General features: G+C 42.6%; 2 long non-coding RNA genes across 4 annotated transcripts; both read left to right on the top strand.

The window, feature by feature from the left end:
* Positions 1-10,246: 10,246 nt before the first annotated feature.
* LOC133270724 (uncharacterized) lies at positions 10,247-65,859 on the top strand. 3 transcript variants are annotated; one of them, XR_009743885.1, is made up of 4 exons: positions 10,247-10,393; positions 45,711-45,798; positions 47,715-47,897; positions 49,158-49,755. It is a non-coding gene; the product is annotated as an uncharacterized LOC133270724 (long non-coding RNA). The 3 variants fall into 3 exon arrangements; XR_009743886.1 differs by lacking the exon at positions 10,247-10,393 and adding an exon at positions 16,051-16,253; XR_009743887.1 differs by lacking the exons at positions 10,247-10,393; positions 45,711-45,798; positions 47,715-47,897; positions 49,158-49,755 and adding exons at positions 16,051-16,253; positions 53,987-54,125; positions 65,767-65,859.
* Positions 65,860-78,588: 12,729 nt separating this feature from the next.
* On the top strand, positions 78,589-81,552 carry LOC133270725 (uncharacterized). The gene is made up of 3 exons (XR_009743888.1): positions 78,589-80,955; positions 81,046-81,122; positions 81,324-81,552. It is a non-coding gene; the product is annotated as an uncharacterized LOC133270725 (long non-coding RNA).
* The last annotated feature ends 62,627 nt before the right edge of the window (positions 81,553-144,179 follow it).

A 144,179-nucleotide genomic window follows, 5' to 3' on the forward strand; every position in this document is an offset into this window, starting at 1 on the left:
TGCCACAGAATTGCCAGCATCCTTCCCCTCATTTCCTATGTGTTACTCACTGGGCTCCTGGGCACATACTGAAAGAGGCCAGTCCTTTTTAGGCTGTGAAAAATGATGGGATCTCAGGGCAAGGTGCAGAGGAAAAACCACTAATTCTCGCTGACCAGAGCTTCCTGTTTGAACATGATGCAAAGGGCTCTGTACTAGAGAGGGAAATGAAGGGCTCCTAGGTGCGTGACTCCATCCAGAGCCATCAAACCAGGGCAGCTGCTGCTCTATAGTGTAAGCTGCTGAAATAGCAGCGTGGTTTCACAATCTAAATTTGGTCATCGGTACTTTAAGCCAGAAATGGGCCATTTCCTGACCAAGTTTATGCAAGTTAGACTGAATATCTAAATACTTTTTAATTTGGATTAGAAATTCCACATTTCAGTGGAAGCAATAAGCCAAGGTCAGCGTCTCCAACATCCTGGCTCACAGTGAAGAGCAGCATCACAGCACAGAAAAAAGACTTAAACCTCATCTGTGTGATGTCTGTTAGGAGCTCTCCTGAACTGTTTTGAGTTTCGGAGAGTTCCTTGACCTCCAGAGCCCAGCTCCCTTCAGGCCCTCTTCTGTTTCTCAGTTGTACACACAGTCCTGCCCGTTGTTTAATAATTTCACCTGATAAATAACCAGAGCCTTTTATCTTGGAGCATTTACACCCCAGCAGAATCAGAGAGAAAAACCTCATATGCCAGAAGCTGGTTTTTGAAGGAAAGAGGACAAAGGGAAAGCAGAGAAGCAAAGCCTGGTCCAGGTAGGGGTGCATGGAGTGAGCATCACATCCCAGGACTGCCCCTGCTTTCCCTCTTGCTGCAGGCAAACAAGCATCATTGACTCTGCAGGAGAGGAGGAGAGGCAATATTTGTTCATATATATGTATATTTTTTAACTCCAACAAAAATACTGGTTGTGAAACTTCGGGAGCAGCATTTTTTAACTTGGCACAAAAGCTCAAGTGTACGTGGAAAGCTCTCAGCTGATCTGTGAGGTACAAAAGTCAGTGTTCAACACTTCTATTTCTGGGCATTTAACTGATTAAATTAGAAGTCAATAAGCCCTGCCTCTTTCTCCCTAGAGATCCAGGTATTAGGTGTGCTCAGTGCTGGAAACATTACCTGTCTTATATCCCCTCCATTTACTGTTCAGAGTGTTTAGGTCTTATCTAAATGTCTGTAGTTAGATACCTGTAGCTATCATTATTCTCTCAAGGCTGTTGAGACAGACAAGGAAGCATCACAGAAAATGCATGATAGAATCTGGTTGCCCACTCACAGATGCTGGGGGAAAGGTTAGCAATTACTAGTGAAACCCCAATAAATAATGCTTCAGTCTTGTAACTGCAAATCTTTCTAATAGAACCTGCCTGTTTCATGCCCTGCATCATAAATCAGTGCCCCTGACGAGTAGGCTTTGAATGGCTGGACAAAAATAATTAATCAAGATTAAATCAAAAGCAGCATGCTGCATGTGAAGGCAGTGTTCGTCAGGATGCATTCCTAGGAATGAAATCACTTCGAAGTGGCTTATAAATCTGGGATGTGGCTGAGGTTGACGGGAGGAAATGTGACTGGTATGGATTTTCAGGTTTTATTGTGCATAGATACTGCATACGGTTAAGTCTTCCTGCTCCTGCAGACAGCATCAAATTTCAGACCACATGTATCTTGCATCTTAATCTACCAAACATGATAGGTGACAATGCTGGGCTGACGGAGTGCTCTCACACCCTTCCTGCAATGGCATTCAGGAGATTTATGCCAGGAGAAAGGCAGAGAGAATCCCAGACAACAGGAAGAAACCTGGGGAACTCAGACACCATTTGTGATTTTACTGAGTACATGAAGGACATGCAAAATCTGGAAAAAGAAACATTGCTGGGGTAGAGTTTTACTCTGTTTTAGCTGGTATTCTCCCTTGTGTTGCCTGAACTGAACACTGTATGTATTTTCAAGCAGATTGGAAGTGGCAGTGTCCTGATAGCTACTGTACCAAGCATTGGCCCAGTCATTGAGAGTTTATCCAGTTTTTCTCTTGTGTTTATTTATTGACCATTCATGAATCAGGACTTACTCTTCACAGACACTGAGCTAAAGCTGCATCTGTGATACAACCAGGAGCAATGCTCAGGAATGCAAGACTATACACTTGCCAGCACGAACAGGTAAATTAAATAATCATCAGATATGGTCTATTTACCTAATGCAAAATAATGCTCTATTTCAAATTCATCCTTAATATATTCTCTTAAACTAGTCCAATATATCTTTTCCATGTAACATTCCTGCCTGGAATATTTTTCAGCTTTTTTTCTCTAAATCCTCTCCAGGGGAGAAAGATTTGCATATCATTAGGTCAGAAGCCCATTGAGGATACACTACCTGGAAATTTTGTAAAACAGATTCATCCTCTGTCTGTGAAGGGGAGCTGGGCGCAGAGCTAGCTTTACAAAGGCACCAAAAGCCAGACAATACCCAGAGGTTCTGCTTGCTACCGACAGTGCCCAGCAGAAAATGGGAAGGTACTGAATAGTTAACAGATCCATCTCTATAGTACCTGAAGTACACATTGCCAGAGAAATATAAAATCTCCCCAGAAGAATGAGAAGGTGGTAGCTGAAAAGTGATTATGATTCATAAGCTCATAGAAGGAGCAGAGCTGGTGCTGTGTCTCAGCATGACAGATTCACCTTTAATATAGTGGTTGTACACCTATTATTCACTAATGGAGCACGCCTTGCTATCCTCAGTTCCCACCTCTCAGCACTGGTGAAGATTTCTGTTTGGGATAAATTTTATCTTTCAAATAGTGAATAATATCAATTTTCTTGGAATTCTGCCTTTCAGCAAAAGAACAATAACCTCAAATTTTAATACCTTCATCATTCAGCAGTAATGCTGAGAGGATTAATAGTAATAGCTATATTTTATTATTTTTATAGCTGGTTGTAAGGGAAATGAATGTTGTGTGTGAAATGAAGGTCACTCTGACCACCACTTGTTCTAGTGAAACTTTGGTACAACTGGTGTTCTGGTTAGGTAATGTCATGAATAAGGAAGGGGGAAAAGCATCCTTAAAAATTCAGTGTGCAAAAAACCCTGCAGTGCCCAAGCAAAAGCAATAACACAGTATGAAAAATGGCATAAGAAGCAAAATAGTTGCTCTCCTGGCTCATTTAGAAATACTTCATGCTGACCTGATATTTCAACTAAGGGAAATCCAAGTTTTTCACCTAAACTTGTGTTCATTTTTTTGATGAACTCCAACCTGACTGAAAAGAACTCAAGTCACCCAGTTCTGTGTTTCTTCTCTCTCCTCCCTGATGGGTTTTGTTCATGCTACTCTGGAAGACAAGCACTGAGGTGAGACTTGTGGTGCTGGGTCATCAGTGGGCTTGGTGGGACAGTGGAAAGTGCCACAGGCCACAACACAACACAGGGAACCTGATTGTATGGAATTCTGCTGGATTTTGTGTCTTAATACTTTTCTTTTTTCAGGACTTGATGTCTGCCCAGTCTAGGGCTCAGGATAGACGTGTTCCCAGAGATGCAGCTGAAGAAGGAAAGGGGAAGCATCCCAGGGAAAACCATGAACCAGAGGAGATCCCAGGTATTTCTGCTGTGGAGTTAGGGGTCTCTCACCCTGCCATATCAACTCACTGTGCCTCAGAAAACATTTTGCTGCTATAAACATGGCTCCAGGTCCTTCTAAACACAGCTCCATTGTGGATGGTCACACCAACATCTGTGAGAGCTAAATACCAGCTTGACTTCTGGGACAGTTTTCCTTCCCCCTGGGTAAGTAACCTTATAGACAAACTCCTGTGTTTCCTGTCTTTGTTCTAAAATTGTGTGTATCTGCAGTTCACGTCAACTGGGTTCCTCAGCTGAAGCCAAGCTACTTGAGTTGATTCCTCTTCCAAACCCATCAGGTGCTGATAGAAAAAGGGGCCACAGGAGGTTCTTATGAGTGCCTAATGACCACATGTGTTCTACAGACTGATGAGTAGTTTTTAAATGGAAGAAGAAAGAAAGGGTTTGTATGTATTTCTCCCAGTCTGAGGAAGATGACATGTGGAGGAGGGGGACAGGACATATTCAGCACTGCCAGCATCATTTTCTCTGCAGGACAGTGAGTGAAGCCTTCTGGCTTTACAGCTCTTACTTTGTATCCCATTGCTGAACTAGTCTGAATTGTGTGAAACCCAGTTTGGGATTAAATCAGGTCAGTTTGTGGCTGCCAGCTTTGGATTGTGTTCCAACAACTATGCCTTCTTTTGTTTTACTGAGTATGATTTTGCCTGTCCTGCTGCTAACTAGTGGTTTTATTATAGACTGTGTTGAATCATAGCCAGTGGGGCAGGGGAGGGAAGCGGAACAATGTAGTGGGTGTGCAAGAATAGAAATGATCCTTAAAATATGTTGGGGGTGGAACAGCAAGGATTAGAAGAGGATAGCAGTTGTCTTTATCTGCAAGAGTTTTTCCCCCACCCAGACTCAAGTCTTGAGAATCTTCCTGCTTTTTCCAAAAATAAGGGCCTTCTTATATATCCAGAACACTTCACAGCAATTTCATGTCCTGTTTAACTCCTGGCTAATAATTTCATCTTTCATTTCCTCCTATTGTTCACCCTGGCATGCATCCCATCTATTATAAGCCCCAGATATCATAAAGTAGTGGGGTTTTTTTTTAGATTTAGGGAGAGGGATATAAAGAGTCAGCTGGTTTGCAGGAAGGTTTTTATAGAAGCACAAGTTCTGGAAGCATTGCTCTGAGACTAGTATTAAAGAAATAGCTCTGTGGAAGGAACCTAGAGTGAGGAGACAAAACAGCCCTGGCTTTTTGTAAGAGCTGTGTTACTGCCATAGAGAAGGTAATTGGTCCTGTAGGGGACTCTCTTGCAAAATGGTGCTTTGTGGGCACAAAGGAGAAACATGAAGTTTTCACAGGCACAAATTAGCTGCTAGATAAGTACTTGTGGGAGCTGGGCTTTTCTGAAAATCTCTATTGAAAACGTTGGCTACAAAACGGCATATTTGCAAAATTAAAATGTCTGCAAATGTGGCTTTTGCCTCTGTGTCTGCATGCACAAAGACATGCTTTTACAGAATCCCTCAGCTGGACTAGAGTATGTTTCCCAGTTGGATTGCGCTCTGCTGTGTCACATCTCAAGGTCTTGTACTACTTCCATGCCTGCCTTTTTCCTACTAAGAGAAACGGCTCTTGGACTTTATCTTCCTTTTGTCTTGTGAAGGCAGATCTGGATCACCAAAGTAGCAGCAACACCAGGGCTAGGAGGCTTCTGAGAATGCTAAACGTACTGTTGCAGCTCTGCTAATGAACCCCTTGGACCTGTTTCTTTTCCCTTCTATACCTGTACCATAACATTTTGCTTTCTAGGCTGCAGAAAGTTCCCTGAGTGTTCTTTGGCCATTAGACAGGACAGGATGATGAGGGTTTCTGGAGGGCATATAAAACTGGTCCTATTGGCAAAGCTATAGAGGAAGTGGGTGGAGGAACAGGAGGTGTGGATACTAGGATTTTATTTGCACTGGTGCTCCTCATTCATATCAGTGATAAAAAATTATAGCATGTGAGAGATGAGATACTGCATCACAAAAGTTCTCCAGGAATCCAAAAGCATAAAGAAACCTCTACAGATCAGATTTAATGGTGGAGCAGAAAATCTGGGTGCTACCCTGGATCGGCACACCCGCCTCAGTCACTGTGGGTTTTATCTCCTTGCTCTGAGCTGTAATAGATACCTTGCAGCCTGTAATGCAAAGAGCTGGCTATGCTTTGATGTGTAGAAATCAAGGTTAATTAGAGAATATTCTTTAAAATCGCAGCTTTTCACCACTTTTCATCTCCCCTATGCCAGGGCCCTGAGCTAGAAGAAGGGCTGATGCTTTGCAGTCGTCTCCTGCTGTTGTCAGTTTGAACATTGTAAGAGCAACTCTACCAGTCTCAGGGAGCCTAAAGTTGTTCTTGAGGACATGTTTCACAGGTCACCTCACCTCCTGCACAAACTGCAGTTTGCCTTCTCTGAAGAATTTTTCATAGACTGTAGGAGGGCTGCTGGAAAGGAAAGCTTAGGTTTAGAAAGGGAATAAGGACAATGAGGATACAGCAGTAGCTCTCCCAGGTCAGTCAAAGGTTGAGCATCATTTGAATGTGGGATACCAATACTAGAGGAAATGATGAAGGCATCAGAAAAAAATGGAAGATGCATCAAGAGAGTTATGAAATAAACAGCCCATGTTGTCAGTTTTCCATTAGCTAGTCCATGACATGCACCTTTTTCTTCTCTCTGTCCAAAATACCGTCAATGAATTCAAGTCTATTGTAACTTGGTCTAAATGTGTGTTTTCATACTACCGAAGAGATAAACACTCAATTCTCCCTGAAGAATTCTTAGGGCTAATAATGAGGGTGGTGTGATAGCTCTGTTTTGCAGCAGCTGTGTGAAGCTCTTTGAGGGATACAGGGATAAGGTTTCTTGTGGTGTATGCTGTGATGACTCACAGAGTGGTAGTTCACCAAACCAATGTGGTGTGTGTTGTCAGTGACCTGTGTATTTCCAGCATGTCCCTAGGACTTGCACTTGCTGTGCTGTCCAGGTGTAATCTTGGGTCTCGCAGCACTTCTGCACACACACTGGTGTGTTTAAGATTAGTGTGCAAGGACCTAGGCCTGACCCTGTAAATGCTAGACTTTTAAAGCCTTACTGTTCTGGATTGTTTTCCACCTGTAACTGTGTTTTGGATTTGATGAGCAGTTATGATGATAACCAGGTTCTCATTCCTTATGTAAAGGCAGCACTTCATAAATACTGAAATCTGCTCTTTCTACATCTGTGCTGGTTTCCTACAAACCTGGAAATGAGATTATGTGGCTGCTGTCTTAAGCCTGTAGCTATTGAATAGCTATTGCTAACAGATTCATCTGAAATACATAAATAAGGAGAGGAATTCCATATGGTCTGGGAAAACAAACAAATACCACACAAACGTGGCACGGTGTTTCTGAAGAGGAGGAAGGTGTGTGTTTGCTCTTTTCTTCTTGCAGCATGAAGATACTGCAGTGTTACAGCTAAAGCCCTACTTGTCTTCAGCTTCATGTCTGCTCCTTGGCTTCCCTGGCTTTGCACCACCAGCACCTCTACCTGTTGTGTGCTTGTGGCTGAGGTTCCCCTAGTACCCCCAATGCGATACATACAGTGGTTTATTGTGAATGACACCTAGCGAGGAGAAAATGGACACAATCTCTGTTTTGGGGCTGCAAGAGTTCAGCTTTCAAACAGGGCCACTGTCTTAGTACTGTGTAATACCTCTAATGGTCCTGGAATTTCTGAACTCTGGCACAACACTTGTGAAGGCAGCTGGGTTTTTTGGCTTGTGTGAGGTTTTTTCCCCTTGATCTCCTGAAGGATGCTAGATAACAAATAGGAAGTTGGAATAGGTGGAATCTAAGAATCTAAGAAGAAAGAAATTGTGGACATTCAAGTGCAACAGTTTCTTAGAGGATGATGTGGGACATGGAGAAAATAACTGCAGGAATTTAAGGGACATCTTCTAGGTATTAGTTGACTGTAAGTGAGATTAAGTCTTATGTAAACACTAAAGTAAGCTAATATAGCTCATGAATACAAAATAGATATTTTGGACCAATTCTTTTCATGCAGCTACTGATATAACCTAGTAACAATAATGTCATTCTGAATTTTGCAGCAGGATTCCCATCAACTTTAGATGATGAGTCTGATTAAATAGTGAAAACTCTAGCAATGGCAAGAGCACAGGGTTTTCTGAAAGCATCACAGTGCCACCACCCACCAAGATATGCAGGAAGACAAGAAGGGACCAGGAGAAAGGAAGGCTTTTGGGAGAAGAAGGTAGTAAAGGATGTTTTGGGAGGGTAAGTTAAAATGGAGCAAAAGGAAGGGGAGAACAAGATCTGCAGTGAGTGTGTTCTGCATGGGAAGGTTCAATGAAAAGGAGTTTTATTGTTCTGTTGTTTTTTTTAAGTATGAGTGGAAGGTCCTTAGGAGAGCTGTAAAAAACTATCTAAATCCTTTATAAAAGAAAATTAGTTGTCTCATGGCATAACCTGAGGAAAGGAAGTCTGCCAATGAGAAATTTTTGGAAATATGACAAGCCAAAAGAAAAAGCCTTATGATGAAAGAAGCAAGAGCTGGGTTGTCCCCAGCTGGGGCTCCCTGAGGATCCCTGGGGGTTGGAGAAGATGTGCTGGTTTGAAACATTACTGCAGCATTTTGTGGCTCTAAGTCATCACGGGAACAAGTCAGTGCTGAGCATGGGGAGATACCAGATGACCAGAAGTCCCCATTCTCTTCCCCTCCACCTCTTCTGTTAGTAGTCTGTTATAAAGAAGCAGCTAGCCTGAGACAGCAGAGTTAAAACCAGCAAGAACTCCAGGCAGTTTAAACATTAAATTATTCTTACATTCATTATATTCAAGAGTCAAATATTTACTAATGGCACCAGAGAGAGTACATGAATTCTCCAGATCAGAACAAATGCAGTGATGCAGTCTAGGCTATTTTTAATAGTAAAGCTTTGGACACAGTGTGCTGAATCCAGTGTGTCTCATCACTATGTGCATCATTCAAAGCTCTTACAAACAGCCATGCTTCTTCAGGAGTCAGACATTACGCAAGCACTTGGGCAGCACCATGGAGGAGTGACGTAGCAGCATGATAAACATTCACAGAGATTCAAGCAGGGCCTTGAGATGGCTAAATATTTGGCAAAACAGATTATGTTGGAAGGAGGGGTTGTTGCAAGACTTGGAAAGCTGTATCAGCTGTGCCAGTAATGTGCAAGAAGCAAATTCCCTTGAGATTCCAAATTCGCAGAGTCTTCGTGAGGTCTGTGCTACTTAAAATAGGAGCAGGTTGCTGAAGAACTCCTTCAACAAAGGATATGTATTTCTTCTGCTACTTACAACAATAGTAGAAGAAACTCCTGCAGCTGTCAGGAGGCAGCTGTACAAGGCAGGATGCCACCTCTTCCCCCTGCCCATGTTGGCTGCATGGAGGTGAGTTAAACTTGTTTTCCTGTCTCCTGCAAGGCTGATGCATTCAGATTGTGCGTGTGGGAATGACTGCATGAAAGCCTTGCCAGAGCTATAGAGGGAGCCATTTTAATTGACAGTGTGTTCTAGTATAAGCTGCCCTGGGTTTTTAGTACCTGTACTTCTTGTGTAACAGAAGTACAGCTCAGAACCTGCTTCCTTGGAGACATTGCATTACAGCTCCTTGTAGCATTGCTGGTGCAGGAGGGGGAGTGGGTATTTGAGGGCGTGTGGTCATGGTTTAGGTTCCCTATTTCTCAGATGTGAGTTCTAGAGCTGACCTGCAATGCAACACAAAGAACTGTAAGGAACTGATGCAGCTGATGTGGGACTCCATAATATATATATATGTATATATATACACACACGTATATGGTGACCTGCTTTTTGGGAAGCTACCTGTTGTGGATCCTTGGGGGAGAGGAGCTGGCAGGTCGTGTAGAAAGGCAGTACATCAAAGGAGGGAAGAGTATTTTGTATGTGGATGGGACATAAGCACTTTGTGTTCCCCATGTTAACTCTGTGCAGGCTGCAAAGCCTTCACAGCTGGGATAAACTTTCTGCTGGTTCGAATAGAACCATCAGTTTAGTGGGCTCCTGCCCCCAGCTGAAGTGGAGAGGCAAACTGATATATGAGCAATGTCAGAAAACAGGCTGTCTAGCTGACGTTCAAAGTAGTGGTATTTAACAGCAGCAACAAATGCACTGGGAAACCACTGGAGAAATCACACAGAACATGGATCAGTAACCGTATGATCTAAAGCCAAAAGGGCACCACAGAACTGATGTTCAGAGTCTTTACATAGTGCTTTTGTCATCATCAGTTATAAGAGCTGTATTCCCACCCAACTGATGTAATTCCCATGGTTGTCTTGGCAGTACTTGAGTTACATCCCACCCCAAGGGAGATGACCCTCGCTTCGCTGAGAGCCGGAATAAAGTCCCTCTCAGGATTCAACAGCCCTGTTCCAGTTTGACCATGTACTTTGTGGTAGCTTGCTGAGGTCACGTATGTTGACTTACCCTACTCCTGCGTAATAAAAATTGGCAAAAGTCCTTGGAGAGAGACCATGACTCTGCACTTACTGAGCAGCATCAGAGTGCTGAGTTGTGCTCACATGACGCTGTGACTTGTTTCCACAAGCTGGAGCAAAGACACATGCAAGGCAAAGAGGTCAAAATGGAACAGGGAAAAGGTGCCACCTCCTGCCATGAAAAGCCATCCTAAATAATTCATCTGGGATCAGAAAGGCCACATTTTAGAGTAAATAAATGGGCCAGCATTGACAGCAGTTTCCTACCAGCACAAAGAAGGGAAGAGACCATGTGTTCTTGAAGTGTGTCAACATCAGTAAGGGATTGGTTGGTGAAAGTAGAATTTATAACTGTTGGCTTACAAAATGTAAAGATCAAAACCGCAGAGAGAATAAATCAAATCACAAAAATACAGAAACGAGAAATAACGGGAAATCAGGTTTTCAGAAAGGACGAAGGAAATACTGCTCAGGAAAGAAGACAAAAGAGAATAGTGAAGAACATGATCAAAAAAGAAATTAAAAACAGAAATTCAAGATGCTCCTTTTCCCATTACATGCTCAGATCAAAATTAAAAGCAAGGTGTTTGAGAACAAAGGTAATGAATGAAGTGGGGAGCTGGGATGCTGTCATCAAAAGAATAAAGGCTTTCAAAGAACTCTAGGACTCAGAGATGGGAAAACTTCTTGCTTATACTGTCGTTAGCCTCTCCATCTCATTCCTGCAGCACTGTCACTCAATCTGTCTGGAGCACTGATGGTAACGGAGTAAGGAGGAGGGGAAAAAAAAGGAAGAGCTGAACTTTGGCTCTGCGTATTAGCACAAAAAATAAGCACTTCTGAAATTCTCTTCATATTTTTTTTCCCCAGCAGAAAGTTATAGACAACTTTAAATGGAAACAATTGAAATATGTTGTAGCTAAAACTTCTTTCACGCACTGGTCCCCAAATAGAGCACTACACAATGTCACAGTATCATGCTTCAATCTTTTTCTTTCAAATGACTTTTTTTGAGCATACATAGTGTGGAGAATCTCTGCAAAAGTCAAAATGGGAATGCTGTGCACCCTGTTGTGGCTTTGTTTTGATACAGGGAAATAAGAGCTTGCACAAAGAGAAGTCTGCTTTTGCAGCTACTGCCCTTAGTCCTCAAAGCAGTTTCTTTTAAGGGAGAGCTGCTGCTGCTCTTCTAAGAATCACACAAGCTCTGTTGGCACAGAAGCCATCACAAAAATACTTTAAATATTGAGAGTATAATGGCCACTGTTGTAGGCTCAGAGCACCTGAAGATGTTGGCTACATCTCATCCAGCAGCCTGATTTAGTTTTGGGAGCCATCCAAATACTCGCATCCCTTAAGGCTTAGAAAAAATACAAGCTTTTGCCATGGTGCTATGGAGAATGTGACAGTGTTTCAAAGGGATTTGGCTGAATAAGCAATCCTTGGAACTGACATCACCTGAGAGTATGGCAGCAGGGCCTGGCTGTGCTGATATGAGCAGAGAAAGAAAAACAGAGAAGGCTCCCAGGAAAATAAGTAAGGTATTTTCTGTCTGGATTGACATTGTGGCAGTTGGCTACAGCCCATTTGAGAATGAATAAATCCAAATACTGACTGTGATAGAGGTTTTGAGATACCTTTTCCTTTAAGTAAAACTCTTTGGTTTGGTTTTTAATGAAATCTATTATAAAATCAAACATTTTTGTTTGCCTCTGGAATAACTACTGATGTACTGCAAAGGGGTCACAGCAAAGGACTTACATTTGGGAAAAATGTGCTGCACGCGACATGAACTTCAACAGGATCTAGGTCAGCTCAAAACCCAGAGCACTCAAAAATTCAGCTTGTCCTCTGTTCTGTCACTCATCCACCATATGTTCTCTGGTGTTTTCATTTTGCCAAGTACAAAAGCTTTGGTGTGGGAAAACTACCTGTGACGCACTAGGACTCTTCAAAGTGGATGGTTGTTTTTTTGGATGCTCTGAAAAGGCCATAAACTAAACTTGACTCTTTCTCCATATATTAAGCTCAGCTGCTGCTTCCCTTTCCGATCTAATCCGCAATAGGGGCTGTCATATCCTGAATACTTCTCCACGTGGATCAATCTGTGGTTTCCATAAAAAGTCAGGCATTCTTACTGGAGAAATACAATACACACATAAATCTGGCAAGCTGTTCATTACAGAAGGCTAAATCCTCTGTCCTCCATCCCATGATAAGGCCTGTGAGGTTACAGCAATGCCCCAGCACAGATTGCATCTCCAGAATATAAGCATCACAAACTTTGCACTTTCTTGGATAAACACTACAGCTGAAATGTGAAAACATTTCTGCAGATGTTGCAGTGTCACTGCAGTGAAAGAACAGCACCAGGTTACTGATTCAGCTGAAATGCTTCTTGCAGAGCCCGCATCAAAGCAAGGCTGTTTTATCAGTTTACATACTTTAAGCTGAGTTTATTCCTTGTGTAATCCTCCTCAAGGCACTCTGGTGACTGAGCAGAACCATTGCCAGAAAGTGTCTGCTTCCTGCTCTGCAAATGTAATTTCTGCTCCCTTCCCTCTGTTTCTGAGCTGGCTTCTGTGAGTTTTTGTTTATGTGCTGTTGCTGAGCCTGAGAGAGGGCTTTTTTTTTTTATGATGGAAACATGGATTTTGATTTTTAAGGGGTTCCTGAGTTTAGGCAGAAATGGCTGGTTTGTTCCTTGGAAATCAGTGTCATCTCACTATGAAAGCGCACTGGAACAAGGGATGTTTTTCTCCATCTGCAGAAGATCACACTGGAGCTGGAAAGCTCCAATGTTTTGCTTCACTGCAGGTCAGCTGTGCTGCAATTCAGCCATCTGCTCATCTGTCCCTCCAGCTGCAGAATAGCCTCAGTAAAAGTGATTAGTTGAGAGCATTTTGAGACCAGTTCATCTCTACAAGCCATGTCTGGCTTTAGATAATGTGCTTTAATGCAGGACTCCTGCAGCATGATACCCTTCAAGATCTCTCTTCTGTTTCTGTGCTCTCCTTCTGATATTAAGAGGGACACCTTATAAAGGCAACTTAACAGCTGGAACCAATAGTGAGGACTGTAAAAAGAAGCTTATTAACTGTGCACTTGCATTGATTACAGCTGAGGGAATCCTTCTTTTGTGAACTTCATGGGAGATGTATACCAAGATGAGAATGAAGCTGGTTTAGGATGTAGGTGAGGTAGGCTCATTGCTTTCAAGGCTGTGAAATACCTGCCTCCGGTAGGAAGTCTGCTGAAGTTCCTAGCATAGCAGGCATTTTGTGTATGAAGGCTTCTCTCCTGTGTAATATTCACAGGTCTGAAGAGCTGGGTATTTCTGTTGTCTTGCTTACAGTAAAACTTGAGCAGGGTAGACTGAGTCATTCTTAGAGATGTGCTTGAGCGCTAAGCAGTATCTCCTGTGGTTTCCTACTCCTATGCCCTGTTCCCATGACCAGGTTGACATTCCACGTGGATATTTTGGTTTACACAGGGTTAATGTAGTGGATGCCAGGAAATAATGCTGCCTATGAGAAATAGTGTGAACATCTGCTGTTACCTTTATTTCCCACTGGTGTTGAAGCCCTCAGGGTTCGGTTGCTGTAGGACTGGCACGTCAGGCACCTCTGGCTCTGCTGAGAGTGCATTCAGAAGGTGAGAAGGGAGCTCCCTTCCCCTTTCTTGGACTGGGGGCTGTCTTCACCTCTGCTGTTGTTCTTCTCACCCCTACTGCCACCTGAACTGTTTCTGTCCAAAATAAAGCTGCTAACATCTCTTTTTACTGTGCTGGACAAGCCTGTGTGGCACTTTTGACAAGAGAGAACAAGCACAGCAGTTCTTTTTTGGGACACCTTGTTCCTGAGCACAGAAAGTTGTAAAAATGCTGATAACGAGCTAGTTCATTCATAGCTGATGCCAGAAATGATTGCCTTCTGTCACGGCACCTCTTAGTGAAAAAGAGCTGATGATTGAGAAAAGCAGAGTTGTCAATTCTGACTCTTTCAGTTACTTTTTTGCCTTGAAGTCTGTTATCTTCAACTGTTCCCCTTGGAGCAGAGTAGGTAGTCTTGGCCAGGGCTAGGCTCTAATTGCTGTTTAGTAATTAATAATGCTTATCAAGTGCCTTTTCTGTGTTGTGGTTTCTACGGATCAAATGCCAAAGGTTTTGGGTTTTTTTTCTGAGCTGTTGTAAATAGTTGACATTTCAGCTCCTATATTATTAGTAAGGCATTCTGAGAAATATTTTCTAGATGTATTTCCCAACATCGCAATAATTTTATACTTACTTCTCAAGATGCAGAAATGTGTGTTAGTCCATGGAAGAAAACATCCCAAAACAAAAACATGATTCTTAGAGTTAAACCACCATCCTACTTTAATGAGTATAATTTAAATCAAACCAAGTTATGGGCAAGCGATGGTACGTCTCCCAGCAAAAACTTGTATTGTGTTTTGGCCCTCAGCATAAGGAGACAAGGATTCATTTTCTTGAAGAGCTTCCTTTTTTATGTTCTTCACATACTTGTGGAAAAACAAATTATTTAGGGAGGTGGATTTTGGTATTAATTTTATTTTGCCATCTTTGGTCTCGCCCACCAATAAATCCGGAGCATCAAGAGGTTTGTCATGACTTCAGGGAGGATGGTTCATGGCTGTTTCTGGTTACAGTCACATCTGGGAATCTAAACAATATTACAGGGCACGGTGGAGCATGGGTTACTTGCAACAAGGGCACATTGACCCCAGCTTGTTTCTTTTATTGCTACTTCTTTTATTTTTGTGGGGGTTTTTTTTGGAGTGGCCTTGACTGTAAAATTGCTGTCAGTTCATTCCCCCTATGTTTGGTTTGTCTCTTCCCTCCTGAGAATTGCAGTGAGGGTCATAACTAAGTTGGCTGGAAGTCTTACAAAGGGTAGATGAAGTAAGGAAGTAGCCCCCTAAGCCAGACTCCTTTCCAAGATCCTGGGTCCTATCTCCTTGAGTTACCAGCTAAAGTTGCATGAAAGCAGGAAGTAAACTGTACAATGTATAACCCTGACTCTAAACGCTACTGCTTTCTTATTCACCTATATATAGTGGGGGAGAAAGCTTGGTGGACTTCAGGGCAAAATAATTCAGGACACTTATTCTGGTAGTCTCTTTACCTTCTTAGAAGGGCCCTGGCTGAGCTGTGAGGCAAATGCATCTCATTGTGACTTTCCCATAGCACACTTTCCTCTATCTTTCTAACATTGGTTTTAGATGAATGCTCTTCAGTGTAGGGCAGATATCTCAAATAATGCTTTTTCAGTCAGAGCAAAAAGATGATAGTCTTCCTAACCAGGCTGGGGTTCTTCCTGACTCAAATCTGATAATACAACAGTTAAATCTACTCCACTACGTTAAGATTGACAAATGGCAGTGAAATTGTACTGGCTCATTTGACTTGTGTCATGTTAATTTGATAAATACAATTTATGTAACTCTATCCAGGATTGTACTTAACAGCATATGATCTAGGTACTAAATGTTTACATACCATAATGTGTTGATATTTGTTCTGATCCTTTTGTACTTAAGCATGAGATTTAGAATACCTCACTTCTTACAAACTATCTGTGCTTCTTTGTATTATTGAGACGAATTAGAGGAGTTCTTCAGTGTAAAATAAGTTGTAGAATTCATCTTGGCTGCACTGAGGGATCTGGAACTGGGGTCTGGTCCAGTCCTCTTCTTTCCAGTGTTTTGCTGTAGAAGTAGATGCAGAATAGCCAGCCACTGGGGAACAGCAAGCATCTGCTGTCACTCTAGCAAGCTCTGAGAGACTCTGGGTCCTCCTACAAGCTCTTACTGGGTCCCTGAAGTTGGTTTACACTTCTATATCCAGCTATGTTGCAAGAAGCAAAGGGCTTTTTATCCTTGACAGTCCACACCGATAAGGACTGCCTGCTGCTAGCAAACCTGTTTTTCCGAGTAATGAAGTAAAGCCAACAGAACTGGTGACAAGGGCTTGCTTTTCCTAGGCAGGATTCATCCCAGGAGAGCTTGGTGCACAGTAGTCAAGAGTTCTAATGTTGCCACAGCAGAATAACCAAAGGTACTTCCTGGCTTGTGAGTACTATGGAGATTTTTTTGTAGCCTCTAACAATGGCTTTTAGGTGGAGTCATTAGATGCGGTACAAGTAGTTTAATGGTAAAATCTTAGTAGCCTGTGTGCATGCTATACTGCGGTTGACAAAGTGGTGTGATCCTTAATGCACAGGGAGTTGAAGTGCTCCTAAATGTGCCTTGCATATGTTTTTAAAATATGTCTCTGCTCAGAAAACAAATTGGGATGTAATGTTACATACACTGTAGATCTTGCATGTGTTGTTTTTGTGCCTCTGGTGATAAGCCTGTTTAGTTATGTGTAGCTTTATGTATAAATCTCTGTACATATGCCAGAAGAGACATATACTTCTGTTGGTGCAGTTGCTGGGTTGTGCTGATACAAATTTAAGCAAGACTTGTCCATGTAAAAAGGAAATGTGTGTGTATCTAATCAAATTCTGTCCTATTTTATACTCCGGTTCAGCTCCAGTGAGAGATACGACTGATGTCAGGCTTTGGCTTTGCTGCGTGGGTTTGCAGGAGCTTTCAGCAGAGAAAGGCTTGCCACTGCTCACTGCAGAATTTCTGTTATTCACACAGTGAAATACATTCAGTAAGAAGTTGGTTTTTTTCCTTTGCATCATGTTTCAAGGCAGTGCAGTTGACAGAATTGACTGTCCCCCATTAATGGAATGCGAAGCTGCTGAAAGCAGCTGGAGAACCATGAGAGCGGGGAAATCTGCAGCCCATTGGCTGCACTAACTACACTGAGAAACATCTGCAATGCCAGTCTCCCAATTCTGCTGGATACGCTTAATTATTTAGAGCGGAGCAAACATTTGAGCCTGTTTTCCTTTCTTCCTCAGAGAGTAGATGCATTAACATTTTCCTGGTGATTTGTACAGATAAAGTAGCTGTTCCAAGTGCATTTCATGATGCAAGATGTGCTTTTAGAGGCTTTCAGATACTTCAGTGAAGAACACAAAATGATCTCGCTATTTCATCAATCAGTGTGAAATGCTGCCTGTGATTAACATCTCCATTAAAAGTAATCTCTTGAACTGCTTGAAAAAAAAAGTGCTTCAAGAGCATCATATGGGTGCATAAAAAATAAAGTACTGATCAGTGCAGTGTAGTGCCAGGGTCTGACGGTTACACTGGAGATCAGGCTGGGGATAGTGTTGAACATAGGGTCTATTCCTTTAAAGAAGGAACCAACCATGTCTTTTCCTGGTTATAACAACTTACATGTTTACAGGTTTTGTGCAGTGGAAACTAAAACTATTTGTCATAAACTGAAAAGCACATGATTATAACATCTCAAAGTAACAAGGTGTTCTATAATATTTTATGAAATGTTTCCAATAAATCATATACATATGCATATCACCCATGAGAGAGCAGTATCCTCTGGAGTTTTAATCCCATCTTGGATGTTTATTTTCTTTTGGCTTAGAACAAATACTTTGACTTTTCTGTGAAGTTATTGTCTCTGAGTCACTTTCTTCCCTGACACTAGGGTTGTAAAGACATGTGGTTTTAAAGAATATCATGTTGATATTCTGTAATGTTAATTAAGGAACAAAGGGTCTACAAAAGACCCTTGTACCTTGTCAGATACAGCTATTTATATGTTGTATAGTTGAAGCACATGCTCCAGATAGGTCTCTTCAGACAATAAACTGTACTGAAGTATCATCAATCACACAACTTTGCATATCCCCCCAGAATGGGGCTTGAGGTCAGTCTGCATTGCTCCACAAAAGCACTGACCTGACCAGGTTACAAATGCAATTTGCTTAAAGTAAAACATATGACAAGAAATATGGTCATAGTTAGAAATGACCGAATAAAAATGTAAACTATGTTCTAAATTGCTCTGATTTACATTTGAGAAGAATCCACTGTGGATTCTCTGGTGTGCTCTCCTGCTCATCTTCAAAGCAGCAGCCCTATGTTGAAGTGTTCAGCTAGAGGGCACAGTAGTTTTTGCCTGGAGTTTGAGGTGAAGAAACCCTTAGGGCAGATGCACCTCCCCATTAAACATAAAGTACCCATACTCCTAATCTACTCCTCTGAAATCACCCATGTCCTAAAATGGTTCTCCAACAGCTGAACAAGCTCTTCATGCAGTGGTTGCTTATGTTCAATGTTTTTAATAAGCAAAATGCTGATATTTTGGAAAAGTTAGCACTGGATGACAATGAAATGGAGGATCTAGTTGTTTTGAGCATCATGACAGCAGTTTGTCTCATTTGAAGGCTTGGTCCAGAGCTTAGTCCAGAGCCTTCTACACTGTTGGTGATGACACCAGCAGTGTAATGACATGAACATATCTCCAATTTCACTTACTGGTTTATAACCAGTATTGGTTCTGAACCTTAGATGAATGAGGAGCTGCAGCATCCCTTGGATTTGTTGACTTAATCAAGCATATGATTTTTCTTACAAAGAAAACCCAGGTGAGGCTTTGTGTAAATGACTTTGATAATTGAATGTTGGAGGGAACATTGCTGGCTGGAGTGTCCACCTGAGGTGTCAATGAGAGAAAGCACAAGATATTTCATACAGAAACTGTGGTGAGAAATAACCATGGAAACATTATCATTTGAGCCTGCCAGATGGTGAAAACAGGCTTCCCACACACATACCTTATTTTTCATTATCACAGGTCCAATGTGAAAGTAGGGGACCAGCCGGCAGGACAACTCTGAGGTGTGAAGGAGCTCAGCTCTGTGAAGCAAGAAAGCGTTCTGTGACATTGCTGTTTCTTCTGCATCCAGGCTGTGGTCTGGGCCATGCACAGAGAATCATGGTCATTCTTCCAGCAGCAGAGAGGATGTTTGATTGCACAGCTCAGGGATGCTCAGTACTATCCAACCTTGCAAGGATGGCTTATCCAAAACCTATGGGGGCAATTGCTACAGGGGTAAAGAAACTGATTTCAATGTCCTGGGCAATGTTAGATGAGCAAGAAGGACTCCATTCTTCCTTTACAGAATCCTGCTAATAAAGTGAGGAAACCTGAGGATCACCTAGCCCATCTGCTGGTTAAAGAATTCTTGCCTCTCTCATTAGAGCAATGGAGTGAAAGCTGCAATCATTATAGAAGTGCAACAGTGATGAAAATGAGTTTCATTGGGGATTTGCCTTCATTTTTATTTTCCTGCCAATGGGGGAGGAGGAGAATGGATTGGAGAAGAATAAGGTACTAATTTTATAGGAAAGAAACAACTAAAAATGAAATAATGAAAGCACAGCTCTTCTCAGACATAAGGGGAGTGATTAATTCAATGGGAGATGGGAAGAACATATATAGGACTGAAGAGGTGCCAGTGATGAAGCCAGGCGAGTGAAGAATAGGAGGGATACTTAGGAGAGCGGACACTAGAGGTGCATGGAAAAGTCTTCAGGAAGGCATATAATTCAGGAGAAGAAAGCCTCAATTAGATTAATTAGAGAACCACTCAAGTCTGAGTCAAGACACCAAGAGAAGGCACTGTGAGCTGGCTCAAGGTGCCACCACCACAGTATGAAACATTTAACCAAGAGGAAGAGCTCTGCTGCTCACCCAAGCTCTTTTCTAAGCACTGCATGTAGTGAAACTTAGTTCTAGTTGTTTTGCAGGTTACAGTGTTCAAGTATGGGTAAAGGAAAGCTAAAAGCTCTGTTTTCTCCCCTGCCAATCTTCCATTCACACGTAATCTCTCCTGTATTCAGAGAGTGAGGGCTTTGGAAGGCTTTCTCCTAGTGTTCATAGTCCTTGGGTCTTTCTGTATAATTTGAAGAGGCTGTCTTGAGTAAGGCAGATTGGTATATGCAGCATTAAACCAGTGACTCTAGGTCAAATAGAAGTGTTCTACTGTATTTGTTCCAAGTATCTCTAAGATGCTAACTTCAAAATGCTTAACAAGGGCAAGTTTTAAATAGTGGAACATGGAAAAGGTCTATCGGGACAAAAGGGGAAAAGGCACTTAATAAGAGAGAAGACCTGTTAAAGGAAGATCTCCATTTCTTTGTTTAAAAGCCAAAATTTCAAGAGGGGATTGATCTTGAGTTGTTTTGGATTAGATTTGGTTTCTGATTAATCTGTTCCTTTCTTTGTGCGACAAAACACCAATTCTGTTTAAGTCTTCTGAGTGATGTTACAAAATAAACATTTCAATTTGGTTCAAAGGAATTAAACAATGTAGTCACACTCGAAGACACCATATTAAAGTGATGAGAGATGTCCAGGTCCACTTTCCTCCATAATTAAAGCCCTACTTGACTAAAACCTGAAAGGTCGTTGTCAGATCTCTTCTTTCAACCTTCTTTCATTACATTTGAGGTTCAGGTTTTGTATAAACCTTGGCAGAAACTTGAGAACCGTAGTTAATTCCAGACTATATTTGACAAATAAAAACGAGCATGGCTGGGCACTTCTGGCCAAGCGCATGCTGGGGTTTTATGACTTTGCAATGGACACTTCAGTCATCAGTTGTGGTGTCCTTTGGAAATTAGCTTCTCTCTCCCTTTTGTCCCCAGAATTTTGGATGTTTGCAATATAAAATCTAAATATTTTTATTTCTGTTGCAATATTGTACCCAAAGCTTTCAACACAAATATTTTATTCCTTGTTCATCTGGTTCTCACTCAAATGTGTGAACTTTTTTGCTATATTTGCTTCAAAGGAGCAGTTTTGAAGTAAAACCTCAATTATTTTGTAGTGAATGCTCAATCTAACAACTTGGCCAAGCTGATATGCTTTGTTCATGACCACATTTCACAAGATCTCACAGAAATAAATCTATCTCCTCTACTGTGATTAGAATCTATTCCATTTTTTCTGCTGTATGACCTTGTGGCAAGGTGTTATCAGGCAAAGCTATGTTGTTTTATGCCTATTATCTTGTATGAAGTCCCTGACTGAGGTTTATTGAACCTTGCCTCCTGTTCCAGCTCTGCGAGGAAGAGGACTTCCATTTATTTGGAGAGCTCCTAGCAGTGGAAAAGACTGGGCTGGGGATTTGTTTCTAAGCAGTTACTATGCTAGGTATTAAGTTAGCTGCTACATACTGAATTTTTGCAGTGAGTAAAAGGTATTTTCAATGCTGCTTTCTGCAAGTGTGGATTATTCCCTCTGTTCACTGGGGAATGCAGATGACGTGACATCTCTGGAAGGCAAGGTAGTAATCTTTGAAGTCACATAGAAAACTTGGTTTATCTGCTGAACAGAAGGGTATCTGAATGGTTTGTTAGTGCTAAATACACTGAAGGCATGAAACACAGGCAGATTACAGTGGTAGGGTAGGAAAATCAGCTAAGAACAGTCTTTTCCACTGATCTTAAAAGAAACCCAGATAGTTCAGGACAGGTGTTTGTGAACCATCTGAGTGCGTGCAACTCTAAATCTTCACAGGTGGGATGGACTGGGGGTCGTTGCCATAAGTCACTGTAGGCTATCTGCAGTACATGATTATCTCTGTGTAACTTGTTATGAAGACTGCAGAGACTCTGCTTTTCTCAGCTGAAGTTTTCCTTTGTCTCAAAAGGCTGAAGCACAATGCAGGGCTGGGTTGAATACTCTATCCTGAGGTGAACTGTGCTCTTGGGAAACTCCTTGTAATTGTACCCAACCACTGCTGGTTATTGTTCTGTAGTGGCCATGTGTGCTTATGTTTCAGTTTAACTGGGTGGGTGCTGTAAGATCTATAGAAGTTGGTAATCATACAGTTATGGGGGCAAAAAGCACAGTCATTTAGCAGTTTTGAGAATATGATTTGCTTGCTGTCAGGTATGTCTGCTACCTTTACAAGAGAGCTATTGCTGCTAGAAGTTGTTGTGTTATGTAGTTATTTTTAATGCTTTAATATTCTTAGTGCCTCTAAGAAGAATGGACATAGTCTCCTTCTTTTTCTTTCATTAAAACCTTACCACTAATTGTGAAAGGGTGGTTAGATCATGAGCAGGCTGGGACTATTCCGGTGTAATATAACCCTACCAGCCAAGTATCTACAAGAGTACATATTTACTGCAAACTCATCCGCAGGCTGTATCTAAAAACTGATTCCTGACTATAAAGGGAACAAAACCAACTGTGAATCAATAGAAATGTTCACTTGCACATAGAATTAAGCAGAAGCAAATGCCCAGATTTGTCCTCTGGAGCAGGGTGGATGCCCACTTGAGGAAAGGGGGTTTCCAGCCTGGTGGAGCTGATGGTATGTGGTGGGAAAAGAAGCAGTGCTGACACTGGGAGTCCACAAATGCGATCCAAACTGGGGGAAGAACTGAGTCTAAGTTTTAATACCTTAATATTCGAGGTTACGGACTAGTGTTGGTAGGGAGTGCCTGCAAACAGCTCTGCAAGAAGCTGCTGTGTTGAGCAATTAAGCAAAAGCTTAGTGTTTATTACTAATATTTTTCAGTTAGACTTTATCTCATATTGTTATTTTGGAAATGTTTTAATGCTAATCCATGGTTGATGTTGTTTTAAACCTAAAACCCAAACCCCCAAAGCACTTGATGGCAGTGCATAAGCTAAACTCACCCATGTACTAGGCATTTTAAATTTGTTTCACTGCAGTTTTATTTTTAGTTAGTTACCAGTGAAAGTGAATAAACAGAAGGCCATACCCAAGCTTTCTACTTAGGTCACCTTAGGCACATCTCTTTTTCTCTGCTACTTGTAATAACTGCTAAGTAATGCTGGAGGAACCGCAGAAAGTAAATAGTGCATGTTTAATTTTAGACTTAAGTATGACAATATAAATAGAAAGCAGTGGAAAAAAAGGTTGCTGATTCAGATGCTGAAGGCAGTGTTGTTGAGACAGTCCAGAGTTAAGCAGGGAGGCAAAGGCCAGTCGCTTACCTAGAACAGGGTTTGTATGGCCCAAGGTAACGCCTTTTCTTTGGACCTGGGTTGGCCTAGCCTGAGCCTAACTCACTGCTCCTGATGAATGCCTTAAGCGCTGTAGGGACACACCACAGACTGTTCTAGTAATCCTGTGGTCTTTGAGAAGCAAACAGTTTGGAGACATGCCAGATTTCCGCTATGTGACTCTTCTCTTAGGAACATGCACAGTAACCATGTATTTGAATTCCCAATCTGAAACCTTTGATATTACACGAATTTTTATTTATTTATTAAGCTCATTTGAACTTAAGCAGTCACTGTGCTGCTAATGGAAGCTATTAAATCTTTGAACAACTGGAGCATCGAAGACTGAAGTTTCCTCCCTTTCTGCTGCAGCAGCAGACAGAAAGCTAACTTAATAGAATGGTATTTTCTTGGTTCCTGTGTGTGAATGAAATAATGCAAAGTGTTGAGTAACCCCATCTATGGGGTTGCTAGAGGAAGTATTGGAAAACTGCAGTGCTTTACTTTCTTTCAAGTGTTCATCTTTTTCTGTACAGACCTCCTAACATGCATGGAGTAGTCTCAGCTTGAAATGTAGTATCAGGGTTCTCCAGGCTTTCTCTTTGTGTCACTTAGTTTTGTGTCACTTGTCTATCATATTTTTGCTTGTGACCATATGGTTTATATACTGCCACTAATGCTTTGTGGATGCCTGTTCTCAGTGCTTCTATTGATGAATTCTTTTGTTTTATTAACTTGCATCTACAAGGCAAAATTTGATTTTTGAGGTCAGGCTGATTCCACTGGTCGCCTTATGGGAGTTCATGAAAGAATCTGGTTTGTAAGTCAAAGAAGTTTGTTCCCTGATGCTGTAATTATGTTCTCCTTATTCAAAAGCTTTTGCAACTTTTTTGATGACACTGGTCTGAATTTGTTTCACAGATGAATCAGGGCTTTGCTGTAGAACTCGTGACTTGTCTAATTAGATTTGTACAAACTGTTCTTCTGGAATAAAATGGAGTCACTTGGCCTTTGGGGGGTTGTGCTGATGAAGTGATTTACATCTTTGTTTTTTAGGACTTGGATTAACAAAGCAACTGAGTAAATGCTAAATTTTAGTAGGCGTATAAATATTTTGGGGGTTATTTTAATTACGTGTTACAGTACTGCAATGATAAACTCCCTGCATCTTCTGTAAGCAATGGCAGGAAAGAGGTGTTTCCATAGTGGGATTAATTGTCTTTTAAAAGCCATGGATGCAAGATTTCTTTCTGCAGTGCCTGACTAAAGCAGGAGCGCAGATTGCTATTTTACACTAAATGCCTTGTATTTAAGTGGCTGAAAGTAGGGGGATTCATCTCTGGCTCTGCTGCTCCTGTGTGGAAGAAGGATTTCAATTGCAAAGGAAGAATGTGGCTAAACAGGATTAAGAAGGGTAGCATTAGGGCCTAAAGTGTCTTCTGGACTGATTATTGAAAGCCACAGGGATAAACTTCTGGTGATTTTAATAAGGTAATGTTCTCTTTTTAAGACCAGCTAACTCCAGCTGAGCCTACTGAGGTCACCTTCCAGCTAGGAGGATGTCTGTCTGTGGGGGAGGAATGGTGCCCTGAAGTGGAGAGAAAAGATTGTTAACTTGAATAAATGTGCAATAAGTAGGACTGTGAGTACCCTGTTACTGACTCCAAACTTCTGTGTGTGCAGCTGGCACCACAAGTCGAGAAAAGCTCTGCTTCGGGTACGCATGCATTTGAGACTTAAACTAGTATTTAACGATGATGAAGATTGACCACCAATGTCCCTCACTTTCTCCTGCCGCAGCATGATGTAGTCTACATGTAGTCTGCTGTTTCTGTGATTTAAAGTCAGCTTCCTCCACCTCCCCTCACTCCCCTCTTGCTGTCAGCGGTGGCATTTTCCAGATCCCTTCCCAGGACTTAACTCACATTCTGAGCCTGAGCAGTCCTGCCTCTCAGGCTTGCGTTAAAGCGTCTGCCTTGGGTGGGAGATGATATACAGTAGTCTGCTTTATTTACAGGAATGTCTTTTTAATGAGAAATGTCCCCTAGAATTTCCCCCAAAGAATAGTCTGGCTGCTGTACTCACACATCCCGTTCCCCAGGACACCCATGGAAAGGGCATATGGATTTCTCATTGCCCAAAGTGAAAAATGTTCCTGGTGAATGTAAATTTTCTGCTGCAGTTCACAGGTATATTTGGATCTATGGTCTTTTTGTATGGTTTGGAGTGCTGCTCTGCTCTCTACCTCTGAAAGAGGGGGTTGATTTATTGCAGTCCTCTGTGAAAAATGGTAATACATGATTTATAAGGGTACTCAGACAACAACGATTTCCCAAGCACTCATTTAAGGGGGAAAAAAACGTGGAAGGGGAGCTCAAGCTGCCTGATAGATTCAAGACCATCTCTACCATGGCCAAAATCTTAAGTTGTGGGTACTTGTGGGAAGATCTGAGAAAGAGATGGGTTTGTTCTGCAAAACTTGACAGAGGCACCCCACAAACACTACAAAACCCTTGGGAAAAGCTGTGACCCTCCTGAAGGGGCTGAGCAGACTGTGCTCCCCTCCTCAACAGGTACATGTGAAATTCAGACCTGGATCATGGCATTTGTGCTCTGGGGATAGCTTTGCTTCTGACTCCCAGAGCAAATGGTTTGGGATTTCAGTCCTTGAGGGTGGGAAGAGCTGTTGCACATTGATAAGTGGTGGTGGCCAGTAATTTCCTTCAACTTGTTTTTCTGATATGATCTTCCTTTCTCTTTCTTCTTAATTCCATTCCCTTGGCGTGCGAGTTGGTGTCAGGATGAATATGTATATATGTCCTTCACTCTGTCTCCCTCCTGCCCGCTCAGTTGATGCTAAGTCCTTGTCTGAGAGAAACAGACTCCTTGGGGTGAGTAAATACCTCCCTAATAAACGGGGAAATATTCTTTTATTTTCCCTGATGCCAAGGGATGCGCTTGCAACTGCAGCAGGAAGTCGCTGCCTGATCCTCTTCCCGTGCCTCCTTAGCCCAAGTGTTTCCTAAGGGGGCGCTTTTGGCTTCAGTGATGTATTACTTGTAAAACGGCATTGTGGCCTTTTCTGTACTGACTAGGCATAGCAAGTTTCTCTTAAGAATATTTCGTTAAAACTTTAGCCGCATGTGCTGCAAACGGCTCCTGTCATAACTATGTCCAGATGTGTCTTTAAAATTGTCTTTATCCATTGGTTTTGATAACCTTATTTGGCAACTTACCTTCTGTGCTGAACACTGCATTCATTATCTTGAGGAGTTTTGCTCAAGTGCCTCGGTCCCTCCTGGTGTTTTAATTTTCTTTAGTGAGAAGCACAATAAACTTGGAAACACCAACTTATTTCATGTTGGCTAGGGATTTAGATTTATAGTTCTCTGGTTAGAGACCAAATAAGTTAAAATAAAGCCCAGTCATTTTGCCTTATCTCACTGGTGAAACGCTGTCTGCAGAAGCTGAAGTCATCCTTTTGTTTATGCTGGTTTAGTTGTTATTCCCCAGCCTTTTCTATTCAGTACATCCCAGCCTCTTGCACAGTGAAGCTTTTTCCCATGCTTTGATTGAAACTTTCAGCTGTGCTTTACCAAGAAGACTTTGTCCTGAGTAGTAAAGATGCAGCTCCTCGATGCTGGTTTGCAAAGCCCATGCTGAGAATTCTTGTTCTCATTCAATAACAGCCTTCTGAAGGAAGGCGGTTGGAATGGCACACACACATCATCAGCGCTGTGTAAGGCGACGGCATCGCTTGGGCTGGTGTGATGTCCTTTGTTAGTGCACCCGCTGGACTTACTTGCATTCATATGTACAGTGGGAAATTGTGAGGACTTCATGATAGCTATGACCAACAAAGCTTCCCAGGAGGGGATTCCCGGGGGCCTATGATATTTCCAGTTAGGGAGTTTTGCATCTTGGGTGTGGGGTTTGATTTTGTTCTGTTTTTCTTGGCAAATACTGTTTGCAAATACTTCTGTAACAGGCTTGCATTTTTATTTTTTATTCTATTTAAAAGGCATATTTTGAATACTCATCAGTATTTTTCTTTAGTGTCACAGCCACAGATAAAGCAAACTTATAATCTTCAGCTTTTAAATTATCAGCAAACTTTGGTATTCTGTTCTTCTTTTCTCCTAATGATGTACAAATACCTATAAAAAAGGGGAGCTTTTCCTCATTTTTCTCTTACCAGAATCTTTTACCTGTGGTTGCCACTGCTTCTGACTACTTGTTGCACCCTGGAGATGAAACTGTTTTGTATCAATGTATTGGGTTGGGTGACCTGGATGTGGCATCTCTTTGGTACTCAGAGCTTGGACTTGTAACCGTAATCTGTCTCGGTAATGACACATTAGTTCCAGGGCAGTCCTTAAGCTGTATAAGGGCAACTTCAGCATCTTCCTGCCACCTCACATCTGTGGCTTGCAGCAGTACTTAAGGGAGCTGGGTTCAGCAAGCCACATGCCTACTTCATCATTGTGAAATGTGGTTTCTGTATGTTTATTGTATCCTATTCTGTTTCTCTGATTAAACCTTTTTGTAACGAATCTATTTCTGATGCAAGTGCTACCCTCCTGCATATGTTTTTGAATATTTTTTCATTGTTAATTTTTAGTTTTGTCCAATACCGGGCCTATTGCTGAAAATTCAATGCCTAGCGATAGATGTAAAATGAGTCAACATGGGTGTTTCAATAGTGACTTTAGGCATAAATCCCTGAATTCATATCTGTTACATCTTCCCTGACAAGAAAATAAGACATTAAGGAAAAGAGTAGGTAGGAGTAGAATTTAGATGTAGCAGTTCTTGATTGCATGGAAGGTAAGAATTTCAGAACTTATATTATTCTCCAGTCCCTCCTTTGCCATTTCAAATGAATCAGCATCCTGTCGATGATGCAGTTCTACTCTGTTATTGCAAGAATCATATCTCAGTCAATCAGAGTTGAAGTATAGTAACATGTAGATAGCAGAGAAGGATGGGAAGTGCTGCCTGTGTCAGGCCAAGGCTTGGCTGAAAACCTGTTCTGTGCTGCCTGTCTCTGCCTTTTGCTGTTCTGAGACTGAACCTTTGTGAGTCCTTTAAGCACTGTTAATGCTAGTCTTGTTCTGAAATGCAGAAAAGTGCTCACTGCAGACAGCACTATTACACAAGCCATGCTTCTGGTTGAAGCTTTGCCCATGGCACTGCTGTCCTCCTGCTTGTCACTGTGGCCTGTAGTGCAGTACTGAGGCGAGAGGATGCAGGCAGATGCAGAGCAGGTAGCCTGAACTGCCACTGCCCTCAAGCAAGGACTGCACTGACTGGTGTTATAGGCGAACAGTATGTACGCTTGTAGGCTTTTAGAAAGACATTTATTTGATACATCCGATCCTCAAAAAACATGTATCTAAAAGTAGCTTAAAAATGGCAGAAGTACAGATTTCTTTTCCGTCGAGTTATTGCTGCCACCAGAAGAGAACCATTTTGTTACCTATTATTAAGACCGCAAGTTTGCAAATGGACTAACCTAAATTGTGGTATTGCTTTTGTTATGCAAGATAATTTTCCTGTTTGTTGCAGTTTTATTTTAATTCCAGCTGTGGCCTGTGGGTAAAAAACCCCAAACCAGTAGGTTTGTTTTCTGATGACTACAGTAAAACCATGGCATAAAACTTGTAATATTTATTTAGTAAATATTAAGTAAATCCTGCAGTTGCTTGTGAAGCAAATGTGTCTTTTACTCTGATGTGGACCTCCAAGTACCAAGCACAACAGAGCCCTGATAACCCCACACAGCAGGGAGGATTAAAACTGGGAAGAGAAATCATTGGGCCACCCAGACTTGTGACCTCTGTCTTCTGCATACGCTGCAAAATGGTGAACTCTGTGCATCCTTTTTTCTTAATGATAAAAGAATCTGACCCTTTAATCCTCTTCCTTTAATTACCTTACATCTGTACCTTGCTTGATTTGGGCCTTAATGCAGCAAAGCTTTTTAAGCATGATAAAGTGTTTTCCTTAATCAGGAGTTCTAATTCAAATATTCCCAGAGGCCTTTCCTCCCTGATTTGGACAGTGTTTCCACATTTCCAGACAGAAGCAAAACATGGTATTATTTTTGCCTCCTTGGCATACATTGTAGAAACCTCTCTTACCAGTTCTTGAAAGCATTTTGGCTCTTCTAAGCATGCTGGCAATAAAGCTGGTCTGATAGGTACAATCAGGACAGACCTTTCGATAGGGCTCAGAAGTTGCTGCTCTCACTGAGAGTGCTCCAGGGTAAGCAGCTATGCCCCACTGCCTGCCCTAACTGCTGTGGTGATCCCTGTATTAGCCAGTAGCCACCCCTCTCCTATTTTGCAGCACCTTCCTTTTTATTTGGTACCAGGCCGGTTTCTAGTGGACTTTGTGTGGTGTTGTCATTTCTCACTGCCAACAAATGCTAAGCATGTTTAGCTTGTTTCTTCCCATGGGTATGACCCTCCCATGCCTCTGCTCTGCTTCATCATCTTTCTTCTTATTCTCTTTCCTGGTCTGCTTCTCTAGCTAATCTGCTCCTAAGGCTTGCATGCATTTGCATTCAAGAAAAGAATGTCAAAATGCACAGGACTAATGGCATTTGCACTCAATAGCCATGTTGCCTCTTCTTCTAAGCAGTGTTTTTTCTCCCACCTTCAACTTTGTCTTCTCTATTGAGGCTGCAGGGCAGAGATCCAATCTCTCTCTTTTCAGAGAGGACCATGATTTCAACTGAGCTTTACAGGCTTCTGCGTAATACAGAGTAATATTTGCTTTAATTTAATTAACTATTAGCATTTTCTTGGTGTGTTGTGTTCTGCTGTGAAGATTTTGTGTTGCTAGGCAGCTTGCTATTGCCGAGCAGCCCAATGGTACTGACGAGCAATCCCTAACCTTTTAAGAGGGGTAGTTCAGGCAACACTGAAGAGCATATCCTGATGTGCAGCATATCCGTTCCATGATAAAGCTGGATAATTTATACCTCTATAGAATGTTCTTTATGAGGATCTGATTGCCTTTAAAGAGAGCTTTATGAATCCACTCAGATTTTATAAAACTGTATGGGTGTTGTCCATGTGTAAGATTTTATCGGTCATCTTCATTGTGACAGAAAATTGAGTTTCCCTTTTACTAGTCTATAATGGCGGCTGGTATATGTCACACCACTCAGTAAAAAAATAAAACAAAGCCTACTTTAAAGTTGGAGACTGCTGTATTTCATATTTCCACTGCCCCAAGGAAATGCCTTAAAATTGCTTTTGAAAGAAAAATCTTCTGGCTGGATCTGGAACTGGACTGTTGTATCCCTATTTCACATTAAAGAAGCTAAACTGTAAGGAAGAGCGGCTTCTATGCTTATCACAAATCTGTGGCAGAGTGCCATGGGTTATAAAGTGCAGATGAATGCAGAGAAAGTCTCTTTCTAATAAAAAGTGTGGAAAAAATTTCTCTGCCTCTTTATCCATTCACTGGCCTGAGGGCACACAAGGCAACAGAGGGCATCCCAAGGTAATCGATACAGTCTGAAAGAGCATCCAGAGTGATAGTAGAGTGTGAATGTAGTCATGCTCCACATCTGAGAAGTGTGGCACATCCCTAGATTTACAGCCTGCAGCTCCAGAGAGCAACTTATATTTCTCCCTGGTGTTCAGATTCCTTTTCACATCAGACACTGCTGCAGCTTGTGCTGAAGTTGAGAGCAAAACCGTGGCTAAAGGCCACGGGGCAGGTTTGGTCCTTTATCTCCCCAACCATCAGGGTGGTTTCTTTCAGTTTGTCCCCTCTCTCTAGACAGCAGCAAGCACTTTGGCATCCAGACAGTCTTCTTTCTGTATCTTTCTGGTATTTAACATGTCAGCTCTGCATCTCAGCTGGGACTTTGAGGTGTTACTGTGATAGCATCATCATGTAGGCAAATTGGCAAAGGATTCAGGGCTCAGTAGCTGTTTTCTCTTGGGTTTGGCCACTGGCATCTGCCTGCATGTGTTTCTGTTGCCCGAATCTCATCTGAGCCCATTGCAAGTGCCCTCTATTTGCTTTTGGGATTCATGGGACACATCACTAAATTACTTCTGCAGGTTAATTGAAGAAGCTACATGAGTTCAGGCATTAGGATGAGCTGAGCACTAATCCCCTCTGTGTGTTTTGAAAGCCCATCTCAAAATCAATAAGCATGCAGCTATTCTCTCCTTTTAAATAAACATTGTCATAAAGTGCCCAGTCCTTGCTGGTATAGATAGTGTTTCTTGGGCTGCACTGTGATAGTGTCTTTTAGAGGAGGACACAAAAGGGCAAACCATAAACCCAAAGTAAAGCACTTTTATAGAGCGAGTCAGATTAAAATCAAGCAGGTTGTGGAGGAAGTGATGCCTAGTTTAGTGTACTTTAATTAATCTATTTTAGTTTTGCATCGTTAATTAATCTCTTTTGTGGTTCACATTACTGCATGCAAACACGTACTTCTAATGTGATAGTTTGTCCTAACTGCTAGCATACTCTTATACAATAAAATAGTCATTTCTGCCTGCAGTTGTTTTCTTTGAATTTCCAGTCTTTCAGTGACTCACATGAAATGCAGAGGAGCTGTGGTGGGAGACAGGAGGCTCTGCATGATCAGAAATAACTGTGAAGGGCAATAACTGGAGCTGCTGGTCATTCACAGGTTGTGATCCAGTAGCATCCTTGAGCAAAAGACTCGCTTTTGGGAACTTTAGCTCTTTAAAAACACCCTGTCTGATGGCCAGTATTTGCAAGAGTGTGGGTGTAAGTTTTATACCTGTACCAAGGAGGGGGATATGTGATGATTTTCACAGTGGATGGAGACATCATAGTGCAAGTTTCCAGGCTACAGGAGTGAGTCAGAGTAAATATGGAAATGTCAGAGCTGACTGTCCTCCTGGATGTTATGATAAATTTCATCTCCTGCAATCAAGTAATTGCACAGCCCTGGAAGGATCCAGGTTTGGGCAAAATGCGTTGAAGTTGATCAGTGTGCTGTGAAAAGAAAACCCTTTAGAGGTATTGCTTCAGCTCCACATCCCTTGGGTGTCTTTTCTCCTGCTCTCAGATGTGTTATCTGGTGTGAGGTACAGGACAAGAGTTGTTTTTCAGGAACTGGAATAAGCTAGCTTCCAAAAGTAAAGGCTTCAATGGATCAGACACCACTTTAAGCCTGCTTGTTGGGGGCTGCCATCATCCTAGCAAATGAATGGGTCTGTGGCTGACAGATCATTGGATTAAAGCTGACATACAATATTTTATCAATGGAGAAGGAATGAGATTGCTGCACAAATCAGTCTGGGTAATCTGAATGCAAAGACTGTGTTGAACTGAGCAGTAGGATAAAGGAAGCATCTGTATTTCTGACAGGGTCTGTAAGAGGCTTTGCAGGTCCTGAGGAATCATTGATATTTAACTGGAGAGAAGCTGAGAAAAATTAATTGCTGCTGTGCAAAGGGAGAGGCCCTTTCACTGCCAGTGGTGTGCAGCATGCTGACTCCAAAGAAAGAATTGAAAGAGGGAGACAAAGCATGTGGGTGAGAGGCATGACAAATTAAACCTCTGGGTAACCCGGTGTCAGTAAATCACTTGCCCCCAAACAGTTGTACTTCGTTCCTCAACATGCCATGAAATTGTGTAGGAGCACAACTTTATACTCTGTATTTGAAGTTGAAGCCTTATTGAAGTGCATAAAATACACTTGGGATCTTGGGAAAACTCTGTAGGGTCATCACATAGCACAGGATGTACCTCAATGTGAGTCAAAACATCCCATGGTTGGGGTGAAAGGGAGGAAACACCTTTTGATACGGCATTTGGGATACACCAAAAGTTAGGTGTATGTTATGCTGAACTTGAATCTCCGTGGAAAACCAAACCAAGCTCCAGCCTCAGTTCTTTCAATTTGTGGCAAGCTGCAACCTTCTTGTGCAATAAGGTTTCTTTTCAGACCCTTAATACATGATCAAATAGTGTACTTGTAAAAAGCCCCCATTATTTACTGAATAGTGGAGATGACTCTTGTTATACAGTGGTTACAGGTAGTGCAACATTCCCAATTAAACTTGTGTATGTGTATCTGGAAGTCAACCAGAAAGAGAACTTTGGACAAACTGTCCTCTGCCTCACTGCTCAGTCCCACAAAGAGCCAAAGCCAGATGCAGACCACGTGTTTGGATAGATTTGCTCCTTTGCTCTTCCTTTGATAGAGCAATCTGTGTGTGTGCACATGGGTATTTTCATGCACAGGAAGGGATTTGGTGCCTCTGTTAATGCTGTTTTGTTTTGGACCTAAAAAGAGATGATGAGCTCTAAAATGGACACAGAAGTACAAACATTCTTCCACATCTTGAATATTTTTTTTTTGACATTGGCTGCTCAAAAGTTCCTTGTTTGAGGCATAAAAATGTGGTTTCCAGCTGAAGCTGAAGTGCAGCTATAGCAGCTCTAGCTGAGCTGCAGTCTGTAGCATTACTGCCATAGACTCCTGAGGTTTTTTTTTTGCATGCAAACAGTTCTAGGTAATCACATGCATTTCCCAAATGCTGTTAAATTTCAAATCCAGGTGCATTCTAGTAATGCTGCTGTGCTTCAGGTTCCAGCAGAGCCGCCAGTTGTAGCCACATGTAAAATGAAATGGTGCAAGTAGCTCTGCTGGTTATAAAGTCTTGTACCAAATACTTAAATTTTGATGTGTTTGTGATGCAGGGATGCTGATGAAGGCTGGCAGGAAATCAAAGGGATGAGGCAGGGAGGCACAGTGCTGGGCAGCTACCCCTGCACAACCAACTGCATGAAGTGTGACCCACTGCAGGGAAGGGGAGTCAGACAGACAGATGTCCAAGCAAAACTGTGCTTTGGGGATTGCATGTTTGACTGTAAACTGAATAAAGTGAACTTGTCTTACCAGTAGGCATCCCTGAAACAGCAGGAACAAGGCAAATAGAGGCAGAGGGGGCTCTGCCTTAAGAGAGCTAGTAGATGAGCAGCAAATGAGTGCAGCCTGGTTTGGACTGGCTTGCTTTCATGCATCAGAGGCACGCTCCCCTCCCTGGACCTCCCTGCCAGGCTGTAAGCTGGGTGCTCATGACTGCTTCCCCGGTGCATACCGGAGCAGCCTTGGGGCTGTGCCTGGAGAGCTGCAAGGCTCGTGACCTCCAGCTCAGCTCTGGGGTTTGATCTCTCTCTACTGTGGGAGAATCTTTGTCTGGTGTATTTTGTTCAGTCAGCACAGAGATGTGCACATCTGTTTTTTTCCAGCCTGAGACCATTCTCATCTTTAAGTCCTACTGAACAAATGAGATATTGTTTGCTAGTTCTGAGAGCTGTTTGTTAGTGTAAAAAAAAACCCAAAAAACCACAATTCCTTTCTTTCTTTGTAGCAAAGAAAGCCAAATGAAGTAACAACTGGTTTAACACTATCTTGTTTAAAAAAAAAAGTATAATAATTCTCATAAATGTTTAACATTTTAACAAAGTTCAGCACACGCTCCAGCAGTACTGCATCTGTGTTTCCTCTGCTATTTTTTTAAGCTTGGCATACAAAGTACCATTTAAATACCATTGTGAAAAGGGCAAGCATTCAATTTAATGCTATAGAAATTATTGTAGAATTAAATCCTGGGCAATATATCTCAGTCGAGTAGTGTTGCATGTAGCCACATGCAGCTAATGAGCCATCAAAGGCAACGCTTTAAATCCCCAGTCTTACAGTATTCAGATCCTTTATTTTTGCTGTCATAACACAAATCACCAACCTTGATTCTAAATCAAACACAGGTAAAAGGAAGAAAATAAAAACCTTAAAAAACAAAAGGAAAGAGGAGGGAGTGTAACTTTGTGGCTAATTGTAAAGAAATTTGAAACAGCAGTTGGGGTTTCCTTCAACGCTGTTAATCACCTCTGCTGGAACATCCTTCACAACCCAAGTTTTTCTTGTCCTTGTTGCTATTTTCCCTCTTCAACATGGTACAGAATGTACGTATTCTTTGTTGTTCTTGAAAGCCATTTCTCGCATGCTGTGGTGGAAGGGCTTAGAACACAGGCCATTACAGCTCCCTTTGGTCTTGGTGGGGGCTGCAGGTTTTCTGCCTCCATCTGGAGCCCTGAACTTACTAGTTGTGGTTCTTACCAGGGTTGGTTCTGCCCAACAGGCTGCATAGGGAGATGCTGATTCATTTTCTACACCATCCAGTGCAACAAGGCTGAGACCTCGAGGATGTAACACAATAAGAAGCCAAAGTGAGAGGGTGGTATTTGTGTACAGAATTGAGGCATGGGTTTTGCCAGCATTTCCTTCCCCTACCTTGTTTTCTCCCAGGCTAAGGTAAACATATGCAACAGCTTTGGATCCATGCTGATTGCCTGCAGGCTGCTTAGTGGCCAGTGTAAAATGAGAGGTGGCCATTAGCTAGCTCCATAACCATGGGCATTCACCTTGCTAAAATCCTTGAGGTATCTCGAGGAGGAGGTTCTGCTGAGGGCCACCTCGGGCTCCTGCAGCCTTTGAGCAGAGGAGCAGTACTAGGAATGTGTGGAAAACCACACTAGGCTACTTAAATTTTCATAGGGACTATGGGGAGATCAAAATAGGTTGTCCCCAACCTGGTTTTGATTCATTCAGGCTGCTTGACAGCAAGACAGCTGAATGGGTGCTGTGTGTCTGTGATTATTACCTTAAGTTTTCAAAAGTGAGAAACCATCACTGCGCATTAGCAGGTTTGTAGCTAGCTGTAAAGTGAGGGGCTGTACACTCCGCATGTGCCTTTGTTTGACTGGTTTGTGTTTTGACAGCTTCATGGGGTGGGTTTTTAATAACTGGTGTCAGATATCAGATATTAATTGCATGATAATGATAGAAGCCAGAAAATGAGCAACTATGAGAAGCACCCTTTATGTTAGGCAAAAGACTTTTGTGGGCTAAGAGGCAGAGCTTGCCTTAAACACTTGAAATGCCCAAGGTAGTTAAAAGGTGGGAGCAGGGAAAGGTTGTTACTGTCTCTACAGCTGCATCGGCACGGCACAGAGGAATTAACTCATCTCGAAATATTAAGGAGGGTATCACTTAATCCCAGTGTTACCCATGGAGATGTGTTTGAATGCTATGGCTCAGTGTCCCCACTCGGCTCCCATATGCCATGAAGCCACATAGGTCACATACACGTGTGAAAATATGCTTGTTTGCTGCAGTATTCTGAAGTGGTGAGTGAAGAAGCTGAGCTGGAATTTGTAACTATCATAATAATTTAAAAATAATAATGTAGTAAGCAATAATGAAAAATGCTTAGGAGATTGGCAGATACATCTGTGCAAGTCCTTCAGCCTGATGCATTAACCAGGGTATTCCCAAGCTCTTACAGTTTATCTCTGCAATGTAATTTTTCAGCAAAATGTTTGTGCCTTCTTATTAAAATGTTATCCTCGGTTCACACTAATGGAGTGGTTAAGAAGTTATAATGTTTACTGAGTTTTGAATTTGCTCTGGTTTTAATCCTCAGGCAGTATGACTTGGATTCTGTGAGATATTTAACTTCCTGGCAAAAGAGGTATAGAAAATAAATCAAGCTTTGCTATTGTAATTACAATAATGTTTTCTACTTGAAAGTATGTTGCCTGTATGTTTATGTGTGCATGTTTATGTAGCATACACAAGTCATTGGGATTATTTTCCTATAGTGGAAATTCTATTCATGTCTTAAAAGGCATCAATGGACACTGGTCATCTTTGTATTCAGCATATGTTAGTGCAATGAATACAGATATTTTCCCCATACCATTGCAAATATTTATACACTACACACCACTGCAATTTACTTTAAAATATATTTTCTCTCACAGGGGTTTCCTCTGTTTATCATGGTATTTATCCAACTGGGAAACACTGAAAAATGGGATTGTGTTAACAGAACAAGCTAGAAGGATACAAATCATTCTCTTTCTGCCCCTCTGTGAGAATAATGTGAATATTTATAGATCTGGAAAGCTTTCAGGAGTCTTTAATAAGTGAGAGCCAAACCATTCTCTTTGTGCTGATGCCATTTCTGCTTTGACCTGAACATCCATCAGCTGGGAGTTGTAGCACCAAGGCAACTGAATCAAATCTATCATCTCTACTTATGCCAAATTTCTGGGTCTTTTTCTATTAAAATTGCAATCAAACAGGAGCAAAGATGCAGAGCCCTCTGGTAATGTTGTCCTCAGCACATGGCAAAAGGGACACTTAAATGCAGCCACCTTGGGATGTGGGAAGCATGTGGCTTCTTGCTTTTAGTTTGACTGTGAAGTTGCATGGGTCAAACACAAGACTTGCTTGTCTCACACAGCTAGTGGTGTTCTCTGTGCAGTGTTTAGTCTTTGCAGTGGTTGCTTTTTGCCAAACTGTTTTATGTGGAAGGTGGGTAGGGTTTTATGAGAAGTGAAAGCACACTGGTAAGACAAAAGAGGAGGTTCCAGTGAGCTCTTATTGAAGCCAACTGATGGAGTGGGGAAAGGAGGAGGGTTAACACGATCCAGTGGGAAAGCAGAGAGCAGAAAAAGCACTTCAAAGCAAAGGCTGAGCAGGGGTCAGAGCTAGTGTCAGGTCCAAAGAGAAATGGAGAGGGGATAACCTGAACTCCCTGACAAAGAGAGTGGTGTTGGGTACTAGGGGGAAGAGTGAAGGCTGGCTGAAACAGACACGCTGCAGGGAAAAGATTAGAGTAATCTAGGGAAAAGAAAATTCATTATGATTTAACAAAATAAAAAGCAAGCAGGGTTATCTCATGAAAAAAATCAGTGAAGTCTCTCTTGTTGCCTTTTCTGAGTTTCCAGGAGCAAGGTAGGGACAGAGCTCCAGAAGGTGAGTGGGAGTGTGTGTGTCTTATTAGAGGAGATGCGAGGCTGAGTCCTAGCATAGCTCATTCTTCATACACTTCTCCGTGTAAAGGTCATATTTAAGCCTGTTGTTATTGGCTTTAGGATTGAAGGCCAAATTCTGACTGGGGCACAAGTCCCCTTTTCTGTACTACAGTACCAACCTAAATTAAAGCTGCAGGATAGATCCTCAGGTCTTTATTCATATATAGGCAAAACAAATCAATAAAACATACTCAAAGATTCACCTGGGGTCATGCATCCTATAAAGCTTTCCAGAAGGTTTAGTTCTACTGGATTATTTTGCCTGAGAATATTTTTGAGCATGAAGCAGTTATACCCTACAACAGTCCATGGGCGCACAAGAACTGGAAAAACATACTATATATAATACAGTACTGTAATAATTGCTTTGCCTCCTAATAATGGAGGCAAAGCAGTCTCAAGCAATGAACATAGAGCAGGAAGATGGACTATAATTGCTTCAATCTGTGTTTAATTTTGTTGGGGGATGGGAAATAAATGTCAAGTATGACTAAATATGACATAAGGAGATGTGCTGGCTGCACTGCTGTCAAATTAGACAGCTGTCTGCTGCACCAGTGTGCGCTCTGAAAGCAGAGCGTAGGACCACCTCAGTGGCAGGAATAGTAAAAATTGTCTTCAGGAGAAGAGCGATTAGCTGATACCAAAGCAGAGAAGAGCTTACTACTGACTTTTGCTGAAGCACTGGCCCTTTGCCTGGTAACTGCCAAGCTGCTTTGGCAAGCTGTCAGGGAGTTTGGGTTTTTGGGTCTGCTGGCTCAGAGCCTCCCAACCATTCAGACTGCTCCTGGCTCTGGTGTCTGCAGGTTTAGCACATGTCCCAGCTGCTGCTTGGGCTGAGGGTACCCAGCTCCATGGTTTCCCTGTGAAGAAGCCAGCAGTCTGGCAACCTCTGCTGTGCCCTCCCAACAGCCTGGGAACAGGCTTGGGGACACCTGGGTCCCTCTCAGGTTAGTGGGAAGGAGAGTGCCTGGCACCCTGAGGGACCAAGAAATGGGAATCTCAGCTGTTGCCTAATTTGGAAAAACTCAATATTGTTTTGATGGGTTTTTTTTTTCTTGTTTTCTGCCTATAAAGAATGCTGTAATTTCCAATCTTTTCTCTAAAACAGAATGATGATGATTTTATTCCAAACTCTCCATGGACTAAATTTGAGTCATTGTACCCTCAAGATTAATCAGATTTTTCTGTTGCACATCCTTCCTCCTGACCACAGTTTCTGCTTTTCTGTGCTAGTCCTTTTGGCTTCAGGGTTCAGTTGCCTTCATTGTACATACATTGTAAAATAGTTGCTTTGTCTTTTCCAGTGTTCAGAGAAACTTTTCTTGTCACCATTTTCCCAAGGGCCAATTTAGATGCTGTTTTATCTTTGCTGATTTTTTCCGTCCTTTTAATAATCCTGGGGCATGGTGGAGCCTGTCTCTGCTCACTCTTCAGTCTCTGGTGCTGAGCTGCAGGCTCCTTTTTCTCTGTTGTCGACCTGTCTTGTTTTGGGATTCTTGCTCTTCCTGCTGTTCTATTGCCATCACCAAGGTTGTCCAAATTCTCCCTTCACCCTGGAGCAACCCCAAATTGCATTGAGCTCTTAAGAGAAAATTCTGAGATAGGGACCAAACTGACACAAATGTCTCAAGACATCAGTTGCAGTAAAAGTTACTGAAGGAAGAAGGGTTGGTAGAAGAGACTAGTTTCTCCTCTTGTTGTGATGATTTCTGAGCCAAAATCTCAACAGGGAGGTCATACTGTCCCCAGTGAAAAGGCTGTTATATTCAGCAGGTGAAATACATAAGCATATAAGAAAGGTGCTGTGCACCAATGGTTTGTGGTGTAACTTTCAATTACAGGGAAGGCAGGAAGAGCTCTTTTTTGTTTTGATGTTGTGGAGTGCTGGATACCCACAGCAGGAAAACATGTTATGGGCTCAGAGGAAACTGATCTTTGAGATTACTCCATGTCTTGAGCCTGGGAAAATGCCTTCAGTGGTGGTTTCATCATTTCTGTGAAGGCAATAGCCCTGTCCAACAGCTTCAGTTTGCTGGTGAGAGCATCCTGGCTCAGATCAGCCCTCTCTGCCCTTCTTTGCTCACAGGAGAAGCAGTACAATGCTCAAGAGACTCACCCATGCCCTCAGTGATGTGCATTGTCCTGGCATTGCCAGTCTGGTATCTGCAAAAACTCAGAGCACTCTTAATCTGTGGCTTTTGGGAGCTGATGAGATTTGCACCTTTAGCCGTGTGGCAGCATGGGGATAAGAGGATGTTTTGAAGATTCTCAGCTATATCAAAAGAAGGAAAAGATTTGGTCCAAGAAGACTATCCCTCCACATGCCATTAGAAAATACAGTGATTATGTGTCCTCCATTTCAGGGGCTCTGTGTTAGAGCATTTTGGAATTTGGATTAGTAGTTCAGGTTGGTGTGCCATGAGTGCCCCTTCTCACACTTTGGTATTATTTTTAATCAAACTGTTAGATAATAATGCTTTTAAAAGAAACCAAAAACACTTCAGGAGAACATTGAGTCCCGAAGTACCCAAACAACAATGCTGCTCCAAATTCCTTCTCTGTGTGTGGTGAGGAGACCAGGACAAGTATGGGGCTTTCTTTTATGAGACCTGAGCCACTGCCACTGATTAGAAATGGAGTAAGAAGGGTGGAAGGGAGTCTATAACAACACAGAAGCAATGCTGCCATCTAAAACTGGCCCTTTATATAATCTGGGATGTCAACGACACTTTTACTGGGGTTTATTTTAATGGCTCTTAGTAGTTATGGCTGATAGGCAGCGGCAGGGCTCGCACCATGCCTTGGAGGGGTAGCCTTGGCATTGCAAACCTCCACACCCTGCCACCAGCATGCCCCAACTCCAATGGGACCTTGGCCAAGCCCCGTGCCCTTTTGCTCCTTGCTTTTCCCTGCTGAGCCTGGTGAAAAGACCTTCAATTACTTCCAATTGCAGTGACGGTCAGACACCCAGGAATGAGCCGACCGCCTCATTAGGCCACTGAGCTGCCCGTCAGTGGTGGCTGCTCCCTGTCACAGCTAACCTGGCTGGCTTCTGCACAGCGATGGCTCTGCATCTCCCCAAGCTTTGTGTGAGCAGAGGCTGTCTTCCCAAGGGAAGGTCAGAGATGTCTGCAAGGCTTTGAATGGCCTTACTGGCACCCATGTTCTTCTCAAACCTGATACGTATCTTTGCTTCACAGGGAGCAGGGTTGTATAGAAATGAGTGGTCCAAGGACAGATCCAGATGAAATTGTAACCTCTGACATGACTACAGCATGAAGGAGCAATAGTTTTTTGATTTTTATATAGTACATGCACAAAAGCCTTGTAGATGCTCTAGTACATGTTGTGTTTGTTCAAGTCAGACTAAATTTGGAGTTTGGTTGATTGGCCAAGGGATGGATACATATGCAAGCAAAAAAGGGATGTGGGAAGGTGAGAAGTTGGAAGGGGAGGGGCAAAATCGGGTTGTGTGGAAGAAAGCTGGGATGATCTCCCATCCTTAGGAGAAAGAGCAACATTCTAGTACCTATAATTGCTCTAACCAAAATCATGGCTAAATAGGTTTCAGAGGAGCTGGGAACAGGAACGAGAAAAGTCTAAATTAGCACAACTTCAAAAAAACTCCAGTTCTAGAAAGATCAGCATGTCCTTCAGAGAATGGCAACACTCAAAACAGCTCTCCTCCCTTCATGCGCCATATCCACGCAGCTCTGATTTTCATGCTGTAGGGTTGTGTTACTTGCTGAAATTGAAGAAAAGTCTATAGGATTTATGAATCTGGTTTCAGAAAGAACTGGATTTTGCCCTTATTAAGAGCAGAATCTTTGTTTCATAAATGGTTACTCCAGGAGAGTACAATTGCACATCCCATACTTCCAAGTAAAAGCTTCTTCTCCACATCTGTCACTTAGAAGCTGAAGAATGCAAATGCAGCTTTGGGGTATCTGGCTATGATCTCTCAATGTCTCAGCATGGACATGTTACTCCCATTTCTGATGGCCTCCAAGCAGCTGTGTGCCTGCTTGCAGCAGCTTCCTTAGAGACATTTCAGAAAGAGTTTTCCCTGTTCTTCTAAGGCATTGGATAACATGAATGCTTCTTACAATGGTCTTGCTCTAAATACCCTTGAGGTCACTGGTCTGCAATTCAAAAGCAGGCAGTGATAAAATACCCGTAGAATGCAGAGGCTTTTTCTCCTCCCTGCCAATAAACTCTTGTATTATTTGCACATTGCATTCAATTAGATTTCCTATTGTAACAAAAACAGAAGTTCAGCTGATGTGTTCATTTAAGCAAGATGTGTCTATTTTCTTGTGTAGAAAAAAAGGTGTCACTTACTTTCTACTTAATTTTACTGCATCTGTCCATATTCTCCAGGAATGAGCTTCTCAATGCGGTCTGATTTGTGTTCTTTGTTGGTTGTTTCTTATGACCTCCCTTCTGTTTCAGCCTGGGGGCAACAGCAGGCTTCCTGTGGAGATTGGTCCATGTGACATGGTCTGTTCCCTTCTTCCTTCTGTCATTGCCTTCTGCTCTCACTTCTGTTTCTTCCTTTGTAATGGCTGTTCAAGGGGGATGGGGTAATTGTTGAGCCTTCAGTCCAGATTGTTGCAGTTCATTTTAGATTTGCTGTGTACTGCTGAAGGAATGTGAGCAATATTTGTTATTGTCTATTACAATAGTAGCCAGAGGCCCAAAGCAAACACAAGGATCTTTGTGCTTGCCATCACGTAGGCAGAAGTCCTACACTGGGAAACATCAAAATGCACAAGATGGGCATTGGGTTAGGGAATGTCCAGTCACTGAGGTTTCCCACTTCTTAGGCAAGTTGTATTTTGGGACTGGGTTTCACTCTGTGGAGCTGCAATAATGATTTTCTCTGTCCATGTTGTGTTTAAATCTGTCATATGTGAAAAGTCTGGCTATTTTAGTGTTAAGCAATGATTAAAGAACCTTTCACTTTGCTTTTTCCTTTTATAACTCCTTCTCTTCGAGGCTGTGTGTTTCCATGCATTCACTTTCTTCTCATCTCCCTTTTTTTGCTTAAGCACAGGCTCACAGCAAGTCCGCCAATCCCAAACCAGCCATTACGTTTAATTTTTTGCCTCTTGAGGCATCATTTACATGTGTAGCAATGTCACCAAGCTCATTAAACTTGCTTGTTTAAAATCTGTGTGATGGCTCACATTTACAGATGGAAAACTGGCTGAAATGCCTTCCAAAGCATGGTCACAAACCTGTGCTTTACCTCCCTATTTTATTTAGAGGAACCAAACTTAGAGCAGTGTGTTCTCTTTTAGAAAGGCTTCACCTTTTATGTTGATCTACTCTGTAGGGCACTTTTCTTGAGCATGAGTTAGTGCATTGCAGGACTCAGGGCAGCCTGGAGCTCCAGAGGTCTGGAAAAGCTGCCTAAAGAATGGTTTGTAGTTACGAGTTTTACCTCTACAAAAAGCTGCTTAATTCTCAGCAGAGACTAAATCAAAAGCATTTTATACTGTAGAACTTCAGTCCACATGAGCAGAGAGTAAAAGATAGTAACTTAAGGGTAGAACTAGTGTTCAAGAGACTGTCTCAAGCAAGCTGAGACAGAAGACCACAGAAGTTAAGGGACAAATCTTATTGGGTGCTAGTCAGCTTCTACTGCACACTCTGCATCTTCAGATTCCAAAAACTCAGTAAGCTGAACATGTTCCCACCCTGAGGAGCTGAGCTGTAGTTTAAAATGATGACTATTCTTAACACAGAAGTTTTACAACTTTTGTGTTAATCAACTTCTGTGACATAATTTAAGGCCTTTACATCTCAAAGCTGCATTGAGGTGAATCTAATGAAATAGTAGCAGTGACCAAAAACTTTATAGTTCATTTGGTAACTTGGAGATGTGTTGTCAGCTTAGCAAAAACTGATAAAGCATAAAAGGTAAACCAGCATCTTTCAATTCCGAAGATATCAGCTTTGTGTTTAATTCCAAGAGTCATTTTTAAAAAGTATTTTATCTGAATTTATATACTGAGATTTATTTATCAAATACTATGCTATAGAAACATGAGTGAATGACACCCTTACTGTTTTCTGGTTTTTGGTTATGAGGGCAAGAAAAGGGAGCAGAAAGCTTTCCCTCATTTCCATCATCACTAGCTGTGAATCATCAGTACTGGCAAGAGGTAGCTGTAGCACTTTTGGATATAGAGAGATGGGACCTGTATGAGAGAAGGACCCTCTTGTGCTGCAAGTTGGGCAAAGCCTACAAAGTGTGTATTTGACCTGTATCCTTCTGCAGAAAAAAATAGAGTTCTTATTCCAAGCACGGCCTCCTTCAAGCCTCCATGGCTGAACATGAGCCATAATTGGAGATTTCACCTGTAAAACAACTCAGCTGAAGAGCAGATTCTTGGCTCACTTTTCTCCTAGCCTACAGGGTCCAGTTCATTTGAGGTAAAGAACATCAGTCATTGTTCTCTGCCAGTGGAGCGCTACTCCTGGAAAAACATGGTACACCTGGTTACCAGAAGAGCTTTGATGGATCTTTTCCATTAGTTAGAAACTACACGAAGAGCTTCATTTTCCAAATCTAGTACAGAAAGTGTATGGAAAACATTTGAGAAAGGCTGCCTTGCAGTTAATACTGGTAAACTTTACCTTAAAGCCCTTGATAAGGGCTTCAATTTTGTATTAGCTACAGATGTCATGAGGACAAAGCCAAATGTCAAGAAGCTCTTAGAATAATGCAGTAATGCCTTAGGTGCGTTCTGTCACAATAAGATGTATTTTTGTCTTTCTGACAGTCTTGCACAAAACTGGCAAGTCAAAAAAGAAAATACAGCACTTACAGCAGACCCAACCAAACCAATTACATTTCTATGTTGTCAGTGACATTTCAATCATATGTGTGTAATTTCAAATATGTGTGCTCCTTTTTGATGCTTTGAATGATTATTTTTGTTACTTCACGAACATCTCGCTTTGAGAGAACCAGTATCATGCAGACCTCATACACATAAGGAGCTTTGCAAGAGTTGTTGACTCTTGGAAATAGCTCTTTGTTCTCTGACTGAATCCAGTTGCTTGGGTTTTCAGTGTTCAAGTTCAGCCTTTGGTGTGCAAACCAGCCCTGCTGATGTCAACAACAATTGCACAAAAATATTTAAGTGTGCAATCAGTCTGGATGAGTAATTTTCCCTCTCTATGTATTTTTTGATATATAAGGGAAGTGAAAATTTTTTCTTTTTTCTGCATTATTGTTGCTGAAACAATGTTTATTTTTTTGGACAAAAACATAGAAAAAGAATGTTTGGCACAAAACTAAGATGTACTTGTCTACCCAAAACATGTATGGTGAGCTCCAAGACATACTTGACTGAGAGTAGAGTTGCAGATTATGCCCCATGCCAATAACCTACTATGCACAAAGACAAGATTTAGAAATTGAACTTTTCAAGGTCTTTCTGATCATATAAATAGCTCTTTGTCTCTGACAGATATGATACAGAATGTGCTTTTGTATCTTTCAAGGTATAACAGGATCTTGCAAGGTATAACAATATTTGCTTTTTGTTAGAGTTCTGTAGAAAAATACTATATTGGTGCCTGACAATTCATATGAGAATACTTATTTTTATATAGCAACTTTATAAAAAAAGGCACTTTCAGGATGTTATAAGAATTACTTCCTACCATGTTGTTCCATGGCTGATGTTTCATTTCAGATTGGACATAGGAAGAACACGCAACTGTGGTTGTCTAATGGTGCCGGAAGAGCGCCATCCCCTTTAACCTTTTGCTGCATTGTTAATGGTAAAGTATGAATCACAGTTATTGCTTGGTACATTTTCCTCATGCTGCATGGTGATTCGGATGTGCGTATCTGTAATTAATGTGAAGGAGTTGCATGGCTAATTCCCTGTGTGTACTGCTGACATCCTGTCTGCAGCTTTGTCCCTGATCTGTTACTTACGTGTCTCAAACAGACGGTTATTGCATTACATCCTTGTATTATATGAATAAAGCCTTGAACTTTGTCCTTTGCAATATTGGTTCAGAGCAGTTTCAATTCAGTTTAAAGAAGCCTGAGTGTTAAAATCATTTGAGTCTCCCTTACACATCTTAAATGTTGATGGGATGATTTCTGCTCAAGAGAAAGCACTAAGGTTAAGAAATTGCCTTCTAACTTTTTGTCATTGATAAATGAGTGCATGTTTCTTCAGATTGAAACTATGCAGGAAGTCCTTTCTGGGCAGGGAGTACTCGTACTCCTCTGCGTTGCAAGGCATCATGGATCTACAGAAATTACTAGTGCAGTATTTTGTTTATTATTTCATCAAACAATTCTGAAACAATAACCCTCCTCAGGCAACTTCCTTCCCTTGCTGCAGGCCAGTCTCCAGTAGTCTCTTTATTTTTCCCCATCGCCATGTTTTACAGCTTACTTAAGGTTTGTATCTGTGAATCTTCCCTGATAAAGCTAGGTTGGCTCTAGAAACATTGTAGTCCATTAAGAGAGAGGCCAGCTTGCAGATATAATGGTGTCAGGAGCCCAGGCCTCCAGGAGGAGTCTGAGCTCTTTTCTGTGTCCCCATCCATGTTGTTCTGTTTTTATCATCCCAGTATTTGTGTCAAAAGTAGAGGTAAGCAGGATGCTTATGTCTTGGAGCGTCTAAACTGTGTCACTGCTGAACTTCAGTTCCGCACTGATAGAAAATGGGGATAAAGGTGCTTAATTATCTTCTGTGGATATTGTGGGATAAAGTCATTAAAGATTTGGAGTATTAGAGCTAGACACAATCTGGCCTTTATTAAAATCATTGTGATTGTAATGCCGTTATTACCTCTGTGCAAGTCCGACAAAAGTAATTTTTGTTATAATGGTGGAGATACAGATCCTCTAATTATCTAGGGCAACTCAAATTAGCACCACAAATAACTGCTAAAAGTTGAGACTGCATGATGTGAAACATAATTGATTTTGAATATGTTAGGGCACAGCTGATGTTAAGTGATATGCAATATTATTTTCTCCTCTTGGATGTTTAGCAATGCTTTGAAGAGAGATGTGATTTATACCATTGCTAGAGATTTTGGGGAGCAGAAGCCTGAGAGAAGCAAGTAAAGGAAAGCAAACACACAACTTGCTTGAATTTCTTAACTATTGCTACTTTTACCTTGTCTTGTTTAGTTACAAGTGCCTTTATATGGATTTTATCATATTTGCAGATTTTAAAATGGGTGCAGATACAAAGTCAGAATTAAGACTTTATTACTGTTATTACTTTTCAGATCTGTCATATTAGTAGAGAAAAAGAGATTCCTAGCAAACATCCATAGGTGTTTTTTCTGGGAGAAGTAGAATAAACTTGATGTCTGATAAGCTGACTCCATTTAGATTCTCTCCCTCCGCTTACTTTTGTAGTTATGCGTAAGCAGTGATTGCATGAAGCTGCCTGGATTCCAAGTAAATGATATGCCTTTGGCATACAAGAGTTCTTGTAAATAATTTAAAGCTGGCATTCTTCCATGCTTGGCAGAAGAAGGATACAGAAAGCTTTTGTACCTCAGTTGCATCAAATTGAATATTTCTTTAATCACCCTGGAGAAGAATGCACTTGATTGCACTCTGCGAGTTCTCCTGTTATTGTTCTTGGGTAGACCTGGTGGGTAACGGATAGCCTGACTGCACACCACTGCTGTCCCAGCCACCTCCTTTTATCCAGCAGCTCTTCTCCCTTGGGCAAGACTTGCTCCACTGGAGTAGTAATTGTGCAACAGTCAAAAGAAAAGAATGTGAGGAAATAGCCATCAATAACAAAGTTGGCAACCCCCTGTGAGGAGAGCTATTTTCACATGAAAATCTTCTTCAAAGAGGTAATGAAGCCTTGCTTCATTTGACATCTTATCAGGTAATTGCAGAGAAGGTGATTTCCAGGTAAGGATTTATTATTTCTTCCCTGAATGTAGGGTGAATATCCACTATTTAAAACCAGATAAAAAGCTCTGCACACTGCCCGAGCTGTCAAAGCACACAGTACAGAAGTTCAATGTTTCTTTTTTTCTTAATAAGACAGAGCTAAAAAGACAGTAACTCCTATATGAGAGATTATTAATCCTCCACAAGAGAGAAACTGATGAACGCCTGGGACTGTTTCTGCATGTGGCTGCCCAGTGATGTATTTAATTTTGACGGCTATTAAACAAATCTGAACCTTTCCCTCCCCTTTTGCATTTACAGCAGATAGTAAATGTAAGGCCATAACTAAAAAAGTAGATTGTGCCGTCATCAGTTTAGGAATTTTTCTGGGGAATATTATGAAAAAACAGTAAGGGGAAACCCACATTTTTTCTGTTCTAGTGTGCTCAGTTTTCACTCATAAGCTCCAAGCTTTGAGTAGTTGCTTAAATTATTCTAGTCTCAGTTGTCAGCCAGAAAGAGTTGAAAAGGAACCCTATTCTGCTGGTGTCTTTAATTGGCATAGTTACATTGAGTACCAGAAAGCTAAGGGGAATTGCAATCTTTCTTCTCAGTTTATGAACCAATTTGACAAATGTCACTTTTTCACTGGAGGGCTCATTTGGAAACTGTTTGGTCTGTGGTAAAAAAGCGGTTAAACTGCTACCGATGGCTTCCCTCCAAAGAAGGAGTAATAGTGCATCTGAGCGAGCATTCCCCTGATGTTTTGGTGCATGGTGCTCAGTACACAAGGATGAGCCTTTTCCAGGCAGGGGAGGTAATGCTATTAGGCAAGAGCAAGAAGTGCTGATCCCACATTTAGACCAGCTACTAGAAAACGACGTGTGATCCTGTCCTGAACTGACAGGATGAACACATCTCATTCTACTGAGTCCTACAAGCATGTGGGGGCAGAGTTTTGCCCGTCATATTTTTCATTGAATCCACGTTAGAGGCTTCATTTTTGACACGGTCAACAAAATCTCTGGCTATATGTCCACAAGAACAGGTGCAAACACTTGCTTTTTCACCTCCATCTGGATGTGAAGCAGCCCAGGCTGGGAGCTGTGGCAGCTTAACTCCGACTCAGTGATGCAAGTAAAAGGGGACTTCCCATCTGCAAGCAGTTCACATCTGGTGGGATGCCTGTGCCCATATGTGTAGACATACCAAATATAAACATGAATCCTGTTAATTTTCACATTTGTTACAGCTTCCCCTGCCTCCATAGAGGCCTCCTGCAGCTGCCCTCCTTGATCTTGCTGGGAAAGCCTGGATTTACGGCAATGCAGATTGTTCCTTGGCCTCATATTGGGATGCCAGAAGTGGGGCAGTAGTTTCATCGCAGTGTCAAACGGAGAGGCAAGCCAGGCTGGGAGGTTCAGTCTCATCAACCCATGTTGTCATCCCAATTCATTAGCCTCTGCCACAGAGAACAGGGAGAGCAAGACTGATGGAAGGGGAAAGGTCTTTTGAAGAAACACCTACAAGGTCATAAAATGTTTCTCAGTCTGGGAGGAGGGATTTACTTGTAAATCACTGCTTTCCTGCTCACAGTGTCCCCTGGCATGGCTTTCTAGATGAGCACATTCCAGGGATGTGAAGTGGTCTGTCTGCCTGATTTGATGCTTGCTCTTTTAACCAGAACCACAGAAGAGGAAAATATCAATGATTTCTCATGAGTACTAAGTGCACGTTACAATTATTTATATTTTGCTTCCTGTGTGTATTTGGAGCCTATTTAAAGTAGCAGCACACAATGCTTTTCTAGTGTAGCAGGCAGGTGGTCAAACATCAGGAGAGGAAAACAAGGTGGGGAAAAATCTTGGCTTTGTGCTTTCATCTGTAAGTCCTGCCGAGGTTTTGGGTGCCTTGCTCCATAACAGGGTGCAATAATGTGCTGGGGCGGTGGCTGGCGGGATGCTGGGACCAGAAACTCCTTCCTGTGCGCAGGCGGGCTGGGACAATGGCCTGGGTCTGCTGGTGAATCAGTGCTTGGGCTCGCCCTGCAATCAGCCGTGCTTGGGAAACGAGCCACCTGCCCCACTTCCTCTGATTTAACTGATTTATTTTTAAGTGGAAAAGGCTGTGAGCTCTGTTCCTTTTTCTCAGGGACTTCGTGTCCTTTAGGGATTCCTGAAGGCTGCAGTATGATCAGCCCCAGGGACCCTCCTTTGGGGAGGCACATGCCGGTGTCTTCACTCAGTACCATACACTAAAGCCAAGGCTATTCATGAGATACACAGGGACCGAACTACTGGACAGCATGGCAGAAACTCCTGATGTTACCTGAGCCTCCTTCTGCCACATTCCCAAGGAGAGCAGTAGAAACTGTTACTGAACAGAAAGGCAGGTACTGGCTCTGCTGAGTCTGTGGTCTCCTCACTTGCATTTGGTGACTGTTACTGGTGCGGTCCTGGTGAATGGTGAAGCTGTTGGGCTGGGAGGCAGCATGTTTGGAGTTAGTCTGATCTGGACTTTTGTTGACATCTACAGTGTTATATACTCTCTCACTGCCCATTTGTAACCACACACTCTGAATTTGCTTCTGCTGTACGTTTTTTGTAAGACAAATGTGAATCTAAGGTCCAACTGTTGACCAGTAGCACATCTTCCATGGGGTTACTATTCCCTAGGGTAGCATTTGAGACGATCTCAAGCTGTGAGCCAGCACAAAATAGTCCATCCAGATATTACAAATGTGATCTCCAAGAGCTTTGCTTTGTAAATCAGCTTTGGAAACATCAAGGTGGCCTAATGTGATGATGTTTTTCTATGTTTTGAGACGTATTGTGTTTGTGCTCTTCATACAGCCATTACCTGGTCTCCATCCCATACTGTGCTGCTTCATGTAAAGGTAGCTGATGTAAATTCTGGCTTAGGTGTTGTGGCTCTGGGCCCACTGCTGTATCCAAGCAAGATGTTCCTATAAGGTGATGCTGTTTCTGGGACCTGAACTGCTTTGTCTCTGTGGTGCAGCATTGCACTGTGTAGATATACTAATTGGCTCTTATGTCTGGCTTGGGGATCTTCAGCAGACCCCTGCATTATATGGGTAGGCATGCCTGTATTTGCAAAACACTGGTAATTTAGGATTAAGTAGAAAACTAAGGAGTGTGTGTAAACTCCTTTCTTAGAGTGATTCATGCTTATCACCCCTCCTTTTATTCTGCTCTTCTCTGTATATGTACTAATTCACATTAGCACCTATTAATTCATATGTTTTAACTTGCTCAGCATCCTCTTTTGTTTCCAGATTAGAATAGCTTCTGGGAGGGGAACAGCTTCTGGGTTTTTATCTCTCACTTAACTTTTGCCAAACCAGTGACTCTCAGAGAGGAATGTCAAGTGCTTGAGAATTAGTTTTAATCAAATAAATAAATAGCATGGCACTACATGTATGAGAACAAACCCTATCTCTGTGGTGTTAGGGTGGATTTTAACCATAGCTCCAGTACCTCTTCTTTCTGTGAGGAAGCAAAGGGGATGCTCCCAGAGCCATGTAACCCATTGGGTTCTGCTGGAAAAGGTGCACATCACTTCACCTCTGCAAAGGTGTGTGTAGGTAATAGGTAGGACCATTCTCTCCAGTACATCCTTCATTTTTGTGTGGTTATCACTGTTTGCAAAGCAAAGACTGGGCTGAATCTAAAATCCCAAGTCTTACCACTTGTGTGATACCTCATCCAGATTTACCCAGCTGCTGTGACCAAAATGTTGGTGGGTTTTTTTGAAATTTAATTCCTTTCACAAGGTCTGAAGTTTTAGCCAAAGAACAAACCCGAGAGGTCTGTAGCCACCCAGCTAAACTCAACAGAACTCATTCTGTACTTGTGGTCTTTCCTCTCTCAACCTCCTCACCTTATTTTTCAATATTCTCATAAATCTTTACTTCAGCCTTTGTTCAGGAAATCATAGAATAGTTAGGGTTGGAAAGGACCTTAAGATCATCTCGTTCCAACCCCCCTGCCATGGGCAGGGGCACCTCACACTAAACCATCTCACCCAAGGCTCTGTCCAACCTGGTCTTGAACACTGCCAGGGATGGAGCATTCACAACTTCCCTGGGCAACCCATTCCAGTGCCTCACCACCCTTACAGTAAAGAACTTCTTCCTTATATCCAATCTAAACTTCCCCTGTTTAAGTTTTAACCCGTTACCCCTTGTCCTATCACTACAGTCCCTAATGAAGAGTCCCTCCCCAGCATCCCTATAGCCCCCCTTCAGATACTGGAAGGCTGCTATGAGGTCTCCACGCAGCCTTCTCTTCTCCAGGCTGAACAGCCCCAACTTTCTCAGCCTGTCTTCATTTGGGAGGTAACTAACAATACAATACAAACCATGTAAACAAGGCATCATTGCACAAGGTCAGTGTATGATACTATTTGTGGATATTTCTAGCTATGATAGTTTCATTCTCCTTTTTTGAATACCTTTTTTTGCCTGTACCTTTTCTAATGTTTGTCTTTTCCCAGTTGACAAGTGCAGGGTTTTATTCTGATTTTTACAATTGGCTTTCCTCATTAACTGCCTTAGCATAAGCACCACCAGCTGTAACATTCATAGTGTTAGCAGTATGGTGCGGGGAGAAGTGTGTATCAGCTAACCCATATTACCTCTCAGAGCTAGATGGTGGGGTGAAAAAGTATTGCAAGTTCATGTTTTCAGAGCTTTTTTTCTTCAACTATTTTTCAGGACTGCATAAAAAAAAAAACAAACCACAAACCAAAAAAACCCCCAAACAAACAAAAAACCCCAACCAAAACAAAAAAACTAAAACCCCATCTCTCAAGTGAAACCCCAAAGTGGCTGAAATCTGGAGAAGAGTGAACTCTGGCTCATCTTGCACAGTGAAGCCAAGAAACCATGTAATCTGTAAGACCTTCTTGGTAAGACTGGCTAGAGTCAAATCAAAAAGGGGGGAGTACACAAAGTCATGCAATTTATTACTCCATTGCAGGTTCTCCAGAAGAATACAATACATTGTAGTAATAGTAAGCAGAAAAACAACTTGAGGTCTATGCAAGTTCATGCTGGATACTGGGTGATGACTGGCCCAAACTGCACTAAAAGACTATACAAACACATTCTTTCTGCTAGTACAACAAAACAGTTTAGATATAAATTAAAAATAACTGCAGTTTTGTGGTCCTTGTCAGTTACGTACGAGCCTCTTCAAGTATTTCTTTATCTGCCTTTCTCATAAGAAATTAGGCAATTACATAAAGAAGTCTGAAGCTGGAAACACAAAATTGTGAATCATTACTGGATCATTACATGGGAAGTGGTAACAAAAGGAAGGCCAAGAGAAAACTCCAGGGTTTTTCAGCTTCAGGAAATCAATTTTAAATGAAATTGAAAACAAAGCCTTTAATAAGTTTAACGTAACACTGTGGAAAAAAGCTGTTGCACAACGAAGAGGCATTTGCAGCCTGAAATTCAACTGCATGCTACTCAAGATATTTCTAAACAGGAAAGAAATAATTACTGTGTCATTGAACTTGTCACAAAACTTTGTATAGGGGACTCTTTCATTAGGGAGAAAAAGAAATGTTGTCTGGAAGTCAAACAATTCAGAAGGAAAGAGGAAATATTTCACTTAGTTGTTGTTTGGTAACATCAATGTATATGCATTCTTTATTAACTTTTGGTTTAATTGCATAATATATATATACTCAATGTTTTATCTATGCATCTATAATACAGCATGAAACGATATTGTTGTGTAAGAATGGCATCACAAGAAAATATTTCGGGACCAGAATAGCAGCCGTTTGGGGTTTTGGGAGTTGTGGGTGGGTTGTTTAGTTTTTTTAGCCTATTCTGATATTATAGAATCGAAACATAGAATCAAATCATAGAATAGTTAGGGTTGGAAAGGACCTTTAGATCATCTAGTTCCAACCCCCCTGCCATGATCAGGGATACCTCACACTAAACCATATCACCCAAGGCCTCGTCCAACCTGATCTATTTATTTGTTTATTCTCAGTCAGCAGAAGAACACATTTTAAGATGATTAATGTTTGGGTCTTTTTCAGGGTGAAAATTGAAGCTGTATTAAAAAAGCATTACACTCCTTGCAAACCAAATCAGCATTCAAAATGTCTTCAGTTTCTGTGAATGTCAAAAGGGAGTGCTCAGCAAGATGTGGGCTTGGCCCTGATTTTATAACTTTAGGTAAGATTTTTTGATATTGCTTACACAAACCTGGTAAGGTCTGCAGAGCATTGCTCCAGAGGGATAGGCATCCAGCAGATGCAGATAAAATGAGCCACTGGTCTTCAGGAACTGAGCTGTTGGTCCTCTGTTCTGCTTGTGCTCTATAAAAAATGAAATCAGGAAACTGATGCCCACACTTGCCAAAAACTGCAGTCAGATCACACCAGACAGGAGTGATGGCTTTGATTGCTGAACACTTCCCACAGTTCTCTTCTCTGGCTGCACTGCTATTAATCAGAGCAATGGGCCATCATAGCTGGGAATATATCTGCCACTTAAATAAATGTCCAGTCTCCTTTTTAGTTCAAGTATTTCTTCTTAATAATTCACGTCAAAGCAGGGCAAATTGGGTGGAAAAGAGACTATTTGAACTGCCTCAGGTTTGCTCAAACCTAGTGACTCTTTTAAGGAGATGTCTGAATCATGTGCTTAGTATTGGTATGCCCTAAGAATGTGATTACCTTTGAGCATGTACCTGAGTACCAACCTGAAAGATGAGACTTGGGAACCTAATATCTTTTCCAGACCTTAAATGTGCTGTAAGGCAATGAATGACTACATTTTTCATTTTGCAGAGGATGAGGGAACTCTAAGGCAGTCACCATAGTTCAAGAGATGTCATTCTTGATTTGGGTAATGACAGAGATGAGAACTCAAAATTGGGGTAAATGGAGTAGTAGGTCACCAGGTTAACACAAAATACAGCTGAAAAATGTATAGGTAATAATAGCTGGCAATGGGAGATGACGTGCTGTTGTTCACAAAAGGACAAGCTATAGCAAATTGAGTCATGAGAAGATGAACCTTGGTGTTACTCAGAGAAATTATTAAAATCTGTTTCAGAATATTCAGCTTGGGTTCAGAGCCAATCATATCTTTTCTAATGAGGATGTGAACATTTTAACAGTAATATTGAAGTACTTTTTGTATGGACTCACACCACTTAAAAAAAGGTAAAGTTGAGGAACCTCTTGCCATCAGACCAGTCAGTCTCACCTCTGTGCCTGGCAGAATCTTGGAGCAGATTCTCCTGGAAGGCACATGAAAATCAACAAGGCGCTTGGTGACAGCCAGCATGGCTTCACTAAGGGGAAATCCTGTCTGACCAATTTGATGGCCTTCTATGATGGGGCTACAGAACTGATGGACAGGGGTAGAGCAGTTGATGTCATCTACCTGGACTTGTGCAAAGCATTCAACACTGTCCCACACGACATCCTTGTCTCTAAATTGGAGAGACATCAATTTGATGGATGGACCACTCGGTGGATAAAGAACTGGCTGGATGGCTGCACACAAAGAGTTGTGGTCAATGGCTCAATGTCCGGCTGGAGACCAGTAACGAGTGGTGTCCCTCAGGGATCAGTGTTGGGACCGGTCTTGTTCAACATCTTTGTTGCTGACATGGACAGTGGGATTGAGTGTGCCCTCAGCAAGTTTGCCGATGACACCAAGCTGTGTGGTTCGGTTGATACCCTGGAGGGAAGGAATGCCATCCAGAGGGACCTTGACACGCTTGTGAGGTGACTGATGCCAACCTCATGAAGTTTAACCATGCCAAGTGCAAGGTCCTACACCTGGGTTGGAACAATCCCAGGCACAGCTACAGGTTGGGCAGAGAAGAGATTCAGAGCAGCCGTGCAGAGAAGGACTTGGGGGTGTTGGTTGATGAGAAAATGAACATGAGCCGGCTTCAGTGTGCACTTGCAGCCCAGAAAGCAACTGTATCCTGGGCTGCATCAAAAGGAGCGTGACCAGCAGGTTGAAGGAGGTGATCCTGCCCCTCTACTCTGCTCTTGTGAGACCTCACCTGGAGTATCGTGTGCAGTTCTGGTGTCCTCAACATAAAAAGGACATGGAACTGTGGGAACAAGTCCAGAGGAGGCCACGAGGATGATCAGGGGACTGGAGCACCTCCTGTATGAAGACAGGCTGAGAAAGTTGGGGCTGTTCAGCCTGGAGAAGAGAAGGCTGCGTGGAGACCTCATAGCAGCCTTCCAGTACCTGAAGGGGGGCTATAGGGATGCTGGGGAGGAACTCTTCATTATGGACTGGAGTGATAGGACAAGGGGTAACGGGTTAAAACTTAAACAAGAGAAGTTTAGATGATTGGATATGAGGAGGAAATTCTTTCCTGTTAGGGTGGTGAGGCACTGGAATAGGTTGCCCAGGGAGGTTGTGAATGTTCCATCCCTGGCAGTGTTCAAGACCAGGTTGGACGAGGCCTTGGGTGATATGGTTTAGTGTGAGGTGCCCCTGCCCATGGCAGGGGGGTTGGAACTAGATGATCTTAAGGTCCTTTTCAACCCTAACTATTCTATGATTCTATGATCTTATTGAGAGGTGAAGGTAATAGAGATGCTGAGCGATAAAAGAGGACCAATAATTCATTTTCCAGTTTAGAAATATCAAGCAGCTTCTCAGAGTAGTGGTAGTTATCTCCTTTGTTGCCTTGTGCCTGGTTTTGAAACCTTTTCTCTCAATCAGTACATTGGCTTCACTGTATTGGCTGTGTAGAAAGGTCTGTTATGAATTTCAGTGGACAAGTTGCACATTTCTAAGGCCCCAGGAGAGAATAAGGATCCATTATGCAAGGTGCTGTTTAAACATGTAGCTGGTACTTACATCCTGATTAAATAAAAAAGGAACAGAAAAGTTCAGTTATGTGCAACAACCCCATGAGAAGAAGTGGCATTGTCATGGTTTAACCCCAGCCAGCAATTAAAGCTGGCTATACAGCCACTCACTCACTCCTATCACCTCCCAGTGCGATAGGGAATAGAATTGGAAAGAGGCAAAACCTGCAGGATGAGAGAAACTGTTTAATAATTCAAAGTCAGTAAAATACAGTAAAAGGAAAAAGAGAGAGGAAAAAATGCAAGAAAGACAAGAGATGCGCAATGCCGTTGCTCACCAGCCACTGACTGATGCCCAACCCATTCCCAAACAGTGATCAGTGGCTCCTGGCCAGCTCCTTTGGCCAGTTCAGAGGGATACTTTCCTGGCTGTGCTCCCTCCTGGTTTCTTGTGCCCATCCTCATTGGCAGAGCATGGGAAAACTGAAAAGTCCTTGGCTTAGGGTAAGCACTACTTAGCAACAGCTAAAACATTGGTGTGTTATCAACATTATTCTCATACTAAATCTGAAACACAGCACTGTACCAGCTACTAAGAAAGAAAAGTAACTCCATCCCAGCCAAAATCAGGGCAGGCAGTCTGGAGTCAGACCAGCTCCCTTGACTTCTAGTCCATTGCCTTTTCTACTGAACGTAGTTGTACTGACATCTTGGATTGTGCAAAAAAATATTGGATGATATATACCAAATGGGAGGCTTATCACAGTTATCTCTCAAATTCTGGCACCAGAAGGAATTACAAAACAGACATAAAATTATAGACACATGGCTGTATCCTGACCATATCTGTTTAATGCAGTAACGTATAACTGCTTGATTATTGACAAATGAAATCCTCATGCTGCTACTCATCTCCACTTGTCTCAATATACACTGAGATCAGTCCCTAGGTTTATTTCTTGGTCTCAGGTGTAGCAATTAAAGAAATGTTCTGTATTGCTGAGAGCACCAGATGTGTGCAATGGAGCATCCTATACTGACAGACATTTTACTTTTAATAGTTCCTTTGGGTACACGTTGGCATCTGGTTTTATTTTTCTGTTTATACTTTATTTTTCTGTTTTATGGAGCTGTTTCCTTGATGGGGTTTTTCAGTTTCTTGCCTCAGAGGATGGTTTGGGGTAGCATGGATTATGGCACAACAGCAATAAGAGCTGTCTTCTGTTTCTATTTTCAGTTAAGTTCATTCTAAGTGCTTCATTTGAAACCTCTTACATGAAATAAGAGTGGTGCAAAATCCATACTGATTCTGAAGCACGCATTGTGGATCATGATGATATCTTCCTGAACCTTCCTGATGTCTTCTTGATGTCTCTTTTGTCTTCCTAGACCTGGATCCAGACTTAAGTATATGACAAGGCTGTTTCAGGAGCAAGGTTTTTCAGTCACCATAGTTGCAAACCTCTTTTCACCCACACCCTGGAGGTTGTGGGCACCTACAAGGGGGCAGATGATTGTCTCTCAAGGTCTGTGTTTGCAGATTTTCTCCTCCAGTCTAACTTTCAGCTGGTTCTTCCCTACCAAATGGAACAAGATGCTGGGTTGGGAAACTCAGTGTGAGTCAAACGACAAAAGGCTGGAGTGCAGCAGCAGGCATATTCTAATGATTTAGAGAAATCTGATCTATTTTTCTCTGTGATGTTTTGTACCAAATTGAGAGTACCATGGTAGATATGACTGGCTGAGATGAGCCACAAACAATGTTTACTCTTGTAAGTAGACTGGAAAGTCTTTCCTTACCTCTGCAGTTGATTATCTTCTGAAAGGGTGGAATTTGACTATTTTGGCTACAGTATGAGCACTTTTAAATGTTGTTCAGTATGGTGGATGCTATTCATTCAAAGTAATACAGGCAGTGAAAAAAACAGATCTTCACACTCTTATTATTTATTAGAAGTGTCAGATCTATCATGATACCATGACCAGCTGAATTCTAATATGGGAAATCCTTATCTTGCAAAAACCTCATTTATTCATTTTTTTCAAACAACAGTTCAGGTAAAAGCACGATGAGCAAAAGATTAAAGCTCTGTCAAATAAAAAGCAATGCTGCACTATTTCAACTATCCTACTTTTGAAAAGATAATGAAATATGCATTAATTCAAGCAGACAACATAAATATTGAATAACCATTGCAATGGATTGTATTAATAGATATACAAGATGAATAAAAACATGTTTGATTTACTTCTCTGCTGATGGTGCCAGTGGATTACAGGGACTAATCTGTCTACTGCAATGTTACCCATCAAATAGCTATAACTCAAATCTTTCCTTTTTTTCCCCCCTCCCAGAAAAACAAAATAGTTGTGATAAATAACTGTGCCTACACCATTTTGTTTCTCTGGAAACCGATCCTGATCATACCCATCTAATTTCACTCAACCACCAGTGCATCTACTTGGGCATAATTGGGCATAAATTTGGCGTGAGAACTCTTGAAGAAAAATAGGACCCAGGTTGCCACTGACTGGCAGTGAGATCAGGTCCCATGCTGCCCTCTCTCCTGTCTTGTAGAGATGAGCATTTTCAGGATGGGGGTTAACGGGCATTCCTATCTGCAAATGGCATTCGTACTTCTTTATGCTGACATGAATAGCCTATTTCCTAGGAGCACAGTATAGAACTAATTATTTGACAGATATTAATGTTAAAGAATTCCATGGAGTTCATCTTTATGGAAGACTCCTATTACCTGTTATCTGGCTATAGATCGGGGATCCAAGATGTTGCAGGTATGCTCTCTTTCCCCCTGCACTGTGTGGCAAAACCTGTGTGTGGTCAGACCAGCCCTTTCTCCTGTATTACTCTACCAGTTGGCTGAGGAGTGCTGCAAAGAGCCCCTGCACCCCTGGCCTGGCTCTTGATGCCTATAGCTTCTCTTTGGTGCCAACCCCTTACAGTAACATCTAACAGGTTGAGAATAAGCGGGAGTGATGTTAGTGGGAGGTTTTCTCCTGTATCCATAGATCCAGGGTGCCGTGTGCTTCAGGGATGGAAATCTTAAGGATACAATTTAATATTCCCCCATGCATTTGAGAAGTGATAAATCATACCCTCCATTTTGATTAGTTTTCTGTCACCTACAGTGGCTTTTCAGATCACCCCTAGCGAAGGAATGCCCGTGAGGTGGCATTAGAGATGTGGCTCTAGGAAATGTATTACCTATATTAAAATGTGCTAATTCAGAAATACCTTTGCCACCTTTTGGTTGCCCTTGTTAGGGAAAAATACTTCACTTTAAACTCCAGCTAACTGATTACCTGCCAGTTCTGAAGCTGTGCTCTGAATTAATCTGCTCCAAAAGCCAACAGAGATGACTTATGTTTGGGCACCTCACAGGAAAGCAGGGAGATGAAAAGCCTTAGCCAAACTTTGACAAACAACTTGGAGTGTTTGACCAACTCTGCACAGCTGCTGCTGAATGAAGAATGCAGGTAACATGCTGAACAGAGACAAGAGGTGATCAGCAGGGAAGGCAGCTTTTGTAGTTGAACTGAGCATTTTATATTGAGGAAAGGAGGGGAAATATTCTGAATTACCTGTAGGAGGTGTGCCTGCTTTTGATAATAGACGTACCCAGTTTATGCATTAATTCCTAACCGGTCAGATCCTGTACTGATGTGCACTGGAATCGCTCTGAGATCACTGGAGATACACCCATGCACAGCACCTTAATTCGACTGATTTCATCCCACCCATTTAAACATGTCTTACAGACATGTTTGCAGAGCTGAACTGAAATATCTCTGCCCCCTCCAATTCCTGATCTCAGGCAATGATGTCTCCTCATAAATCCTGGATACGATAACACCAGTGTGACCCATCACTTCATTACATCAATGTGCAAAGCTGTGTATTGTACTGAGGAGGAGTTTATCTGGTCAGAATGGATCCGGTCCAGGAACAAATAAAGGGGTTAGGAATCTGATTATTTCTGGGCCAATTCTATATGAATTACAGCTTCTCAATTTTCCTGATGTCAGCTAGTTCTACTCTGCTGTTTTCCCTCCCCAAACAGGAGGTGAAGTATCTAGCTAGCGAAGGCATTTTGATTGCCTCCACCATTTAGCTGATTTCTCAACAATGCAGGAGAGCCAACTGGAATTTGGAGTCAGGTTGGGATGAAATGTACCACATTCAGTGTTGTTTGAGCATTGGCTCTTGGTGCATGCCAAGCTTATTTCAACGGGGATCCACCTCACTGCCAGGGTCAGGGGGAGTACATGGATCCTCAGATATCTCCCCATCTGCCTCATCAAGTGCTGTCTGGGAGGGGCAGCCTGATTTGTGATCCAAATGAGGGATCCTTGTATAGAGCAGTGATTTCCTGGTGACCAGATACAGTGGGCTTTTGTACAGCATTTTTCCACTATCAGCAGGAATGGATTAAAGCAAGATGGTAGGTCAGGCTTTAAGATACTCTGCATTGATTCAGGCATGAGTTGTAGGGAGAAAGAACACTTTCTTCCATTTTAGTCAATAATCCAATCTTTTCTTTAGAATTGCTTTCCAATGATTTCAAACACAGTGCAAGGCTAAGAGAGAACAGCTATTTTGTTTAGTCTGAAATGGTATATATCACTTGTTTATTTCTTCAAGGGCATTATGTTTTTCCATGTATTTACTTAATGGTTTATATTTGACTAATGCACATCTTTCAGAAAGGCTTTTAAACTGGATTCAATGATTGCTGGAATTTCCTATTTTTTCCAAAACATGAAAAATTACATCAGTGTGTCAAGAGCTTCCCCTGCTATGATTCTTCTAAGCAAGTTTTGCAGACTTGATGACTTTAGCAGACATAACTTAATGTAGGTACTCACTAAGGTTTTAAAGTATTTAATTTGTCTTGAATGTTCATTGGAATTAATATCTCAGTCCAAATACAGGGCTGCAATATTTACTGATCCCTTTTGTCTGTTCTGCACATCTGAGTTGTCATTTCCAGGTAGGTTGGTACTTGTGTATAGGAATTGTAAAGTTCAGTGGCTTTCAGCAGAAAGGGAGATGTAAGGGAACTCGTGGGTGTACACCCTTAGCTGCAGCATGGTCACAGCTCCTGAGTTACTGTTTCTGGCACCTCTCTTTAGGGCCTTACAGAAAGTTAGCTGGATGTTTCATCCTGCTCCCTCCCAGGCGTGTGCCTGCCTGGTCCTTTTTTGATGTGCCTGTTCCTGTGCTGTAAAATCAGAACTGGTGAAAAGCTAACTTGCTTGTTTAATTTAGCTTCCAGTCCTTGCCCTACAGGGGAATTAATCCTTTTCCAGGAGCTAAGGACCAGCTTAGCACTGGTAACTGAGTACCAGGTGGCGTCTTCAACATCACCTTCAACACTTCAGTGCAGAAATTAAAACAAATGTCTTTTATTACAGAAAACAGTTTGAAAATGAGTGCAGTGTTTTAGCCAGCCCCCAGAGCTTGTAGCATGAAGGACATCTAGTGTGAACCCACAGCGAAGACTGCAGTGTGGAGCTCCCTTGCTGGGCTTCTGTTACACTGCAAAGTTTTGGTCCATGGAACAGGATTTCCTAGTGCCAAATATTGAGAATAGCATTGAGAACAGCTCCAAAGCTCGTTTTGAGGAGTTACAGTGCCATTGCTCAGAGGTGGAGGTGAGTACTCCCCAGTCCTGCCCTCCTGGCAGCCTCTATGAGCAGTGAGGGTTGATGTCCTGCTCCTGCCAGTGGGGATCGGAACTACCAAAAAAAGTCATTGGCTTCAGAAACTATGCTCTAGACTTGTACCAAGTAACTGAGTTGGAAAGTTCCCTTTCATTGCAGTCACATTAATTTAGTGGACTAATTTCTAATCATGTAGAGGGTTAGAATTTAGAATAAGTATTTGAGTTAATAAAGAATTTTGATTTTAGAGCTGTGCCCTTTCTGTCATATCTGAGAATAATGGTGTGTAGAGAAGAGAGTTTATTTCCGGGCTGGTATAAATAGTTACAAGGGACAAATCTCTGTTATGTGCAACTGGTACAAATCATACTTTATCATGCAACAAAACATGATCTTCTCCGATTCTTTCTTCTGTCTGTAAGACAATTCTGTCCTGTGCATAGCAACATTCAGGCTGTGGAGTGCTTTTGTTGTGCTTTCTTCTAAAGCAGCTGTGAGTTAATCTGTTCAGGTTCTTGTCCTTTTGTCAGTTGTTCCTTAGTGGTGAGAACCTGTGTGTATTTTTACAACACAGATGCATTTTTTTTTTAATTTTCAAATTAACATTTTTCTCCTCTTAAAACTAAACTTGAACACACGTATTCTGGGATGATGACAGCCTGAATTTGTTTTGAATGCCTAGCACAACATTATGTTTTCTTATTAATGAGCCCTTACATAAAAATAACAGAATATTGGCAGTGAATAACTCAACTGAAGAATGTCAAATTACTAAATTGGAGAAATTACTAGTTAGACACCTGGAATTGGAGCTTCTTGAGTAATAAACTAGCTTTTGACAGCTGTAGCCTTTTTTTGCAGGTGCAAAAAAGAACATTTTCTTCTTTCTATTTTATCTGGTTTACATCACTTAATGACTGGAATATTCCAAGTTGGGAAAAGAACTCGGAGTTGAAAGAACAGGAAAATTTGTTTATCCTCTCCCATATTATGAGCAAAAGGTGTGTGTGGTGGGGTGTGTGTCTGACTAATCCTGATCTCAGAGAACATGGAAGCAAGGAAAAAATAGCACAGCTGATTATTTGTTGATAATATTTGCACTGTTAGATGCACCAACTACGTTGAAATCCAAGGAATATTTTGATAATATTTCCTAAAATATGCAAGACACAATGTAGTTCTACTTAAACAATTATGTTCTTCTGGATATTGTTGTTCAGAAGCAGCATGACACAAAGCACCACTAAAGAGGTTCATCGGGTGACTAAAAATGCTATGTCCTGTTTTCTCCCAAATCAAATGTAAAAATAAAACCCCAAAATAAATACTGAGGTATATGGTGACGTAAGCATGGTTTTGATGTGTTCTCTTAGTTAACAAAAACAAATATTAAATGCAACCTCAAAGCCACCTTTCTTTGCAATTAAACATTCTAATTAGTTGTCAGTCTCTGAGAATAACTCTTTCTTATGAATATCTGTTAGAAGGCAAAATTGCAATGCAAATTAGTTACTTAAATTGTTATTTCCTGGTTCTGATTTAAACCACAATTAAGAAAACTGACTTAAATCAAAGTGATATAAATTGGTCCATCCTGCTTTAAAACTAATTAAGGATGTGCCTTGAAAGCATGCTTATATCAGTGCTCTAACTCAGTGGCTTCTCGGTATCACTCAAGTCTTAATAAATCACAGGAAGAGATGGAATTTTTATTTAGCTGAGCAGTCTCGATCTCTGAATTTAAGGCCACTGAAGAATAGATTAACATTTATAATTACTAGGTTGATCAGTAATGCAAATTGAAAGTGAGGATTTCAAAACAAATTGACCTTTGCAGCACATCACACAGAGACAGACAGTGAAAACTTTGAAAAGGTTTCGCTCGTCCTTGAAGTGGTTTGTCACAAATCACTGTATCCTCTGTGGTGCTTTACTGCTCTGCTAGTAGCCTTCTGGAGTCACAATGTTCAAAAAATAAACTGTGATAACCGAAAGAACAGCATGAATGGTTTGAGGCTGGCAAATCACCGTATGGGTTTTTTTTGTTTTGTGTCGCTCCAGGCAGACTTGTGTATTTGGGTACTAAGATTAGGATGTTTAGGCTAGGGCCAAATGGGTTTATAATTAGACGTGTGCAGGCTCTGACCTATTAATTGAGGCTCATGCTTCCCTGCATCTACCCTCTGTGTTTGATGAGACTGTGCTTTAAAGCAGCCAATGGAAAGAGGAACTTCTGTACCTACATGCTTCAAATCTGCCTGTCCCATACTTTGCTGAGAACGTTTCACTGCTCAAGAGGCAGCTCAGCCTTTTTCCGAAAGCTGTCCCTCTTTGGAATACCACATGGATAGAACAGGACAGTGTGTCAATATGGTCTGTGTTGTGTTTATTTGTGAAACTAACAGCTAGATCCCACCTGGAGAAAACAGCCAGATGTGATCAGCACTATGTATGTGTCATGCTCCTCCCTGGGCAGGAAAGTGGTCATAACTGGAGAAGATTGAATGGATTTTGATGGCACCATATGAAATCTGAACAAGTCTGAGACAGTTCCTTCCATGCTTAGACATCTACAGAGATTGGAGACTGTCAAATGCAAGAAAATGTTGCAGACATTCATGGAGGGATGTGTGGGGAAAGTGTGGGGCAGTTGTCATGGTTTAAACCCAGTCAGGTAACTTGTTCACTCACTCCCAGTGAGTGGTGCCGAGCTGACAACAATCGAGGTCCGTGTCCGTCCCCCGTCCCCCCCCCCCTGCACCGGGGCTCTCCCCTTCCCCGCTCCCGGAGGAACGGGGAGGAGGATCGAGAGAGTGCAACTCCTACGGGTTGAGACAAGAACAGTCCAGCAACAAATCACCACCGCTACTATCAGCTAAAACAATGATAAGGGAAAATAACAAGGGAAGAGAATACGATACCACCGGCCAGAAAACGAGTTCCACCTGGAAGCTCCTGTCCTTCCGGGTAACTCCCAGTCACCCCCCACCCCGGGCATGACGTGCTGTGGTATGGAATACCTCCCCGGCCAGCCCGGGTCAGGTGCCCCGTCTCTGCTTCCTCACAGCTTCCCCTCCTCCCTGGCAGAGCATGAGCCTCACAGAGTCCTTGGTGTCAGGGTAAACATCACTTAGCAACAACCGAAAACATCGGCTTCACCAACACTGTTCTCAAGCTAGAAGTCAAAACACAGCACTGCACCAGTTAACACAAAGGAAAAACATGACTGCTACTGCTGAACCCAGGACAGCAGTCTAAGGCTCGACAACCATGGAGGGAATGGAAAGAGCAATGGTATCACCTATTAGAGCAACCAGCTTTGGTCTCTTCTCTTGCAGGTATGTCAACTCTTGGAATGCTCTTGTCAATCAGTGTAGCCCATGAGATCTCCAAGTTCACTGTGATGTAGTTCCAAGGAACAGGAGATAAGGCAACTGTGCTGCCAGTGTAAGCACGCATGATATGTTTCTGCTGTGATCTGTAGGCTCCCAGAAAATTGCTGTTTTCACATCTACAGTGCTTTGCCCAAAATTTCAGTTCCTTTGGACAACCTTTATTGCCTTCAATGTGCATTGCTGATGACTGAAGTAGAATGCAGAAGAAATGTTCCCCTTTTCTCATAACTTAACTGAGTGCTTCCACAGTACTTAGCAGAACTGAATAGTCAGAAACCAAGGTGGAGTACATGACCCAGTAGTCTGACCCTGTGGAAAGTATTAGACTATGCATATCCTTTGTCTAACAGGGAGCAACTGCGTAACTTGTTTGTAAGTGGACTTACATGGGGGGAAACCGGTAGTATTATCTCCTGATCCCAGGGCTCCAGGAGGATATAAATAGGGAACTCATAGTGGTATTAAAAGACTCCTCTGAACAGAAAACTTTGTTGTTATTGTTGTTGCTAAGTTTATAAACAGAAATGAAACTAAGCCAAGCTAAACTAAACAGACTAGAACAAACATAGAACTGTTGCAGCTATTGTCATCACCAATAATTGAGAGTGAATGGTATTTTGGCTAACGGGAAAGCAAAACCAGGGAGGTTCCTTAAAGGTGTCCAAATTTGAGCAGCGGAAATGCAAAACGTTTTTCTCTGTGGTTGAGCATAGATGAGCAACCTAGGTCCTGATGGAGCAGCAGGGGCTGATGGCACTAGTCAAAGTTCAGTGGTCGGCCTTGTGGTGCACTCACAGGCATTGGCATCAGGCATGTGAGGTGGGGACAGACCTCTCCTTCCTGCCAGGGCCACAGTAGCTATTTCATGCTAAGCTGCTCTTAGCTTCTGTCATCCAAAGGATGGTAAATGTGGGTGGAAGGTGAAGAAATACTGATGTGGCAGGTATTGATAAGGCTACTGTGTGGTGAGCCAAATACTTGGAATATTTGTCAGAAGTTTTGGCAGACAATACAAGATGCACTCTTGAAGAAACAGGTATTTGATGTCTATTTTGTTCAGTGGTATTGGCAATAGCAGCTAATTAATAGGTGGAAAATTATTGCTCTTTTAATGCATGCAAAGATTGCACAACTCCCATAGACATTTATTTCAACATGCCTTGCTTTGCATTGCCTCATTTTTTCTCACCTAAATACACTGCAGTTTGTTCAATAATCTCTCCCTTTCGCCATGTTCTATTACTTGCTGAATAATTATAGGTTTTTTTTTCCCCTGAGGGGAATGAAGTATTGCACATGGACTTTTTCCAAAATCAAAGCTCTTTGGTATAGTCATTTCTGGACTGTCTTGTTACTGATATTTATACAGATGTACTGACAAACCCAAATTTATTGCAATATTTATTGGACTAAATTCTAGGTTATTTATAATGTAGTTAGATGGCTATTTATTGGACATGTCACAATATCTCTTTAACGCTTCTCCAGCTGTCTAGCTGGGATTATGACATAAAACAGTATTTATCATATATAATCCAGAAAATGTTACAGGAAGAGTAAATTCTGAGAGAGAAAGACACAACTGTCTGAGTAATGGAAGGACAAAGATGTAGTATTAAACAGCAATTCTCAGCCGGGTTGAGGGAGGCGAATATTTAGGATGTGAGGAATTCCAGGTGCAAGTTTTAAGTTCTCTAAAGTGCACCAGGACTCTGCCTAACAGCTGACCTTTCCCTCATGAAATGGACATTTTTCATTTAGAAAAGGAAATGAGAATCGTCTTTTTTGAGGTTTCCTCCTTCCCCTTTTTTTGGCACTGATTAAGCAGAGTTAAAAGTTTCTATGGGACCATTTTCAGTAGGGAACAATTTAATAAAAATCAACCATTTCACAAGCAGGTGTTACTTTGACATTCTTATGCTTCATGTTAAGGTGGTATTGACTGTTTTGTTTCACTGTGATGGATGCAAACGACAATGTTTTTTTCCTGTATTGGTGTTTTTTTAGCTCTATGTTTCACTGCTGTGTGATCAAGACAGTTTTTTGCAGCATCAGGACAAAAATCTTCAGTGTTTATTAGTATATATGGTTCTTTTTCTTATTTAAATCAGAAAATGAATTCACATATTGAATATCCCATGAAGAAATCTGGATAAGGCTTGCCTGCAAGGAAGAAGAGACTGTAAGGGCAATAATTGACCAAAAGAATTATGTATTTCCTTTACAAAATAGTTTCCTGTAATCTTCACCAAATGCAGATACTGCAGGAAAACTAATCCCCTGTTTTCATATACAGACACAGGCCATCTTAAATACTTCACAAAAAAAAAGCCAGTCTCGTAACCTCTGTTTAACAGATAGACCCATTTCTGTGGGAGGATGCGGAGGAGAGAGGAAATGAGGCCAATGGAAGGTTGTGCAGGTGTGAGGGTGAAGCTGGGTTTCCATTCCTCATGAAGGTGTGGTAGGTGAAGGATGCAGTGTGGGATTAATGGGATGGTCCTCCTTTTTCTCATGCTTCCTTTTTGCTCTTTCTTATGGCAAAAGAATGTGTTTGCAGACAGTGTCAGCACTGCGCAGAAGCAGCAGACCCCATCCCAGCATTTGCCTTCCCAGCCTAATTTGAAGTTGCCACCCCATGTCCCATGGGACTACTTTCTCTGCATATATGTAATTAGCTCACTACAGAACAGCAGCTGTTGTGGACCAATAAATATGTATTTATCCTTCACTACTTACAGATGCAAGAGTTGAAATGCTCCAGTCTTTAGATACTAAAGCCTTGAATAATGTAGGATGAGATGTTGAATAACATGGAGGCAGGACTTGGAGGAAAACTCTGTCCAGATCAGACATGGGCTGGGAAGAGTTTTAATGACGATTTTTAAAAGAAGGTAGCTGCCAGCTAAATTCAAGCTAATGCTGGTGAGAAATTGCAATAGGCAATCCAAGGTATATACAGTTTCCCAAATTCATGAGCTTCCCATAGAGGGTTAAACAGCATAACTAAAAATATTTACATAGGAATTACAGTGTTCAAACAGAATGGGTTATTCTGCTCACACCAAACTTTAAGGGAGGTGAATTAAAGAGGATTACTAGCATATTCTACTTTTTCCTTCCTTGTAAGAGTTGTTGAAAAATATAATAACATAAAGGAGCTGACGATTCATGGTTTCATAATAGCTGTATCTGAACTCTGCTGCCTGTGAAATTTATTCTCTGTGGGTGGTGATGCTGCTTAATATTTCTGATTTCTTAGCCATCCTGTTATTCCCGTGTATGTAGATCTTTTGAGTATGGATATTAACCTGCAATCCTCTCTTAGCTAAAACATTCTTTGGCTGCATTGCACCTGGGCAAGGTCTTTTACAGGGAGCAAAAAGCAATATGCAGAAGTGATCAGAAATATACTCACGAAAATTCATTTTTACTTTGCTCGTTCACTCTAATTGTTCTCTTAAGGCTTGATCTGGAGCGCAGAGAAATCCAAAGGGGCTCACTAGGCTGTAGGTCAGGTTTTCGGGTCACCCATACATGGCAAGCGATGAATAACGAGCAGCACACTACACAGTGCCAGTTCCTCTGATCTTACCTTGATGATGGAGGTAAGAATTTGGCTTAAGTGCAGTTTCAGGGCTGGAGGAGAGCATAAGCCACTCTTTCTGCAGTAAAAAAAAATCACAGACCTTAATGATCAGCAGTCTGCTGTGTCCCAGTAATGCAGTTGACTGTGCCCTGTTTAACTGGTGCAAACAGTGCCCCAGAATGTTTTCTCTGTAGAGTTAGCTCTTTTATGGATGGCAAAGGTCAAAAAAGTTGTTAGAGTCACTGCAGGGACTTGATTTGATAATAAATATATTTCCATGTGTAATAATGAGTACTGTGATGGCCAATTTGTCCCTCCCACTGATATAAACAGGCTAGAATTAATATGTGTATTTTGCAATCAGAACTGCATAAACTGAAAACTGTAAAACTGTTTAGGTTGGACTTTATTTGTTTTTCCTTTTTTTTTTAACTTAATAAAACTCTTTAAGCTAGTTGAAGAAGTTTGCTCTTACAGACAGAAATGTCCTTCTCCCTAGTACAAATTAGGAATTCAGGTGGGAAATAGGATTTGGAGTTGCTTTGTTGTCCTACCAGGCTTTGCCTTGCTTTGTTAGATTTAAAGGTTGTGAGAGGTGGTTGCTGTCTTTTGTCTTTTTTATAGACCAGCATGGTATGACCCAAGACCAGGGGCTCTCGACATCATGGCAGTAATTGTGATAAGGGTTTAGGAGCCTCTTGGTCAACCCCAAAACTCCCACCTGTTTCCACAGTGACAGAAACAGCCCCTTGATGAACTCTCAGCTTCTAGCACTTAGCCTCTCTGAGGGTACCCCTTCCTGGTGTTCCATTGCTTTCCATACATTGATTCTACTGATGTCACAAGGATCTGGAAACAGATGTGTAATTAGCAAGACTAAGTCAGATTAGTTCCAGGCTTGAGGATTTCTTTTTCTGCCATGGAGTATTTAATATATAACTAATTTCTCTTTCCTACTTTCCAAAGATGTCAGCCTTTCTATATAAATTCCATTGTCACTAATCTAATAAAGCTCTACTTTGTTCATAATTTACTGCATCTTTCAATAAGCATTGCAATATTTGTGCAGGGCAAGTATATAAATCATTGTTGCCCTTCTCTACTTTTTTACTTATTTGGTTCTTTCAGGGTCACTAATCTACCTTATAGCTTTCATCTGGTTTAAATATTCTGCTATTACCTTTTACACCTCACTTTCTCATTCATGCCCATTTAGATACCTGCAGCTGCATTTTCTCAAGTAGCTATTGATCCGTATTTCCTTGCTAAAGATTACTATAACTTCACCAGCAGTAATGATACAAATTATATCTGTTAGGGTTTACACATACCTTTTTGCTGGTTAGAAAGACTGTTTTCTGATTTTGTTGTTATTGACAATCTCTTCTGCCTAGAATATGTAGAACACAGAAAAATTATAAATATCCAGTAAAATACTCTCATTTTGACATGTGTAGGCTTTAAGCACCCAGGTCATGCTGAGAGGCTAATCAGTCCCTTCTGACCTCCAAGAGCCTGAAATGTAGCTGGGTAAGGCCCCAGTCCAGCAAAGCACTTAAGGATATCCTTGTGTAAACATACGATCAGTCCTGTTTTCTGTGTAATTTGGTGAGAAGTGCATTTCAGAGTAAAGCATCTCAGGAGATGCTTGCAAGGGCTGTGCAAGACCAGGCGGTACCAGTCACAAATGCAAGCTCAGTCCAAGATATCTTGGTATTCTTGCACTGGGCAAAGTAATGTTCTTCAAGTGTCTTGCTGCTGGGGAGATCCCCATGCTTTTGGGGAGGCTGTTGCTGTGCCCCTGCTTTAGAGTCATAGTGCGTTTGTGAGTGTGAGCCCTTGTCCTCTGCAGCAGCAGTGAGCTCTTAGGATGCTTGAATTTCTTTTGCCTACTGTCTAAGAGACAATGAAATGATTTAGGAACGGGTAGATTAATTGTCTAGGTCCTGCAGGACCTGATAGCTGTGCTTATTGAGTCATGACTGGAGGGATCATTCTATATTCTGGCTTCAGAAGTGCCAAGTGTGTTGCTGCCATGGGATTGTCACTCATATACGGAAAAAAACACAGGTGAAGTGGAATTTTGCTGTGGTGGTTTGCCAAGAAGCAAAGCTGGGACAGTTATCACCATGGTATAGAAGAAAACAGGGCTAGGAGGAGGCCATCTCATCCATGCTTATACAAACTGCTCCTGACACATTTGTCTAACGTGTTTCTTTAACCCCACCAGCAGTGGAGGTCCCCCGGCCTCCCTAGGCGACCTCATCCAGTGTCTAAAAACCCTTTCAGCAGAGAAGTTATTCTAGCACTGAACTTAGCTCTCCCTTGATGCATTTAAAAACATTGCTTTTTGTGCTTTCCCCACAGATGTGGATAACAATGTCTTGCCTTCCTCTTTGCATAAACCTTTTACATAATTGGTAGACTGTTATCATGTCTCCTCTCCGCCTTCCCTCCTCTAGACTAAATAGCCCAGATATGAGGATGAAAGCTGGAATGGGGTATCAGGGAGAAAGGAAAAGACATTGGAGGAGGAAATTAGAGAGGGATTAATCCCTCTTCCTGTGCCTACAGAAATGGACTTTTTCCTGCTGGAGGATGGGGAGCTGTGGGAGGAGGAGATATAGTGTGCAGTGCTGATGATTCATGAATGCAGCTCTGTGGACTCTACCTGATTGATGGGACGCTGCCTTGCAGCCTAAGGAAGAGGGGCTTGGGCTCACCCTTCACTGAGCTGCAACACACCTATCTAGCTTGCGTGCTTAGGAAACAATGCTTTAATATCTTATATTGGTGAGGCACGTATCCAACTCACATGTCAGCTCCTGCGAGATGTATCTGGTTGAGCTTCTGTGTATCATGAAAACTGTTTCTAGGTGCCATGTGTGTTATACAGTCAGATAAAATGACAGTATAACACCATTACCCTGCAGCAGCATCCAGGCAGCTCACTGTGAGCTGTGCCAGAGAGCAGGAGCCCTCTCCTCTGATAGCAAAGAGGGGTTTCTGTTTGGAGCTTTGCCTTCCCTACAGCTGTGTGCTCCCCACCCATGCACAGGATGGAAAGCCACCCGCCACACACGCTGCCTACATGTGTTTCACAACTTGATTGCTGTTCATAAAACCAACACGTGGAACAGGCAAACACCATCTGATCCAAAATGCCCCAGGGTGTATTATGTCAATGTCACATACATTAAGAAAGTACAGCAAGCACTCAGAGTGACTTCTTGTGTTCATAGCCCTCTTCCATTATTCACGTCTGCTGTCAGAGCTGTAGCACGTACACAGCCGTTGGATCGTGGCTGTCATAACCTGGAGGAAACAAAAATAGCTCCCTGCCTGGAGACTTCCAGAAGCACAAGGTGGGGGATAACATAGGGAAAAAAATGGTTCTTCACCACTGAGCAGTCCCAAACAGCTTTCAGTGGTGCTTCTGCTTTGCTCTAAGGGCTCCAAGAACAGCACGTAAGGTGGAGCTGTTTTCCCTGGACTCCTGGCGACATGGGATCACAGGTTTATTTACATCAGAAAAGGGCTGGCCTTGAAGAAAACAAAGTATTAGAGGCTGTTTAGGACGGAGGGGAAGTCTGCAGCGTCGCAAGCACATTGCAGGCTAGCTCCCTCATTTGCTCGTCACTCAGATGTTAAGACTCTCTGATTCAATTTCACAGTAAAAAAACTTGATAAATTGCAATCTAATTAATTTTTGTTTAACTCTTCTTCTGCCCCCCTTCCTCCCCAGCGTGACTTTGAAGGTGACATTTGTATTCCTGAATGAAAACCACATTTGCCCGGCTCTGCGAAGGGAGGAGGCAGGGGCAGAAGAGAAACCCTTTTGTTCTTCTCCTCGTGGTTCCCCCTCACCTGCCAGGGCCAAGCTCCAAAATAATTCCTAACAGCTGAGGTTAGCCGGGGACATCTAATCCTGGAAAGCTGGCTCTGAATTCCAGCACACAACATTTGAGTTTCATCATCAGCCATTTTCATCTAATTCCTCCGGACTTCAGGAGTGTGAGTATATCTATAAGTATGTGCTTATTTAATTGAAACGAAAAAGAATAAATCTGTTTTCTCCTAAATCTGAACCCAAATGGCATTGAAGGCAGTGACAACAGTCATGCTTTTTAAAGCTAAGCAAGCCCAGGCATTGTTTTGAGGACGTACTGGGGTCTTTTAGGTGTACCCTGAACAGCCGTGTCTGTAGGACACCCAAGAATTGTGATCCTCAACAAAAGGAGGGCTGCCTCCTCTTTCCCTGATTTTCTGTAATGGAAAAAGATTGCTCTGTGCAAAGGGAGTTTAATGTATCTTGCTGAGTTTGCCGAGACCTGTCCTGCGTAAGAACGGATGTAAGGAGCATCCTGGCAACACATCAGAGAGAAACCTCTTGGACTTCTGCTACTCCAAGACAGGAGGATGTGGTAGCAACAGGCTGACTTTGAGGGAAATGTACCTTCCCAGGCATGAACAGGGACCAAACGGGACATATTGGGTAAAATTGCAGTTGATTTTCTTTGGAGTCAGTCAGCAGAGATAACGGGCTATTTTTCTTAGAGGAGTTTCAAAAAGAGTTCCCCATTTTGCCCTAAGTATTATCTGTGACCCAAAGATAAAACTCCCCATTAGTTCTGCTGTATCCTTTACCAGAAAGAATATCTCCAACATCTTTACGTTTGCTTTAAGACTGTACGCTTTTTATTAAGAAAAAGCTTTAGCTTTGCTGTTTAGCCAATTGAAATGAGTAATGAAAATGTTATTTGTATGGAACAAAGGAAATATTTTCTTTTAAATTATCTCATCTTACTAATTGATTACAAGGAGGCTGCTTGGATGCTTGCAGTGTACAGCATCTGGTCCCTCTGGTGCGAGCAAGGCTTCAGCCAAGCTGGTATAAACCATCTCATGGGAGAAAACAAGAGTAAAAACTGTATTTAGGGCTGCTTGTCCCATAAAGCCAGCTTAGCCCTCATGAGGAAATAATTTGGGTTTCTATAAAGAAAATATATTAAATGTTTCTGTGGAAGATGAATCACTACTGAATATTGATAATTAAAAACATAATCTAGAAATACAAATTAAAAATTATCTAGAGAAAACTCCTTCAAGGAATAGGTATTTTCTGTTGCTCAGATATCACTGAACACGCCTGCTAGCGTAAAAACGACTTGCTATTAATGAAAAGTAATAACATAAATCCGCGGTATGTCTGAAATCAGAAAGGGAAAAGGCTAATATAAAGGTTTGCAGTAAATTCCCTTGGGATGCAAAAAGTCTCATTTGAAAGTGAGTTCAATATAATAATCTTCAAATATTCATGGCTGAAAATGTTTCCTAAATGCTGTTTCCAAAATAGATGTCACGAGACAGCAAATACATCCTGAGCTGCCTTCAAATCCATGGCAAATAATGTTGTTTCATATAAACACAGAGAAAATGTGACATAAAAAGAAACTAACGGGGGGAAGTCATCCAGGTCTGTGTATCAAGGATGAAGAAAGAGAGAAAGAGCTTAAACAGGAAAGCTGCAAAAGCCAGCTTGAAGAAGCAATGTTATTCCCAGCTCACCAACCCATCCGTGCGGTTTGTGGTTCTGATCTATTCCCTCTCGGCTCTGGCAGCTGCTCTTGCTGCTTCTTGCTGCCAAGAAGTAGGTCAGAAACCCATTTTTGTCTCTATTTGTTCTTCTGTGGTCACATCATGGTCGCTCGCCCAGTGCAGAGTCAGGAAAGATTCTGAACAGAGGCTGAGGGACCAGACTGCTGTACCGAGCACGGTGACCTGTCCCGGGCTCCCTCCATAGCCAGTGGCATGAGAGCAAAATGATGTCTCCAGCAGCAGGGATTTCCCTGAGGGTGCCCATCTCTCTCTGCTTCCTGGAAAAGGATTCTTAGTCTGTGGTTAAATACTTTACAGGATGAATTTGAGCCAAAGTGTGTGTAGTGTGCCAGCCCCACCCTGTAAGCCTGCATCCAAGCCGTGCAGAAGGTTTTGGTGTTAACCCAGCTCTCTGTGGGCTGGGTTACAGAGTGGCCTTGCAAACACTCACGCTGAGGTGGGGATGAACGGGGCTGTAAGGCTGAAGCAGGAAGCAAGGGATGAAGCAGAAGGCACTGTGTTGTGGCTGCTCCAGAGCTGAGAGCTGTCTGTTTCTCCTCCTGTCCCCCAGGGCTAGTGATTTTATCACCTCTGCTTGCTAACATCCTCCTTTCCTCTCCAGGTACCAGCTGTCCTCTATTCCCAACTCTCAAATTGTCCAACTGATTAATATAATACAGTTAAATTCAGTAATTGTTTTCAACTTGTACTTACCTTTAAAGTTAGCTGCAAGATGCGCCAGTAGGCTGTGCTGATTTTCCCACTCTGTCATCTAGAAATTAAAGAAAAATTAAAATCAATTAACCTGAAGATACTATTTCTCCTCATGGATTTGTCTTCCTTGTATCTCTGTCAGGAATGCCAAACTCCTTGCTGCCTCACCCTGCTCCTGTCAATGCAAAGCAACTGGCAGGGATGGTGGTTTTGCCATCCTGGAGCCCTGTAACCTTTGGAGGACAAGTGATCCATCTCCCTGTGGGAGACTCTTGTGTTTTGCCACTGGTCAACAAAATACTGTCCTCAAGTGAGCAGTTTTACAAGTAGCAAACCCATCCATTGCTTCTGCCTCAGAGCATGGCACTGTTCTGAAACTCAGCATTGTTGTTTGTCACCAGTGGGGTGAGTTGCAGGAGGCAGATACCAAGCAAGAGCATTAATTGTAATGTGGACCTCTAGTTATGTCTCTCTAAAATATGTGCAGGGCTCAGTCAAACAGTGCTACTTTATCTGAGGGAATTGCAGTCTCTGTGACATAAAAACAAACTGCAAAGCCATTGCCTCATCATTCTGCTTCTAGCAGGTCCCGAGTCCAGCTTTTCAGACCAATTTTTCCCTTTTCACAGTGCATTTGTCAGGATTCCCACTCTGGAAAAGAAGATCAGGGAAAATGGGGATTGAGGAGAACAAAAGCTGACCCAAACCTTTGACCTAAACTTAACGTAAGGCCAAATGAAACCTTAGAGGTTTGTAAATGTTCATGAAACTTTTCTACCTCCTGCTCCCCCTCCTTTATCTTCAGTTTCTTTATACTTCCACACTTACTGTTTCTAATTGCAAGTCTAACGTAAAGCCCCACTAAATTAATGGAAAGGCTCTCACTGGTTTTTAGAGGCTATTGATTGAGCCTGCCAGAGAAAGGAGATAACGTCTTTAATGAAAGTGCCTTTAAACTTAAGAGAAAACAAAACCTGAAAAGAGAGAAGGAAAACCAGAGGTCAAAAGCAATTTTCCAGCTAGCAGCACATGTTCTTGATCTGAACCACACCCATGCAATTGATATGGGTATTGTTAACCCAGGAAAAAAATCACTGCACAGAAACAGCGAATCACAGTGAACTGGTTTAATAAGCTATAATGGTTTAATATATATTATATTTGTATATATCATATATATAATAAAATACAAATGTTTAGTAAGCTGTAAACCCATGGCATTTTGCCAGTGTTTACTGTCAGTTTGCACTGTAGAAAAATACAACTGATAATCAGCTGGCATTTGTGACCTGAAGTTTCCATTTATATGTGTGAGATTGAATCTTTCCCTTGTTACCAACACTGCAACAGAAAAATACTCTGCTGCTGATAAAGTGTTTAACTTTCTAGGTGACTTTTGTTAATAGGGGGTAGAAATGTGACTGTTTATAGGGCGTAATATCACCTGAGCTTCCCTGAATGAAGCATTAGATGGTCAGAATAAAAGCATTCTTATCTGAGTTATATTCGGGATTCACAGATGAGGGACTTGTGGAAGGCTGGTGAAACCAGCTCAAGCAGAAATTGAGACAGGGCTTTTCTTGGAAGGCTGTTCTTACACTGTCATTTAGCAGTGACAGCTCCGATGGATTGGTGGTGTCAGTTCAGAGCCTGGTCTCTAAGTGCTGACCTGCCTCAAGCTCCTATTTTGCACGTACAGATTGAGTGTTTTGTGTGTGTGGACTCATATGGCTGCATGTTTTACTTGTGAATACATGCACAGCTTATCTAGAGAATTGTTTCCCAATACTTGTGTAACAGTTCTGATTTTCCCAGTCACTGGGTATATACACACAGAACAGCGTGTGCTCCAGAGGCTGTTACTCAGTCTTGATAGGAAACACAGATGTGGGAAGTGGTCCTAGGAAGGTGCTGCTAATAAGCAGCCACTGGTTGTTCATAATGTTTCTGTAAATGAGCATTATTTTATTATTATTTACATACAAATTTTACACAGAATGGGGTCAATTTTTTGTCGTACACTGTTTTCCATAATTTTCTTTTTTTCTTGTCTTTGTCTTTTTTCCCCTCGTTCCTGCTAGATTTTCTTGCTGAACTCCTCCAGAGTCCTCCCCACTGTCAAGTCTGGACTGTCTGGTCACTGCCAGCAATACGCTCGCTTTCTTGGAGTGCCTGACAACAGTGATGGCACCGCCTCTCTGTGAGACCCTGTGCTGGGGACACTGAAAGGCTTGCTGCCTTCAGAGCATCTGCTGGGTGACTTTGTCTTTGGAGGTTTGGCCAGTTCTCTCCATGCAGTAACCATTGTTCAGCTCCTAAAGAGAAGTACAGCTCTTGACCCAAAGGTGCTGGCTGAGGTCTGTGGACCATTCCAGCAGTGGAGGGAATCCTCTGTCCAGAGAGATCAGGGACAGAAGGAACTGATCCTTTTTGGTTTTTTCACCCTAAGTTGGAATCTGTCTCTTTATAGAAATCATACATGGCACAAATGCCTGGAAATGAAGCAAAATATACCAGACATAAGCTCAGCACATTCTCTGTAGTTCAGTATTCTCTGAAGACTCATTTGTCCCTTTCCTCCTTTAAATATTTCCTCTCTTCTTTCTGGCCTGATCTTGTTATTTGTTTCATCAGCCAGTTGTTATCCAACTCTTGGCGGAATATCAGGGAAATCTTCCTGATCGTGAACTGGAAGGGAACAATGTGAAAGTTGTTCCCGTGAACTTTCTTAAGGGAACAGCGACAGCTTCTTTACTTGAGACAGCTGAAAATGAGATAAGACCAGATACTGTCTTTGCGGAGACAAAGTTTGCGAGAGCTGTGATGTACTTTGTGGACTCAGTTGTGCATCTGATGAAGTTTGTCCTGCTGGGCTTTTCTTTGGTTTTTAACTCCATTAAGGTGTGGTTTCTCCTTCTAAAACTTTCCTCACTGCTGGGATGGTGGTCAAGTAGGCAGGGATGGAGGGATGGTCTGAGCTGCTGCCTGGTGGGAGCTGAGCTCCACGTGTGTGACTCCAAGGAGGTGGGTCTTCTCATTTAGGGGTGGAGATGCCTTTCTGGCTACAGGCAGCCAGATGGTCATTAAAACAAGCAAGCCATATGCTTTCATCTCTCCTGAGTCCACAACTTCCTCAACCCAGATGAGATGGGCTTAGACCCATTCTGGGCCTCAGTAAACTTTCCACTTTCAGCCTTTCGCTGAAGGTTTGACTTTACTCTGGGATTATCCTGACATTCAGCTGCTGTTGGGTTCCTCTCTGCCTCCTCTCCAGCTGAAAGCTTATAGCTGAGCTGTGCAAGTGTGTCCTGACTTCAGAGCAAGCCCAGGAAAAGGCAGACTCCCTTGGCAGGTCTCCGACAAACCTGTTACTACAAATTCACCCCAACCGGCAATTCTGGCAACCACAGAAATCTGCATGAAGTTCATATTAGTTCAACGACAGCTCATGTTGCCAGGAATTCAGTAGCTCCTTCTAACTGTTTGAATCTCAGCTGAAAGATTTAAGTGCATTTGCATGCAGCCTCTCTGAGAAAGGCATGAAGGTAGGTGGGCAAGCATTTCCTTTTCACAAATACCATGGCGCAACTGATTTTTAGAATGTCATCTGACAGGACTGAAGATTATAAGTCCTAATACATAGTTGTCATCTCTGCAAGGTGTAATAGCATCTAGGTTAACTTCCAAAACAGCATAAGACATAGAACATATAGTTTGTATAGTCATCTTCATTTCCACTCACTTGATTCATAAGGTTGTACAAAAATTGCATAAACACAAATATTTATAAAGCCTTTCTTTTTGAAATAGTTTCTAATGCTTCTACTGTATGTATTAAAACACAGCCTGTTCTAAAAGCACTTTCCCTGTAATGCATTCTGTACATTATAACATCTGCAATATCTTCAGCTGCTACAGAGGCTTTGCAGAGCTGAGGATGTTCATGTTGAATAGATTCTGTATTTTTGTTCCTCAGGTTTGTCAAAAGTCTTTTGCTCAAAAAAAACCCAACCCAAAAATCTATGTTGGTCAAATTTGATTTCTTTTTTTCATCTGGAAGTTGAATTTCAGTGTCAAATTTCAGTGGATTTTTAATGAATGGCATTATGCAAATATTAGCAACACTGCTGACATTTTCTGTCCTCTTCCAGCTTCTGATAAGTTAACAAGGATTAATCATTGTCTCACCCCTTCAGCTGGGGGAATGTCATTTAGTCTGGCTGAAGACTGATGAACTAACCCCAGTCCTTGACTAGATCTGGAGCGAGCCATTGGCTTCTACAGCTCCCAACAAATTTCTGCAGTGCAAAGGTAAAAGCATATCCTATGACCTGGTCTGGTACCTGTTCACACACTACCTAGTGATGTACCCTCAGGTTTTGGAGCAAGACTGCCTCTATCCTGCTGGAAAGGGCTTTGCAAAGAGGAAGCAGAACTCCTCCCTGGTGCTATGCAGAACAGGCTGTGGCTTTGCAGGGATGACCATGGGAAGTGGCATCTGTGGGAAGAGATGGCTGCTGCCCAGCCCTGGGAATGGGAGGCATGTCCACAGTGGGAGGCAGCCTCATGGGGGGGTCCTGGTTCTCACCATTGAGCATTGTTCAGAACAAATGAAGATGCTGTATATGAACGTAAAGCTTAATTTGTGGTTTTTACACCCACCGCATTTCTTGGAGTTGACATTTTCTGCAACTTTAGGGCTTTTTATTTCCAGGCTGTGTTACGGGGGGGGGGGGTGCCTCATTCACTTTATAGAAAGCTAAATGCCCATGTTTTTTCATCTACATAATAAAAGAGCATGCAATCAAATTGGCCCACGCTTCAGCCAAAGCAGCTCAGTAATGCTGCTGTAATCCTTTACTCAAAGGTGTACGAACCTGGAAAGCAGTGGGGACACATGTTCAGTTGGTATAATGTAGTGCAACTGCACCATGACATTGCTTGGGTGGATTCTGAGAAATTTGGAGGAATTCCCTGGGGAAATGTGGAGTTGGAAAAAGACCAAACTCAAACCTTGCTTCATCCACTGTTCCCCTTTGTGCCCAACACTGAGAGCAGAGTAACTTACTTTTCAAAAATGGCTTGGACCAGCTGTAACTGAACACCACATGGGCTGTTTCTTCCTCTTGATAGTGCCCAAAATGTTCAGGTCATTTTCCAGATGGGAGAAAGATAGAACTAAAGAGACATAGAAGACAGAGGGAGGAGATTCAAGGCAGCAGGTATTTCGTGTAAGTGCAGTCTCATTCTTTCTAAAATTTCAGCCTTCTGTGATGACTTTATAGATTAAAATAGAAAATATTTTTCTGCTCTCCCAGCAGTACTGAAAAGTTGATTGCTCCTCCTGCTCTGTAGCAGAAGATACTGCATTAAAGTTTGTACAGGACTTTGGCAGGAGGTAGATAGTGCTCACCTCTGACAAGGAGATTAGCATGAGATGGGACAGTCACCCTTTTTCTGGGAATTTCCAGCCAAAGAGAATAGTTGTGTGTTTTAAGTCATTGGCAAGTGGGCTTTAGCATGGATCATTGGCAGGCATGGCATGAGGGCTGTGCAGAAGTGGCAGGATTGTTACCACCTCTTGCTCTGCCATCATCAGGTGTGTGGCTTTGGCACACATCCTGAGTCAAAACCCTGAATTGTGGATTTTGGCACATGAAGCAAGAAAATGAGAGGCAGCTGGGGAAAAAACTGGTAGTTGCCCCAGGGAGGTATTGATGGGCATTTCCCATTGGTTGGAAGTTTCTAGTCTAGTTTCAAGGACACTTTAATTTTCAAATTTCTTTTCTACTGGACATGTACATTTGAAGTCAAGTAGCAGAAATAAAAGCTGGCACAAGAATATATGCTTAGCCGCCTGATTTCTATTGTATACATCAATTATAATAGCATACACTTTGGACTGACAGCATTTTTCAGCAAGAGTACTTTAGAAATATTAATCTCACATTGGCTATTTGTGTTGAATATTGCCTTATTCAGCAGGTGATGTGAGCCAATATTATCATACTTTTATAGACAGCAAAATAGAAAGATTAAGTGACTCACCTCAGGTCAAGCAGTACGTCCAAGAGGAAACCCATTTAAGCCTGGGAATTACTGACTCCATGTGATTGAGAAATGTGGGCAGTATTTCTGAGAAACTAGTATATGTGCACCTATAATAAATTAGAAATTATCCTAATTTAGGATGTTACTCATTCATCAGTATAAGGGACATTTTCGTTGCATTTTATTGTGAAAGCTGTCAGGGCATGGTACTTACAGACAGCAATAGCCAGATCCTGCAGAAATGTCACCATGTTCCTACTTCTGCAAGTCCCATGGACTTCAGTTTCTTAAAGGAGAGATGGATCTTCAGTAAGTGATTGGCCATTTGCCATTAATGGAAAGGGATTAATACAGATGGGACTATTTCCCAAATATGGGGAGAGACTACATGATGAGGAACAGGAGTTGTATGTCTGTGTGTCTCATGCAACAAGTCTGGAGGTCCAGCATCTCTGAAATTGAACACTGCTGGTATAGTAATTTTAGGAATCTAATTATCCCTTAGTTGAGTAAATTTCAGGGAAAAAAAATGTTCACATTGAAAAACTGATTAACAATAGGCCTAATATATTTGTACATGCGGGAAAGGAGAAGCTAAGCCTTTTGTTCCTGGACTTTCTTCTCTTACATTGCATTATGAATACCATTCAAGAAAGTGACCTCTGCAGAATAGGTCTAATTGGTACCTAATTATGTTTCAGCAAAAACGAGCAGGGTCTCAGATTTTTCTTGGCTTGGATGTTTAAAGGCAAATTATAAGTTATGTAATAAAACAACAAAATCATTAAACATTGATTTACATGTTTATTTTGCTATAAGAAATGAAATTTTTATTGGAACGGGATTAAACAGAGGTTTATGCGCTTGTATTCCCCCTATCTTTTTATACACCAATAATACAGCAATATTCATAAATCATACCAGAGTTTTTGAATTTTCTCAGGAGTGACCTAGGCAAGAAACCCTTAACAACTTGCTGAGAGTCTTTGAAATTAAATTCAGCTGCAATATCATCATGACTAATTTATGGCTAGTTTGGTTGCTACAAAGATACATTTAAAGAAGCTTCAGTACATTTGAGGATAAGATAAACGTGGGTTTAGTATCACATAGTTTTCCAGTGGAATGATTTTTTCTATGTTTCATTCCTTTATTTAACATGGCAAACCAGTCTGCTTCTTGAGAGGAAACCTTATATAATGAAATACGTAAATATTAGATATAAAATCAAACCTTGTATAGCTATTAGACTCCATTACCTTTGACATCAGATACCTTTGTGTGTGTGTATATGAACACACGTGCACTCTATACATGTGTATGTATACATATATGTGTTCATGCATGTGGTCTCCACTTTAGAATAGATTTCATAGTAAAATATGGTTAAAGCTGAGACAGACATGATCTCATGCATTTTGAACCATGTTTCTGAAATGCCCAGCATCCCTGAAGCCCATTTTTGACCCACTGCAGCTTTTGAACCTCCTGCTAGGCTCATTATGGCAAATGGAGATTGATGACAAAGTGCAATGTTTTGAAATTATTAAAGGTATTTGGTTTTCCTCTAATTTCTTTTACCACAGGATGAAAAATGATTCTTTTTTTTTCTTTTTTTTCACAGTAATTATATGACTGACTTCTCAAATTTTATGCAGGTGGAAAACTCCCTCTGAACTGTGTGTGTGTTGGGACCTAGCTCATAAGTCTTGCTTTATCCCACTCCAGCTTCATCATCACCTATTTTTTCAGATGTGGATATTCATTCTGTCCTTGCTGGTTAAGACCAGTGAGTCATTTCAGGCAGAAGTTAAGCTAAAATGTTTCTTGGTCTATTTCTTTTTGTGCTTCCTGTGTTCAGGTAAATGGTTTTTCTATTGTTGAACCTTCTAGGATATCGGTTTTCTGTAGGTGACCTTCTCCAGGGCTTCTTGTCCTTACTGCCTTCCTTTGTATCTATACCCAAAAAACTGACTAACAACCAAAGCACTGAGGGCCAGGCCTCCCAAGATCATTTTCCCAGCCACTCTATGTGATGACATCTTGACATTGCACACGATGAAGCAGTTTACAAAAGCCCCTACAACTACCAGAGATCTTCACCATGTCCCAGTCACCCTGTTGTCACATCACTGCCTGTGATTCAGTGGCTCAGTGCTGCAGTCCTGATTCCATGGGTGCCCTCCCAATACCACATGTGCCGGGACTAAGGTGAACATGTTCCTTCCAGAGGAGAGCCATGAAGATGATCAGAGGGCTGGAACACCTCTCCTATGAAGACAGGCTGAGAGAGTTGGGGTTGTTCAGCCTGGAGAAGGCTCTGGAAGACCTTAGAGCAGCTCCCGTGACTCCAGCAGATCCAGGGCTGACAAGAAACCTGGAGAGGGGCTTTGGACAAGGGCCTGTAGGGGCAGGACAAGGGGAATGGCTTTAACCTGCCAGAGGGGAGACTGAGATGAACTCTTAGGCAGAAGTTGGAAGTGCTGAGGCACTGGCACAGGGTGCCCAGAGAAACTGTGGCTGCCCCATCCCTGCCAGTGTTCAAGGCCAGGTTGGATGGGGCTTGGAGCAACCTGGTCTAGGGGAAGGTGTCCCTGCCTGTGGCAGGGGGCTGGAACTGGATAAGCTTTAAGGGCCCTTCCAACACTAAACCAGTCTGGGATTCTGTGATTCTTAGATGTGCTTTGGCCAGAGGTGCACAGGAGGTGGGGGATGTCTCTCCGCCCCTTGGGGTGCACTAGGGTTTGCCTTTCCCAGAGTTCCCACAGGGCCTGGGGACCAGAAATTGTGCAGCTGGAGCCCCTCTTTGCGGGTGAATGTATGTCCTTGAACATTGTACTTCTTTGTAATATATCTTCTCTGTGTGGTTTGTTGTCCTCTATGCATCTCCTGTTACCTGCTTGCATCTCCCTTTGTATTGTCTCCTTTGCCTTTGCACTAAGGTTTCTTTTTAAAGCCCATGAAGATGTGTGGTGGTGCTGCCGAGACCATTGCAGCCCTGTCCCAGGAAAGGGGCGTGATGTTCGCAGTTCAGTATGACTAGTGTTTCCATGCTTCTTATATGTAAATGACCTTGGAACGTGTCACTGTTGGTGAAGTTTCACACACACAAATCAGTAATTGGATTAAAAAGAGCTGAGTTGCCACAGGGCTCGTGTCCAGCCCCTGTGCAGGGTGCAAGGGGCCTGGCACTTCTGTCGTGGTTTAAGCACAGCCAGCAACCCAGAATCACGCAGCCACTCGCTCACTCCCTCCCTTCCTCCCCCCGCTCCCAGAGGTGTGGGGCGGAGAATAAAAAGAATGTAATTCCGACGGGCTGAGATAAGAACAGTTCAGTAACTAAGGTATAACACAAATCACTGCTGCTGCCACCAATAATAATGATAAAGGAAATAACAAGGGAAGAGAATACAACTGCTCACCACCTGCTGACCAATACCCAGCCTGACCTGAGCAGTGACCTAGCCCTTCCGGGTAGCTGCCCGCAGTTTATATACTGGGCATGACATGATGTGTTATGCAATACCCTTTTGGTCAGTTTGGGTCAGGTGTCCTGTCTCTGCTTCCTCCCAGCTTCCCCTTCTCCCTGCAGAGCATGAGCCTCAAAAAGTCCTTGGTCAGAGTAAACATTACTGAGCAACAACTAAAAACATTGGTGTTATCAGCACTGTTCCCAGGCTGAAAGTCAAAACCACAGCACTGCACCAGCTACTAAGAAGGAGAAAAAAGACTGCTACTGCTGAACCCAGGACAACTTCCCAGGTCACCTCAGTGTGAGAAGGAGAGCAAGTTCCAGTCTCTGTGTGTGACTCCTAAAATGTAAACCGAAGGTAACAGCCCATGGCTGGGCAAACATCATCAGTCACTCTCTTGTGGTCTCACCAGGTTGTTTTTCATTGATGTCCCTCAACATGGATGTAAAACTAGATACAGGGACGATTTCTCTTACTACTTTTTGAAAGAGGAAGAAGATGTTGCATCGAACACAGATTTTCATAGACACGTGGTTACTAAAGAAGGAGGACATGAATATTTCATTTTCAGCCAATGGCTGAAGTGTACTGTTTGCTTTGCTCTGTCATATATATAACCTTCTCTGGATGGTCCTGCCTTGGCAGGGGGTTTGGACTAGATCTCCAGAGATCCCTTCCAAACCTTATTATTCTGTCATATGAATAACATGGGCTGTCAGCTGCTGGCATGTACCCCTCCTCTTGTGTGCTCTTAGAATGGGGATGGGTGGCCCAGAAAGACAAACAGATGCACTTAGCTGATGTTCTGAAGTGGATATAGCCATGGCACTGGAAGCAATGCGCACAGGGAGGCTGTGGGAAGGGGTGGCTGCGGGTTTTGTTCTTTGCTCACTATTTGATTTGCGTGGAATCTGGGGGGGCTGTTGGGTACCCTCCTCTGTTGCTGGCTGTGCTGCAGTGCCCAAGAGGAGGGTAAGTACTCTAAAGCTGGGAGCAGCCTGGTTTGATGCCAGGAGTGCTATGGGGGCTGTCTTGCTGCTTACCAGCCTGGGTCATTGAAACCTGTCTTACTGAGTTCTGTGCTCCCAGTGTTACTCCTGGGACCCGGGCTGTCCTGTGGCACCTGCATAGTGAGCACTTGTGGGATGGCCTGCAACCTGCTCTTGTCTTTAGGGTCTTAAGGACAACAAATGATCATAAAACCCTGTGGGAGAACATTGCGCAGAAGAGGATATGGACTTCCCATCTATCCTTCTGAAAACCAGGTCCCCATAATCTAACTGCGAAGTGTCTGTTAACTTTTGGATGTGCTGTGGTGTTGGTAGAAGTGTTTGCAACAGGTTCATGCCCAGGATGTTGGTATGAGGTAAACTGTGGGGCAGAGCGAATGGTGCCCCTATTTCCCACCTTCCCCACGAGTCCACCCTCAACTGACTCTTCCATACATCCATACCTAACCTATTATGTGACCTACAAGTAAAGCCAGACTGTCCATTAGGTAGATATAACTTAGCCGTGACCAGTGGGTAGTTGCCATTGCCACCTACAAGAGAAATGATGTGCTCCTCAGTGGAGCCTGTTCCTTCTTATGTGTCCTTGGGGACAAGGTCAGCATAAGGAGCTAGGAAGCTGCTGTCCTGGAGAGGATCTGAAGGAAAATTGCACATGCATAAGCTCTTGCCACATTGACAACTGTTGATTCTGTCAAGGAAAGGGACATTGAGGACTTACCCAAGGGCTCTAAACCAACATCCTGCCAAGTAGCCTCTTGACCATTGCCACCAGCCTTATCTAGACCCAAGCATAGGGGAGAAACAGTGCCATTACATGTTGGGATCCACTTCTGCTTTAGTGAACTGCAGGCACTGCGAGGGTTAGGTAACAATGTGGGAGCTTTAAATTGGGGATGAGCTTTAAGGTCCCTTCCAACACAAACCATTCTATGAAATCAAAACTGATGCTGATGCTCAGCATTTAATCTGTGCAATTTGTGCCCTCAGGGGACCCTGGTTTATAGCTGAGGTTTCCAGGTGATACCGCAGAAACTTTGGGTTTTTTTCTAAAGCATTCCTCTATGCTTGGGATTTATCCCTAAAAATAATTTATTATTGATAGAAAAAAAAATGCTTCTTGTAGAAAAATATGTTGTAAGGTGGTTGGATTTGTTTATGGGCAGTTGTTTTCAGTATGTGTATTGATCACACAGCTGATACTTGCTTTTACCTGCTCATGTCTCTCTTGATAAAAAAATCATCACTTCTTTTTTATCACCATTCTGTGTAGTCAGAGACTGATTTTGCCAGTCCAGTAATTTCCTGGAGAGCAGGAGGCAGCCTTTTGAAGGAATGCAGGCTCAGGGTTCTGAAGTTTCACCTCTGAGGGGAAAAATGATTTTATTCCTTTCCACTGCAGGCCTGGAGAGGAACTTCATCAGAACCTTCTTACACTTCTCACTGTTCATTTGGTCTTCTACAGCCCCATGCAAGTGCTCCCACCTTTCACTGTGCATGATAATGGCAACTTAGAGATCTGTGGTGTGTGGATTGTTTAGAGATTTGTTTTTGAGAGTAAAAATTGGGATTCTGCCTCCTACTGCTTTGGTACCTCTGTGTATCTCTTGCAAGGCATTTCAAAGTGGAAGGGACAGGTAACATGATGGATGCCCTGCAGGCACTGCCCAGCAGGGTCCAGGTGCCTGGTGCTGCTGGAGGTCTCGTCTCAGGGTGTCTCTGCACTGTGGGCACAGGGGCTGCAGCAGACCCTTCCGCAGTGCCTGTGGGACCGCGTTGTCGGACGGCACTCTTGTGGAGCCTCGCAGCAGCGGCTGGGCTCAGCTGTGGCTGGCGCTTGGGAGTGGGGATGTAGCCCTGCGCTGGAGCTGTGCTGGCTAGAGAGGTTCACCAGGCACGATGCTGATCCCAGGCTGGATCCTCTGCCCTTCACACCGGGGGAGGGGCCGTACACACCCTTCGTGAGCGTTTTTTCTGCTCCAGCCCTTGGAACCGAGACAAAAGGTTTCCAAGGGTGGGTTTGTGTTTCCCTGTTTGAGTTACTGGAGCTGCTGAGGGACAGCTGATGGCTCCTGCCTTACCTCTCACACCTCCATGCTTGCAGATGATGCTGAGGACGGTGAGGACCAGCATGACCTCCTCCACTTCTCCTCCCACCTCACTGTTCCCTGAATGGGGGCTGCCCCTGCATGCCTGGTCACTCTGCATAGGGCTCCCTGGAGCAGTTACCACCAGTGCTCTTCTGTCTCCATACTGATGTTTATGCACACAAACACTTTGCTGTCCTGCTGGTCTTGTAATGGAAAGAAAATCCCCTGCTCCGCTGCTGTTTGCTTTCTTTTCCTGGTGCTTGGCTGTGGTGGCACAGGAGGCTCTGTTGCTCCCCAGCCGTCTCCTGGAGGTGATTCCTCTTTGCATCCATGCCCTGCTCCCAGTGTGATGGGAGACAGACCTCCAGGGAAGGTGCACTGCTGCATTCCCTCCACTGAACATACCTGCTTTTGGCCTGTCTTCTTTCCTGCAGAAACCATCCTGCGCTCTCCTGCTGGCCTGGCCTGAGGCTGGGCTGGCTGAGTGCCTTGGGCAGACCACCACTGCAGCTCAGCCTTCTGAAAGGTGAGGCTTGCTGTGGTGTTTGACCCCGGGCTGCTCTGCTGAATGCCCCTCGTGCAGGTAAGTATCAGTCGGAGTGGGGATGCATTTGATGTTGTATGTGAAGGGTGGGATCCCACAGATGGGCTCTGCTCTGCCTGGGGGACCCCAGTCAGTGACCTGAGTGACCCCACCACGATCTCTTCCAGCAGCACGCCATGGCTCAGCCCCAAGACAGACACGAGTTTAGCACAGGGATTTCTCAGCCTGTTCCTAGTGACCCCCAGGAAAACTGTAGCTGCATTGCAAAACACCAGATGCTCTGTTGTTTCCCTCCCACTGTGGGTTTTCTACTGCCCCAACCTTGGCCAAGGGCAGCCAGCCTGGATGCTCTCCCCACTGTGTTTCAGCAGTCCTGCTGGTCCAAGCCCTCCTGTTTCTATGGAAGGGCTTTCAGGTCAATGAGTCCCCGCTCCTCCATATTTGGGTGCATGTCCTGGTGAGAGATGATTCACTGAACTTGCATCAGGGTGCTCAGCAATGACACAGGCAGCTTTGCTCCAAGTACCAGACCCGGATGTCTCCTGCTCCCAGGCATGGCTGAGGAAGCTTGGGCACAGGTCAAGTGTGCACAGGGGCCTGTGGTCCAGCTGAGCCCAGTGCAGGGCTGCCCAGCAGAGCACTCACCCAGGAGAGCACCCTGGGAGGACATGCACTGCGCTGAGCTCTGCAGCCCATCATGTCGGTGTGTGATGTTCACAGTTCAGTATGATTAGTGTTTCCATGCTTCTTATAGCAGCTCCAGTGACTAAAAGGGGCTACAGGAAACCTGGAGAAGGACTTTGGACAAGGGCATGTAGTGACAGGACAAGGGGAAAGGCTTTAAACTGACAGAGGGGAGCTTTAGATTAGACATTAGGAAGAAATTCTTTACTATGAGGGTGGTGAGGCGCTGGCACAGGGTGCCCAGAGAAGCTGTGGCTGCCCCATCCCTGCCAGTGTCCAAAGCCAGGTTGGACACAGCTTGGAGCAACCTAGTCTAGGGGAAGGTGTCCCTGCCTGCGGCAGGGGGTTGGAACTAGATGCCCTTTTACAGTTCTTTCTAACCCAAACCATTCTATGAATCTATGTAATGCCCACAGCAAGTATCCAGCCAGTAGCAAAGTGAACCAATGTGCTTTGCTGTTTAATATGCAAGGGAAATGAGTCGCAGCTAAACTCATTGCATGCATCTATTATGTGAGAGAAATATTGATATTTCTGTAAATCCACCAGGGAATTTATTCATTTCAGCCTCCAGCAATGCTGAATTACCCTGATGACTGGTGCAATTTGGAAACACATACAGCCATAATGAAAAAGTACCATCGTTTCCCGTAAAGTAATATAGTGGTTATTGCCGATAGTTACTGCCTTTGTGAAGTATTAACATGTGCTTATAATGCAGTCATGTAGCAAAATTATAGGGAACTGTAGAATGTTACTTAGCAACACTTGCTAATGTTGAGGTGGTAATGAAGGCATGGAGTAAAAGAAATGCAGAGTATATGAGAGTCATAAAATAAACTCTGGTGTGACTTGAGAAGGCTGTTCTGAAGATAAAGATGTTGTTTCATTCTCTTTTTGCCATGTAAATATGGTAGAAGAACTTAAGAGCTGATTTGAAGCAACACATTTGAAATATCTAAGTACCAGAAATGAGCATTACATTGGGGTTTTTTAATAGTTGCTGCTGCCTGGGAAAAGCATCAGAGTTGCTGGGCTCTTGAAGATGCTCTCTCTGTCATTCCAAACCCATCCTAAGGCATTAGCTGGCCAATCAAAATCATCTCTCCTTTAGAAAGCTAGAAAAGATTCTTCCTACTACATCCATTTTGCCCATTCATTCCTTTACATAACTCCCTCCACTGTTACTCAAGTGCCTGTAGGCCTATCTCAAGAAAAGGGTAAGGCCATAAAAATAAAGGCAGACATTTCTCATTACAGATGAAGCTTCCCCATGCTGGAGATCAGTCTCAGGCCCTTATCTTGGTTTATCTCCACCTGTTTAAATTGGAAAACTCACAAAAATCCATCTCCTATGAGATTTCCAAGGTTTCTTGATTTCATTTGGGTCAGAACTGCCGCAAGAGATGCATTTCTCTGAGCATATCTGAGCTGCTGCAGGAACAGGGAGTACTGGACTGTGCCACTTAAAAAAAAAAAACAGAAGTTTTCTTTGAAAAGTCACCAAATTTTTTAAGCTTTAATAAAAAAAAAAAAATAGCCTAGCTTAGTCTTGGATATGAGAATTGCCCTGATTTATTGGTGTCAAACAAAGTATGTTTGGGTAGGACCGTATTTTGTAATGGAAAAAGTGTTAGTGGAAGCACTGCCTACCAGCAGGGCTTGGACTGGATGAGGACCAAGCCTTAAAATTGCAAGTCCTGAACACTAGAGAAATGAAAGTTTGCTAAAAGAGTTGTAACTAAAAGGCTGTGTCTCAGTCTCTCAGATAAGGGTAGCTATGAAGTCAACCTCAACAATATCTGGGGTTCTGCTGATTAAATAATAGATGCTATTTGCCTGCTTTGCGCCTTATCCTGGCCTGGCAAAGCAAATGGAATGTCTCATTTCTATCCCTGCCAGGAATATGGAGTGATGGTTTGGGGAATATTTCATAGGAGAAACTTTCTGTATACATGAATTTAATAAAAATGTAATGTTCTCCATTTGGTAACATAGCTGTCTCCTGCTGTCCTTTGATCATGCACTTCTTTTTAACTTGTAAATGAAAAGGCCATTTTATTTTGACTAAGTTCTTCTTGCATGTTACCTTACCCAAAGGTATGCTCTACCAGACCACTGTCACCAGGGACTACCCAGAAACAAATGGAAAATCAAATGTGAATGAGTGGTGATGCAGAGGAGCCAATCCTGCTGTCAATAAGTGAGTCTGTTTCAGCCCCCACACGTCCCACCAAAACAAAGAAAATCATGATCTTTCTGAAGCATTTTTAATAGGAGAACCCTGTGAAAAGAGAGACCTTACTGAGACAGCCACTCTTGCCCTTCCTGAAACCACCACGTTCATTTTCCTCCCAAAGCATGCAACTGAGGTGACTTTTGGCTTTCAGTCTCCTTTATGACCCTTTGAGATGCCATTGAGATTACAGCTGAGGCCCTCAGCAGGACAAAATTAGTATCAAATACAAATTTAATTTGGTGAACTTAGGATAAAAATGATATGGAAAAATCAACATTGACAGGAAAACTCTAATATGAAAAGTTACACTGGAATTTGCAGAGTCCTCTGCATCTATACATATTTCTTCTAGCAGATGTTCTGCCTGTCCCACTTTCAGGCAAAACTACTCTTGGTCAAAAAGCTCCAAACATTAAGAAAAGGTGGTCCTCATTTTGTAACTTTTAGCAGTATTTATTTTGGGTGAATAAAATTGTCTTCTGTCTTCAGATGTTTAATGATTATTTGAAAGCAACTTGATGAATAGAAGAGCGTCTACTCCCACTTGGGGCAAATGTATTTTTGGAGTGATTCATAATAATTAATCTTTGTCTCAGTGGAATGCATTAATTTCTCCTACTGGTGGCAACTGTACTTCTGTTTCTTTTCCTAAGTTAGATGGTTCTGCTCCAGAGGCATACTTGCTGATTAAATTGGATCGCGACCGGGTGCTTAGGTTATGTCACTATTACCCAAATGATCTTTTAAAGAACACAGAGTACTTGTTTATTCAGATATAGCGTGCTCCATGTTTAATCGTGAATCTTTGGAGCTTGTTATTTCTACATTTCAGATTAATGCAACCTAAAAGCTTCTCTGTCCTTGCCAGTGCTCAGTGACATAAAATGAACTCATGTATTAAGAAACAAAACCACACAAATCTTGTCAAGTTGCACTGAGAGATGGCAAGAAAAAGAAAACATGTTTTACGGTGCTCTGGAAACCTCGTCAGCAGCACAGCTATAAAGGGAAATGTTGTAATTGGCTACTATTGTCCATGTAGGAGAGCTTTACTTTTGAGAGTGCTGTTACTCATAGCAGTACCCATGCAGCTGGGGGTCCTGAGTTGCGGGTGGGTTGTAGATGCATAGTGAGAGATGGTTCATACCCCAAAGAACATCTAGTGTCAACAGAGGGGAAGGGGAACACAACACAGGAGCCGATTCCCAAAGTTGCCTGCTGCTGCTCAGTGGGATCAGCCACCAAGCCCCTGGTTTAGCCTCATGTTTGCTTCTCCCGACCCTGCTGTGGACTGTATGACATACCCAGGGTCACTTGTGGCTGGCCTGGAGGCTGCTGAACAACTGCAGAGCAGTGTGCCTGTTGCCATTTTCCTCCTGCTGCCTCCTCCTCCCTGGAGCCAGGGATGCAGCTTGAGCTGGCACGGCCCCTGCAGCCCTCAACGTGCTTGGAGTTCCTTTTTTAGTAAAATGGCTTTGTCTCAAAAGTGCTGTGGAGCAAAGCCTGTCCCCGCTGCCCCCCTCCTTGCGCTCAGTGCGTTGGAGGTGCCAGGCTGACGTGCCAGAAATACTCCTTATCCTCAGAGACTGAGCATCCCGCAGCCTGTCTCCCCCAGCCCAGTGCCTGGTCTACCCAGTAAGAGCCGCCTGCCACTCCCTGCCCTAGCAAGTCCCTCTCTGGTGAGGGCTGGTGGCAGCATTGTTCCTTTGTTCATTTTAAGTGTGACATCTAACGAATGGACAGAAACTATCCACTCTTCTTTTCTTGGCCTGGGATAACAAATAACTTGCGTGCAGCTGTAAAACACTGCACCCAGGGCAGGATTTTGCTGGCTGCAGCATGAAAAACTCTGCACAGTGTCATTAGTTTCTTCCATATTCAGCTTTGCCCTTTTGGCACTGGTCCTGAGCAGCCCACACTACTGCTGCTGAGGCATGGCCAGGGTGCTAGGGACCAAAATGACACAAAGTGGTGATGGGGGTAAGTACCTTCATCTGTTGTTGCTTTTGGTCGTGCTCCATTTCCTAGTTCTGATGTTTTCTGATTTCAGAAAGGGCTTTGGCTCTGTTTGCCAGTATTCCATCACATAAACAATTTACTTGTCCAGATATCTCCTCCAGGTCGGATGATAACTTGGGGTGGGGATGACTGGCATCACCTTGCCCTCAGTGGAGGTACAAAAGGAAGGCACAGAACAAAGGGAGAATGCGGAGTTGGTGGGCAGGGAGCATAACAAGGGAAAATGGCCCTGGGTTGTTGTAGGGGAGTCAGGGAGATGCTGGGAGCTAATGATCTGCTAACGAGGCTGATAAGAAACCTGTGGAGATAGAGTGAGTGAGGGAGCAGTAAATTGAGATGGTTGGAGGTAGGATGTGGAGGTCTACAAGTATCTGAATATGTGGTAGGGATGGAATTAAAGCAAAGAAGACAAGGCTGGATAAGGGGTGAAGGCAGGATGTTTGGTGTAGCAGGTAAGAAGGGGTAGATTTGCATTCACAGGATTACTGAACTGATTTGTTTTTTACTCATTAGGTTAGGTATTAGGAAGTTCTTCCCTGTGAGGGTGGTGAGGTGCTGGCAGAGGTTGACCATAGAAGCTGTGGCTGCCCCATCCCTGGCAGTGTTCAAGTGTTGGACCAAGCTTGGAGCCACCTGCTCTCGTGGAAGGTGTCCCTGCCCATGGCAGAGGGTTGGAACTGGATGAGATGTAAGGTCCCTTCCAACCCAAACCATTCTGTGATTCTATCAGGATGTTGTTTTCTCTGGTGCTTTGTTGGAGTTAAGTGTTCCTGGCTCAGCTCTGAGCTCCAGCAAAGGGTCCCTGTCTCTACCAGAGCCCATCTGCATCTTTGCCAGTATATGGGACAGATGCTTGTACACACGCTGTTTCTGTGGCTGCTCTTATGAGCCTAAGTGTGAGAGAGTGTCTCTGGTTTGAGGAAATAAAGTGCTGGACAGCAATACAATCCTTGGTAATGCGACAGTGTTCTGTTGGGTACTGGGGCAGGTTTTGTCTTTCTATTTAGTTATTTTTAATCTATTTCTATACATCTCCTGCCACTACTTTAGTCCCATATCCTGAAAGAAAGATGTTACTTGTCATGTTTCTCTTTCTTCATACTGAGAGGTGAGGCTGGGACTTCAGAATAAGGCAGGATGGTTCTATGATTCAGATCATATGCATTTCAATACCATCCTGCCAAACTGAATTCAGTTTCCTCAGTTACCCAAACTAAACTCTTTCCTTGGTTTTGGCCAAGGATTGGTGTTTTCAGACATTGGTATTTCCAGTTGCAATAGATATTAGAGTAGAATTTTGCATGCATGGTGTAAAAGCCTCTGAGAAACAAGTTTTCTGGACAGTTTGGACACCCACAAGGGGTACCGGGTTAAAACTTAAACAGGGGAAGTTTAGACTGGATATAAGAAGGAAATTCTTTCCTGTTAGGGATTTGAGGCACTGGAGTGGGTTGCCCAGGGAGGTTGTGAATGCTCCATCCCTGGCAGTGTTCAAGACCAGGTTGGACGAGGCCTTGGGTGAGATGGTTTAGTGTGAGGTGTCCCTGCCCATGGCAGGGGGGTTGGAACTTGATGATCTTAAGGTCCTTTCCAACCCTAACTATTCTATGATAAACTGGTTTATAAAACTGAAGACTTTCCAAAGCATGAATCTTGCCATCCATCAAGTGCATTTTGTTTGGCTTTTAATATATACTTCATACCTCTTTAACCTTGACAACTAATATGTTAGGGTATAAAATATTGCTAGGGTGAAAGATAATGTTTGCAGCTCCTATTTCACTCTGTGAGTGCAGTCTTAGTAGTGTAAGCACAATACAGGAGTAGACCCCATTCATGATTTGCTTCTACCTTTCTGAGGCCATCAACGAGACCATGATCTCAGTGACATCCTTGGCAAAACTCCCACTGATGTTGGCGATGACTAGATAACTTTCACTGATATCATTCTTCCAAGACCTTGGACCAGCTATGTATTTAAGCATGTGCTTGGTCTTGAAGCCCACTGACTAGTGAGGGTGTTTGGTGCAAACCCAGTTAAGAGAGAAAACACTGGGGAGATGGTCACTTCCCATCCAGATTAACTGTCTTTCACTCTAACTGCTGGGCAGGCTCCCTTCAGCCTCCGATGATGTTCATTACTTCTTGCATCATTTTAATCTGGAGAATGGCTTCTCCAGAGATGGTGTCTCTGTGCCTTCCAAGTTTTCCTCTCCTCTTCCAGCTCAGTGCAGTGATTGCAGTCAGATAGCGCTTGTCCTTCAGCCAATGTTATGATTCACTTACTGTATGGAAAGCAAAACCATATGGAAGACAAGGAAAAGGCCATTTATCTCTAAGTCTATTGAGATGTGAACATCTCGCATTAAGGCTTTAGTTCAGCCAGGCTTTCTTGCACGTGTTGCTGTCATCTCTTTCCACCAGAACAGAGATGGATTCCTGCATCAGCCAAAAGGATCCTCTTAGCTTGTCATCTGGTTTGTACTTAGCATGGCCCTGCATACAAAAACATTCAAAGCTAAAAAGAACAATATTATGTGTTCTCCTTTATCCTGAGAAGCTCCCTGTGCCAGCTTTCCCTTTGGAGACTGCTATCTAGTAAAGGAAACAGCATTCTGAGATAGGGCTGTAGTTCAGTAAATGCAATGTGCATCAAGCTTGGCAAAGGAATGCTTGTTTTATGTTAACTAATTAGATGCTTCCCCCTGAATGGCTGAGAAAGGATGATATTATTCAGTTAATAGCTGCTTTAAAGGAGGGGAGACCAGAGGACAGAGCCTGGTAATGCTGGCTGTGCAGCCAGTTGAGGGACAGCAAGCACACCACATGGCACAGGACGTTGCTCCAAAGTGTCCTGATCCTTCCTCATCTGAGAAAGACCTCTAGCATTTAAGCACGTATTTAATGCTCCTTACCTGATACTGTCTCCCAGCTTCCTTTCTGCAGTTCCCACCAACAAAATGAAATGACAGCTTATTTCATTTGGGGTGAAAGCCTCCATTTTTCACTCCTGTGAAGAGCAAGAGATTGGAAGTCCTCTGAGATGCTGCTCCAGTGGATGTCCTGCAGTGTCTGCTGGTATATTTCTGCTTTCTTCTCTGGGGTTGTAGCTTATTTGCTGATGGATTTATGCTGCAGTTGGAAACCAGAACCCGGGACAGCCTGTTCTCTGGCTTCATGCTATAAACATAAATACACTCACATAGCCATTTTTATCTGGTTCTTTCTATCTGCGCAAGGATTTTATTATCTCTCCAAAACAGTCCTGAAGTGGAGCAAGAGACTGGTAACAAAAGTATCCAAACAAGAGCAAAAAGGAGCAAAGGGCAAGAAGCTGCTATGAGACCATGCAAGAGAGAGCAGGCAATTAATGGCAGGTACCAAAGTGGCTGTTGGAAACTGCAGGTTTTCCTATGAGGCCCTGTCTTTCGAGTAGGAGCTGCTGTCAGATAACATCAGAGTCACCCTGGTCTGAAGTGTACTTCTAATATGGAGAAAGCTTTTTCCCATCTCCAGTTTTGAACCTTGCAGAATGAGTTGCTAAGTTAATGACAGGCTTTTAAATTAACTCATGCTATGGAGCAGCGAAATGAGTAACATGGATTAAAAAAAAATGCAAGCAATTATGGTTTAAATAAACCTCACCCCCTGTGAAGAAACTACCTGAGAAAAGGTTTCAGCAGTATTAAATTCATCTTCCAAACAAGTTATCCCAGCTCTTCTGTGTGAGAAACTGGGAACCAGAGGGTTTGCAAAGTGTGGGAAACACTGAATAATTTTAGGCAGACAATACCAAGATCTCAGATGCTTTCTTGGAATCCTTATGAAGTCCTCATATTTGGGTCCCGGTTTTGTTGTTACCTTGCCGCTAAGTGCTTATGGTCTGTTCCACATGTGGAACAAGACAAGGCAAATAGGGGTGAAAAAGGGAGGGGGGACAAAAAAACATTGAAAGGTGCTTGCCTGATAATGTGATGCTGCCCAGAGAAGCTGTGGTTGCCCCATCCCTGGCAGTGTTCAAGGTCAGGTTGGACTAGGCTTGGAGAAACCTGCTCTAGTGGAAGGTGTCCCTGCCCATGGCAGGAGGTTGGAACTGGATGAGCTTTAAGGTCTCTTCCAACCCAAACCATGCTGTGATTTTATGCTGATTCTATGTTTGCAGTGTCTAGAAAAAGCCCAGACTAACCCCTGCTATCTACTGATCCTGGACTTAGCTGAGTGTAAATGCCTTTCATATCCTGTTGGCCACAGCCATCCTGAAGAACCGATGGTGCTTTGCTTGCGTAGACAAAACTATTGCCATCTTTCAACCACCACTCAAATTATCATATTTTGAATGATTCCAGCTGTTCTCCACACTCTCAGAGATACCATCAGAAAGCAGTGGCTTACACTGAGAATACTTTAATGATATCAAAGGGTGTGGAAGAAGGCTGCTAATTAGTAAACCCTCAAGGTAAGAAGATATAAATAGCCCTGAAGCAGCGAGAACAGATCCAAATTTTCAGTCTAACATTATCTTGGGATGAAAACATTACATGTAGACTGATTCCTCTAGAGAAGAGTGATTGAACATTCCTTCTGAGCTGAACATTAGGGCTTGATTGATTGATAAATTTTGATTGATAAAGCTCCTTGTCAGATTGAGCAGGATATTATCAATTTATTGAGCCACCTGCCAAGGCTCAGCTGGGAGCAGCAGTAGCAAGAACGTAGTCTGGGATGAGCAATCCTGTCGGAGGGGAATTGCTGGTTTGTACTTATTTTAATAAATCAATAAAATAGCACCATCTTCTAATTTCCTTTTGCCAAAAGCTAAAATGCTTTTGGGGTCCAGCCAAAAGGCAAAAATGGTGATAAGCAGCTGAAATTCATCAACTGAGCATTTGCTAGAAAAATAACCCCATACTACCCAGCACAGTCATTGCAGAAGGGAAATGCAAGGCCTGGGAAAGATGGAAATTGTAGCATTGCCTGTTCTGGATCTCGAGATCTACATCCCTCATCTTGCAGCTCTGGTGACAATTCATTCTCTGTCTTCCAGCACAACTGAAACTGGCAAACCAGTCAGCTGCTCTGAAATGGCTGTCTTGTATTTTGACACAGTTTACTGTACTCCTTCACACTTTGCTTTCTGTAGGGATTACTTAGGACTTTTTTTTAGTCTTATGCTGTGTCTCTTGAATACAACAAAACACAGCTTGCAGTGGCTTGACAGCACTATCACCCTGTGATAAACTTAGAGAACATGGTTTTAAAGTGAAGGCTGCCTTAAGAGGGAGAAAAACACAAAATCTAACCCAAGCTTCCCTTCAAAATACCAGCCCAGCCATAGGCGTGGATTTGCACAGCTGTTCCCAAAGGCAGGATCGGAGCACTGCACGTAAGGAGCGCTTCTGCAGGACCACACAAGTTTACTGCTATTCTTAAATCCAAGCCTTGCAACAGGGAAACTCCTGCCAATTTGTTTGAGACAGAGGTACCTGGGAAGCATTATATGAGTCTGTATTGCATCATGAGAACCTTATTTGCACTTAATTAGACATCTCCCTCCTTCCCCCCAGTATAACAAGCGAAACACATGCTGCATCTAACAAAGTGAGAAAGAAACATAAGTATAAAGTGGAATCTGACAGCCAGAAGCCGAAGAGCAGACTTCAGGCAGAATCCCAGCAATGAAGATCCTCACAGTTTAAACTGGTGAAAGTTGGTGCTGCCTGTAGCAGTACCTGAATATCCCATGTATCCTAATGCAGCTGGGATTCAAACAGGCTGTCTTGCACTCCCGCCTCCTTGTGCTGAAATGCTGGTGGAAAGGTCTTGACCTCCCTTCTCTTCCTTGGTCACTTTCTGTGGGCCCATCTCTCAGCTGAAAGCCTGGACTTTGTCTTCACAGGCCTCCTGCCAGTTGTTTTCTGTGGTGCTGATCATAACAGACTTACCTAAAACGGGTTAAGATTCCTTGCAAGGATTACTCTGCCTCTGTATTTGGGGCAGTAGGTTAATAGGCACTGGTTGGGCTAACGGGTCTTCTCGTGCAGGCTGCTCTTCCAGGGGTGGGTGATGGAGAGGCAGGAAAGCCTCTGCAACAGCAGCATCGCTGTGCTGTGTTTAACAGGAGCAGATCGCCTGTAAACAGATGCAGCTGATAGGTGGGCACAGATCCATCACCGACTAACACCCATCTGAAACCCAGTGTGTTTATTCCCTGGAATGGCTGGAAGACAAGATATTCCTGTTTCAGAGGGCAATCCCAGGGTGTGCTTATGACAAATGAGCCAATCAGTCATTTTAAAGCGATTCATTTGAAGCATGGGTTTCCAGGAGCATTTCTAACTTGGGCTCATTACTCGCGGACTTGCTGTTGTGTGTACTTACGGGCTTTACCCTTTTATTCTCCCCTCATTTACACATCAAATCCCCCATCCCTGCCAAGACAGGAAATTTATTTTCTGTTAACATCAGGCCATGGTAATGCAGTCACTAATCTGGCACAAGCCCGGGTTGCTGTAAGGGGGTGATCCTCCTCCCACTGCCCTTTTCGCACCGTCTCACTAATACTGGCTCTACAATTCATGGGTTTGGTCTTTAATTGTGCAAGTCCCAGAAGGTATGATGGAAATGTTTATCAGATGTGGTATAGTTGAGTGAATAAAGTGAATGCTCCCTTACAGTGTTGAAAATGCAAATTTAGCAAGGAAAGTTTCAGTTTACCTGGTTCAGCAGTTTTGCAGATAGTGACTATTGTCTTGGCTGAGAAATGGAATTCCTCCATATTTTGTATTGACTGTTCATCTGCATAGAGCCCACTTGACACAAGTTTGAGTTACTGCAGATCACAAGATGCCTCTGCACAGCTCCTCTGTATGATGGCTTTCAGTACAAAATGGAGGATCTTTTGTGGTTTCACTTTAAAACTTGCCTAATTAAATCCGTCACTTATTTAGGCACTGGGTTTAAAAAAGGGAGAAGGGAAATATATGTGAGCAAAGTCACACTTTGACACTCTTCAAGATCTCCAGCATCTTTTCAGATGGGGTTAAGTTCATTCTGTGGAAGAATCATTAACACTTTTTCATATCCATTCATTCTAATATGCATTAGAACTCCAAGCAAGCATTGGGATGCTTAAAAAAAAAACCACCAGCAAACAAACCCACCCTTAACCAATAGTTTAGCTTTCCTGTTTACTTTGACATGTGATTTGAGCACATTCTTCTAAATACACCAAGGCTAGTTGGTGTCTTGACTCTTTGGCACACTCAGAAAATATACATGTCTATCTTTGCAGCTGAAATGTGAGTCATTACTGCAGTTAAATGGTTTATATGCTGAGAAACACAATGTCTTTATATAACAGAAAGCACTGTTTGCAATGCCTATCGGATACTATTAGGTGAAAAAACATTCCTTTTACTACGCCTATAATTGATTTCTTCCCTGTATAGCTCTAGTAAGTTATCCCACATTCTGTTTTAAATGTGTTTCTAATTTTAATGAGGTCTCTGGTTTAATTATGTGTCTGTTTTAATGACGTGTGAACCCCAGTCAGAAAAAGCTGCTTTACATGGAGATGAGAAGGGGTGTTTTTTAACTCCCAGATCTTCAGAACCTGTGTCCTGTGACCGAGCTTACCTGCGAGGCAATAGCTCAGGTTTCCTTCTGTCCTGGAAATAGCACCAGGAGGATGATCACATGGATATCACTGCTTTTCAGCTCTCTCCAGAATATGGTAAACTGGACAGTAGGGGGAAGTTTCCATGGCTGAATTCCTTTTGGAATTGGGAAACTGATATTCATTCACATTCAAGGCGGTTTAATCTGATTGTGTGTCATCTGTCTATTTAATTATTCAAGAAGCTGTGCGGGTCAAGGAGTGTAAAGTGGAATTCTGTAAAATAGCTGTGCTATAAAGTGGTCCCTATACCTGATGGTGCTTTTGCTCAAACTTTCTCTCAGGCATTGAATTAATCCTGGTTTTCAGATTAAAACTAGGAATTATTCAGCAGGGCAAGATCTCTTACCTTATATTATAGATTTTTCTCCTCGTGAGGGGTAGGAGCTGCTATACTTCAAAGTGAGTTTAATTCAGCTGCTACACTGGCAAGCACTTGTCAGAATGAAGGCTATTTTAATGGCTTGAACAAAAAAGGAATAATTGAAACTTCATGGAAAGCTGTTTGGATCCAGCTGGAGTTGGAAGGCTGGATGTGTCTGTCTCTGCAGGACCCTGTTGGACGTCACTTCTGGTTACGCATGTGCCAAAGTATTTTGTGGAGCTGGGCCCTCAGAGCATGCAAAAACACCCACACACTTCCAGAGACTATCCAGGGACACAAACACTTTCCATTCTTCCCGCAGAGAAACTCGCCCTGTCCTCGCCTCTCTGAGAAGTGTAACTTCAGCAGCAAAGAGAACTTTGCTGGTGTGGGAGGAACAGACAACTGCATCAAAGGTGGTGGGTTTTCTTCTGGACGTGTTTCCTGAGGCAGCTGAAGGACTCCTGGATTCTTGTTTTATTACTGTTATTCCAGCCAGAGTCTGCGGGCAATCTCATCCCAGGTCAGCTGCATATAGCAGGAGCTATGAAAGGAGCATTTTTAGAGGGAATACTGTTTTCTTAAAGCAAGAAAAAATGATAGTCTCTTGTGATTAGGGAGAAATATATATTAGATGTACATGAGCGTGTGTGTTGCTCTAAGATAAGGTAAGAAAATTAAGCATGACTCTTAATCATGCTGCAGGTCTGAGGGAGGATGGACAGCAGCTGAGTCCTGCCTGGATACACTGATTGAACAACAAAATGGGTTAAGTCAGGGTTTTACCCACTTGTGCTCTTTGCGGGTCACTCAGTAAGAGCTGGCCTGCAGCCCTGTTGTTTCTACTGCTGCACTGGGGATGGAAGTGGAGGTTTTGGTGCTCCATAAGGCTCAGCAAGCTGGGGACAGTCTGCCCAGCCAGCAGGAAAGGGAAAGTTCCCCAGCACAGGGCTGTTTGCTGCAAACCTCATCATGAAGCAAACCCTGAGTCCTGCTTAAATAAAAGATATGATTCATCTTGCTTGAATTGGTTCTTCCTATTGTTTCAGACAGTTTGTCTGTGCCTTCAGGCATGCAGCTGATGCCTGTGTGTCATGTTTGATTCTGCATGGCACTCAATTGTTGCAGCATTTCCAGCCTGGCCTCAAACCTTCAATCTTCATCCCTCAGTGGACTGAGAGTGGTTTTGCTCAAGCAGATTACAGGGTGAAGTTGCACTGAGTGCAAGCCAGCAGTGCTGCTCCATGGCAGCAGTGCAGGTGGTAGCATCGGCCGCAGAAGGCATCATGCTGTGTCCAGCCCCAGCCTCAAACTTACTTCAAGAGGAGCTAGGGTACTGGCCAGAAAAACACTTGGCCTTGAGTGCTTCCAGGGAGGAGTCTGCATGCACACACAATTTCTGACTGCCTGCTGGCCAGTGTAATCTGCATGTTGATGAATCCAGCCTATGCCGACTTGAACACGGGTTTTGTCTAAAGTTTATGTCTGGTTTTGGAGAGTACCTGGCTGAAGTGTCTATTTTTTCATTTGAAATAAAAACGTGTATATTGAAAGATGCAAAAATGTTCAAGAAATGCACAAATCATTGTTTGAGGCAGGTTGAGCAGTGGCACTGAGTTAAAGCATGGATAGCATCTGTTTTGATTTTTGAGGGTTTCTAAACTGTATAGTTACACTAAACAATTTTGAGTAAAGAAATCTTTCCTAGGTAGCTTCCAATTTATCCCTTTGCTTGCTCAATCAGTATTGCTGTGCTCTGCCAAACATCAGTGCAGTTGTGTGACTATAGCTGACCCTTTTAGCTAGATCAACCAATGCTTTCTCATGTTGCAATATATATATATATATATATTTAAGTAAATAGATTCAGGGACAAATTGTCCAACAAGAATCTATAGCACAGAAGGGATTCTGGAGTCATCTTCAAAGTGTCTGCTGATATTTTTAAAATGACCTATGAGTGTCCCTCTATTTTGCAGGGAGTCCAGGGGGATTTTCAATATGATAGCTAGGTTATTAAATTACTGTTGGAAATGTGGAGTAGACCTCCAATGGCAAATATTTCTGTGAAAACATTGGCATGCACTTCATTTGGTGAACTTTCCTCTATTGTTTCTTTTCTAAAATCAAAATAAACCGTAGAAATACATTGGATGAGGCATGAAAACAAAATAAGCCTATTTTGTTGCATTGCCTGATAAGCAATTCAATCTAACTGGTAACAAATGTTGGACACAGCTACTTCTAGCAGATACTTGAAGTCCAAGATGCCTTTGAACTTGCACATAAAATGAGATGAAGTTACTGTTCCTTTTCTGCTGATTTTGACTAATGCTGATGAGGGACATCCCCTTGTACCAGCATTTCATTGCACAGTGCTGACTGACAGAAATGTGTCGCCTTCAGTAACACTGTGAGAAGGTTCCCGGGGATGGATTTTGGGCTCAGAAAGGCAGAGTGAGTGGCAGGAAGGTGATGGAGGAGATGGACACTCAGACCTGTGACACTTCCCTGTAATGTGCCTGGTTTGGAGATCTGCATGGGAGTGTCCATCTCACATCTATCATCCTGATGACCAGATTATACTGGCAGGAGCTCTAATCTGGTCAATGCTTCACTGTTTATACAAATTAACTGGTTCCAGCAGAAGGGAGCTAAAAAAAAAAGCCTTTAGTGAGCAGAAAAAGGACTTGAACCTGAGCCTCTTGAACTGAGATGAGTAGTTGCATGTGTCCTTTTTAAATGAAAAAGACAGTTTTGATTTTGACCGTTAACAAAACCAACCCATAGAGTTCATATGATGGATTTCTCAGTGCTTTCAGGCCCTTTATGGAGAATTTTGATTCTGCCCTTTAATAATGACCTCAAAATTTAAGGCATTTTCATTATGATCTCCTAAATTTTCAGCCTCAGGGTGCTAGAATAAAATATTTACAGACTGCTGCCCTAGGCTATGTGACACTGTTTAACCGGATCCCCATCTCAAAAGCAGTGCTAAGCCTCTCCACCACCTTGCACTGAATAAACCCAGTCTGATTACTGATGCTGTAACCATCTTTGGATCTCCTGGTACCTTTCAGGACAAAATCCTGTATCTGGCAGTTTTCCTGGGCAGAAAGGCCCCAAGGTCCAGTTCTTTAACCCCAAAAATTCATGCTAGAGTAGCATGGCTCCAGTCATTTTGTGAGAGCTCATTAACCCCCAGAAAAGAAAAAGATATGATAAAAAACAATGGACACTGGAATAGCAGAGATATGTTCTAAGGACAGGAAGTGTTATTTTTAAACTGTTTCAGAGGGTTAAATCAACAAAATCCTTAACTGTTCCCTGCAGACTCCATTCACATCTCTTTGGAAACACGAGGCCTGGACAGCATCCCCAGGCCAGATTGCACATCCTGCTTTCTGAGCTGGGACCCCTTGGACGTGCCTGTAGAGTGGCTGTGAGCAAACTGGCCCCTTTCCACACTTGGTTTCTGGTGCTATGGCTCAGTCCAAGTCACATCCAGCAGTAGTGTTTCCACCAGGTATCGGACTCTGCAAATACAAGCCTTCTTTGATATTTGACATCAGCACAGTGCAAGAAAACTGTGAGGCCAGATCACGAAATCGATTAAACTGCCAAATAACAATTACAGTTACAATAACAATTAAAATGCAAAACAGCAATTACAATGTAAAATAACAATTACAGTGGAAAATAGAGCTTGGGGGAGGAAACATCAAGGTCTACAAACCAAAGCTAAGATCACTGCTATTTGTGCTGCCTTTCCTAGTAATGGAAAAATGCTGAGATGATTCTAAAAGCAAAATAATAAAACATGACCCAGGTCAGCTCCCTGAATCCTGATGTTCCTGATGTGTGGGAAACAGAACTGCATCTCTGTCATGCAATTCCATTTCTTTGCAGCAAGGTAATCAGCAGTTTTGTGGTCATAAGTTAAAGCTGAAACAAAGTACTACAATTCTGCAGATGCAAACAGAATGTATTGACACGTACAGGGCCCTGTGTTTTACAGTCACTTAACTGTTTTGTCTCACCACAGGAAAACACGCAATTTGCTCATTGTTTTGTCATGTGCTCCGGAGCATTAAGAGGAGTGATCATTGATAAAATGGTAATAACTAGAGGGGGAGTGCAGCTCCATTTTCTCACTTCAGCTTGCCAAGATGTGGGGAGCTGACTAAGCACTGTCCAGGCTTGGAGTGGACAGAGAGCAGATCTGGTTATCTTATATATTGAGTGGAAATATGCCAAGGGGGAACTGCAATCTGAAACTAGCTCAAGTGGTTTGGCACAGAATGTGATATAACCTTCACATCAATAGCATTACCCATGAGATGCAAAACAAAGGCCACGCTATTGTATAAAATCATTCTTCCCTCTGGGCAGAAACGGATCTTGCTTCCTCACTGCTTGCCAGCTACCCAAGTTGGTTAGTAATTGTTTAAGTTCATGCTGATGAATGAATGGTAAAACTGAACCAGAGCTGCAGAACACAGTTCAAACGGCAAGATAAAAAGGATGGATAATGCACAGAGAGCAGTGTCCAGAAGTGAAATGTGAAAATGATGACAAATGAGAACTAAGTTTCTAAATGGCAAGAAAGCAACACATGGAATGGATAAAAATTTAAGTGAAACATAGAGGGGGTAGCACCATGTGGCCTCTCTTGCCACGTGTTGCTGATTTTCTGGATATTTGAGGGTAAATTTTCAGGTTTGCCGTTCTGCATCACTGGTGGAAGTATTACCCTTTCTGCTCCAGAGCCAGCCTGGAGGTCTGACTCTGTGGGCACACTGCCAGCCTCACTGGGGACAGGTCAGCCCTTTGGAGTACACACGAGTTGGGCTTTATAAAGCTGGTAGGACTTCTAGGATTTTTCCTAGTCTCTTCTATTATTCTTCTACTGAAGTTTAAATTTTGCTTGATTTTACTGTATGTTCTTACCAGTTTTGAGTTGGGTGAGTTTTCTTCTTAATAGAGGGCAAAAGTCTGTTAGCATCTATGGAGGAGGAAGGGCTGTCTGCAGGAGGCACAGATATCTGGTGAGTTCAGACCATGATCTATAAGGGATAGGGGAAAGAAACCTTTCTCTTTTAAAAGTAATATGTTTAAACCTCTGAAAATTAATGTTCTGCTCTGTGTATTTTGTGTAGCAGTGTAAAGTGAGGACCCTTTGGGTCATAGTTGTGAAGAGCGATGTGATGCGTTAGCTCTTCTTTTTCCTGCAGAGAAGAAAATTGAGTCATTTTATGATTATGTATGTCAAGATGGAGCTGTGATTGTCCATGTGGCACAGCAGCTTCTCCTGCAGGCAGTGCCATGGATGTCAGTAGAAGTGCTTTTTTGGCACGGGATGACTCAAAACAACCTGTAACCAGCAGTAACCCATAGATTTGGGGACATTCTGTGTTGTATTATGTCTCATTAATTCACACATTCAGAGTCTAAAGGCTAGAGGGGACCCTTAGATCATCCATACTAGCTTCCTCCTACCTCAGGCTGTTTAACCTCACCCATCCACCCCTTTGCGAAGCAAGAAATCTGTATTTAGCTTGCACATGTCTTCCAGGAAGGCATCCAGTCTGGATTTAAAGATACCAGGAGACAGATGATCCATCACTTCATTGGGTAGTTAATTTCAGAGGTTAATCCTCCTTGCTCTGAAAACACAATGACTTATTTCTCATCTGAATTTGTCTGGCTTTAGTCCTTACCCAGTCATTCTTGCTGTCTTCCCTCATTCTTAAATAGCCTTTATGTGTCTGCTATTTTCTCCCCAAAGTTTCTTCTTTCCTGTAGCCCAAGCATTTCTTAATCTTCAAAAGAACATGCTCTGTAAGTGCGTGCTGAGCAAGCATTGAGGTCACTGTGCCCTCCTCTCCAGTGAAACACCTCCTGCCTTTCTATGTCCTTCAGAAGTCAAACACCGGTGTAGTCCATGGTGTTGCAGCACTGTTCTCCCTGCTCCTGCATGCCCAGGAAGGACTGTGCCCTCCTGCACATGCTTCTTGGGACCCTTTTTGCCATAGCATCTCTCTGGAGGTGCGTGACATCCCACCCCTGCTCTTAGCCATCTGCGCTGAATATAGCCATGGTAAAACTCATTTTATCTCACTAAAGTAAGCAATCCAGGTGACAGATTGCTCTCTCCATGTCTACAACACTGTGAACTCTCAGTTTGCACCCAGATGTTACCAGTGATATATTTTACCTCTAATCAGAAGTTTCTAATCAGCTTCCTCATCATTTCTTTTACTGTACTCATGAGCTGCAGCAAACCAATATGCCACATGCTTTTGTAAAATATTGTTTTAGTAACAGGAAAGAATTGGAAAACCTTGAGCCAAAGGGATTATTTGTATTTTTACTTCTAGTTTTGTCTTTGAGAGTTACATCTCTATCTGCTCCATCGGCTGCTGCACAGAGCAGCTTGACCCCAATCCGGGCTTGGTTCTGAGGTTATGAACATTTACTCACTGATTCACTCCATGCACTGCGGCTTCTGTGAAATGGATTCGTTTAGAAGTTTAATTACTGGAGATTAAATATATGACAGCAGAGGTAAACTGGAACATAATACTGATGCTCAGCCAACCCTGATGCTGCATATTTGACTCGCTCAGCAAAACCCCACCAGATGTGTAGAATCACCATTTACCTATGGACATTTTCAGGGTGCTGTTTGTAAGAGCTGGCTTTTTCGTCTGTGATTTGTGTGATGTTGGAGGATTATGTTAAAAGTCCTAAAGTCTGCACCTCCTTTTCCACCTGTGAACATCTTACACGTGTCCACACTTTTCCCTTGGGATGTGCATTGGGTGCATGAGTGGATTTGCAAACCAGTATCTACCTGCCCCTGCTGCAGAGGCTGGGAAGAGTGAGTGCGGCTAACACTGCTCGCTTGGTGGAGAAGGAATGGGGCAGCTCTTTGCCCCTGTATGTCTCTTGTGTCTGATGGAGCTGGCAGGGCTCCAAAGGCACATTTGGAGACTCCTCCTCCTTGGGATCATAGAGTGACACTGAGATGTTGCCTTGTTCATCCACTATGAAAGACCAGCTGTGTCTGGAATACTCCCTATAGACACCAGTCCAAACTAAACCCTGTTACTGAGAATTTTCACCTGCCCAGAGGATGTGCTCCAGCATTTAATGAGCATTATTGCAGGGAGCAGCCTGAGTGCAGCTCATCCACCTGTGGTGGAGCATTAGGAGTATGAGCTGGCAGCATGAAGCTCATTAAAAGCACTGATGATTCAGTCTTGTTTGCTTGCTGGCTGAGGAGGCTTCCTGGAGGTGGTGTGGGCTGCAGAGAGCCTGTCCTCTAGCCATCTCTTTGTGGGTGTTTTGCAGGTAGGTGCAAGACTCTGTGCAACTGCAGGGTCACTCATGAGGGGGAAGAGTAAAGAAGCAAGCACCTATTGTACAGGTTGTTTCCCTACTGTCAGTATGGCTGTGTGATGGTTCTCCTTGCTGTATGCAGATGGTTTGCTCTCATACTCTCAGACTAAGGGTGCTGTACTCACTGCTCCTGGATGTGCATTGAAGTGACTTTCTACTGGCACTGCCCAGGGGTAAGCAGTAAGCAGGGAGGAGGTTTGCAGAGGGCATTTAGCTGCTCCTCTATTTCCTGATACAATTTTAGCTGGCTGTGTCTGGGCCATTCTTTTCTTGCTTCATCTGAAAATATAGGCCTAGCAGTTGGTGCAGGCACATGTTGTAATACCCCCACCGATTTCATTAGCCTACACTGATTCAAATCAATATAGGAATGGTTTTTAAATAAGGGAAGGGGGAGGTCAGAATGGATTTGTCATGCTACGCAGAGTGATGTGCTCAGACACAGATCAGTGCTGGCACTAGCTTGGATTAGAAGTAGAAAGGTCTGGCAGGTCCCTCCTCTTAAAGTTGGCTCTTCTGCCACGGCCATGGTGACACAGATGGACCTTGTGCTCCCCATGTGTGCTTGCATGCTATGCACCCTTTGAATAATAAAATATATGATTTTCTGGATCTGTAATTAGAAAATCCTGGCTGCTTCCAACACTTTCCAGCAGTTCAGCTAAAAGTTAATTTTGAGAAATGTGGAATCGACTGCTGTACCTCTGGATTCCAGAACACATCTCTCCAAGAGATGCCTTTCTGGAGACAGCAATATACCACAACCATAATTTTGCAAGGAGAAACAATAGCAGCATCCTCATACAACAGGGATTGCTCTTTCATGTGGTAAGGTCAGCACCACCCCCACTGCTCCATAGGAGATTACACTTCAGTTACAAAGCACCAAAAGCATGAAAATAAATCACTGCTTTGCCCTGTCCAGTGGGTCAGAGCTGGGCAGCCAGGAAAGGCTCCAGCCCCCTGGCTGGGGGTCTCCCAGCACCTCCCCAGCAAGCTAAGCCCTGACTGCAGACATGCTCTTATGGTTATTTTTAATACATTTCAGCTTCCCACTGTAGGTTTTGGCACCCACACCCCCTCGAGGCTCTCGCGTGCTGCTTGGTTCAGCACAGATTGCTGGATTGGGCTGAGTTGTGACCTTTTAGTGCTGGGGTGGCAGCTGCTTAATCATAGACTCTGCGCAAAAGATGCAGGATCACACATGCAATCTTCATGGCTAAGAAGAGCATGAACTTGAAGCATACTAAGGGCAGCTGAAAATAATTACTTTCTAACTGGTCTGGTGGAGACTGGCCCTTAGAAACCATTTGATTTGTTGTAAGTTTCCTATACTCAAATGTATAATGCGATGAGCCACAATACTCCTTTCTACAGTTCTGTGGTCTTTATGTGCTGTGCTTTGAGCCAACTTTTAAAGTTCACATCGATATGCCAAGGAAAACTTCCTCAACAAACACAGTTCCTGCATCTGTGCAGTAGCTGGTTTTCAAAGTTAAGCATCCCTGCTGTTTCACGTTTTTTTAGATGCCAGCAGTGATTAGACATTACCATGGGCTAATTGCTTGTACAGTTTCAGTTTTTACCTTGCAGCCGCCTTGAAATTTACAGCTGCAACAACACGAACAAACCGCGTGTTCTCAGCAAATACAAATTAGTCAAAAACAAAACAAAACTGCTTTTTCTTGTGCTTTGTTTGCAGCTGTTTGTCCCAGAATGGGAGAGCTGCTTACACCTCTCCATCTGAACTTTATAAACAGACATTACCCAGGTCTATGGTGACATACATTCAATGTCAGCCCTGAGCTCAGCAAAGACACCTTCCCTGCTCAGAGAGGAATACTTGCATTTACGATTAGTACTGTGGATCTCAAGGTTTTTCTTTCAACACAAGGGATGGTGAACTCTTTGTGGAAAGAATTTGTGACTCGTGTTTTTCATGTATTTGATACTGCTGTTCAAACCAGATTTATGCAAAAGGAATTCTATTCCTGCTGTAATTACTGCAGGTGCACCTAGGAATCAACAGACAGGGCTGAAAACACATCGAGGGAAGTAGCTGAATTGTAGAATAGTTAGGGTTGGAAAGAACCTTAAGCTCATCTAGTTTAAAGTTCATCATGCTGCAAGTGCTGCTGCTCAGCTCCAGACTGGGGCATGTAAGCCATGGTTTGGAAGTGTTATGGACATTTTTTTCCCATGAATAGCTTGTGTGGGTTTTAAGGGAAAAAAAAGGCATGCAGACATGTACCCAGTGGTGACTCTCTGGGGCAGTGTCGCACAAGGGTTAATGTCTTGGTCTCCAGAATGAATTTCTGTATTAACCAAGCTGAGTGTCTCTAGGACAGAAGCATGTGTACAGCAGGGTGTATAACCTCCCTGTGGCAGAGCATCTGTAGCTGACATGACATGTGTTTCCAGCTTGTCCTGACTTCAAAGAGCTGCCCTGGCCCAGGCATTGCCACCTGAAAGAGCGAGGAGGAATCACCTTGCTGCCTTGTGCAGATTTTGGCATGCCCTTATTAGACTCAGATGCTGGAACATATGCTAATGCTGGAGAGCCTACATCATGCCTGCGGATGTTTGCTAATCCCAGATTTCAGAGCCTCCCTGGTCTTGCCAGAACATCAAAGTTTAGCAGAGCATTGCAGCACAAGGAAATTACAAAGGGCAGCACATGGCAGGTAATGGATTAGGGTCTTTCAGAGGACTGAATGTTTGGATCAGTAAAATGATAGGTAATTATGAACGGTATGGGACTTGAGATGATTCCAGGATTCATTTATGTCTAGCTGCTTTTTTTCTCTTGTCAGCATTTCCTCTGTCCCTTCCCCAGTATTCCCGATGGGCAGCAATGCAAGAGGCCAAGCAGTGCCTGAGAGGGCAAAACTGCTGCCCATCTTCTCCTTCTGTTCCCATTATGGATCTGCTTCCAGGTGCTGTTGGGCTCGACCCTGCACTGATTCCAGAGACTGCTCTGTTGTTAGCAGCTCTTAATCTTGCCTGCTACAAAAAACATATGGCGAATTGGTCCTTCTGCCCTGTTTTACGGGGACAAATCCCCAAGCAAAGATCAGCACGTGAGCTCAGACACATACGTACTCCCATGAACGCTAGTGAATGCCAAAACAAAACTAGGAATAAGTAACAAAATCTGAAGCCACTTTGGTAAACTCTGCTTTTAAAAGCATATATTTGAGTAATTGTAACAAGATGTTTAAACAGCCTGGGTCAGTTTTAGTTCCTAATTCTAGGAATGGCTTTAAAGCAAAATGCTACGCTGCTGTTTACTGGACATGGACAAAGTGCAGCCTGGTGAAGTAGGGAAGTGGATGGTTATATTGCATAGGTTGAGGGGACTGTAACTTGGCTTTTCTCTCTCCAGGCATAACCAGAGCCAATAATCTGCCACTCAAAAAGCTGCTTGAAGTGTTGATGTGCTGGTGAAAGCTGGGTGGGTCTGTAGCAAGGGCTCTCCTTGCCTCCTGGCTCAGCAGATGCATGTGCCCACTGGTTGGGCTGCTCAGGGGCAAAAAAAAACAAGCAAGCAGAAGGTCATAAATTTGGAGTGTACTAACCTGCAACAGCTAGTAAGGCCAGAACAGTCTCTATGCTGTTTGAGTTAAGGCACAATTTCTTGAAGCATTTTCCATCTATCATGACTTCTAACAAAATCTGTACTCCCTCTACTTTCTGCTTTCTAATCTCTACTTCTCTACAGCCACCGCTGCTCCCACCTCTCCAAAAGCCCTCATCCTCTGTGGACTCCTAAAAATCAACACGAACTCCAAAGCAATGCCATTTCCAAACAAAAACCATCAGCAGAGTTTCCCCCCGTGGTCCTGTGATGTTACACAAGTACTGTAAACGCTACGGGGAAGGTTCCATCCTATTTCCCCATGTGAATTCCTTGGCTGTATAAAGATTCAGGATTTACTATGTAATCCGGGTACCTTTTGATTTGAGCTATAGCTGTATTAGTCACACAGGAGAGGAGGTAACATGTTTCATTGGAGCTGTTGGGAATTGATTGTGGCCAGGAAATGAGAAAATGTGGCTGTCCCTCACCTGCGTTTTCATTGCTTTCCTCCCTCCATGCTCCAGTCTCTCCTAACACATGGGGAGGCATTCAGTGGCCTCAGGAAAGCATTTGTGTATGTGCTGTGCTCTCTCTGGAGACCAGGTAATACCTCGCTACTGTTAGTAGCAAGTACATTTATTTCCTTAGCCAAAAAATGGCAAAGCTCGACCGGCAACACTGGTGTCTCTAAAGCTTTGACCAGTAGGTCATTACAATATCTGCACCCCAGAGCACCAGCTAGTCTGTTTATTGCTTTTCTTCCTCTCTCCCTCTTTTTGTCATGAGCAAGAAATAAGAAACTGTCCTTTCCCCTACTTACCTCATTAGGACTTTAATAACTGAAAGCACATTTTTGGCAATTAATGTTGGCAGTCATCAGCATTTATTATTTTTTTTTTTTTCAAACAAGTCTGAACCTTTGCAGCAGCCTCAACAAAAAAAAAGAGGTTGGGGTTTTTGTTCCCCTGTCTTTATTTTTGGAAGCTTCAAAAAAGAAAGTCTGTACCACTGTTGTGTAATGTTCTTGAGTGGAACAACTTTCTATACAGCTAGCAAAATAATGGGGTTTACAGCTTTTCCAGCTGTTTTCTGTGATGCAATGTAAACAGTAAGAGTGATAGCTTTCCTTGGAAAGGCTCTGTGCAAGCCATACAATTGGATTCCAGCAGGATAAGGTTAGGCTATGCTGTCTGCTGCTGCTTGTTGTTCTTCTCAAATTTCTGAGTCAGCAAAAACAGTGAGGAGAAAACATGCAGCTATCTTACCATCGCCCATTTTCATTCCTTCCCCATGCCAGAAGGAATGCAATAAAATTGATGTAGGGACACAGGGAGTTACTGAGGAAGTTTTTTGGCTTCTAGAGGAGAAGGCTTTGTATTGTGGGGAAAAACCATTCTCGTGGCATTTCCAGAAATAAAAACTTGCAGAATAAGGGAGATTTCATGCCCTTGTGTAAGAGGAGCTGTGCAAAGCAGGGGCCTATCCATCATCAGTAGTAGTCATAAGTTGCCTGGATTGGCCCTTGCTGTGAAGTGCTGCATGGATAGATGTAGCCATGGGTGCTCTGGTTAGACACCAGGCAGCTCTAGTCTCAACTGAGCCTGTGTTTTGCCCATCCGCATAAATTCTTCCTTGTGAAGGCACAAAGCATATGATTTCACCATAGTGGGGAAGTTGGAAGCAGGCACAGGGTGAGAGAAGTGGAAGGAGGTAGTGTACCATTGAGGTTGATTTGATGCTGCTGGCCCAAGAGCCGTGCTGGAGTAAATCTCAGTAGACCTAAGAGCTGGGGGTAGAAGCTGAGCTGGAGCCAAGACAATGGCATGGAGCCATAATACCATCCTGAAATAGCACCCAAATGACAATGAAGCACCAGATTTAGATGGTGAAAGTGCATGGTTTTAGTGTCTAAGGTAATAACCTGCTCTGTTACTGAGACAGTGCTCTCCATGTGGGAGTGAGCTAGTGGAAAGCTCAATAAATCTTGTCTGCAAGAACTGCAATTTCACATGCCAATGAAGCATGAATGAAGCCAAAGACGAGCTGAAACATCCTCTGAAAATGGATAAACCCTTCTAGAGCTCAGAATCCACTTGAGAGCACCTTGCTGAGGATAAAACAATCAACAAAGTGAGTCTATTTCTTTAGTTGTAGGGCTGAGCTTTCTAAAGCAACCATGGCCTTTTATTAAAGCCAAGGTAAAGACATGGAGGAGGCTCTGTACTGCTTCACCTCCCATTGAAATCCACAAGCCCAAGATGCCTTTACACACCTAGACATCACATACCTGCAGATGCCTCAGCTGTAAAGGTACATTTCTTGTAAAAACTGTTATTTTATTGTTGAACTTCAAGAGGGAAAATCAAGTGAAAGATGGCAATGCTGCCATATCCAATTGCACTTCTCCATTACACTTTATCCTTCCACGATCTCTTCAGCTGGTGAGAAATGACAGGGTCTGATGATGATTTTGTGCCAAGAGAAATCATCTGAACCTGAACATAGCCTTCCAATGAGATTTTTAGTGAATTACAGAGGTGGGGTTTTTTCCCTCTCTGTTTATGTGCAACAAGCCCTCTCCTGCCTCCTCCACGCCTGTCTTTTTCTATGGCTGCAACGTCTGGTCATGCCCTGCTCCACGGAGAAGAAGCCAGGCATGTCTGAAATGTTTGTAGCTGTTGTTGCCAAGAGACAGGAGGAGGCTCATTTGGTCTGTGAGCCAAGCTGTTAGCTACTGAAAGTGTACCAAGGCAGGGGGTGCAAACGCTCAGTGACAGGTCTCTTCTTAGTGAGAGGACTGAAAGCAACAAGCAGCATCTTCAAAGCAATTTTGGGTCATTCCTTTAGGCAGACTAAACTAGAAGGCAAAGTACATTGATGTCAATGGTGGGTAACCATGCAGCTGAGAACAGAACAGAGCAATAGCTCTGGTGCTTTGATCTAGCTGAGACACTGGTATTGATCGATGCTCTCAAGTGAATTGTGAGCAGGATTCAGCAATGATGTTTATCACAGTCTTTCCCCTAAAATCTCCAATTCCTGTTGAATCAACAGCTGCAGGAAAAAAAAGAAAACAACTGGTATGAAGAGCTAGGAGAGAAACAGGCTTCCTGTGCCCAAAGATTTTCTAAATTTCAGAGATTTTCCAGTTCTGCATCAACACAAGGCCTTCCAAAATGATCTACAGAAAAAAGATTGAAAGAGGCATATTCAGGAACTATAGAGAGCTGGAGGGCAAGGCCAGTTGTGTGGGCTTTGGGAGGTGCAGCTTGCTCTGAGTAATGGTGCAGACTCGAACTTGATTCTGCCATGTTCCTGATAAGCTGTCCAAGTAGGCAATTCCTTAACCTCTGGTGAGTCTCTTACCGCAGAGTAGGGCCTATGCTGAGGAGCACTGGCCAGGAGCTGAGAAGCCTTTCTTGAGCAATGTCTCATCAGCATCAGTACATTCTCACAGAGTCATTTCATGAGCTGACATCTCGCAGTGTAGATCTTTCACTCTCAGAGTCCCAACCTCTTCCAAATACAATATTCTAACATAAACACCAACGTTGATGAAAGATAGATAGTCAAACAAATGTTCGAATACTGTGTCTCAGTGGTGCTTTCATGGTATCATCCAGTAAACAATACAGCAGTTTCCTGCAAGACTGCTAGAGCTTTCCATCACCTACAGATACTGACTGCAGTGCGTTGGGATCTGCAGCTAATCTAGAGATACATCAAGACAGAAACCCTCTGATTGTTCAAATACCTTTATCCACCTCTGCCTCATATGCGTGTTCCATGCACAGTTTATTTTAGCCTGGTACCAGCTATTCAGGGGAAACTCACTTGTACATAAGTTTCTTGGAGAAAATCCTGCAGCTCTTTTAGAAATACATAGCTATGGGTATTCTGTCATCGAACCTTTTCAAACAGGGTTGAAATAAATTCTGTTATCAACTAATGATTCCTGCAGTGTTATCAGAACAGTGTTGTTAATGTGCCACTTTACTGCTGTTCTGCCCATAACTTCAAGATTTTTAGTGTTCATGTTTGCCTAAAAACCTCAGCTTCTCCTTTTCAAAATACAATTTTCAATCTTCATGGTTGGCTTCATCTTGGGTTTAAACATAGAATCATAGAATAGTTAGGGTTAAAAGGGACCTTATGATCATCTAGTTCCAACCCCCCGCCATGGACAGGGACAACTCACACTAAACTGTGCCACCCAAGGCTCTGTCTAAGCTGGCCTTGAGCACTGCCAGGGATGGAACATTCACAACTTCCTTGAGCAACCCATTCCAGTGCCTCACCACCCTAACAGGAAAGAACTTCCTTATATCCAGTCCAAACTTCCCCTGTTTAAGTTTTAACCCGTTACCCCTTGTCCTATCAGTACAGTCTCTAATGAAGAGTCCCTCCCAGCATCCCTATAGGCCTCCTTCAGATACTGGAAGGCTGCTATGAGGTCTCCACGCAGCCTTCTCTTCTCCAGGCTGAACAGCCCCAACTTTCTCAGCCTGTCTTCATACAGGAGGTGCTCCAGTCCCTGATCATCCTCGTGACCCTCCTCTGGACTTGTTCCAACAGTTCCATGTCCTTTTTATGTTGAGGACACCAGAACTGCACACAATACTCCAGGTGAGGTCTTGTGAGAGCAGAGTAGAGGGGCAGGATCACCTCTTTTGATCACCTCCTTTGATACGGTTGGCTTTCTGGGCCGTGAGAGCACACTGAAGCCAGCTCATGTTCATTTTCTCATCAACCAACACCCCCAAGTCCTTCTCCGCAGGGCTGCTCTGAATCTCTTCTCTGCCCAACCAGTAGCTGTGCCTGGGATTGCTCCTTTAAGTCTCTATATCCAAAAAGCTAACTAGAAAAATCCCTTATGTGTTTTGTTCATTCAGTTTTTAATTTTCTTTTTTTAAGGAAAACTGTTGATCCTAAGTGCCTTGTTATTGTGAAAGACTAGCAATGACCAAGGTTGCATTACTTGTATAACCTTTGTATCAAAAACAAACATGTGCTACATTAAAAGCCATATTGTTTAATATTAAACTTAATGTTATTACCATGGAAGATAGAAGGAAAGCTTTATTGCAAATAGAGTTTACCAAGACAAAGCCTAGATGCTGGAAATCTCCAGTCTAATTGCTGCACAGGTTGATAATGGAATGATTAATGCCTAGACAAAAGTACAGAGCATTAGACTAGGGATGCAGAAAAAGTTTTTAGGCTAAATTACAGCTAATAATTATAAGCACATTATTCAGGGACAATGCAAGAGAACCTAAGGATGGAAAACTTCACTCAGCAATGCTTTGAATAGGCATGGGCAGAGGAAATATGAGTTGCCAATGCTGCAGCTGTTGAGGTTACTGTTATTGGTGTGTCACCCTGGGACCCTGAGCAAGGGACCTGCCCCACTGTGGACAATGCAGACCTCTCTGTGGGCGAGAGCAGGGTCATGCCCGCCAACAGCAAGCTTTGTCCATTGAACTGTTCTTTTTTCCTTTCTAAGTCATTGTTCTTTATTATCTCCTTCCTGCAGAGGCCCCTGACTTTGGCTCAGCTGGTGAAGGGTGGCTTTGTAAGTCAATTCCTCCATCAAGTACAACCTGGTGCCTCTTTGCTGTCTCTGTCATAAAGTCCCGCACAAACTGGCACCAACTCTCCTGCTAACCAGAAGTCTGATCTCTCCTTCCAGTGAGGGGCAGCTGAGCTTTGAGTCTATTTGCTAGCTTTGGCAAGCTCAGTGATTTCTTTAATCTTCCAGTATGTCTTTTTTCCTCCCTCCAAATGACTCTGGATCCTTTACTAGAAGGATGTTGTAAATCACTCCAGAACCTGGAGGGAAGGAAGTTAAGACACTCATCCAACTTCTAAGCATTCATCTGAAATACCTCTTTTGCTCTAACCGGTATCAAGGATGTTTTCACAAATTGCACTTTATGTTTTTAGGAAATGGACATGAACTTAATAGCTTCCTTATTGCTGTTTTTTTACTCCCTCTAGCCGGTGCGTGTATTCCTTGACTATGCAGTGTGGCAACTCAAAGTCAATGGTAACTGCATGGACACCTGTAGAAACTTGGCCTTGGATGTACTCATGGCCTCTTGGCAGGCCTTCTCCAATTTATCTGGGATTGAACCAGCAGCAATTGACTTTCAGGAAAGGACTAGTAATTTCCCTTTCCAAGCTGAGTGCCAGATTCTGGCAGGACACAAATGCCTGAGCTGGAAGAAGAGCAAGGCTCAAACTTGTCTGTCAACTAGAGCTGCATTGTGAGACAGTCATGCAGGGCAAGATGATTCATTTACCCTACTTCCTGCTGGAGTTACATTTAAAACTTGTTATATCCTTTACTTGGAGCATGATAGTTCCAGGCTCTATTTAGAGTGGAACACAAGGAGCCATAGCTCTGGCAGCAGCACCCACCCTGGGACCAAAGGCTGGATCACCTATACCTTGGTGCTGGCCAGTGCCCGACTCCATGGAAAGCTGGACCTGGCACCGTCTTGCCAGCAAGAGCAGATCAGGCTGCTTGGCTGTAAAATGTTCTTCAGTGTCTGTTCTAGCTGCAGGTGGTGGTGACAAGCAGCTCCCTGGCTGTGCATTAAACCCAGCACCCCTCTTTGTGCTATTAAGTGTATTCTTCTGGGCTGACTAAATTACCACTGGACATCTGTAAAACACATTTATGCGGCTAGAAGGTTTCTGTAGACAAAGATGGGTTAGCTCTAGCTACCCTCCCACTTTAGCCCCAGGGTATGTTTCTGCTGTGGACGTCTCCAGTGACAAACAACATTCAAGAGTTAACAAAAGGCAAGAGAAGCATTTTTGGTCTGTGTTATTCATTAGTTGCTGGAAGCTTGTGCCAAACAAATTCTTATTGTTACGGTTGATTTGTGTGTAGATAGCAATGGATATACCTCTGAGAGAAAGGGAATTCTGTATATAGGAACCTGTCTCCAATGGTTCATGTTTTTATGGCTTTCCAGGCACTGCGCTGAGTATTGCACGTTATTAATACGTATGCTATCTGATTGCTGAAACCCAGGGGGATACATTTGCTTTTCCTCATTCCTCAAACTTGCAAAAGTGCATTCATATGTTCCAATTTTTGCATGGTTACTGGCTTTATTGGCTCTGTTGGACTATTCACAATATTGTTAGGCATATATGCTTTTTGGAAGGAACAGAACCTTATTCTGACTTTTTTCATAAAGAAAAAGATGTGATAGGTTTGGGACAAATGCAGTTCTTCTGTTCTGTGTCCCTGCAGTCTATAGTTGTGGATTCCTCAGCCATGAATCCTGTACCTGTATACTACAATTACTTAAGGAATAACTACAAAATAGCTGTATACAAAGGTGATAGAGCACCCATGACACACTCTACCCTCCTGCACAAAGATATAGATTATGAGTTCCTTTAGACAAGTGACACTGCTCACTGCATAGGAGTCATGCATGGATTGTTACACTGAAATGTAACTGAAAAGTGTGCTAAATATTAGCAAATTTCACAAGTTCCTTATGGTGCAAGTAATTTTTCTATTTTTTAAAGATCATTCAAAGAATATAAAGCACCAAAACCTTTCCTGTTGGCGGGGGCCTGTTAAAACTGGGAATCAAATTTACCTTCTAGCAACAGCTAATACTTGGCAAACAAATGTCTACTGAGCCCATCTGCTGAAGTATTTATGCCTTGCTCTCAGTCTGTATATGAAATATATTGCTAACATAGCACTAGTCTAATTTAAAGCTGGGAGTGAAGCCATTGTGTATAGCAGAAGGCATGAGTGGGGGAAATCCAAAGATATTATTTTCCAGGCCATATTTGTTTTTAAATCCAAGGCATGCTGCAATCTGGTTATTCCAGAGAGGAACAGGGAAAGGGAAATTTCTCAAGAAGTATTGTTATGAACCATGAAGATAAATCACCTTTTTCAGAGCTGGCTTAGCAGTAGTCAAAGAAGCTGTAATTCCTAAGCCGGGAAGGAACTCGGTGTAACCCCTGTTCTGTGTGCCAGCCATAGTCTGCACCAGCACAGCATTTGTTTAAAAGCTTAGTTCCTCCAATACCTAAGGGAATCCTGGTGAAAGGGAGCACTAATGACATCTGAAGTTACTAATGTACTATTAAAAGCAAGCCTGCAGTTTAAAGTTGGCAGTGCATGAATCTTTTGTGATTAGAGGAAGAAGAGTAACAGATAAGAAGATAAAGATATCTACCCACGCTGACTCACAGTAGTTGCAGAGCACAAAGGAGAAATGGGGAACTGCGCTGCTACAAACAAGCCTCACTTCATCTGTCCTCTAACATTTCAATTTCTTTGAGTCATAACCACGCTTCACATATGCAGTTTTAACCACTAAAGGGCCAAGCAGAATCTGTGCTTATTTCTGGCCATCCAACTGGGTCTGAGTTTGATGCCTGCAGGAGGAAAACACGAACAGTCCTCTGAGAACAAATTCCAGAGACATCCTAGACTGCAAGTGTGTGCTCCTAGTGCTGTGATGCTCCAAAACTCCAGGATGGGGCTGAACTCCTTTGGGAAGGGAGCATATCATTGCAGGAGGATTCAGGTCTTTCCCAGTCTTCACACACCACCCCAGTACTGCTGTGGGACAGCCTTTTTGATGGACACATTATCTTTTACAACTGGGCAAAGGGGCCCCTCTCCTGGAAGAGATCTCCTGGGGAGGTATTTCATCTGCCATCCAATCCCTTCCTACTGGCTAAACGCAGTCAAAAGGCACTGCAGGATTAACCCTTGGAAGTCTGGTTCTATTCAGGCATTTGGGTGACTTTGGTCAGCAATTGCTTTGCAGACCTTAGGCATAAGCAAGCACAAGACGATGTCTTTGATTTTGCTCTTCAGTGTCCACAACTGAAAATGAGATCTGAAGTGCCAAAAAAATGAAAGGAAAAATAGAGTACAGAAATGTGTAACTCATCTAAGGTACTAGACAGTGACAGACTATATAAAATGTTATTGTTCAACAAACACTGTCTCTAATAAACTCCATTTATTAGTGTTAGCAGCTTGGCAACTTGGAAACCCCAGACTCCAGTTAAGTAAGGAAACAAAAAGCAGAGCCATATGATGATACCCATGAACTACGCAGCTGGTTTCTGTTTTTAAAGATATTCTACTTTCCATATTAAATAAAGCTGCTTAGAGTGCAAAAAATCCCATATGGCTTTCTGGAAAATGAGAACCAAGTTCCAAAATAAAAAATCCCTGGCTGTGTACAGTCATTAAAAAGAAAAGTGTGCTTTTTCCCTAACTAGCTACTGTAACATCAGAGATGAACCCACCCCGGTGGAGCAGGAAGTGGAGAGGCCTTCTGCTTCTGCTCCCAGTAGACACTTGGACCTCTGGAGATGCTGCAGTGGGAGCTGTTGATGTCCAGTATGATATGGGTGTAAGGCCAGGTCCTGCATCCCTACCTGCAATGGATTTCGGTAGGAATGGAAAAACCTCAGGGTTTAACATGAAAGCTCTTTACTCTTTCATAACAAGTTGACCTTCTTAACACCCTGGTAAGTGCAGTTTGAGCTTATATACCCATTTCTGGTTGCACCTAAGGATTTCTGTTTAAAGATGATTTACAGAGCCATAAAAATATCCCTATACTTTATAAATCTTACGTATATTTGTGAAATGAAGATATATGAAGTACTGCCATATTTGTTTGAAAGTATTTAAAGCATCCCCTAATTAAATCTTCAGTTCAGCTACTGACGACAGTGAAAGAGAAGTTGGTTAATATTGCCATTGTTTTGGCCAGTCTCCTTCAGTATTTCACTTTCAGTGCTTGTCTGCTTTTTGATAATTGTATTACATGCAAAGTCCTGGAAAGCTTCCAGCTCTCTGTATCACAATCAGCACACTAGACACCCCTGAAAAACACACTTGTGGCATTGGCCTGTCACTATTGCCAGTAGCTGGTTCTGCTTGTGTGTAGTGGTTACATGTACCTACGGCCAGGTAAAACTAGCTTAAGTTTTCTTAGCATGATTATTGTATTTATAACACTACCATGTGATGTCAGAGTTCTTCTGCTCTGCTGGTTTCTGTACAGACACAAGCTGCAGGCCCAGGGACACACATACAAGGGTGGCATTCTGGTGTCATGGACTTCTGAGGCAGGCTGGAGAGGTCAGATGATAATATTTGTCTAAACCCACAGATGTCTCATTCATCTGGAGGCTGGAACAGGCACCTGCAAAACACTCATCCAAGTTTAGTTTGGATTTTACTAATGCTTCTGTGGTGTTTTCACCTGAAATTTCAGGTTTGAAGCCACCTTTCCTGCCAGTGTCAGGATTCACAAAGGACATGTGACGTGGTAGCCCCACGTCATTGCTCTTCTGGTGGGGAAGTTCTTTATAAACAGCTGTTCTCATGGAATCTGACAGCAGCTTTAGAAACATCCAAATGATACTTTACTGAGGGTTTTATAAAATAATTTTGAATGTAGAGCATAATTTTGTTCTATCATGTGCTGTCATAAGTAGCCTTTGAAGAATAACAAAACAATTTAAGCAGCAGCACATAAATTTGGGAAGGAGTTTTGGCAGACTGAATAGCTTTAGGAAGCAAATCTTTCCAGAGGCCAGGATGTAAGTAATAACACATTTATACACATGTGGATTAATATCACAGAGATAAAAAAGAAGTCAGAGAAAGTTGTCAACATTGTCCATCAGAGTTGGAGATTACTGGTGAACTGATGCTCCTTCTATGCAGTTCTGCATCCTGCTTCAGCTCTCCAAAGCCTTTGCAGGACTATAGCATCATTCACCTTGTGCTTGCAAACTATGAGGGGGGGGCAAAAAGTCTTCAGGGTAGGTGGTAAGGAGATAGTGATTGCAGGATTCAGCCTGTGGGTGGCCTGGCTGGGTGCTGAATGATGGTTGAAGCCAGTCTGCAGATGGGCTCCTTCATGAAGAGCTGATTTGGGTTAACAGTCCCAAAGCCCTCAGTACACAGTACATGGGCTGCAGTGGCAGCAGTCAGCTCATCCCCTGATAAAGAGAGAAGTGCTATTGTCAAAACACAAAGCAGCATCTGGAGGGCTAGAAAGTGGAAAAGGCAGGATGGGAAGGAAAGAGGGATTCAGCCTCCCAGGACAACCAGATAAAAAGCCGTATACAAACTTTGTAGTAAAAGGCGAGTCTGCATTCAGAACTGGCAAGATGAAACAGTAACTTCTTTCTCTCTCATAGCAAGGAGATAAGCACAAGGTAAGCAGGCTGCTATTTTGGGGAAGTGAGCCCCATTTTCTGGATCTGCTGGCCAGGGGTCATGTTGATCTCAAAGAGGAGGTGAGTGACTTTTCAGCTTCAGTGAAGAAGAAATGAGGGGGGGATTCACTGGAGTGTGCAGGGCTACAGCTGCAAGTCTGGAGACAGAAAATCTTGCTAATTATGGACCAGGTTATTTATGAAGTGGGGGGCTGCATCTTGCAGGAGACAAACAGCTCTAACCCTAGAGAAATGCCTCCTGAGAGCCAGCAGCCTGGGAGATAAGCAGAGATCCATGAAAGGAAAGTAAATAAGTAAAACAGAGGAAGCAAATGGCAAACAGATGCTGTCTGAAGGCATGAGCATCCTGGGTCACAGTATGCCCTGTGGAGAGGTCATGTAAAAATGGTCCATGTCTGAGCTATGGTGCAAAGGGTGGGGAGAGGAGCTTTGCCTTGTTCCAAAGTTTCAATGACTGCAAGAGCTAAAAGAAGAAGAAAACAGTACAACTGAAGATGCTTGCTGTGTGGATTTGTCAGATCCAAACTCAATTAAATCCATGAGGCAGGAGAGGACTGCCAACTATTCAGCCGCATTCGCACTTATTGAATCAACCACCTCTTTCCTGCCAGCTGGGCTGTCATCTGATAAGCAGAAAAGAATCAGGCTTCAGGCATATAATAAAACCATTCTGAAGGCAGTGGTGAAACGCAGGCTGGTGAAAGAAACTTCCAGAGCAGGTGAGGTTACCACTTGGGCTCCGTGAGAGCTGCTGGCACAGAAGAGTGCCACCTTCAGCAGTGCAGAAGGAGGCATGGGTGTGCCTGCAGTACAACACTGCAGTACTCTCAGCTTAAGGGCAGGACAATGTTCCCTCTGCACTTTACCTGGGGCACAAGGCTTTGCCAGGCCTTATTCTGAAGAGGTTGATGGATTCAGGGAGAATTTTGTTTAGTCTTGGTGGAGCCATTAAATAGTCAACTGGCAAACCTTCAAAGAAGAAGCATTAATACACCCATAAAAAAACAACATAGACTGGATCAGCAGCCACATAAAGGAAAAAAGAAAAAAAAGAAAAAAACTCCAGGAAAAGCAATGAACGGCTTATCTAAGTGTAAGAACCACATAGCTGAACACTGGAAAGAAGTTTGTCACCACTATCAGTGCCTCCGGACAGGCCAGCTCATCTACCCAGAGTGAAGCATCCTGTGGATCAGAGATCAAGAGCTGCTGCTGGCATCCTGAGCCAGACAGGAGCAAGTGTCACCACCAGTTTGGGGGAGCTGGCTTTCTGAAAGACAAGCAGGGAAGAGCTGTGCCCAAAAGCCTGAAGATAAATTTTCCATAGATTCAGAACCTTCCTTCAGCTTCCTGCTTTAAGTCTTGGGATGGATGGTATAAATCAGCCTCAAATGAAGACAGGCTGAAAGATACATAAAATATCTTAGGGTATTAAGCCAATAACAAATCAAAATGGATCAAAGCAGGGAGCTGCTGTGTGTAACACAGACTACTGCACTGCCAATTCAAAGATTAATTATGCTCTGGTTCAGTCATGGACCTGTCCTCGCCCTGGCTGCCTCTGTGTCTCCGGGCCTCCCTGTGGGATACAGGTCTCTTCTGCAGGTCATTGAAGGTGCTGACGCATCCCACATATTGTCCTCAACCAGGTTGAGGCCACAATCAAGTGGCTTTAACAGCCACTCAAGAAAAGCCTGCCCCTTCTGAGGAATATGAAATGCATCCCTTCAGGCCCCTCTGTTCCTGCTTCCTTAAGATTGAGCCACAATTTGAACACATTTGAACAGCCTCATTTTATACCATGCTGCCTCCACATGCAACTGGAGGGAAAAAATAAAAGGTTCTGCATCTGCCCTCCAGCAGGTAAGCAACAGTTTTTACCCCAGTGCAGTGGTACAATCTTTCTCAGATGTTAGCCAGTCCAAAACCTGATGTCTTTATGGTGAAGACTTACAAAAACATGGCATGGGATACAGTTTATTTTCAATGGAAGAAACATTACAGATATGATTTACTTTTCTTTTAGGAAAACTATATGTATTCCCTGGGAAAGGGAGAACATGATCAGAAAGGAAATGAGAAGTGACTCCATCACAGGGTTCAAACAGGACCAAGCCCAAGCCCTTTGAATATCTGAAAGGGGCCTATGCAACCCCAACAAAGACTTCACCTTTCTCCTGAACTCTATTTGAGTAGAAAAGTGGATGTTTTCTTTGCACCTCCCAAGTTCATGAGTTTCCTTCAGCCCAGTGAAAGAGGTGATGTATTTTGAGATACAGCTTGTTCAGAGAAGCCCTAAGAGATCGTGAGGTTTGGAAACAACACTTGGTTGAGACCCAGCAGAAGACTGCCAAGTACAGCCATCACCCCATGAAACAGCACTGCCAGGTACCAAGGAATATGATAAGTAACAAAAGCCTGGGGAGGGGGTAAAGGAGGCAAGTAATGAATGTACAGGCCTTGAAGGAAGGAAAAGAACAGTCTGAACTGAGGGTTTTCAGTGTATAGAAGGTAACAGGAGAGCTTTGGAGAGAGCTCAACACACCTTGGAAGTGTCTTTACATGTCTGATCCAGGCTGAGTGACTCTGTAAGGCAGTTGGCATACAAGGATCTGATGGTAATGTCATTTAAAGAGAAAAGAGCTGTGGCCAAGTTTCAGATGTGCAGGATCACCAAGGGCTTGCACCTGCAGTCTGCTATATTACATATGCAGTCACTGTAAGCACATAAGCAGATTAAATGCAGACCTTAGGCGTACCGCTGGCTCATGCACTTCCAGGCAAATGCTCAGCACTTCTTTAAAGACATTGCAGTGTGTTGTAAGTATATAGTCCTGCTTTCACTGTGCCTCCAACAATGTCTTTTTCATAAAGAGTTTATTTCACTACTTAACTGACATCTAACCCTGGTGGTAGAGGGAGTACAAGTTGCAACTGGCTGTACTGATCATACTGACCTTGCTCCATTACCTCTCATTTGCACAGCCCTTCTGACACGGCTGTGATATTACCAGGCTGGGACTTTGCCTCTCAATTTTCACTGTAAGTGTGCCAAGATGGCTTTTCAATAATGTGCTTTAATCACGTTGCATCCTTTAGCATTAGTGGAAACATGGCTCGAAAACCGTGTCTCAGTATACATCATGATTAAAGGACCAACTTACCGCCATTGTACTAAAATAGGTACATTCGGAACTGGTACAAATGTTGGATATCTTACTTCTGGGAAGTAGACCTGAGCATCTGAGTTGTACCAGATACTGTTCATCCTTTATATCCTTACTTACTTATTCTGTTTGTTCTTTCTGTTGTGCATTCCCTACTGCATTAGTACTATGATGATGCTACCTAAAATCGCTTCATCATTTGTTTATTGAATTAAAAGATCATCAGGGCATTAAAATGGTATTTAGTAGCTGCTGTTTACACAGATTGGTCATTAAAGATTCCAAGCTCCATTTAGCTCAGCGCTTACAAAGCAACTCATTAAGCTAAGACTGCAAGGCCTCCCATTCAGCAAAGCATGTGCTTACATTCCATTAAATTCAGAGTTTTAGGCTCATCGTTTTGACTTTTGCCATTGTTCATTAGACATTGCAGGTGTTTCTAGTGGTTATTTTAAATGACGTCTTTTCTGATGCCACAAAAAAAAAAAAACAGAAAATATAATCAAAGTCAGGGGGTTGAAGGCCATTTTAGAAGCCAATGTCCACCCAGCTGTACCATAAATGAGCTTGTATTTACATTCACAAGCTTTGTACTTGTGAGTGAAAGTCACAGTGTGGGCTGTTCATTGTCATCTTAGAGGAGGCAGCAAAGAGGCAATGACGGGGATACACCTTGACCGCTGCTGACTCAAGTGTCACCTTTCTGCAAGGTTGAAAAAATTAAAGCAAGTCACTGAACACCTGCAGCACTCATTATGTTATTCAATGGAGCTTTTTGTGTTGGCTGCTTTGTTTCTCTGTCTCCATTGATGCTATGGTAGATTAATTGGCACTACTGCAAATGTTCACAGCTGTCTACAAGATGTTGGTGAGTGCATCGTGTCAGTCAAGCATGCTATCACCAAGGAGATGAATTTATTTCATTCCTCAGAAAGACAGTTCTGTAATGTGACCTAATGAAATAAAATCTTTCAGCAAGCATTGGAATCATATCCATCAGTCTTCGGGTTAAACTAAAAAAGCTAAGCTTGGGCTGATATTTTATCATCTTAACAGCTGTGTACTGAAATTTTAATAAGTGGTCACGAGACAAATCTTATGGCATAATATAAGCAAGATGCTTATTAAACTTCAGATGTATAGAGCTTCTTACTCACATGTCTCCAATCTGGCCAAAAGAGGGTGAGTTTGTATATTATATGTATGCATACATACAGAGGTATGTTTTGTATGAATTATAAAATAGCATTATACCTGTCAGGTAAGGTGATTATTATTCTCTGAGTCACCTAAATGTTTCAGCCAAAGTGACTCCAACATGTGCTTCAGTTCACTGCTGTGCTTTTGTACCTTGTGAAACATGGACAGCTGAATTAGTTGCTTACAGCCTGGATTCAGGTCTTTTATGTATCTATTTATTTATATATACATATAGGCTGACTGAATAAGCCTATAGCTCAAACTGGCAACCCCTGCTCATGCAAAGTGCTGTCTTTTTAGGCCTTGCTTGCAGGTGTGCTGAGGCAAGCAGTGATGGGAGGGTGCAGCATGGCCATTGGCTATAAACAATGCTGCCCACTTGTAGCCCCTTTGCAAACCAGCTCTAACAGAGCAAGTGGATCTTTTCGGAGTCAAAGGAAGATCAAGGTGCTTTCACGCTGTGATTAATGTGAGTCTAGCTGTTTCCTCTGAGAGGAGAGGTTATAGAAACTATCTGAAGGTTGTGGTGGCTCCTTTGGGTTATAAAGTGACCTGTGGTACGTGAAGCTGGGGTGAAAGAGGTACTGTTGTTCTCTGGAGAAAGATAGGCTACCTTATACTCTTTCTTGCACAAGGACAGATGATCTGCATATGTGTGTTTATCACAGGCAATGAATTTGTGTATGTATTTTAACTTAAACTGTTGATTGAATTGGAAAACTCTGCCCTATTTTGTTCCTCTAAGGAGTCTTTGCAGAATGTCTCATGTTATACTTCCTGAAAAAGTGTATTTCTGTTTTTTGCTATTGGCCTTTTATAACAAAAGCAGTAGAATATATCCTGTTGAATGTTATATTGACTTACCATAACAGACTGCCTGTTAAGTGTAGCTCGAATGGAGTCATTACACCCTCTATCAAGTTTCAGAAAGTGCTAACCTTCAATTATGTCTACAGAGACTTATTTTTCAGATGACAGAATAATTTATCTAAGAACACTAACCAGAGCCATTTTGATTTAGTTCTAACAATCAAAAAGAGCTAAGCTACCCAGAGCAAAGACATTTGACCAGCTCTGAAACTTCCACTTTTTACAGTGCAGCCTAAATGCCTTTATAGAGCTCATTCTATGAGACCCCTGCTTAAAAGCATATTACAGGCTTATTGTAGTTTTTTTCTTGAGTGACAAGTATTACTTGAAATGACCATGCATCAATGTCAAGTGCTCTCAGCATTTCCAAGTTTTTTGGAAATAAAGTAATAGAAAACCTAGGTAATGTGTGTATGTCAGGGAAGTATGAAAGAGGGAAAAGGAAATTGGCTCATTGAAACTATTTTACTTTATTTTTTTAATGCAAGTCTGAAGAATGACTCCTTCCAAATAGTGGTTTCCTGAATGCCATAAATCTTTCTGTTTTGGCAGCCTGTCTTAATTGTTACTAGCTTTGAATTATTCATTCAAAATATATGCTCTTAGTAGCATTCGGTAGTGATTCTCTGCCTTCACAAAACAGAGGTGTGTGGTTGTGTTGGTAGCCTTGGCTCAGGAGAGATGTATATGTGTATAACTTTCGCACAGCGATGAATCACAACCCAGGGCTTCTTTCATAGCCCTCCTCAGCAAGCTGTGATGATGTACTCTGTTACTGGAAGTGAGTGTGCATTGGAAGTGGAGAAGGAGATTTGTGGGGCAGTTTAAAGAGGCAGACCTCAAAAATAAATGAGGTGATCTGGAAATATGCCCTTCTAATTAACAGTGTGGCTGCTGAAAAAGCAGCTGAATCTCCACACCTTGTGTGAATTTCTTTCTGCTTTGCACAGGAAAAGCACCGCAGGGAGAGTTCTGATGTTCCAACTAAAGGAGCAGAACTTTCACTGCAAAAAAAACAGGGCACAAAAGGCTCTTGGGAATGGGACTTATCTTTGAGGAGAACAGGGCTCTTTTCGTAACACAGCAGTCGGTGTGGGTGAAGCTAGTTCAAGGCTTTTCAATAGTTTAGGCATTGTACAATTCCTTGTCCTAAGGAAGAAATTACTAGCTTGGGTTCTCCTCTTCTGCAGTTACTGGGGTGGCAAAGGTATGTGAAGGTAACTTAACCATTTCCTCTTCTTTTAAAGTTATTTCTCCTTCCTATAGATGGTAAGCAGACAAAAGCCCGGCTCGCCACGGCTGTGGCATCAGCAAGGTGGGTAGATGCGGTCCATCCCTTGGATGATGCTCTTCCCCAAGCTGCTGTTCTGCTCCCTCAGCTGCCTGTTCTGCCTTGAGGGTGCTACCTTATTCATGTAGATTGGCTCTAGTTCATGCACATCCATCCTTTAAAGCTCTCTTGATAGTGCACAAACAAGGAGCTATCTACTGCCTATTTTTCAGTGTGTGCTGAAATGAAATATATATTCCATCATGCACAGTTCAGGTCAGGAGCTTGCTTTGAGGTAACAGTTGAGGCAAAGAGCTCAGTGGGAGTCAAGAAAAGTGAAAAATGAACAAACCCAAATAAAGATATTTGAATAGTCTAACTTTAGGCTGTAAACCAATGATTGACCACATGAGGTCAGAGAAAAATGTTTCCCGGCACAGCTCATGCATAGTTATTGACTAGGAGTGTTACACTCAACACAGTAATGCCATGGATGGTATTTGACTCCAGTGGACTTTAATCTGCTGGTAGAGCAATGCTCTTGTTTTCTGCAATAGCAAAGAAATTATCAAATGGCTTAATACACACTTGAACATCCATATTCTGAGTTCAGCCATTTGTAATGCTATCACATGGAATTATTGCTTATGGTATTGATTTCTTTAAAGGTCTATCAGTCAGACTTAACATTCCTTTTGTGCTGACCTACTTAAAACTTTGGTTTAGACTCTCAGCTGCCATGCAGCAGCTGGTGTTCCATCTGAAAATCTAGCTTCCTTTTTCACAGACCCTACAGATTAATGTCAGAAAGGTCCCTAATTCTCAATTATGTTAGCACTCCTTCTTGCAGTTGAAAGAGAAAGGGGTGAGGAAGGCAGGGTACTTGGTGTTCTCAGCCTGGCTGCTTTTATAGTTAAAAGCAGGGAAGTTTGAGTCCCCACCCCCGTGGGACTTCATTAATACTTCTTGCAGGTGAACTTAGCCCCTCACAAAAGGGTTCTTTGTATTTTGTCTTTAACCAGCTCTTTGTTTGGGCAGATATCCAGGCCAGTGAGAAAAAAATGTCAATATTCTCTGTTGAATCAGTGGCATTTTCCTGCTCTAAGTTTCAAAAGGGAGTTTCATAGACAACATGGTTATAATTGGGTGTAGAAATAAATTCATGGGATGTATACACACGAGGAAGTACAGAATTTACACTGAAAATGCAAATTTCTCTTAACAAGGAAAAACTAGATGTTAGTGGGATTGTTTAATTAAAAATAAGCCACAATTGCTTTGCCCAAATGGATAAGGGCTGAGCAATTGCAATTCTTATTTACAGTATGTGGTAATATGAAAATAGCCAGAAGTTGCCCTTAAATCTCTGACCTGATGCTGACATTTTTGCTATGTGTATATGGCTACAGAGGAGAGGAGAAATGCAGAACTCTCTTAATCAGACATGCTTTCTGGAGAGTAAAAGTTAATGATGCATTTGGGAGCATCTGTACCTGTGAATCGCTGCTGGCAGGATTTGTACCACTTGTTCTGTGGGATGGACTGGGACCACCAGCAGCAGCTCTGCATTTGTTCTGTGTGCAGCAGAAGTTTTCCTGGTCCTCTAAACCACTGCATGTAGGTCATGTGTTAAAGCCTTAAGTGGCTCAGTTCTGCTCATTCTTCTTCTGGCCCCTCTACCAATAGTTGATAACACAAAGAGCCTTGTACTGGTAATAACATCTGAAGAGAGGCTGAAAACGGGCAGATTTAATATAGGTTTCTGATTAGGCTTACAAGAATAGAGGACAAATACTGTGCAGTATAAAGCTCTCTGGTGCCATCATGTCTCCTGTCACCATTATATCTGAGCAGATAGATATAGTGCATATAGGTATAGGCTTTGATATAGTTATTCTTCTAATGCAGATGGCGGAGAAATAGGTAGAGAAATTCTAGCAGTGAGGCATTAAAGCAGCAGGAGTCACATCCGGATTCCTCAAAATATTTCAGTACCTAATTAAGGACAGGACAATGAATACAGCAATTTAAATGTGAGATGAGATGTCTCACTAAATGTGCCAGGCCAGATTACTTTCTCTAAAAGTTTATAAATGACTGTCTCATCCTGTAGGTGTTGCAGTGAGGTTCCTCTTCCTTAATGCAGATATTCATGTAAAAAAAATTTGTTTTCCCCTGGCAAGCTTGTCCTCTGTAGTTATGAAAGTGGAAGGAGGAATAAGAAAAGTGCTATGCTAGGCTAGTTTTGATTTCTGAGTTTGAATAGACTGTCTCCTCCTGGAAACACACCCTGCATCTAAGCATGCGATGATTTTTTTCCTCTCTTCCATAGGGAGAATATGCAACAACCTTGGTAGACAGCCATTGCACTTCATTTTGCTAATCTGACGCTGAACTGAGACCCATCAGTAGCTTGTCTTTTTCTAAAGAGCAAAAAGAAAAGGGGGAAAAAAAAATCTAAAAAGGACCAAACGACTTGCATTTACTTCATCTCTCCAGAATGTAAACTAAAGTGAATCTTTGATGTTACATGCACAGATGTTGTAGTTGACATATCTCATGGCCGGCACCAAGCAAGAAGTGACGGAATGGCAGGAAGCTGAGTAGACCACAAACATCCAACGCTACGGGGATGCCCTGGAGCAGCAACCTACACAAACACAAGGATCTAACTCCACTCTTAATGAAAGCAGTGCTTTACAATATACGCTAGAAAACTGGGGCTGTACTTGGAGTCTGAGTTTTAGCTGGGGTTATTGATGCTAAAGTAAGTCTTGGGGCTAGCAGTCAATGTGCAAGCATCCCTCCAGAGAGAGATGCATCTATTGCAGTCTGCCTGAATGAAATAAGATGTGATATCTGGGCTCTCTTTAAGGAGTTACAGATTTTAGGATAACCAAAAAGCTAACATATGTCTGTTGTTTGCCCATGAATTTAACCATTATTTTATTAGCTAGACAGATACTACTATTTTGCAATTTATTATGCTTTCTGTTCTTGGAGTATCTGTGAGCAGGGAGGATGCCTTCCTCTTGTCATACAAATAAACTTTTGCAAAAAAACTATTGCAAAGGATATTTGGATTTCATGACAGACTCCTGACTCCACATATTTTATGCTCAGTCTTAACATGGAGTTTAAATTAACCAGTTCTCATCAGTTACATCCATATTTCAGGTCTTGGATTTGAATGTGCAGTGTTATAGCTGTCCTGTAAAGGGGTCAAAGTAGGGAATTATAGACAGAGATTTTGAGGACAGTGTTGCATGAGAAATAAAAGAAATTGTGAATGTCTGTAGTCAGCAAAATGTGGCAAAAAATCCCAAACAAAATCATTTCTTAATGGTCCAGCAGAGCTTGGCTTTTCTCTTGCTGCAAAATGGCTGCCTGTGTTTGCACAGTCCTCCCATTAAAATGTGTGTTGAACCTTTGTGATGTTCACTTAATTCCCCTTTTGAATCCTGAGTGGTTTTGGGAGCACTGTCTCGTACCATGTGAGCAGCAGTGCTCCATCCTCTGAATGATTTCTGGGGCAATGCTAGAGTTTACAAGCTTAAAATTCTTACTGCAAGCACTGATGCAGCAAACTCCAGTGGAAAAGTCTGGCTGGAACAAACTCATTTCAAATGCAATCATAATGTTCACAGGTGATGTTTATTTTTCTCATGCTCTTCTCTCCATTGCCTATGTGCTTCCCTCTGTATTGCCGTGATGAGATGCTAGCATGCTGCTTAATGAAAATCCAGTGTTAGACCCATGCATGAGTAAGTTCTTATATATGGTGAATGTAGCTGGACTCTGAGTGCATCCATAATGCTACTGTTCCTTGTCCTCAGTACACTCCTTTAGTTTTTGATGGGTTTGATGTTGACAGTGGATTGTTCTAATTTCTCCAGACTTGGTAGTTTAAATATAAAGTTCAAGATATTGCAAAAATGTGTATAAAAATATGTGAAAACTATCAAGAAATGTAACACAATAGCTGTTAAATGTTACTAAGTAATCACCAATATTAGTATTGGGAGGGAGAGGGAATATGTCTCATATCTGTACTGCTGGGAGTGTTCCCAGCGGCGAGTCAGAGGGGACATGCTTGGGACAATGCACTGTTTCTAATCAGTTATACAAATGTTGGTGAACGGCAGCGGATTTATCATCTGAAATTATTCCCTCCAAGTAGACTTTTTTTATTATTGTAATACCAGGAAACTAGTCTCCTTTTTTTAAAGTGCTTTATTGAAATCATCTGGATATACTCTACCTAATAAAATGGTAGTCTATGGCTGCTGCACTTCCTGTGAGAAAGAAGAATTAATCAGATATGCACAGACACTATAAAGGGGAATGGAAGTTGTATCAGTTGCTGTAACTTAATGGAAAATATGTTGGATCCAGGTGTCAGTGGGTGTAAGATGGTTTAGCACTGGGCAGGTCACTGGAGCCATATCCACTTTCACCAGCTGAAGATGGCGTATTTGTGTTGCAGTTGCTCACATGCTCGAGACAAACCAAGCAGGAGCACTGGTACAAATGTTTTGGGAATTATTTCCCTTGCAGTCAGCAAAAGCAATATTTGGAAGCTGTTCTGGGTAGAAATCATTCCAAGTGAGACGCTTGAACGCAAGCAGCTTATTGTCTGCCTCTTGTAAAGAAAGATGCGGTGCATCACAGGGTGCTTTGGAGATGTGCTTGTCCGAGCCATCTCGGATGACTTACTGTCTGATCTGTGCACAGAGCAACTTTGGCTTTGCTGTACAAGAGAAGCAACTGTGGATTTGGTTCCCAAGTCTGAAAGTGAAGAAACAAAGCTGCTATTCAGGGTGTCTGATTTTGCACTGTGCAAGCAAATAATGGCTTGCCCACATGTCACCTGCCATCTAAAACTTCAGGATGCTCCACAGAGGTGCAGAGAGCTCTGTAGAGCCACTTGTATAATTTAAGCCTGTATTAGGAAAAAACTTCCTTCTCGGTTGTTCTGTGTATGCTATTGCAGTTGTCTCATTGCCGTGATAACTCACAGCTCACTAATCATGCACTCAGTGACGTGGCTAATACAGACTCTGTGTGTTTCTCATCCAGGGGCAAATATCTGCTTACCGTTTTGATTTTAATGCTGGTTTCCCCCCCACACCCTGAAACTTGTTTGCTTCTCTGTCTCTTGCAGAAGAGACATCTGATTAAAAATGCCTTACTTCTCCCTCAGAGAACTGTTTTTTCAGTGGACGAGGAGGAAGTCAGTAAAGTTAAATTGGTCAATGCTTTTATGCAGATCATTTCTTTCTTTACCTCCTGGAGATAGCTGGGGAAAATTACTTTGCTTTTCCAAGAGCCAAAAGTTAATGTTAAAAAAATGAGGACATGGTCTGCTTGAGTATTCTCCTCACCGTGGTACCTGGTGGATAAAGTGAAAATGCTCGCAAGAAGAAAAGAAATTCATGGAAGACCAAAATGATGAGGACTCTGAGATCATGAGGAGACCAGGCTGCAAGGCAGACTGATATGGAAAAATGTAGTGTCTGGCAGTGAGATAACAGGACTTGTGTCTGTGGCCAGATTGGTTTTGATGAATGACCAGCTTAGTGACTCACTTCTTTGCTATCTAAAGAGATCCCAGTTAAATAGCGCTTACACTCAACAGTCTTCCCTCTCCCACTGTGAATTCATGGCTGGAAAGCGCTTGAATTAGCTCTGTCCAGAGTAAAATTTTGGTTTGGAAGACTCGCTTTATATCAAAACCATATTTTTCCTGTTTGAAAGAAAAGAATTTCCAAAACGACTTTTGTAGCATCTATCTTAAATAAGCAATAGACAATGCGGTGCCCTGTGTCTCCAGCTAGTACTTGTCTTCAAAGGCAGGAGCACTTAAAATGTAGCAATGAATGGGCCGTTTACTCGTTTGCACCTTTCTGGAGACGCATACATTAGCAGTCAGTCTGGAAATGTCATGTGGTTGTGGATTCTTGCTTTGAGCTTATTTTGCCTTATTTATCCCTTGCTCAGGCCAGGCTGGCAGCTGCCTTTGGGACCTGATTACTTAATGCAGTGGTTCCCAGACAGGGAGAGCAACGTGCCTGGTGAGAGGATCATTGAGGAGGAACAAGTTCAGGGATTGTCTGTGACTTCCCAGCAAGGCAGAGAATAGTGAATAAATGGCTTGCCCCCTTTTGGATGCTGGCAATGAGATGATACATTTCTTCTTTGTCTGTGATTATGTCAAAGTGTAAAAAAAGAAAAGCTTTCCCCATGCTACAGAGCCCTGTAAGAGTAATGGTTACTGTGAAAATCCTCCTGTCTGGTGGATCTGTCCAGAAGTCTAATGGTTTGCCTGCATGAAGGCATTCAGGTGACATAATACGGGGTAATTAAAGTGAATTTAAAGGGGTATTATGCTGTGCTACCTTGTAGTTACAGTAAGACAGCTTCAGTTCCGGATAAAGGTATCTGCCCAGAGGTCTGCTGCAGTCTTCATTCATCCACTGTGATTTTGCTGAGTGTCCCTGCATAGCTGAGGAGAGGCAAGATGGATCAGCAGACAAAGGAAAGTGCTGCAGATTCTTCTCTCATCAACTGTATTACTTTTAGCTGCTTCCTCAAGCCAATCCCCACCCACCTTTCAGCCTCAGTCCTGGTGGCCTCCTACATTTCCCTGCCCCAGAAGGTCCCCTTCATCATGCTCACTCTGTAGAGATTGCAGTTGTGGAATTGAGTGGACATTTTTTTTATGGTTAAGTTGAAGTCCCTTATGCACCCATGTGAATTTGGCACTTAATTTTTCATGTTCTTGAACTATGTCTGCAAGCCTCTGGGTGCCAGTATAAATCTCTGAGATTTTTCCTCTTTTTTTTTGATTCCTAATTGCACAGAGGGTTTGTTTTTGATTTGCAAGCATTAGGAGAAACAAGCTGCAGTCCAGCTGTAAGCTGTAAGCCCTGTGCATTTTTATATGACTTTATTCAATAGCACCCCTGAGTAATACAGTGCCTTGCACTGAACCTCCAGAGCTTGACTCCTGCACACACACAGGCAAGACAAAATATCTGTGGAGAGCAGTTAACTTTTGAGTCCAGCTTCAGGCTAGCTCCTTTGGCTACTAGGGACAGAAAGGCAGGCAGGACACCAGAGCTAGAGCAGTCACTCTGCTTTTATTGGTCGTTTTTGTCCTGTTGAAGACAAACTATTGGGTTTTTTTGGCATACGGGTGATATCTGACCTTTATGGACTAGAGATGGCACAGCTAACATAGGGGTCTCCTTCTGCTCTGAGTACAGTGAGTAACCAGAGAGGAGGACTCTGATTCAGAGGCTAGGATGAATCTGCCTTCTGCAACCTACAATGGTCCATCAAAGAAAGGTTTCGGGGTTGGGGTTTTTTTTTTGAGACTACCCACAAGCAGCCATCTATAAATCTGCTCATAAGCAGGACATATTTGATGGTGTCTAGACAATGATTTAACCTCAGGCAAGTTATGAACAGAAATTTCTATTAATGTACATCCCAGCCCTTCACTAGCTGAACTCACTGGCAGCTTGAGTGACAAGAGTTAAGTAGTTCTTATTTAAAAAACAACAACAAACAACTTATTGTGTGGTCTTTGGGGAAAAAAGCTACTAACTCAGTTGAATTTGTTAACAGCTTTGCTGTTTTGAGCTTTTCCCAACATCTTCCTGTGCTCTGCCTGAACTTTTGTTTTAATTGAAATCAAGAGATGCTGTATTTCCCTCTGACTCATGGCTAGCAAAAATGCGAGGCTACAGAGTCTATTCACACTCTATCACTTGCTCAAGAGGCTTCACCGTTCAAGTGAAGCGTACTAAAAATGTAGCCTCTGCCTGTGGCATTGACTCAGCCTTCCCGCTGCCTATCAAAAGCAACCATGCTGCAGCAGCTGAAACAGTTGGGATGGGGAAACTTCTGCAGAGAACAGGGAGAGATGCTCTGTGCTTGGAGAAAATCGAAATATTCAATTATGGCTTTCACTGTGGGCTCAGAATTGAAAATCTTGTTCTGGCATTTGTGAGAGGGGTTTCTTCTTTTCAGTGTATTGCGGAGATGCCTCTTCTTTTTCCATGTTTTAACCTTCATTTTGGCTCTCTGTCCATCTAGAGATGGTGCTGAGGCAAATTTTGAGTGATGAAAGTTGCATCCTTCTCTGCTGTAAAAATTCTTAGTCTCTGTTCAAGGAAAAATCCCTCTTTTTATCAAAAGTGCCCAGCCAGAAGTTTGGGTTGCTGCTATGGATTTGGTACACGAGGGCTCACAAAACATGCCACTCCATCCTCACTATCTGACGTGGGCAGTAGCTCTGCTTTTGATACTCTACATATCGCAGTCTTTATCTGTGCCTCAGTGTTAGCTCTGTCACTTGGTTTTCAAATGGGAACACATCTGCTCCCTGGTAAAGAAATGGGAGATATCGTTCCCACCAAATTGTTAAAGGACTCTGTAATACTGGCAGAACAGAGAAGTATCTCCTATTTTGTATCCCTTTAGACTAGAATTAGCTTTTGCCTACCTGATTTCTTATCAATGGCTCACTCCATCCATTCAATGCCATCTCTTTTCTCATCTCTGTTTCATGGAAAGCAGAATTTCTCGCCATACACTGCTTGGAATATGACTGCTACGTTACACCTCAATCCTACACAAGAATCCTGTCAGTCGCTTTTTCTTGCACTGAGACTACATAAAGTCTGGGGATGTTCATTTAGATCTTCTGGTGGAATTGACTCTTGTAGCATGTCAGAGGATATCAGATTTTGGCTGTTAAGTGGCTGATCTGGGAGGTGCTATGGCAGAAGAAAGAAGCTGGTCCCTCAGGCAGGGTAGATATCCTTTCTTATCTCTATTTAATGAAGGTGGGTCTGACTTTAAACATGCAGAAGTCTAGTGAGGATGTGAAGTGACTTGTAGCTGATCCTCTTCTTTTCCCCTTTTTGCTCATTTAGTTTGAGCTTCTACATTGTTTCATCCCTGAAAAAGAAGCTCTTGTAGTACAGGAGTATGCAGTGTGGGTGGCTTGAGGAAGCAATGCCTATTTGCTCCCAAGTCAGACAGGGATGTGGGGAAGTAATAGTAGTAAATGTTTGTTTCAAAGCAGAGATCTTAGGTACTATTTCCTTCCTTGCTATTATCTTAAGAGAGGGTGAATAACACAAACCAAATAACAATGTATCACAAAACCAAGGAATGTCCTGCAACGTGCTCTCAACTGGAGTGCTGAGGAGTGCTGGAGCACAACAGCCAGGAGGTGCTGGGCTGACCTCCACATGCATGGCTCTGCTCCAGTCCCCTCCTCTCCTTCAAGGAAAAGGGGAATTTTAGGGGAGTGCCATGTGTGTGGCAGGATCAGCTCATAATGTACAGATCCTCTCCAACTGTTGCCCTGGGGAGTTGTGTTATGCGAAGCTGGTGTACAGTCATCTTTGCCTCCTCTGCCTGTACTTCACACAACGTAGCTCATCCTTCACCTCTGCTCCATCTTCACTTCACTAGCTTGTTTTGCTCTCTTTGGTGATTTCCTGAGTATGTTTTAATTGATCCAGCCTCCTCCCTTTCTTCAGTCTCCTGGCTACTGTTCATCTATTCTTCATGTACAAACATAAATAAACAGTTGAAAAGTGGTACAACTCCAGGTCAGAGCTCAGCTAGTGCTTTCATCTTCAAAGGGTTCAGCTATGTGGACCATGAGCTGCAAGTCATGCCCACCTTAAGATGCCTTTGGCACCAGGACAGATATCCTTGTCTACTGGATAGGATCCTAGGTTTTTCCCCTCAGGTTCAAAGGCAGGTCTGCTACCTCTACAGCCACTCACCACTTGGAAATCATTTAATCTGAATCATTTTCCCTCTGTGCAAGGTCTTTGTTACTAGAATGAAATAATCAGCTTGGTTTGTTTTTTTCTGTCTTCTGAGAAGAGGGTAGGAGTGATGTCTGGGTGTTGTATGCACGTTTGGTGAGAGGCCATTTTCTGTGCTGTTTCAAAGAGGTAATTACAATTGGAGCTTATAAATCACTGGGGAGGTACAGGACTGTCCCTTACTAATGCAGCTTTTTTGCAAATGAGTGCTGATTATGGGCTTCCTGATGGTGTAATTGTATCTGGTCTGAACTTACCATACGGATTGCATACCGCTCTGATTATGTATTTGCCTCTCTGAGGCTGCCAGATACATACAGGGAAGCATGTGCAAGCTGACCTCTAGCAGAGGTTCCTATAGTTGTGGTTTCTTCCCTCTCAATCCCCTTTCCAAGCAGTGGTATTGCTCAAAGTTTACCACCTAAACTCACTCAGCAGGACAGAAGACAGTTGTGCTAGGGTACAATTTATCCTGGGGGAGGATATTTTAGCCAGTTTGTTTAGGTAGTGTAAGTGGCATCAATGCTATGAGGGGATCCACTAGGTTGCAGCCAAAATTCACTGGCTTGTGTTGTATTAATAGACCCATTAATGACTCTTAAAGTATTAGACGCAATAGACTGAAGTTTGAACTTAATAAAAATCTGGAAGCAAGTTGGCGCAGTCAGTTCTAGTTGTGAAATATCTGCAGTTTTTTGAGCATCATAAAAGTATCATGACTCCACAATGCTAAGTGATGGTTGCTTACACAAATTAATGCCAAGGAAAAAGCTAAGCTGTTTTGCTCACAATGTTTTCTCCCCTTACAAACAGAGGAAGCAGTGGCTTTGGGATTAGCACCACTTAATGCAGCACAAGAACAATGCTATCTATATTTTGGGCTGCTCAAAATACTATAGGGAAAATAATCTATTGCTGGATTTCTTTGAAATTGGCAACCTGGAGCCAGGTCCCATTAAACCCACTGGCTCCAGGACTGGGGAGGTCCTTCCTCTTGTTGATAAGTCTGCATTGAGCAGTTCCCTTCTCTGCCCACATTCGTCTTCCTGTTGTATGTTCCCAAACCATTTGGCTAAAATTGGTCTGATTTTTCACTGAATAATTCAAACCAGAATGAAAGGGAACCTGTCGTGTGTTGGTTAGGATGCACTCCGGGAAGTGGAGTTACTGGAAATGAGGTGTTTAGCAATATTTTTTACATGGTATTGTTTAAACACAGGGTAAATACTTAGTTTAGGCTGTCAGATCCTGTTGTGATGGCAAGGTACCCAAGTACTACAGTACGTTTAGCTGCCTAAATAGATATTTATCTATCTAAATCTAGTATGGTGCTAGCGAGACTTTTCTAAAGTATCCAGAACACCAGAAACAGCAACATCAGGGGTATGTTGGCATTTATAGATCACAAAAAGCTTTTTATGGTTTGCGTTCCTAAATTGTTTGTGAAAGCAGACTTTAGACTCCCAGGCACCTTACTTGTAAGTCACTTTAATGTTACTCATCCTGGAATAGGGCAGTAATTCAAAGCAAAAGTTCCTAAATTACAAGCTTATGCTCTAATGGGAAGACTGCAGATATGTTTTACATTCCCAGTTGAGAAAAGGGTTGGGGAAGAAAGAAAAATCACTTATGAAGGAGGGGAGAAGGGGAAGAAAGGAAACCCTTTGTCCAGTTTGGTAATAGTTTGCTGTTGGGGGGAGGGGGTGTGGGGCGTGTGTTTTGCTATTTAAATCTTTCAGATATAGACAATCCATAGAAGTCACTCGTAAAATTCACATAAAGATAATAACTTCACCCATCTAAAGAAACGTTATATCACATCACTTGTAAATTGAGAAACACTGTGGTATTGTTACAAAATTCTCATGAATATCCAGTAAATAGTCAAACAATGCTGTTTCTTCATGTTTGAAATAAGCTTGTTAACTTTGTTTTGAACTTTAGCTATAAACTTTAAAATAGGTTGTCTGTATGTTTATGTAACTTAAGTGTCTTTCTGCCGTGAATTTTCCCATCTTAACTTTCTCTGACAGCCATAATGCTTGGAGAAAGGATTATATTTAAATCCACGAGTTGAATTCAGGAGAGATGTGGCATCAGATTTAGCCCCATTACTCTCACAGCTGGTCTGTTCCTCAAAATGCCATAGTCACATGTGCACGGCTTCAGGGATTTCTGCTCTAGCTTCCCACTGCACCTATGACCATGATGGATTTCTGCCATCATTACTATTTGATAGTGGATAGGGATAATATGACATTTTCTCTCATGGAATCACTGAATAGTTAGGGTTGAAAAGGACCTTAAGATCACCAAGTTCCAAACCCCCTGCCATGGGCATGCTTGGTGTCCCCAAGTATTTGCCTGCGTGCTCCATCCCATGTGGTCACTTGTCACTGGTTGATGTTGGGTATCCAAGTAGCAATTCCAGCATCCTGATTGCTCAAGACTCAATGTTCTGTGCTCCTATTTGAAGAGCAGAGTTACCTCAGTCCATCTCTGACGTTTCAGATGCTTCCTTGTGTCGGTAACTTCATGCAAGCAAAGAGCTGATAGCGACACAAACACAGCGAGGAGGATGTTAGGCTCTGCTATGTATGATTTTGCCAGCATTGTGAAATCAAGCCTTTTAAATTGAGTGCTGCAATTGTGCCTCATGGTGAAACCAAGCATAATATGCCCACATTCATGCTTTGTGTTGTGACGGAAAAGGCAATATATATGACATTGCCTGGCTTTGTGTGCATTTCCCAAAATCTTTTCTCTACCCTTCACACACCTGTATTTCTCCTGCATCCAAACTGTGTGGTTTTATGTGATCCAGGATGGAAACTTTTCCAAGGGGAAAGGTAATACATTCAGTCTTACCTATAATTTAAAAATAAAACAAAACCAAAAACGCTACAGAGAAGTAAAGAAATCACTTGGTTTTAGATGTTAGGAAGTGGGTAAGGGACTATACACCTGAAAAAGCGTTTGCATTTAAGTGTACATTTCAGTATGGATGTGATGTTCAAACAACTCAGATAGATAATTTCATTGTGCATTCAATTATCTCAGCTCATAAGAAATTAAAGTGAGCTAGTAATTACCTTCCAAGTATCCGTCAGTTCTCTGAGTAGCACTGAAGTAGGCTTTAATGACTCATATGCACTGTATGCCTCTCAGCATGACAGCATGAGTTTGGCTTTGCTGTTGTTATCCTCTATTTCAGTGTGTCAGTAAGTATTGGAAACTGGAGACAGATAAATCTTTCCTTAACGTATGTAGCTAGCATGAGAGAAACAGTAAGTTGCTATCATAACTTTTTATATTCACTTGCAGGGGAAATATTTTGGGGTACATTAAGATCATGATTACACTGTAGTTTACCAGTTCTAATGCATTAAGTAATATTGTTCTTCACAAAACCTCACTTTTCTACCCCTGTACATCTTCAGTTTTGGCACTTTACCAAGGATGGGGATCCTAGCTCTGATGTACCCTTCCCTACTAATGGTCCATGTTTTCTACCACTGCCTTCTGGTTTGGGGTGAAGGCTTATTGTAAATTGGGCTCCCACACAGACACCTACACCTCCTTTCCCACTCCCCTAATTTGGGGTGATATTCTTTTGACCAGATTTTAAAATCCACTGAAAAACCTGGTGTGCCTACTGATGCCTAAAGGGGAACTTTCAGGACACTCTGCATC

Source organism: Pezoporus flaviventris, unplaced genomic scaffold (genome assembly GCF_033815535.1).
Source record: "Pezoporus flaviventris isolate CSIRO_AGI_PZ_B2104156 unplaced genomic scaffold, CSIRO_AGI_Pfla_v1 ptg000021l, whole genome shotgun sequence".
NCBI classification, from domain to species: Eukaryota; Metazoa; Chordata; class Aves; order Psittaciformes; family Psittacidae; genus Pezoporus; species Pezoporus flaviventris.